Source organism: Grus americana, chromosome 9 (assembly GCF_028858705.1).
Source record: "Grus americana isolate bGruAme1 chromosome 9, bGruAme1.mat, whole genome shotgun sequence".
NCBI lineage: Eukaryota > Metazoa > Chordata > Aves > Gruiformes > Gruidae > Grus > Grus americana.
In genome coordinates, this window is record NC_072860.1 from 6,189,889 (window position 1) to 6,334,067 (window position 144,179).

General features: G+C 42.3%; 2 protein-coding genes across 7 annotated transcripts; both read right to left on the reverse strand.

Moving 5' to 3' along the window:
• Positions 1 to 5,075: 5,075 nt before the first annotated feature.
• On the reverse strand, positions 5,076 to 116,263 carry PIK3CB (phosphatidylinositol-4,5-bisphosphate 3-kinase catalytic subunit beta). 6 transcript variants are annotated; one of them, XM_054835216.1, is made up of 27 exons: positions 116,211 to 116,263; positions 113,409 to 113,569; positions 111,182 to 111,279; positions 109,747 to 109,828; positions 85,193 to 85,366; positions 48,807 to 48,992; positions 45,744 to 45,969; positions 43,937 to 44,160; positions 41,047 to 41,229; positions 40,617 to 40,787; positions 39,643 to 39,720; positions 35,178 to 35,429; positions 34,521 to 34,617; positions 33,495 to 33,625; positions 29,956 to 30,009; positions 27,756 to 27,944; positions 22,675 to 22,796; positions 20,441 to 20,584; positions 19,326 to 19,425; positions 16,724 to 16,902; positions 15,992 to 16,101; positions 15,593 to 15,671; positions 9,302 to 9,469; positions 8,696 to 8,819; positions 7,479 to 7,624; positions 5,785 to 5,917; positions 5,076 to 5,293 (listed from the first exon to the last, which is right to left on the reverse strand). In XM_054835216.1, exons 6-27 carry the CDS (start codon positions 48,957 to 48,959, stop codon positions 5,156 to 5,158), a joined length of 3,201 nt encoding a protein of 1,066 aa, XP_054691191.1. In that variant the 5' UTR covers positions 48,960 to 48,992; positions 85,193 to 85,366; positions 109,747 to 109,828; positions 111,182 to 111,279; positions 113,409 to 113,569; positions 116,211 to 116,263; the 3' UTR covers positions 5,076 to 5,155. The 6 variants fall into 6 exon arrangements, with proteins under 6 accessions (XP_054691191.1, XP_054691193.1, XP_054691190.1 ...); XM_054835218.1 differs by lacking the exons at positions 109,747 to 109,828; positions 111,182 to 111,279; positions 113,409 to 113,569; positions 116,211 to 116,263 and adding exons at positions 63,534 to 63,632; positions 106,088 to 106,176; XM_054835215.1 differs by lacking the exons at positions 85,193 to 85,366; positions 109,747 to 109,828; positions 111,182 to 111,279; positions 113,409 to 113,569; positions 116,211 to 116,263 and adding exons at positions 63,534 to 63,632; positions 83,803 to 83,929.
• Positions 116,264 to 136,670: 20,407 nt separating this feature from the next.
• Positions 136,671 to 138,859, reverse strand: FOXL2 (forkhead box L2). The gene has a single exon (XM_054835490.1). It carries the CDS (start codon positions 138,652 to 138,654, stop codon positions 137,737 to 137,739), a length of 918 nt encoding a protein of 305 aa, XP_054691465.1. The 5' UTR covers positions 138,655 to 138,859; the 3' UTR covers positions 136,671 to 137,736.
• Between the last annotated feature and the right edge of the window lie 5,320 nt (positions 138,860 to 144,179).

Below are 144,179 nucleotides of genomic sequence, written 5' to 3' on the forward strand. Positions count from 1 at the left end.
AAGCTGAAGCCAGCGCAGGAAGAAATATGTTCTTTAAGGCAGCCGCACTCTGGGAAAATGTGTCCGAAATGTGAAATCCTCGTCTGCCGAAAATGTGAGACACTGCATTCAGAAAGCAGCTTCATTGCCCACAGCCTGCTTGATCACTACGACAGAGGAGGAGACATCAGCTCTAGTATGGTGACTGCAGACAGTCAAGTACATACAGATGATTAAAGATTTGGTGTGGGTGCCTTGTTGGCACCTGACTGCATCCAAAACACTAAAGCTTGGATCCATTCAGGCTGACTGGATCTTCAGTGTGCACAATCTGTATGCAGCATCAGCAATTACAACCATACTGTAGTTAATATTTACTATATGTAGTGGAGGCACATTCACCAATTTAACTAGCATAAACTCTGCAAACAAAGATTTGTAAGTAGGAGCTAAAAGTTTCTCAGCTATTAAGAAGAGAGAATTGTTTCAGAAACATTTTCAAAGAGTTTTATTTTTCCTCTCAAGGAAACAAAATTATCCCATTGTGCTGCAAAAGAAAAGTGAATATTACCTGCAGAACCACTGGGTACGTTACAGGTATTTGTAACGCCTACATGTGTTTCAGTGTTGTTTGTGGTCTGGAATATTAAACTATTTATTTATTTTAAAATTAACTAGCATGGGTATGCAATTTGATGGGGGAAGGGAGATTCTAAAGGCTGCCCTGGCCGCAAAATTGCAGATCACATTCAAATTCCCTTCTAGAATTTCTGAACTTCGACAGAATTTCAACTCCTAACTTATGATCCAGCACCTCTCCTTAACAGGAGCAGTGACAGTTGCAACTCACAAAGTACTTAAGCCTTCTTTGGGTTTAAGATCTGTATAGTACAAATAAAACAGTATTCAAAGTTTCAGCATACCAGTGGAACCCACACCTTGAGATGTCTGTCTCAATTCCCTTCACGGTGCATGGAAGGACTTGCCCAGCAAGGCTCAGGAAGCAGCACAGTGACGAGCCAATACACAGCGGTAGGTGGCATTAAGGTCCAGACTATTTACCTTTATGGAATTCATAAATACAGGTGAAGGGTGGAAGTACCCTCTGGAGCAGATTACCCCAAGCCTAGCAGCATGCATCTTCTCCTCACATGCCCACTGGCACAACTCTATATGCAGGATGAATTCCTTGTTACTTGGTAGGGAACAGGCTAAGCAGACTTTGTCTCACATGGTCATTAAGAATTCTTTTATTTAGGCAAGCAGACAGAACACAGACTGGGAAGTCTGGATGTCTTTCATCACTCCTCTTCCTAAGTTCCCAAGCCAGTAGTCCACAGGGGAGAGGACTCTCTCTGTCCTTCCTGGTCCCTTTTTGGAGCTGTTCCATTTTTGTTTCAATGAATGCTTGCTAAGGAGACTGGAATCCAGATTTATTTTTTTTTTCTACGCCTAGTAAGTACTTTAACTGAGCTATGTCATCCATTCTTCTGTCAGTTTTCTACCCCCCACCCCCCCATGGAAAACGGTTTGAACAGGAGGAATTCAGACCCATGTATGCAACATTCCCACACTCCAGAGTATCCTGAGCAATACTGCTCAGCTCCCTTTCTGCTATGTCAAACACTCAATGCTCCTTATGCAAAGGAGTTAGAGAGACAATTTCAGAAACTAGAATGAGCTGCTTTGCCGTGTTGTACATGTGGTCAGATCACAAATACACACCCAGAGAATGCTCACAGGGCAAAGCCCATTAGGTAAGATATGCAGGAGAAAACCTTAGGCAGGATTCACAAATAGGAGTGAACCACTATCAGGTTCCTCACTTCTGCCCAGACTTCAGCAGTTCTGGGCACTCCCAGGAAGCGTCCAGACTTCCTCCCCAAACGTAGACTTCTAAAGCGAAAAATCAGATCTTACGAACAGTCTTGCACTACAAGCATTCTGAGTTCCCTCAGAAACCAGGTTTCCATGGTGCTTGATTGTCGCTTCCGCTCATTTGCTTCATAAAAGCCAAATGATGCCTGGCAAATCAGAATTAACCTTTTACATTTCTCTGACTGCTATTCTTAAACCGTGATCCTTCACAGGTTTCCCAAGAATAAGCCATGCCATTATTTGAGAAATATATATTCATGCCCATCCCTCTGCATCAAACAATCCTAGGGGAAACTTCTCCATATAATCACCTAAGGAAAAGCAAGGTGACACACTGAAAGATGGACTAGCTCATCACAGCAACATAATTTTAAATCTGACAGTCCAGTACAGTAAAACTTGTGAACTGACATGCCAAAATATGAAAGATCAGCAGTTCCAATGTCCATTTAATCACTTAAGATTGTATGATTATGATCTTACCGTGACTGATTTGCAAAGATATTCCAGTTACAGAAACGTCACTACTAACCTTGTGCCCGGACTATATCACCAACAGTCAGTGGCAGACAGAGCTCCCTCAAACAGAACAGTTGTGCACTGAAATAGCAGTCAGTGTGGTATTGTGGTCAGGCCACAAAACCACTACCTTGAGCTTAGTCTGGCTTTTATCTCATGAGCCAGGCCAGAATGAGGCACATGTGTCTATAAAAAAGCCACAGCTGTACATAACCCGTGAGGTCCAACAGCAATGCAACATTGCCATCCTGTATGGCAGCATCTACTAAAACTTGCTTTCCATCAAGACAGCTCTGCTCCCTCATCTCTCGACAGTATTATGCCAGACAAGTTGTTTTTAAAATTATTTTTAAAAAACTTGCCAAAACCTGGCATGCCTTATGTGAGCACAGGATTTCAGTTTTAGATTTTAAAGTCAGCTCAGACACATGATTATATTAATACAATATATTGTGAAAGAATAATGATTACATACTTAAAAGATTTAGGCTTGGAATCATTCCTAAAGAATAAAGCTATGATCATAGCCTGACATATTAATTATTAAGAGCCTGTACTATTTAATTATCTGATTTCAATAGCTCTAGGAAATTAAAGAGGAATATTGGACTATTATATTAAATATATGAATAGGCATTGTCAAAGGCATTCGCTAGAACATGAATGACTTAATCAACACACCACTGTCAATAAAACCAATACAAGCATAAAAGGGAAAGGAAGCAACTCCACTGGTGAGGTGCAAACCCATGGGAGCTCTTTCCTTAGAAATCAAATACAGGACAAGCAGAAGTGTCAAAGCAGCAGTTGTCACCATTTGTCACAAATCAAATGATACAAGGTAAAGAAAGCAAACTCATCAAATAATCATACAATCAGAAGAAAAACAGAACAAATTCATACAATATATACACTACACATATCCAATTGTTGCGTCTTCCCTCAACAAGACGACATACCAGACATGTTCGAGTACTCTGTCTCACAGAAAAATATAACATGTCCAGGAATGCTTACTTATGCAAATTCATATGCTGTGAATTAGCTGAGGACAAAATTACTTTTTTCAGAGTTGTCATCTGCAAAGAAGTTTCTTTTTTACTCTTCCTCCCAACGCTTTAAAAATTAAAAACAAAAAAAAATAATTTAAAGGGGGACTTGACACACTTTAAATGCTACTATATTATAAGAAAAACAAAAACCCAAAACCAGACCACAAACCTCTTGTTACTTTTACAATATTCTAGAAGAGGTCTTTTCAGACAGGTTAGCCCAAAGGGTGAAGACAAGAGAATCAAACCACTACCTAAAATGCTACCCTGGCTCCAGATAGGTTCTTGACCTTTAAAAGAAACAACAAAACCCCAAAACAACAACAGAAAATAATAAATCACTCTCAACAAAGTAAAATCACCTTTAATTAAATTCCTACATAAAACAACATTTCTATGCAAAACAACCGTTTAGTCAAAAAGTAAATATATACATTTCATTCTCTTTCAAATGTCAACAAGAATTGAGAGCTACCAGTGTTCCTTGGAGAACAAGCAGTAGTTAAAGTCTATCTTGCTGATGTTCAGAAACAGTATGTTACATCTTTTTACCAGCACTTCCCTATTGCACGTAACAAATCTGCTCTCCGTTTAAGCACCTAACAGCCTGGTACCTCACTAAATAAATTAAAACAAATCCAGTTTCTTCAGCAACCATCTTCAACATATATATCTTGGTAAAGCAACATTACTGCAAGCTTTTAATAAATACAGAAAGAAAAGATTAATGACTTCTCATTGGTGTTTTATGGAAAGATCTTTTCCCAGAAACACTTGCTTTTCCAAACATTTGGGGTTTTTGGTACGTATGCTCTAAAAATCACTACATGTAGTATATTTAATGAAAATTTTCCATACATAAGTCAGTACGTTTGCATGGCACAACTAATCTGAGATGTGAATTTCAATGTAAGGCTGTAAGGAGCTTCTTGCTGAACCTGAAATAAATGTGCCTCCATAGACGTTGGAAATAAAGCCCCAGAGGCTGAACAGGAGACCGTTACCAATGAGGGATTCTCAGATGTGTTTGGAATTGGCCTAACTTTCCTCTTACTGAAGGGCTTCTTCTGTGTGTGTTATGTCAGAGGAACAAAGTTGTGCAACACGAACATCTGGACACTGCATCATTTTCAAAGGTCTCCCCCCCACCCACCCCCCCCTTACAAACACCTACTCTTTCGCCAGCAGTATGAAACGTTAAGCAGCTCCCTGTAGCACAATGATACTGCGGTTGCTATTTACAGTAGAATTAATCCATCTGTGCCAGTAGAGCAGAGTTCATATGAAAAATATACACAATATGGTCATTTTTAGCCAGATTAGGATATTAAAAAAAAAATTACTCTTCAAGTCCCAACTTTAAACAAAGAACAGTTCTGTCAGAGGTCTTCAAACCTCCTGGGTATGTTAGAGTACATTACCCTAATGTATGAAAACAAGTATTTACACCTCCATAAAGTACCAAAGAATTTTTAAAAATGCCTAGTAGCTCTCAGCGTGCAAAGTCAGCAGGAACTGATTATCCAGGATGTTCACTATTTGTAGAGAATGTCTTGGAATCAAGCATTCAGAAGCAGAGTGCAAAAGACTCAGGAATTATTTCAGCCCATTTCTTGTTGTTTTGTTTCCTTTCTTATTTAAAATAAGTTTTGTTGGTCCATACTACAGATCACCTTTAAAAACACTTATCAAGGTAACATTCAGCTTAGTGCAAATGCAAAAATCTTCTAGGATCTGTAATCTTTTCGCACAGTGTGAGCCATCCAGTTCACTTTAGTAGTCCAACTTTCCCGGAGTGCTTCATCAAACTTTTGCTTAAATTGCTTTAGTGCTTCTTCCTCGCTCTTCCCTAAGGCGAGAGAGTCCTAAGATGACAGGGAAACAAGTACTGTTAGGAATTTTAAAACCACAGTTAGGGCCTCCTTCACCTTTCAATACAAACGACATTCTGTTTTTTTCTGTTTTGACACTTTTTTACCTATTATTCATTGAACAATATAGCAGTGGTATTTTCTGGGTTTAAAGGTAAAACTAAAGAAGAATTAAGCAAATTATTTCGCCTTTACAGGTTTATGCTTGCGCATGAGCCAAGACGTAAAACACCCCCGAATGACTACATTTAAGATGCAAGTATGCTGAACTCATTACAGAATGGTTGAGAGGAACGTATGTTCATAGTTTCCTTTGACCACTAGGACTGACTACAGATCTTGCTCTATAGAGCTGAAAAAGAAAGCTTTGAGAACTATGTGGAAATCTTGAGAAATGGAAAACAATTAAAAGCTATTCATCTTAGAATCAAAATTCACATATTAGAAAAATGCAAAGTCCTGCTGAGCTGTAAATCTTACTTTACCTTGAGATACTGGATGTCCTTGACAGAGGTTAGCTCTGGAAGCCCTGCAGTTAACATCAGTGCAAAGAGTGTAATAAATAGGTTTCCATGCTTTCGCAGAATCAAGTACGCTTCTTCACAATACTGGCGGAACCTTCACATTTAACCACAAAGCACATGCAATGAAGACAACACATGAGAACTTACACAGCTGACAAATATACGTAACGATTTCCAGAAATTGTGTTATCTGGTCTAACACATATATTGTAGGAACACGATAACAAAAAGTACAACAGAGATGTCTACAGAACCTCCAACACGTTCCCACAAATATATCCCATGCCTCTCCAACAAACCCTTAAAACATTGGCACAAAAGACCAAAAGCTTTAAAATAAAAAAACAACCCCACAACACTGTTTTTCTGAGAGAGTAAAAAATGCCAAAGGTAATGCCAGTGTCCCATCTCCCTGAGAATCTGTCAGGTGAAACACCCTGATGATCCTATATAGTGGACCTACAGTGGAAGAACAAAAGCTCTGTAGCAGTCCTTACCCATCCAGCCTGTCCCTATAAGGTAATTCCTTCCCGCAAACATGGTCAAAAATTGAACCGACTGCCAGATCTGGCGTAAAGACCCATCATGCAGGCACTTGAGAACTTGCTCAATGTCCCCAAATGTGCCACTGCTCAGTGTCTGATCTGTAAATTTCCACAGGAAATGGGAAGACCTCTTCAGACTGAGATGACAAGTTATACTTCAAAGAATAAATTATCTTCTGAGGCATTTTTCCAGTGAAAGTGGAAACTAGTGCCATTTAAAGTACTCCATATCCCACAGCTCTTGCAATAGCACAGTCACCTAACAGCCTTTACTTCATGGTGTTAAAAATGGAGCTACAGCTTGATTTCCTTACTCTCCAGGAGAGACATGGGTCCCTGGCGGTTGTTTTCCATTCTTCCTAGACACACCATTACGAATATAGGTACAGCTTCTTCTACCAGAAGTAGCCACGAGATTGATCAAGCCATACCTAAGTACATAATTTCATATCTCTGTTAATAAATTCTTCCTGTGAAAACTGATAGCAAAGCGAGAGCAAAACATTCAGAATGCCCCTCCTGTCAACTGGTGAGAATGACAGAGAAGGAAAAAAGAAAAATCCACCTCAACAGGCAGGACCACAGAAGGTAGTTCTCCCTTGTCGTCTGCTTTCATGCTCTATTGTAGCTCTCTAACCCAAAATGGGAAGGGGCATCCAAAGTGTTGGATGATGAGCACATGGCTGTATATGCCTAAGCTTCTAAGTAAGGCCAGGATTCATTAGCACACTGCATGCACATGGATGGACAGAAGGGAGCCTGTTTCTAAGTCCAGTGCTTCACCTTGCTTCAACAATAGTCTGTGGAATCCCTTCCTAGTGCCCGGCGAAGGGAACAAAAGATGAGCCCAGAAGAACCTGCCATCTCCTGCTGGAGGAGATAAAAGAAACTGTATCTCTCCACTGCAGAGCTGCAGTTTCTGATGTATGAAGTAATTTGTATATATATTCTAGCTCAGGTAGAGAAGCAGAGAGTATTGTAAATGCATGTTAGCACACTTCCACACAAGTACAAATGAGGAAACCAAACCCAGATAGGTTTCTGGTGTGCTGGAAGTTATCACCAGAGATCATCTCAGTTACAAAAGAAAGAGATCAAAATAATACTCACCGACCAAATTTTTCAGTGTTCCCTGTTTTTCCTTGTTGAATAACATGAATGAAATCATAGGTGAGTATGAAAGGTACCCGTTCCCTTTTAATTCCAAACTTGGACTTGAAGTTTCCAAGAATATGCCCAAAATCTATATGAAAGAGCTAAAAAAACAGAAGTGAAAATTAATTGCTCCAGTGAAATATTTCACTTTTCTAATATTTCTACAGGATGCTGGTATCAAGAACAGCTAACTCATAATGCTACTCTCCACAGATCGTTGTTTCAACCCTTTGGGAGTATTTAGTTTTAAAATGTTATAAGATTTGTTTAAAGTCAGTGATGTGATAACATCCACACTCTTACGTGCGACCACTGCTACAAATCAGTGTGCAAAAGATTATCTCAGGTTTAAGCTTCTGGTGTCTGCCAACAGACATCTTGTTGGTAATATCAGACAGAAAAATGAGCCCAGTGATGAGCCCATGAGGCTCAACATCACTGTATAGGGCTTCCTACATAAGTCAGGAGCAAAGCTAGTAGAACTTAGGTTAATCTCAAGGAATCTGCGACAGTTCTCCCATTTTAAAATCAAAGATAAGGGTATTTCAGCTTTCTTCTAGTACATAAAAAAAACCTTAAAAGAATACCGCATACATCTATAAAACTCACTTTTATAACCCTTGCTAGATTTATAGGCAGAATAATTTAAATCAGACAAATTACAGTAGAAAGTAACAAACAGGAAAATACATTTCTAAGAGTTTACATAGGTTCTAGGTTTTGAGACTTATAGTCACAGCATTGTGCTGGTACTGAGTTCCATACTGAAAATTTCTGCAGAGGTGGGCTGTAGAGACTAACTTCAGGAAAATTACACTGCTCAAAACTGCAATTCATGTATTTTTAAGGATGGTCTTTTGCAAGATACTCCAATACTACTTTTATTCAATGAATCTGAACTATTAACAGGCCTTTTGGACCTTCTGAAAAAGTTCTGTAGAACAGCCTCACTTGATACAGAATTGCTTACTAAACAGGCAGTGGTCGGTCCTTCCACTAGTCTTTTGTTTCCTTTCTTCAAAGCTCTCTTTAATTCTCAGTAAACAAAGACATCAGTTCTAACAACGTGTGGATTTAATTTTACTGAGACACTAAAGAAATTAAAAGTTCTCAAGATAATTCTTGCACAACAAAGATACCACAGTTATTCTGCCTACAGAAGAGATTTTTACCTGACCATTTTTTCTGACCATGATATTATCGCTGTGTCTGTCACCAATTCCCAATACGTAAGTAGCTACACAGTAGCCAGCACAAGACAGAGTAAATTCTTCAATGGCTCGGTCCAAGTCATCTCTATAGCCACAAAGACAAACAGTATTAGTGCATACTACTGGCAACTCATGTCATGCCCTAATCTCAAAAAGGATTTTTGCTTGTTTAAACCAGAAGCCCATTAGGATGCTGTAAATCTAGACTTATTTGAGAGAAAATACTGTAAAAGGTAGCTATGGAGAATAGAAGAAATGCAAATATTATGAAATGCAACAACGTCAAGACTTAGGACCCACGTATTTTTCTTGAGCTTGTTTGTTTTGCCAAATCTAGCATAATTTAATCTATAACATGCAGTCAAAATGCAGCAAATGCCAAAATTTCATCTGGATCGTTGCTTGAATTGCAAGGGCACCATAAATGAGAGTCAGAATTTGACATACTAGAAAAATAAGTAGTAACAAACCTGCCAGAAGAGCCACACATTCCTCTATATTGAAACAAAAACTTACAGGAATTTTGTAGCTTACACTATAGATGAGAAAAATAACTGTAGAAATTACCCTAAATTGTATTCCTTCAGCCAGTTTAAGAGAGCATCTTTGTTGAAGGCAGCAGCAGCAGCAACATTGCTACTATTTAACTGAATGTCAGCAATGGTTTCTGAACTAGAAACAGCCTCAATAAGACCAGAGTGATCTCCAGTTGCTAAACAGCCATATGGCAGTATCCTGAAACAAAACACAGATTGGTGTTAAAAACAAAAATAGTAAGAAAGTTTCTTTAGTCTATCAATATTCTGGATACTCATGCTAACTTCAACATTAAACTCTCAAAAGTTAACATACAGATATTGCTTGCAAAGTTAAAATACCAGCAATACATTTAAAACATTCATTTTTCCTACTACATACAGATATGTAAAAAAAGAAATTATAAGGAAGTCTATTTTTTCCCTTTTACTAGGGAACACAATTACTTGTAATTTTATAGGAGAAACCATAGAGGGAGCCCTTTATTTTCATTTGTTAATTTACTGGCTAAACAGACAGCAAGTCACACTCCTGTTCATTCTAGACTAAATTATTTGTGTAAATGGAAAAGATTGTCTTATCCTTTTCCCCCACTCTTCCTATTTCAATTTAAAATGCTAGAAATCCTTTTAAATGTAAACATAATATTTTCCAACTCATACTAATTTTAAGCACAGATACATAATGAAAAACAGGAATACATCTTTTAATCCACCTGAAAAGCAAGAATATTCCTGTGCATTCATATACTATGCCTAGTAAAAATATCTATAGCAATTATCATTGCATTAAAATAGACACAGATGAAGATATGAATCAAGGAGAGATGTGTCTAAATAGATAAGTGTATTTTTCCAAAACATTTCTTCACTCCAGATGCTTAAAATGCTAAACGGAGTAGCAACTTAGATGGGAGCTTAATGTAGGCAATGGAAACTTAAAGCAAACTCTTTGAAGGTGTTGCGTCACAAATCAAGATGTCTACTCTCGTGCTAGGCACTGTGGGTCAAGAATATTATCTCAATTCTGGTCCTGGATCCACGTATAAAAGAATGGATGCCCATGCAAATCTAACTGCAGTACACAAGCTATAGGCTAGCACTCACTAACTTACAAAGCTGTATAAAAAAAGTGCAGGACATACTAAAATTTGTGTGTGTGTGTATATATATATAGAAAGAAAAAGAACTGTTTATGGAGTTGTCATCAGTATTTTTATATAAAACAGATATTAAGTTTGATTGCTACAAAAGCAGAACCACATCTCTCAACTGACACAGCCTATTATCCCAAGCAGTAGAAGAAAAATACATAAAATTTCAGATGAAATTAATTGGAACTTTTTGGCATAACAGCTATTACATAACTGAACAGTTTCTCTACCTCAGTGATAACATATAACTGAAGCAGCGCAAGTACTAATAACTATATACTTGGGAATTCTTCTTTACTGGCAACAACTGAAAAATCAGATTCAACAGGGTATTTAGAGAACACCCAAGTTCAAATAAAAAAAAAGAAGTGCAGATTTGGAACCTTCTTCCCGTTTCTATTCTATTTCCCAATTAAAAACCCCAACTCTAGCCCAGAGGGTTCTCACAATGAACAGAAGGTATCTGTAACTAGTGAACACCAGCATTCATGATACAAGGAAGCACTGCCCATCCTTATCACGACAGGACAAATGTAAGCCAAATATTGCCAGGTTAAAGTGCACGCTGGCCTTCTTCCACGGCATTTCAACCCACCCTACTTGCAGCTTAACTGGGCACAGGTCCAACAACTTCCCCTTCAAAAGCAAGCAATGATGAAAGCCTTCAGCCCCTTGAGGACTGTGTGCTTACAACTGGAGGAAAAAACATTCTTGTCAGAGAGACAGTTTGACAGGAGTCAAGTTAGGGACAAATCCTTTGGGCCCTTTCCATCTCATCCTGGTCTTTCTGACTTCAACATCTGCCAGCAGGATATGCTCCCTGCTTTTTTAATGCCAGTAGAGACCACAGACAGATCAATACAGCAATCCCAGACAGGACAGAAAATTTTCTTCTTCAGTCCATTAATACTGTTGTTTATTGCAAGAGTTTAATTCTCCAAAGCAGTATGTTTCCAAAAATGTGCCAAGTTCTGGTCATTTATCAACATATTCTCTGTAATTTCAGGTGCAATGGTTTAAAAAATAATGACATCCTTTAGACTTGTATCAAATATATTTTTCAATGTGTTTGTGAACCCTGACTTCATTCATACACAGCCGCGTAACATCAGACTTCACACACATTAAGGGAGGTGAAAATGAAAACTCACTATAAATAGGCAGTGAAATGAAAAAGTAGTTTGGAGAACTCCCTCTATCTGTCCAAAAAGTAACTAAGTACTGAATACTTTTATGACAATTTACCACAGCAAAGGTCACTCAACATAGATCAACCTCCTCAAACTCTGGATTTTCTGTTGCTCTGTTACTTTACTAATATCTCTTTTAACACAATTTCAATGCTGTAATATAGGTAAAACAGCAGAAATGCTTTCTGATGCAAGGATTACCCTCCTAAGAGGTGCAACACTGCAAACCCCACAGTATGTTTGGGAAGACAGGTAACGCTCCTCTGCTGTGACACATATTTGTAGTATTTAAACATTCCTCATAGAAAAATATAGAAAGTTATGTCATCTACTATGAGTATGCCCATACATGACTTCAGATGTAGAATTTTTTAAAGCAAAATAACTTGTGTAGTTGTACCTTTTCAGAGGGGTTGAACCTCTGAAAGTCTCATTTTGTGACTCTGCAGATGCAATGTCAATATAAATACCATTTAGCTGAGCGTGTTCCATAATTGCCCATACTTAAAATACAAGAAACAATTAAACTACAGAAAGAACTGAGGAAGTTCAGCTGCACGCACTTTCTGATCTCTTAGGCTAACTATTTCCTGCTCATTTTTCAGGTAATAGTTTGTCTTAGAAATGACTAGGTGGGGTTTTTTTTAAGTATGGGGATTAAAGAATATGCTTTTTGGGTTTTCTAATTTCTCTCTGGGACTTGACTGACAGATGTCTAAGGTAAAATGACTCTGAGGCAGAGTTTTCTAAATGACAGAGCAGTGTCCGTCTGGGGTGATGGTCTTTGCTGTACAATGGTTGGGTCTGTACTGAGAAGCAGATGCAATTTACGTTTGAATTTCTATTCAGTTGTGCACTCCACAGTCCATCCAGGGATAGCCTAGGATGAAGGACCTACTGGAGCACACTGTTGTGTCCTCATGCATACACATACTTCCTTTTCTGACACAAACCCTGGTCTTGTTCTGGTATTTAGTCAGCATGCACACACAGGAGCCTAGACAACAGAACACACCGTGTGTTTGAGAGGCCAGTTTACCCATGAGACAATTAGTCGACAGCTACAAACAAACCAATCAACCTTTCTCCTTCTTCAACTTTGGAATTCTCAAGACCAATATATATTTGGTGTTCCTCTCCAGAGCTCAGAAATCCCACTGGGAATATTGTGCTTGCTTTAGATACAGACTGGGCTAAGATTTCATTTTAAATTACTGCTAAATAACTGACTGCAGATTGCAGTGCAATTAGAAGGAAAGTGATCTATCCGAAACTCCTCGATGGCAGCATATTGGTTGCCTTTTGATCCATGCTTCATAGAAGCTGTACAATTTGTGTGTGGCAAGATATTACTGATTGGAAGAGAGAGGCAAACAGCAAGTGCTTCTGCTCTCAGACTGGTGAAACAAGTGAGAAGCCCTGCTTTTACTTGAATGGAGCTATCAGACTTTCTGTAGTGGAAAAAAGTTGAAAAGCACAAAATCCATTATGCATCCACAAAAGGAAAAAGGGAAGCAATAGTTTCAGGGAAACTAAAGCCTCCAAAGGATGATATAGGGCAAGAAGAAAAGACTGCACTCATTGGTATGGATGTATGAAGTTGTAATTTTCAGGAAAGCAGATCTATTTGACACTACTTTTTCACTTGACACCATGCTTCTTACCCAAGCAAAAAGAAGCAAGCCAACAAGTCCTGACTCACCAACAAGGCAACAGAACTCATTACCACTGCTGTTAATTCATAGATTTTGGAGTTGCCTCTTCTTGAGAGGCATGTAGACTGCAAACATGGAGATCACAAAGTCTTACCCTCTTAGCTGCATCCTCATGCTCCAGGCATTCGGAGTGCTATTTTGTCCAATTCTGTTTTCAATTAAGGCCATTTCAGAGCCTTCCCTTGGCAACTGCCTGGTTAATCTCTCTTTGATAGACACAGAATTACAACCCTGCCTGAATCCCAGAATTTTATTTTATAATCATAACTATGAGAGGATGAATGGAAGGAAGATGCTCCCAGTTAAGTAAATAAATGGAAGAGGCCAATTATAGAACTTCAATTCTCACTAGGAACTTCCCCTTTCTACTTTTTTTTTCTTCTGAGAGTTTTAAGAAAAAATCTTGGACATCAGAGCCACTTTTTGGTTTTCCTTTGTTCAGTTAAAAAAAGTGCCTTAGTCAGGAAAAGCATTTTTGATGACTCCTAATCACTATTCCTGTTTGCTAGGCACGGTGTGTGGCCCAGGCTGGAACCACAAACTAAGCTTCTGGAAAGGCAGCAACCAAAGAATGCCTCATCTGGGATTCCACAGCTGCCAGTGGTTGTCCTTGCCCCTAAATGCTGGATCAGTCTCCCTACCGTCTATTTATAATGACATAAATTATCTATAGTTTCCTCAATCAGTGTTCAACTTAACACACACTCAGCAACCTCATTGCAAACATACACTTCCAGAAACAATTTATTATTCACATTCCTACCTTATCTCATACTTCACTCAAAGGAATCTTTCCATAAGTCGCATAAGTAACAAGTTTATAATTTTACTTATCTGCATGTGCTGATGTTATATGCCTTATGAAGATCACACTATTATGCTTGAACCACAAAAAATCTGAAATGAGCTCAGAGAATCTAAATGAAGTAGTTCAAGTAATGTTTAAATAAGTACTTCTAGCCTTATAAACAACACTTAAAAATTAAACACAAAGGATTACAGCTCTTTCACAGGCATACAAAATTGCATTTATGGCCTCCGAATGGTTTGTAACAATATGAAACCCAGTATCTTCTTTAAAACTATTTTTCTAAAAGGAAATTGGAATTTGAGAATTTTGTTAGCTAAAATTGGTGCATAGATTTGGCTGGAAAAGTTCCCCATGTACTAGAGGGTTATATGATAACATTGAACAATGCCTGATACTGTTTCTCTTTGAAATACTCTAGTATTCCTACAAAGAAGTCATGCTTACCTTAGGCAAACATATGAAGGTAAGAAAGCTACTTTGCAAGAGACATTGGAAGACACAAAGATATTTCTGGTGTGAAAAATGTTTTCTGACATCCAAATAATGTTTTATCAAGAAAAGAATGCAAAACAGGACTTCAGAATATATTTGTGCATTCCACAATTCTGGTAATTCTCAACCAGACAGTGAAATTCTATTAGAAAGAATCTCAAAGCCCTTACTCCCCTGCCCCCAAACTACCAGTACTTCAAGCTGACTAATTTCTAGAGAGTGTTTTGCCTATTAGTTCTACCCATTAGAGAATCCTGATGGTGTGTTCCAGATGCAATCCTCAGCCAGCAGATCTGTGTTGCATATTTGTACCTCACTTGCACGTGTGTATTAGAACTTAAGAGATGCAATTCCCATCATCACTAAGTCCCCATTTTTGCATATGCCTGGAAAATCTGTGACCATTACTAGATAAGTTTGTTACATGAGGAACTAACAAAACACCTCCTTTTGGAAAGGTCACAGACATAAACAAACAAACAAAAAGACACAAAACCTGCTGGACTCAAGAAATGTTTCCTCACCTCATACAATGCTTTTTATCTAGATGATTTTCAAAGGATGAAAACAGTAAACTATACAAGAGAATAGTGGAATTAATAATCAGCACCGCAACTTAGATAAATGGCAAGAGATATGGTGCACTAGGAAAAATATTCTGCTTGATAATAAACAAAAATCCCAAAGTTTCACTTCACTTCTTGCATTATTTCTTTGCACCGTTAAATTCCTTTGTAATATGGGCCATCTAGGGAATGAACTGCAAAGAGAAGCCATCTAATTAGATAAGGTAACTGCTTTGTATAGCCTGTTCACCTTGGCTATGACAATTGAACCCTTTGGGCACCAGTATAGAAGTCTGGAAAGGGGACAGTGGGGAAGGTATTTAAATAACAGGAAAGCTTTACTGCTAAAGGTGGACTCTCCATCCAAATAAACCAGCCCTGAAGAGATCCCTACCGGAGATCCAGACCAGCTTCTTTCCAAAGTATGTCCATCAAACGCAAAATCTGAAGCGTCAACATGTCCTGTCGGAGATCTGTAACGGCAGGTTGAAACTGCTATTTCAATTTCTCAGTGTGTTGTAGACAAACTTTCTAATCTTTATAAGGCCTTCAGAAAAAAGTATCTAAAAATATTCATCAAGCCTAAAGGTTAAAGTGGGATTAACCGTAACTATATCATCATGACTGATAATGGCTATACTTTGAAACCCAGTCAGAAGAAGATGCTTCATTTGTTTACCGATGTGAGAGTAAACCACGTTTACATTATGGCAATACAGAGCAACACAGCTTAAGCACAAGTGTGGGAAAGAAGAAGGAAAAGGAGAAATTGAAAAGTTTTAGCATTGCTTACCATCACCATTTTTAAAGATGATCCCTACAAGATCTCCTCCAAACATTTTATTGTTGTATACTATCCATAGAGGCTTCATTTTAGAATCCATATATCTACACTTCTCAACACTAAAAGAAAATACAACAAAAAAGTTTTAGTCAAATAAGAATAATTCAACTGACAAGGTCTAAATGTTGTTCAAAACACAACAGAACATGTAGACCTCCAGTCTGGAAGTACTTAAATGTGATCTCTGCTTCATTCTGCTACTACACCATGAGCACTTACCAAGTTATGAACATAGCTGTTGGAGATGGAATGTACTGGATACCATGACTGGCATACACATATCTGATGCTTACATTAAGCACCCATATTTTCAGAGAAAATAGTTGCCTTGATATCCTTTCCCATCAATTTTTAGACTTTGTATTTAAGTGCTGTTAAAAGTTTTAATGGCTTTTGTGCTTATTGTTACAAGCAGAATCCAGGAATGTAGTCTAATTCACTCTTAGGCTTATATATTTAGCTATGGTAATACATTGACTAAGAGAATATTAAATTTCATGGTGGATCACAAAAATCTAACTTAACCGACACCTTAACCTCAGGAAGATCCCCAACAGAAAAAGTTCCCTATGACAGCATATTGGCTGAACGATACAGCCAAAGGAAGTTAAAGCATGTGTCTGCTTTACTGTTTCCGTGCAAAAGCTACAGTGAAATTTTACTCACTAATTCTTAACTTACTGTAGTTCTGAAAGTATAACAGAAGGATTCAGAGGAGACTGGAGGTCAGAAAGTGCTTCTCTGTAAGCATTTTGTTTCAAACATGTATGCATTGCATCTTTTCCTTTTGCTTTGCTTTGCTTCATGGCATTCAGCTTAATTAGACTATTTAAAGTCTTCATTTTATTAAGGGCTTCCACCTGAAAGAGATTTTATCTTTAAAAGTTATTGCTCTGATTTTACACAAAATACAATGCAAAATCCCATTTCAAAACAAAACAGTGAACTAAAGTATTAAATAACTCTACAGCTTTTTAAATATGGAAATAATAGATGACAACTAAGGTGGCATCCCTGAAAAAATATAAGAACAGCCTTTTCTAAGTCACTCAAGTTACTTAAGAAAATGGGATTTCTGGGACAAAGAGACTGACGGGATAAAATCTCCTAAGCTCAGAGTCACTTTAAGTCATGCTTTAAAATTAAAAAAAAAAAAAAAAAAAAAAAAAAAAGAACAAGGTATTTTAATGTATGATACATTTACACAAATTCTTCAAAATACAATTTTTGTCCACAAATTCAACATAGGTGCCTCTATCCATACTGAAGTCAACAGAAATATTGAGTGCTTCATACCTCTAACAAAATCAAAACATTACTGGAGATGAGCTATGGATGTAAATACTTCACTGTACATATTCAGTTAGCTGCACACAATAGGGTATGGCCACATGACTACTTGCGGACAGTTTTCACATACATAACTACACATACTTAACTTCTACAGAGCAGAGTCTTAAAAGTTTGTCCATTAAAATCCTGCTGACGTTAGGCATAAGGTAAATGCTCCAAATCATATCATCTTATCTAAGCAGTATTGTTACCTTAGAAATGTGTCAAAAGGCAAGGCAATTATTTGCAATATTTGCATAAAACAGGTGGGTTTAACCCTTCCCCCCCCTTCTTCTGTTTTGGAAAGTTTTCTACTGGTACTTAATTCCTAAGAAAACAAGTAACCTAGTGATGTAAATGTACATAACACTAACAGAGCAAAGTCCTTCTGTAACAAACCTAGATAGCACATACAACAAATATAATTACTACATTGCATCTACATCTAAGCAACTTGTTAGCCAAATATAAAATAGCTGTTGTAACAATCAGCTGTATTTGCACTCGCCACAGTTAACAAGCTCAGTAAAACACATATTCTCTAGCAAACTGCATCAATTTAAGAATTACTAAAGTTCATTTCTATACAAGGAAGCTTCAGTCTAACTTACAAGGTGCTGAGTCAAAACTTACCACTTCTACAGAAAGACTGAACCCTCCCAGGCAGGATGCTGTGGAAACTGTATGCAGTTTGATTCTAAAACTGAGGCAATGGAGACCTGCTAGGTCAGCCATCTGTCAAAACCAAATGCGCTCTGCCTCTCCACTATTATAGGAGCTGTACAAACATCAGCAACAAGGGAACAAAATGGAACCTGCGTTGTACAAACAGGAACTTTTTGAAGTATTTCTACTTTGAATTTCTTCCGTGTTTGCACAGTTGGGAATTTTTTTGCCCCTTCTTTGATTGTACTGACATTTGTTTCCTGTGCAATGCACAAAACCTTTACTGACCTTAGCTCTATCGCTTAAAGCATTTCATCACCTAATCTTTTCATGATTTTGACAATACTAACAAGCACACATGTGTAAGAGATGGTCTCTTCAATGTCCTGTGAACTGCAGTAATAAAGAGAACAGCAGCACATTCCGGTTCCATATGCCTCTCAAAGCACAGTTTCAATGTAGACAGCATCAAAACTGTTAGTAATAACACTCAGTCAGACAAGTATCTACTGAGTTAGTTTTTGTGGCCTGATATAGCAAATACATTAATTCCAGAGAAAAATAATTTTTCAAGGATTTTTATCGTCCTTATCTAAATTAACTTGCTAAAACTGCATTAGAGCCTTCAAACATGATTTTTTGAGTGTCTCCATTAATGACCTGCTGATACACTTATTAGTTTTTTTTTTTTCTTTCCCCATCTTTTTTTGTAAATGGCACATCTATATTAACACTAAAATGAGTATTTGGTTTACTTCAACATCTTTATTTCCAGGGAGTACTGCATTATACTACAACTTTGGGGGTTTTTGCATCACCTTCTAACAAAAGCCAAAGCTGCAGGAAGTAGTCTTGGAGTCGTCTAGATAAAGTTTAGACAGAAAGGCAATAGTTCCTATTGAACAAGTTACCCTTACTGTGGAAAAAAGGTCACAAGTTTCAAGTGCACCGAAACCCTTCTTCAGTTAATAATCCAGACAGTTACTCTTCTATCCAGAACACGTGTGTACTGCTGAAAGCATCTTGCACATCTCTGAACGCTATAAAACCAGTTCCCAACCTCTGAGGCCCCACAGCTCTAGTGGCTTTGTGCCAAGAGGGCGGCTCCATCATCCATCTATTTAGTCCTTTCATTTCTCTGTCTCACCCATGCTTCCTTCTCTCCCTGCTCCCCAACAGATGGACTTTGTCAAGGTAACCAATATACCCCATCGGAGCAACAGAATCAGTATTTGCATTACAAGCTGGGATAAGTCAAGATTTAAAGGAGAAGAGAAGTCTATACCTGTTTAGCAAGCACTTTCATATGAGCAACACTTCCTCGGCAGTAAGCTTCAAGTATCAAACCAAACTGTACTGAAACAGCAGGTATGTGAACCTCTGACCTACATAAGGAAAAGTTTCTCATCAGACCATAGCTTTTGCAGATTAGCATTCTTCAAGCCATTAAAAATAATAAAAAAACCCCAACAACCACCCACCCCAACATAAAAATCCCCACCAAAAAAAAATCCCAACAACCCCCCCCCCCCAACTTTATGGTTACGTAGATAAAACAAAAAGCCAGATTTCTTAAGAAATAAGAGAACACTTATGTGCTGAACACTGTAAGGCCTGGCTGGTTTCAATGCATGCCACTTGTTTCAAGGTCTAGGACTGTTCTGGAGGCAGTAATGTTGAGCGGTAGCGATTGGATACTTGTTTTCAGGAGCCCCTTTTATTCAAGAAAATAGTTACTGGCAAGCCATAGCAGATGATATCGAGAATCAGGGCTGATGTTAAACCATGTATTCTCAAATCTTTTAAGAGAAAAGCCAAAATTTGCCTGAAGGGGAACACTTTAAAACAAACCACGGAACCTTGTACCAGAGCCAATTATTGTCCAAAACATTTTCATGTAGTACTTGCTCTTTTTATTTAGAAATACTAAAAATCAATTGTACTTTGAAGAACAGAATCAACCTATAGTCCATTCTGCAAGGTATCTGCCATTCACGGAACTGGTCATCAAAAGTGCAACGACACATAAAACTGCTTTTATTTGTTGTTAAGAGTCTCAAAAGTAACATAAATTCTTCCCAACTGTGTGGTATAAATATTGTACTTTTACTGCATGCACAGCCAAAACAAACACTAAGGTTATATACCAACCTAACTTATCAGACAGTTAGAGCCGAATGCAGTTTGGAATACTTCTGTCAAAGAGTAGATTACAAACCACTGCAATATATTTTTACTTACAGGCTTGCGCTGATCTATAAATACCAAAGGTAAAGAAACATAAAGAGGACTTGTAGGGGACTACAATAACTGCTCGTTTAGAAAAATCCTCAATAAATCATATCTGAAAGTTCAATCAGGCTCAATAGTTTCAGAAAGACGTAGGGGAAAAACTCCTACCTTAGATGCCAAAACAACATCTGCCCTATTCTCCTATTACCGAGTGCTCTCTCTAGTAGAAATCTGGAGAGCGCACAATCAAGAAAAGGTTCATATTTCAGGACTTGCACAAGTTGAAGAAGATACTGAGAGAGCTCTTCATCACTAGGATGGAGTACATAAAAGAAGTTAGTAACAGAGTAACCACATTAGTGATATTCCAGAAATTCAGATGCATATGACAAATCCAATCATGACAGATTTGTTTCAATAGCAAGAGTGTCCCCCAATTTTTCAGTCGCATGGAGAAGGACAATAATACACAACTCAGTGCAATACCAGATTGATCGTCAGTAAGTTATACCTTGAACAGAATCTTAAGGCCCTCAAACCTGTAAGTAAAAAGCTGGTATTCTGTCATGGGCTTTACAAGATCGAGATCTCAGCCTGAGCGTTAGGTTAAGTTACTGGAAAATTAATTATTTCAAATTATTTCAGACTGGCCACTGGCTCCTTTTGACCACTCAACCTCTGACTGAGGAGCTGGACCTTTGGAACCACATAAGGGACCACTGTGACCTAGCAGTTAGCTGCAGCAGGCATGGACAAGGACTGAGAATACCTGCATATACCAATCAGAGTCACTCACAGCTTACAAATAAGGGAGAGAAGAGTATTCTTTCCACTGAAAGCAATTCAATTAACCTGTCTTTAAAAAAAGTCACTACCCGTCAGTGAATAGGTGTTCATTAAGATACACCTACAAAGTGATCCATTTAGCCAAATTTTTTTGTTTGGGTTTTTAGTTTGTGTGTTGTTTTGGTTTTTTTTAAATCATACCAACAACATGAAGGTTTTTAAAGGATAAGGAAAAGTACTTCATCTTTGAGAAATCAGTGTCCAAATTATTCCTACTTCAGAAGTGCAAATTTAAGTATTTAGCCACAGTCCATAAACATGCCTTTGAAAAGCCTCTATACTAATTAACTACTTCAAGTAATATTCTCATATAATAAAAATAATTCCGATAATTTTTCTGTAAAATCCTGTATTTCCCTCCGCTCCCCAAAACCCCTCTCACACTTGGCAATTGTTTCTCTAGAACAAATGTGAATGTTCCTTGACTTTTTACTTTCGAGTATCTTTTCTCTTATAAAAGGCCTGCAGAATCCAAATTCTCTGCCTAAGATGGAAGGAAAAGAATAGAAATTCTTCTGTCTGTCACTTGAAGACTTCAGAGATGAAAATACTGGATTCTTTCATACTCTCCATCTCTACTCTGAAAAACTTCAGTAACTTGGTAAAAACTTTCAATTATGCCTTGTTATATTTATTTTCACCCTTTTTTTTTTATTTCAGCTAATAAGATCACCTTTAGGTTTTTACCAGCTGCCTTCATCAGACTTTTTAAAGCAGTTGAAAATTGGTTTCTGACACCCAACTGAACACAACTTTGCTTCAGAGCCAGAACTAAGAATTCTGGAAATAATTCCAGATGTAATAATTCAGTATTATTAGGATAGCCCAGCAGCTAAATTGCTTGTTTGCATTTGAAAGAAGTCAAAATATTTATTTTTTTTTTACCCCAAATGTCTAGCCTTGACCATTAAAAAAAATTAATCATTAAACTAGTCACCACAGAGAATTTAGAATTCAAGGACAGGAAACATGCAGTAATGTTGCAAATGATAATGTTATACAAATCTTGCCCTAGGTTACAGTCAAGAGCAAAATTATATGTGATAATGGAAGAACTGCAGATAGCAAAGGCTACTGGGAAGAACAAACAAATCGGTAATTCTCTGGGTTTTTTATTGTATGCTACAGTTTAAATTTCTATTAAATGATACAGCCAATGCCTGACACAGTGTGAGGCGGCTGGATGGCAGTTTTTCTAGTATTCAACTATTGTAATATTTTGTCCCTTTGTTACTAAAAAGTTCTCACATGATCTTGCTCTCCCTCTGTCCAAGAAAGGGGTGAACTCACAACCCTCTCTGGGACAAAGGTACACTGCTGCTCTCTTAGCAGCATGGACAATAATAATCATTGAATCCAAGATGTCAGAATAAGAAGGTTGTATTTGGCTGCCAACATGCTTATTTAAAAATCAGACTGCTCTATTTGGCCATCTATTCATAGCAGGCAGTGTGTTTAAATCCTTCCTCTTTGGGTTCTTTCTTTCCTATAGACAAACTGAATGCAGTTTTTCACCCCAGAAATCCTTGCATGCTGAAGAAATACAATATACTCACCTCATTTGCTTTAAACAACCCACTGCATATTCTCTCACGTACTGGTCCGGATAATTGAAATCCAACAATTCTAATGCATCTCTAGGCAGCAGCTTGGGCCATATCTGAAGGAGAGCCTGAAGCTGTTTTAAAAAGATGACTATTAGATTACAGGTAAATTAGCTATTTAAGAAAAGAGTTGGGTATAACTGCCCAGAAAAGCATTCATACTAACAGAAGGAGAATCTTTTTTTGCTTCAGGTCTCATTTACACAGTCTGAAAAGTCTGTTTCCTCACACATAGACAGGACACACAGTAAAGAAAAATTAGGTAAGCCCAGATGTGTATGCTTTAGAAACAGAGTTTCAATAAAATTTAGATAATGTTTTGTAAATGCTGTCATAAATATATAAATATTTTTATAACGGTAAAAGTTTTCCCTTAAAAAAGAAGTTTAAAGAAGTTTAAAGAAGGCTTTTGTTGAGAGAGCTCTCTACCAAAAATATGTATCCACCTCAACTGTTGGAGACTTTTCCCACAGGCGTTGTGAATGGTAATGAGCTTAAATTGCAGAAAGGATGATTCACGTTAGAGATTAAAAAAAAAAAAAAATCCCAACACTGAAGACAATGACATGCTAGAAAAAATTACAGAAAACACTTGAGTATTATTTTGGACTACTAAGAAGAAAAACATCTAGAGGTCTCAGAAAATGAACTGGTTTACTGCATTTTAATGAAGCTACCTGCTGAGGGTCTATTTTTAGTAACATGGATATAGTTGTATGACAAACCGTACACTATTACTCAAAATAAACAAGCTTGAATGTATGCAGTGTATCAACAGCACACAATTTTTCCTCTCTGTAGGAACAGGTCACAATTCATAATAAAAATACCCTTTCTTACAAATTAGATAATACAGATATTTCAGATAAGTCTGAATGATTAGGAAGATCTTATTTTCCTCCTGATTTAGTAATCCTTTTACGCCAACAGTGAAAAATCTCTATTTTCTACTACATGTCATGGTTGAAATAATGCTTCCAGTTCAAGTGTAACAAACATGTATAAGTTCATAGTCTCAACCTGCACTAATAGGCATGTTCATAACACTTCTTAAACTCCTGGGGCGGGTGGATTCTGAACTGGTTCATCTGTGCAGTTTTGTGACATTCAGAAGGCACGGATCAATCACAAAGCAAAGCCAGCAGCCATGCCACAATTCCAGAAGCAGAGGAAAGAATCGGTTCAACTGTTTCCATGGGCAAATACTGATCTGAACACATTAAAGATTCATAATGATATAAAGTAAAATTAAAGATATTTTTTAACATACATGTCATTCCCACAGGAACATACACACAAAACGTATGCAATCCATAGCCCAGTAAGGGTCAATGACACCACCGATACTTACATATGAATACTTGTTCTGAAATTCTGAAAGAAATACTAACACTGAGCAGATACTTAATACCATAAAACAGATGTTGAAATGCAAGCAGCAGCTATGCTTGTCAGACACGCAATAGGAAACTTCAAAACAAACTCATCAGAACTTCTAGACAACCTATGTCAAATCAGGTGCAGAACCAACAAAAATACAGAAACATTTTATTAATAATGAATGATCAAAATGACTGGAGAACTTGAAATACAGTCTGAAAAGATGAGTCAAAGTGGCATTATATGCCTCATATAGCAGGCAATGAATTTTGAAAGCCATGGTCTACAGCATGTAAATGAACTGTGAAGTTTATTTGAAGATACAGACCTCCTCCCTTTGACTGGTGAAATTATTCCAGAGATTATTACAATGAGAACATGTAAAGTGATATGAGCTTAGAGGAAGCAAGATCTAAATGATCTATGAAACAGGCTAGAAAATTCCCCAAATACCTACTGTTCTGTTTGCATTCTGCCCTGGAACTTTTATTAAGAGAGAAGTGCAGTCCAACTAGCTCCACATCCCAGGTGCATTGCACACTTCTCACAAGTGCAGATAAAAGGATATCAGAAATACTTGTTGCATTCGGACAAAAGAAACTCACACCATGAAATGACCTCATCTGCTTTGGCAACAGAGAGGCAACTCTGAAGAACTTCCAAATACACCTCATTTGTAAAGAAATTTTACATTTCAAAATATGTGTTTCAAGTTCTTAAAATTTCTCTGCAATATCAAAAGTGTTAAAATGCTGCAGACATGAAACACTGCATACTTCTCCTCTCCCACAGTTTGCAACTCCTGACAAGCTGTGAGAAAATAAGGATCTTCAATTCTCAGCAACAACCTCAAGGTTTGGAGAAAGCTCAAGTCCGATTGGCCTTGGAATATCTTTTTTTTTTTTCTCTCTCTAAAGAAATAACCATGATTTCTTCCCTAACAAGACAAGTTTACTCTAAGAGACAATACAATTAAGCACGGGTCAGTATTTTTATTCCAGTTTTTTCAAAATTTCAAAAATTAACTCTCTAATCAGCTGTCCTTTCTCTAGTTCTCATTAATGATGGTGTCACTTCACTGAAAGTGGGCAGATTTAAAAAAAAATAAAATTACTAAGTTCTGTTTTGAGAATAAATACTGCCTGTGACTTCTGCTAACACGTTCTGCCACCCTGCTACACTGCTGAGTGAGGAGGTTACGGCAACAGTGAGGGCATACACCTTCAGAATTCCTTCAGTGCAACTATTCAACTAAATTATTGCAATGTAATGAGAGCTTGGATAAAATCTATATTGTAAATAATACAAGAAAGCTGCTTTAATCCATTGCACATAACTTTAATCTATTAGTTCAGTGGTCCATAAAGATGATCTACAATCAAACATAATACTCCATTTCTTAAAAGACCTTACTACCTTTGATCTGCATTAATAGATGCAGGAATATAGTTATGTAGTTAATTATTCTTATAAACAGCTAGTGTTTGGTTGGTTTTTTGGAGGTTGTAGTTTGGGTTTTTCTTCTTTGTGTTTGGTTGGTTTTGGATTCTTTTAAGAACTTTTTGCCTCAAGTGTCAGGCTTTCACTGAAATACAGCTAACAATAGGCATTAAAAAATCCCCTTTAGTACCACAGCATGCATGTTATTGTAGTAGCACAAATCTTGCAACATACAGCTAGTACTCTATATATTTAATTTTAATGAGAGGTAAATTATGAGGCTTGCTAATGCTGGAATGCATCTGTTTAAATAAAATGCTTTATAGATATTTTTTAACATTCCCAAATTTAAAGGACTTTGAGCTGTCAGCTGATATCCATATTCCAAATAACTTTTCCAAACTCTGCTACCAAAGATTATATTCCAAACCCTCGAGCAAGCAATCAGAATGCCTTTTCCTTCACATATTTTAATGTGTAAACAAATACCTACCTATATTTCTACAATTTGTATTTCCAGATAACTTTTAATAATGAACAATACATTCAGAAGCACATAGTGGAATTACTAAGGAGCAAAGGATTCTTGCATGTGAAAGAACACAAATGTGCAAGGAATGTGTGGGTGCTACATTTTGTTAGTGTTCATGGCACAGACAATGACCTAGGATGAAATTCCATTTATTTTTATAAGTTCACAGCACATATACATCTAGCTGGTAGGAAGGATGTAACAGAAAATAAACTCTATGCTGGAGGCAAACTAAGACTCTAAGTGACTGGATAATCACAAGAATTGCACAATGAATAGATGGAAGTTAAGGTTTCATGGAGTGGTCTCCTTTTCTTCCAAGAACACCTAGCTTGTAACAGGCAAAGGTCAGAATACTAAATTAGAATAGAAATTTATACTATCAATCATAATCCTTCACAGTAAATGCTTTTTAGCTCAAAAGTTTAAAAAAAATAGTTTAAAATTTAAAAAAATGAGACTTGTGGAAAGACATTATCTCAGAGTAATAGTCTGCAAGAAGTTGAGTGTCATTTAAATGTGCAATTCCACCACGATAAGCAGATGAACAAAAGAGCGTCTGGGTTGACCCCTTCGAACAAGTACTGCGCTTGTTAACGCTGGCCAGACTGTTGTGGTTTTGCCCAACCTGCTCTGTACATAATCAGACTAGAAAGTTTCAATACAAATCCAGGGATCTTTTTAGTTTATTACTTTTAAGTCAGTCTATCAAGCAGGAATGGTCTCACTATAAACTCATATAATTTTTCCTATATCAAGGTTCCACCTATTCCCAAAAAGCATCACAACAGTTGGATTCTATTTGGGTAAACAGAGAAAAAGGCAGCTACACCAACTTCTTCACAGTATAGTGAAATAACCTTGCACATCTATACAGCAAACAAGCGATACAATTTTACTGAAAATGTAATCTTGTATCACAGCACCAGTCTTCAAGTCCCTAATTACTTTAATTACTTTAAAGAGACCCTATTGGGTCAGTCAACACGATGAGAATGAAGTATTTTGTACCACTAGTGGGTATCATATCTCTTTGAAAAATCATCTGTCTGCCTCAATGAGGTTTAATTACCCAGTTCAAGATGTGGATTTTTATAGGCTTTGAGCAGTTTAACTATTTTAATAAGAAGCTTTATTTCAGATCTTGATTAACAAACTTAAAACTTTTTTTGTTTTTTTTTTTAATTAACCTTATAAAAGAAGTTCTTACTGTGAGGGGAGTCAAACGCTGGAACAGGTTGCCCAGATTGTGGAGTCTCCATTGGTGGAGATACTCAAAACTCAGCTGGACAGTCCTGCACTAGCTGACCATGCTTGAGCACAGAGGTTGGACTAGATGATGTCAAGAGACCCCTTCCAGCCTAAATAAGCCTGTGATTCTGTGAAATTCCTTGCATTTAAGATCAAAGTTGAATGTAAGATTTTAAAATTAGCCTGTATAAATAATTATTGTGCTTTTGTCATCATTCAGATGACCTCTGAAATCCATTTTCGGTTCTGGTTGGATTTTTTTTTTTTAGATAATAAGGTCTTGCTTACATGTTCAGGCCACGTAGGGTATTACAATGAACTTTGGTTTACACTATAGTACCATTTCAAAATGTCTACGCTTGGGAAAGAAACCCTATTTACTCATGATTTAAGTCCCGCATTTTCCCCACATCATTGTCTGTTCCCTTACCTGAGCAACATCTTCAAGTTTGTTCCATTTTAAAGAGAGCAGCAGTTTTGGCAATGATTGTGGAAAATTTTCACGACAGTCATATCGCAAAGTCCAAATAAGATCCATTTCATTTTCACAGAGTTGAGATAAAGGATCTCTTTCCATTATTTCTTTTAGCACAACATAAAACTTCTTACCACCTCGACCCTAGAAAACAAGAAACATAATGTTTTGATATATTAAGATTTTTATATTTTAGCTCAAATACTAGAAATCTTACATCAGAAAGAACATCAGATAAAACTCATGAAACTCAGGGGAATGACTACTATGCCTTTCCTTCAGCTTTCTTAAGCTATAAGAACTGTAACTAATAGACTCAAAATTGAGTATACAGAAGTTTCTGAAAAAGTAACTAAACTTTAGAGTTAATGACACTAGATGGCAATATTTCTATTCTCCAACTCTAACATGGAGAACTTTCTTTTAGGATGCATATGCTTTCTCCTTTTGTTTTTCAAGTGAGCAAATTTAATTATATATAATTTTTTTTTTTAATTTAAAGTCAAAGAATATTTTCCAACAATAACCAAAGGGAAATACATTTGCTAAGTATACAAAACAGACTTTTTGTGTGTCTTCTAATCCAGACTTGTCTTTTCCAGACATTTTGCTCCATTTTATATCTCTAAAACGTTAACACTAGTTCTGATTCTGTAAATCAGTTTGTATAAATGAGTCTTCACACTGGCTCAGTTAATACCTTCTGTCCCCGGCCATGCCCTTATGCAAACTGCAAGGGCAGAAATTAAAGCAGTAATATCAGCAACAACAGCACTCCATAAATTAATGGAAGGCAAAAGCAACTGCTGCTTCTGGGTAAGGAGGTAGTAGTTGAAGGGAATAAATTAGTTTCAATATATACTTTGAAAAACAATATGGCAAGCTTTAAATACCAAAGTCAACTTTATCCTGACGAAGCTGAAGAAGTTTCTACATAATTAAGAGGTACCTCAAAGGTCTTTAAATTAATGGGAAAACCACCCCCAAAACCAAAAACAACAAAGGAAAGTTCAGAAGAAATGGTAGGCAAAATCAATTAGGATTCATAGCAGAAACAAACAGCTCTCACCAAATAACACTGTGTGCAGGTTTCCCATCTTACAAAAAAATACATCTGCTGCACACAGAACTTAAGTTTAGCTCCTTCTAGAAATGATAAGTGCCTGAGCCTTGTATTGTCCTGAAATGTTTTAAGTAAATATTTTTATGTAAAAATACCACCTAAGTATAAATACTTTAGGAGTGCATAGACTTTAAAAAGCTACTTGAATTGCATGCTTGTTTAGTAAAACTAAGTACATACTCCATTTCTCTATCGCAATAAGGAAACAATCTTGGCAGTAAGGTGACTCTTGTATATAAAAAAGTTAATCTTTCAAATTAAAAGTCACAATCTTGTCAAGTTGGCATGCTGCTATTCAAGATTGCCAATTATTTGTACACTAAGTTGTTTGCACCCAAAGTAGCAGTGAGTTTTCACTTTTCCTGAGCACTTTAGACACTTGGTATTGTAACTGACACATTTTTCATCTAACTGCTTTATTCTTATATAAAATGCAGTTGTTATTACTGTCGATCCAACCATGCTTTCACCATCTTAAATTGTATTATATACAAAAAATACAGAAGATTGCAAAGAAAATGTCTTCAGATTTTGGTTATCTTTTCAAAAATTTGTCCTCAAGTTGGAACTATCCAATTCCTCCAAGAAGAGCATATAGTCATCATATTTAAGAAATATCTTCTTATAGATCGATGATAATTTTTGAGAGCTTATCTGGAAACATCTGACAATCAGGTAAATCATCATACTTAATAAAACTGAGCAATTTTCCAGCAGTATTTTATGCAGCCTAAGAATGTTTTCCACATCTAGATCTAATGTAAATCTTAGCTGTGTTCCAAATCCATACAGCATGTGAAACAATTGTTGCTTTTTGACAAAAAAAAGCCAAGAAGTCAAAAAAATATGGGAAAAAGTGGATACACACCTGAATTTTAAGGCAGTTCATTAAAGTGTATTACATAAGAAAAACAGTCAGTACAACTGTTGTTTGAGTAGTTGACTTATTTATTTCTAGATTGATGTAAAGATAAAAACTAAAAAAAACCCCGAAAATTATTTTTAAAATAACAGTGTTTAGCAGATGCTTACCGCCATTGCAGCATTGTCACTGCTTCTTGCAATCTCAGCTGCCTTTTCAAGTATCTGCAAAAAGATGTTTTTAAATACATTAGATTTAAACCCACATCTGACTGCATTGAAAGAATAAATATTGTAGAAATGAAGCAGATAAGGAAATTTTGCTATCTTTCAGATAATTACAACACTATTATTTTGTATATACAGCGGTATAACATGGACTTCCATGCTATGTCCCTTTTCTAATGGGCAGAACTATGGAGATCAGGAATAGGAGTGCTCACAAGTACCTCCATTTTCTTCTTCACCACTTCGGGGCTAAAGTCTGCCCTATACCATCCTGTTTTCTCTTTCTTTTTGCACTTGCTCCTTATTTTTCAGTAGAGGAAACCAATTCTTCAACTCCTTTGCCTTCTCATCTCTACTTCTGCTGTTTTTGAGGGCACTGCTTCCGTGTTACCTGTTAGCCATGGATCCACATTTCTAGCCCTCTACTTCAGTATCAATCCACATACTTAGTCCTTTCACCTTTCACCATCCTCTCAGATCACCCATATGATCTCAATTAGTGTTTTCAGTTACTCTCTAAATCCGGGATCTCCCCTTGTGTAACATTATGAACAACCAGCTTCCAACAAGAACTCGTTTAATGATGAAGTGAATATTCCACCAACAAAGTCTCAGCACCAGTTGATACACAGCAACCTTTGTTAACAGTAAAGCAACATTTTCCCAGCAGCTCAGATGTGAGTTACTCTTGGTTGGGTTTTTTTTTTCTCCTTTTGAACAGTCTACTTAGTTTTTGAAGTTCATGCAATAAATCATGATGGGTAGTTAAGTACAGATGTAAATACAGTTCTTCAAACTATATTCTGCACACTACTACAACCAACAGAGGTGTGTTAGAATGGTGACTGCCTAAGCTAATGAGACCAGCTGAACTAGTCAGGTAGGTACATCTACAGTTGTCAGACACTGCTGCTTTGAGGAACAATTCATAAAATGAAATATCAATTAAGAAAGAAGTCTAAGGAACTATACCATCTCCTTTCCCTCAGAGGTCTGCCTCTTCCATCACCCAGGAATATAACACCAGCCCCAGACACAGATTCAGCAAGACTTGTATTGTCTTTACTTAGGCAATGTGAGAAACAGCAAAAGACTACAATAATTGGAGCATAAATGGCCAGCAGCTAAAATCCTTAAAAAGGTATACTAACTTGTTTCATTTCATTCTCTGTACAAAATGCTTATTAATATGATGTATTACATCTGCTGCTTGGCTGCAAAGCTTGTTTACATACTGTGCATGAAAACATGCATAAACAAACCCCCAATGTCCTAATTCTATGTTTGATCTTGCCTCTTTGTGCTTTTTAGAGTTACTCTGTTTGCAAATAAGCTTTGAAAGTTTCTGCAAGCCCAGCTTTGTTCAACTGATCATTAACCAGCCCAACACATGGCTCCCGCATAAGACAACAGTTTTCTTATCAATTGTCAAGGCACTTTTGCTCACTCAGCTCCAAACAGCTGTTCACAAATGGATTGATGCTATGATCAAAAAGATTCATCTATTTTTGCACATTAGGTTTCTTAAAGTAAAGATCTGGCATCCAATTCTCCATTTTCTTGGCAGAAACAAGCAACAACACTGGGAAAATTAGAAGCAGCCACGCGCCAAGCAAGTCTCATCTAGACAATTTTGAAAAACAGATTCTCAGCTGACAGAATTCAAGCAGCCACAATGTTACTCCTGATTCAACAGGACCTTCACCAAGAGAATCTTTCAGAGATTGGGTATCTTACTCTGTTTTCTGAGGAAGAAATTTCAGTATACCCACAAACATGGAATGAATTATCAAAAAGTTTAGATCTCCGATTTTCCCAGTGATACTGCAAAACAGTTTCTTAACTCTACAGAATTGCAAATAGCAAAAGTTACTGGAAAAAATAAGACCAGCTTAAAAAAAAAAAAAAAAGAGAGAGAAAAAAGAAAAAAAGAGAAAAAAAGCAAGCACATTTTATAGCATTTCCTCAAAGTTGAATGCTTTCAATGAATGTTTCATTACCAGCACTTTATAAAGATGCTCTGGGATTTTCCTCTCTCTCATATGCAGTATTTCTCAGGCACAGTTCAAGAACAGGACAAAGCCACAAAATAAAAAAAAAGCCAGCAGGCAAACAAAAGTTACAAGGGATGATGAAGACCATCAGACACTACCTTAATGTCAATACATCAGGTAACCTAGTAAAACCTTTTGTCTGCATTCATCCCAGCATTTTAACATACTGAAAACTTGGTACTGCAGGTACAAATAAGGAAGAATAGAGCTAGAACAAATATGTGATTCCTTAAGAAACATACTTTTACATAACATGTCTATAGTACACACATACAAGCAGCTTTTTTTTCTTTAGAAATTAATTATGTATACTGTTATGAGCAAAAAACTTAAAAGCATTACAAATAAACCAATAAGAAAACTGACTAAAATATGTCCAGTATGCAGAGTAAACTGGTCAACCATAATTAAGAAGGCAATTAATCAGTACTGGTTTAGCTCTTAAGGCATTTCCAATGCTGTTTTAATATAAGAACGAGTACTGCACCAGCAAGGAGGGGGAAAAAAACCCCACCCAAAATCAAAATAAAACACCTCTACCTTGTTATGTGATTTAATTTTAATGAACCTTAAACCCAAACCCCCTCTTTGATCAAGCCGATAAAGCTAGGTGGTTTGTCTTTTTGTTCATGCCCCCAAGGGTGCAAAACCACTTTAAAAATTAAAAAAAGGACAATTTTCTCTAAGTGGTTATTAACTTTCCCAAAACCAAAATGGAGACCAATGTATGTATGAGTTAAAACCTTTTTGTTTTTTCAATGTCTCATTAGCTGTCTGTTTTAACACTTATTGCATGTTTCCTGGTCTTAACTTTATTTGCTGGTTTGTGAACAACTTGCTCTCTAGCACTCACACTACAGACATTACCACCTGTATTCCAAATATACACTGCCTTTCTAGACAGACATTCTAATCTTTATCTGTAGGAAACTGCAGGGCAGCTTAAGTGGGTTTAATTCAAGTGCAGACCTTGAGAAATCCCTTTTCGTACAATATGAAGAGCCTACTTATCCTTAAAAGGATTTTAGCTCATAGAGGAAAGAAGCGTCCCAAAGAGTGGGTACCATGTATTTGTACAAAGAAATAACAGATCTTTATAGATCACAGGCAAGCACAGTTTGAAAGTTTCCAGAATGGCAGATAAGTTTAGCTTTTCATAAGATCATTGATATTGGAAACTGATGATGCTTCTGACCCTCAAGAGACTATGTACAGAGTATTTTTAAAAGTATATGTCTTCAAAATACTATCTGAAGACCCTGAAGTCACAGCACTGGAACTCTCAGGCAGCGCAAGCGTAAAAATCTGCATCATGTTAACTAAGAGGCAGGAAGTGGGGAATTGAGTGGAAAAAGCAGTGTTGAAGGGAAAGAAGAAATAGCTATTTACACATAAGCATTCATGACTGCTCTTTATGTCATACCTTACCTTATCAAAGGGAGGGTAATTAATAGGCTGTTTTGAGTATTCTTGAAATCTAATGTGCAAAGCTGTTGCATTTTCAGTGTAAGGGTTAGTCTGGACAGTTCCCATCGGATTCAACATTTCTTCAAGTTCATCTGAAACATTAGACAGAACAATTAATACTGTAGGCCAGGCATGCATTGAAATTAAAAAATCTGAAAGGCAAAGATGAAATTGCTTACTGTCTACAATGGACAGAAGCGTGTTTTGCAGCATATTACTTTTACTACAATGCACTGCATTTCCAGTTTAACTACCCATACCTCCTACATTCACAAATGTTGGATTAACACCCAACGATAAACTGATTTTCTCTTTCCAAAATAAATGTAACAGACAAGGGAAGCTGAGATATCCCTACACTGAACCAAATCCCAGTAAGATCTGCAGCCTCTGTAAACCAGTATACACACTGCCTCTATATCAAACAGTACGAAAAAAGAAGAGAGTTTTAAGCCAGGTTTCTTCCAGCACTACAGCCAAGCTGATACAGGGGTTCTCAGGATGGAACGAAGAGTGACATGGAGATTTCAGACACGCTTACTAATCAATCTGAATGTCAGGGAAGGAAGACTTAAAAAAACATTTTAATTCACGTTTTTTGAGGACACAATTACCATCACATACAATATAGCTTATCTATTTAGTTTAGGACAGGGAACCAAATGAAACCTAAACTGCATCTTAAACCCAAGTAACACTAGACATAAGCATGCATCTATTTTTATGTGATGTTCCTTCCATAACAGATAAAACTTTTGAATACTGTTTCCAAGCAGACTCTTGCCCTTCCTCCTTCCTGATACACACCACTTTCAGGAAAGAGATTAAGACATTATATATTTATCCATGTAAAAAATACAAGTAGTAAAGAGATTCTGACAGGAGAACTGGACATGTATACAGTAAATATTCTACTATTTGATACTACTACTCTTTAGTCTTTTAAGTATTTAAAGTCCAAATCTTAAAAGTTAAGTTAAGCTTTACCAGGAAATGATGACCAGCTGTGCAGTACCAGTTCTCCATTCTTCAACTGTCCTTTATAATCAAATACCATGGTATTTACCCAGGCTACAGGATAATGCTGTTAAAGGAAAGAATTTGTACATGGAAACTAAGATGCCAGTGAACATGACTATGCAGCGAGCACTACAACAGAAGTAAAATTGAGAGGTTTTTAAATGGAGGTATCTTTCAGAAAAGCAGTTAAGCGCATAGTTTTCAGAACGTACTCCAGTACCACTGAGGACAATAAGACTTCATTTTAAGGGTGTCACTCTGCCAGTGTAAAAATACACATTTCCCTGAAGGTAAGCCTAGATGCTAATGTTTTCATCTTTTCCGAATCAAAATTCATCTAGAATTCAGAACAAAACCGACCTTTTAAAATACAATTCATTAAACAGCCATTTGCAAACTGGCTTACAACTGAAATTTTCATGCCTTTTTCAGTGTCTGAGAAGTATGAAAAGTTTTTTTGTACCAAAATGTATAATTCTTAATACCTATGCTTTTTTTTAATTTTTATTTTTTCCATTTTGCATTCTTGAACACTAAACTGAGGAAAGTGAGGACCACGAAAGATTTCTGAATATCCATTTCAATATAATTCAGAGATGCACTCAAGAAAAACAAATTAATTACCACTTTTCCTGCTTTCCTAATGGTTTGGTATTTGGAAGGATTCATTGCCTTGGTTGACTTTTTAGTTTTCATCTTATCCATCACAGCATAAACTGCAAAGCAAAGCCTCGCCATTCTTGGTAGATCACAGACATTTATTTCAAACTCTAGGACTTCATTCCAAACGTGGTCACTTCTCCCAGATATTTCTGTGCTTACGATAGTTTTACAAAGGAGCTCTGTACCATGGAAAAGACCAGCCCTAACATGAACCTGCAATAAAGAAATGAGAAATTTTATGCTTGCCACAGAACCTACAGAATTCTGCATAGAATATTATACAGAACATAAATATAGGCATTTCATCAATATTTCTATCTTAAAAGAAATACCAATTTTGAGGTTTTAAAATGAACCAAGCCATTCTTGAGAACAAATTATTTTTACTTTGCTATTCAAGTTCCTGTTTAAATCAAAATATATTGGTTTAAATAATGTTCGCTACCAATTTTTTCAGTACTGAATTACTTCTATTACCACATATGACAAATAATAACTCATTTGTAGTAACAAATACAATATATGAATATACGAATACTTCTAACTTAACATACCTAACACGGAAGGAAATTGTAGGAAAAACAACTAAGCAGAATGAAAAAGCTAAGACTAATTTCCTGAACACAAATTCAAATCTCCAGGTAGAACCAATTCGTGCTTCTAATTGAGAAAAATTTGGGGTTTTTTCAGTCTAAGAAAAAAATTATTTTTTACCTGAATTTTTATAAAAATGTACAGAGGGAACACTGCTGACCCTGGCATCAGAAATCACCTGCAATAATAACAATGTCCGTAATTCCCAGGAATTCTGTTTTGTCTTTAGCACCCAGAAAACAACAAAACCAGCTAGCTTGAATGATAAAAATAAGAGGAAAGGAGAAGGGCAAGATGAGAAAGAAGCTGGAATCACTGATACTGAAATCAAACACATCACAGGTCAATACTAAGATGTGGCTCATTTCTGCATTTCTGTTTAATAAAATATGTACGTGGAAAACTACATGTTTCCAAGTATCCATACTCTTGTACAGTTTCAACAAGAATGACAAGGAGGTCTTTATGTTTGTTGCCTAAAACAACAACTAAGAGAAATATATCAACTTCTTTCAGTGTTTAAACAAAATATCAGCGTTTAAACAAAAACAAAAACCAAAACAAACAGAGTAAAAAAGCCACACGTGTAACCTTTTGGTCAGCACCAAAAAGAAGTTCTTAATGTTATGGTTAAATCAGTAAAACGTGAACTGATGTTTCAGGTTCCCTATGCTCCTCAAACAACCCTCCCATCATTCCCTTTAAGCTATCGAAGTATTTCTGAGCACCATAAGGGAAAGGCAGAGATGTTTAAAAGTTGGTACAGATTTTGGGTAAAAAAATTAATTCACCTTTGAATTCCCAACTGACACAGACAAGATCTGTTCTGGGAGAGAGCCTGTCTTTCCCTCCTTCGAAGAAACAACAGTGCGATCAACATCGAAGCAGTCCATGTATCTTTTTGGGCTACACCAACTACTGCTCAGTACAAAGTTTTCCATTCGTAAACTAGCTCAAATAGTCATTGGCAAACTGTAATACACTTTAAATGAAGTCACGCTAGAGAGCAAATCTGTCTTCAGCCCAGAATAATCCCCGGAGAAGGCATTAGCAGCAGCAAGTTAACACCCATTCTGACCATTCTGGACTTCTCTGAAACAACTGCTACCACTGATCAAGAGACTGCTGTCACAGCACTGGTGTTGGCAGAGGAATGAGGTCTTGGAGAACGCACTGTTACGGGTCACTCTCCTCTTTGATACAGGTGCCACAGGAACATCCCTTATTAAACTGACCCCTTGACTTACATATCTACAATCTCAATTTCATTTCCAAGCTTAAAATCAATTACTGAAAGAAAAAGTTCCATTTAGAAAACACTCACTTGAGTCCCAGCAATATTCCTAAACCCCACTACTACCTATTTTTGGCATGCGCAGCTACAACACTGTGAACCACAGTGAGTTAAGAACAGCAACATGAACATCCATGAAACAGATCACATGAAAGTAATGTTACTTCAGGAAATCTAAAGGTATACAGACCACACATGTGTGTGTGTACATTCCTACATGTAACAATATATGTATACACACACGTATACAATGAAAATTCTCATTGATTACACTTACAAGGTTGTTTCTATTTCTCTGTAATTAAAGATTGCAGCCTTATATTCTTCAAAAAGAAAATACTGCAGCTGACGCCAGAGAACTAAATAAAACCAGTTGGTTCATAACCTTCTTGAAACAATTCCCCAGAAGGTCCGTTATTAATTCATTTGGAGATTCGTTGTATGTTCAACTGAATTTTTAATCAAGTTCTTTTGCTGATTTAAAGGTATCTTATGGAAATATGATTACATCTAGTGTATTATCTGTTTGTGCTTTAACACCATCAACAGTAAATATTCTAAAATCTGCCTTTTTTTGTTCGTTTGTTGTGGGTTTTTTTAAGCCAGAGGTTTTAATTCAAATTTGCACAATTTCATATATTATTCTTTGACTTGCTATTATGTGATATTATAATTTAATAAGCCACCACACTTCCCTGACTTTTCTTTTACTTTATTAATATAAAAAGCATAAGTGATCAAGTAAAATTTGATAGTAACAAAGCACTGCATTGTTGGAACACATTGCTATTTTGCTTGCCTTTTGGCTAGTACTAATTCTATGATTTCCAATCCTGTTAATGTAAGCGATTGGATCCTAATCTTATTCTTTTCATTCTGATACTACCCTTTTACTAACGAAACTGTATGTATCGACGGTGCAGCCAAAGAGCAAGGTGAAAAGAAAAGCAATTTCAAATGTCATATATTTGGAAAATTGGGTGTTAGGCACCTGAATGAAGTCACTTGTGCTCTAGGTGAAAATACTCAATCCAGCTCACATTAGCAGAGTGCTATCCATCTGACACGTTTTGTTCCCACTACAAACACTGCATTTATGAACCCTGTTGGTGGTTTCAGCAGAAATGGATGAATATTGGCTTGAGCCAAAGCACAATGAAATGAAAAGAACAATGGCAGTGAATTAAACAGCCTCAGAATCAGGACTAGGAAACAACTATGTTCTCAATAGTGACAATTCCGTAACAGTGTAGACAGACAATGCAGAGAAACATGCACAAGCTTGCAAGGTTACTGCATGTGTCCTTGTTCTTGGGTAACTACAGGACTTCAAAAGTTTTTGAGACTAAAAAGCATTCAAAATACTAAATAATATTTAGATAGCGTCCACAGGCACCAATATCAAAGAACTGTCAATTCTTCCTGTTTCTCCTCAAGCTTACAATCAATGTATTTTCTTTTTCCTCTAAAAGCATGCTAAAATTAAACAAAACTCACTTTTTGTGAGTACCAAAAAAACCCGCCACCCAAACTTGATAGCTATGTTGTTTCTGGAATCCACTTTCTCTTTTCCCCTGCCCTTTTCTTTTCAAAACTTTAAGAGTCTACAGAATGTAGAATCAAGAAGGTATTACAACAAGCTAAATAATGGTTTAGACAAAGAAAAGGGAACCATCAATTTTTGCAGACATCCATTTCCACAGTCACAGTAGTAAAATCGTAACTATGGCTCATTTAGCTGTGTAGTAAAATGTAGTATTGCCAATATACAAGGAAGTTGTAACAACAGTTTTGAAAGAAAAAAATGCACTGAGTATCCTGAATAAAGCATCAGAACAGCAAACTTCAATGGCTAATTAAATTTCTTCCTAATCTACATGACTGTCTATGCAATTTATTGATTGCTAAACAAAATAAAGGAAAGTAATGTTGTTCTACCTCACAGGCAGGTGTCTTGTTAGGTCTTAAAGTAGCTGTGCAATAAATTCCCATGTGTTAACAACCTGTGGTCTGTACAACAGTCAGTAGCACAGTCGTGTACATTTTTACAGGAAGTGATACTACAGCTTTTTTTTTCTGTTCAGCATGTTTAGAAAATAAAAGACAGATTGTATAGAAGCATGCAGTTCATGCTTAGACACACATAGAATATATTCTGGACTACAAAAATACCTTATGTTCTGTTGAAAAACGTTTAATATTTGATCTACTTCTGTTTGTCAGATGTTTATGACGGATGAGTTTGAATAAGCTTATTTCAGACCAGTATCAGTACTTTACAGATACCATCTTAAAAAAATCAAGTACCATGTGAACATTAGTGTCATACTGTCCACAATTATTGGTAATGCTCTAATCTACATATCCAACTTCAGACAATAAAGCAATACTTCAGCAATAAAGCAAGATTTTAACCAATATTAATAAAAATGCTTACACTTTTGCTGAATTGAAATCTGTATGATTGAGTTCACTGAACATTAAAAATCATTGAAATGATGAACAGAACGTCTTCTGATACTAGGTATAGTTACTTACTTTGGCATTTTCTTCTGTATTTAGTTTATTACCCTTTAACAGAATAATCTTGAAAGGGTTGGAAATATCCCATACACTCTGAGAAGAGAAACAAAGATACAAGTTCATTCTTAATCAATGGAACATATTGAGACCTATTTTATAAGCTAAGTATTTTTAGCAAAAATCATAAATACAAACTAAAAAAAGATGCATTTTTAAAAATATTAATTTGAAATCTTACAAAATAAATCGGTTATCTTAACCACAAGAGCATACAAGATACCCTAAAGAGGGCAAAAAAGTTAGAAAAAACACTTAGCTGAAACAGGGGGGTGGGGGTGAGAAAATACATTGAGTACTACTTGTTGACAACTCAGAATAACCCTTCAAATTTATTCCTCGTTCTGAATATACACAGAGTGTAATAGAGTAAAGTCTGTCCACATTTCTTAGAATGACAGTACACAAATTCTAACTGTGCTCTACGGCCGTAAGTTTAGCAATGAAGGAAGCACCATATTAAAAGAAAAGTTAGCTGTACATTATGGCAGAAGTTGCCATCATTTGAAGTGGCAACACCATGCAAGATATCTGGGCTAATACAAGAGAACACAGACCACTACTACCCAAGCTAGTGGAGCCTACACATTGTGTTGAAGCTGCAGGTTCTCTGCAATGCCTTCTACCAGTTGCTGGCAACAGATTATTACCTGCTCTTCTGAGTTGTGATTAAAAGTACAATCAACAGCAATGGAAAGGAGACAGTGGGGGGAGAAGGAGGATGGATGAGGCGAGGGAAAGTAAGAAGTTTCCAAAAAGCCTCAAGCTCTGCTATTGCTGATGTAAACCTTGTAAGCACCAGGAGGCTCCAAGTAGACCCAGGTGACCTCCACTGGAAAACAGCAGTAGTAGCAAAATCCCAAGCATTGTGACTTATATTCCACAAGTCACTGTTCCTTTTAGGTATTAAGATATTCTCCATATCAACTTACAGTTGTTGTTCTTGTTTTTTTTGGCGGCAGAGGAAGAGGAAGGTTGGATGATTTTCGGTTTATGGCAGCTTCTATGGCAATCATCTCCTGCTCACACATTTTCTTTATGGTGCAACACTCAACTAAAGTCAGCTGAGGAAGAGTCCTGTTCATCACACAGTTGCGTATGTACTAAAAGCCCATGGAAAACAGTTGTTATCAGCTAACAGACTATTCTACAGCAACTTTCAAAACAAAGAAATGAGTAATACATTACAGAGATACAAAGGAAATGGTGCAAGCGTATTTTACAATTTGAGGGCTGCAGACATGAGGAGGAAGTGTATTACTGTTCAGCATAGCTGACCATCCAATGGCACAAGAAGCAAGGTCAAATTTTGGCCAAGGCACCAGAGAACTGTTATGGTAAGTTCCAAAGAACTTTATGTACCTGAAACTGAATTAATGGGTGATCACCAAAAACATATTCTAGCCTTCCGCTAACTTGCAGCACATAGTCAGCAGGATCAACTTCCTCGTCTTCTCTTCCATGGATAGTCAAACGTTTTCGGATTGCCAGCTCATTCAGCTTGATGGGATTCATGTTAGGCGACACTTGAAAACTAAAAACATCCTAACAAAACACAAACAGGAATACTGAACGTCAAACTAGTCACAGTCAGATGTAGAAGGCTTAAATGGCAGCATACACAATATAATCAGTAGAAATACTTAACTGACAGAAACAGTCTATTTTAAGACAGTTAACGTCTACATCTTCAGGGCAATCAGAGCAATAGTCACCCTAGAAGCTGCAAAATGATGAATTCCCAAAGAAGTACTTTTAACAACACAGAACTTTATCTAATTGATTCGGCAGTGATTTAAAGACTTCTAGATCAGAATATCGATCTGGAAGCTTGTATTTTAGAATGTGAATGAGGGAGACAACAGACCATGAATACATTTCAAGGTATTTAACAGTACTAGATACGTTAATTTTTCTTCTTTCTGGCTATTAGTAAGTTATACTCTTTCTAGATATCACTGTACTCAGAAGAAAAAGAAAGCTTCAAGTATAACAGTTTCTGCTGCTTTATGTACAAAAACACCACCTTATTTGGAAGAGTGCAGAAAAGAGGGATAGCAGCCAATAACTGTAGCATTATGAATACAACATGAAAGACTCTGCATTCAAAGAAATTTTTAAATCAAACCTTTAGAGGCTATCTACGTATTTCCAAAGTATCTCTAATTTTGATGTGTTTTAAAAAGGTAAAAGAAGTTACTTTCTTTTTTAAATTTAAAAAAAAAAAGGTTTAAATTAAAGTTCCTAATGTAAAAGGTCTTCTGTGAAATCTTTCATCTCCCTTAATAGACCACATTATGCTCCGCACATGTTTATTTGCAAAGGTTGATTCAGCAAGTTCTGGGTTTTTTTATTTTTATTTACAGACACACACACTCCTGAAGATGTAAGCATTCTAAAAGGAGATATGTACAAATGTGAAGTGCTGTCTGGCTTACCTTCTATATATAAAAAAAAAAAAAAGCACAAGTCAAAAGAAGTTTACTGGTAAGAAACAAAGCTGCCCTAGTTGAAAAATCTAACTCTAAAGTCAGGCAAAATTAATTCTCTATTTTCTCAGTTTCTGCATGGTTCCCAACAGCTTCCCCCTTTCAGAAAGCTGCCAAACTGTGAAGGCTTTCTTCTCCTAACATAACTGGTAGTGGGTAGACAGGGAATGACACTTTTTTTCCCCAGGAAGCTGGTGCTCTATGACAGCTGCCTTACTTCCAAATTGTAGGTCTTCACATGTATGACACAGAAATGGGGATCGGTTTCTTCCTTCTACTCCAGAGACAGTTAGGTAGCTTTTACAGCTCGCCCACGCATTCTAGACAAAAAGTAATTCAATATTCCTTTCTCTCAATCTTGCGGTGTTCCTACTGAAAGAACACAACAGTCCCCATATCTTCCTATTTACTTCTCCTGAAATGATTCCGGTACTCAGTGCAAGGAGTAAAGGCTGAAACAGAGTTTACCGCTCTAAAAAGCGGCTCGGATTGGAGCTGTTAATCGCTTTGAAGGTCAGAACTGGCAGCAGAAACATTCAAAACATTTGAAATGTCAGCAGCCTAAGCTATTACAGTGGCAGGCAAATACATTCTGCAGCAACGTGAACTTTTGCACTGCTTTTGTACTGTTATCATATGCATATACATACAATATCTTAATTAAAAGCTGACAAACACACAGATATTCTCACTCCTGGAAATCTACAAGTCTTCCACTAAGCCAAAGAGGACTGGAAAAAGGTTTTGTCATAAAAACACCTATGCATCCAACATCAACTAGTGTTACCGGTGACACAACTTAGTATTCATCTCTGCATTTAATGTTTCCAGAGCCAGGTATGATTTTACCTGCTTGGATTTTTTATTTTTTAAGTTAAAAAAGATAGTATCAGAAATAATATAGTTTTGTAAATAAAATAACCTGAGTCATTAGAAAATCAGTATGTAGCACCTGAGTCATTACAAAATCAGTATGTAGCACCTGAGTCAAGATGGACACCAAATATAGCCTGATATATTTACAAACCTGTGAGATTTTAAGGTTTCCAACACTGATCCCTCACTGTTATCCAAAAGAACATAGTGCAAAAATGAATACTGGGAATTCTGGACTTAAGTAGAATCATAGCAACTTCAACATTAAAAAAATGAAGCTAAATCATTTAAGTGGAAACTAAAGAGGGTTTTAAGTATGCTATGGATTTGTTGGCTGAAACAAAAAGGTAACTCTAAGTCTCAGTGTTTTATTTGCCTATATGCATGTCTAGCATAGGGAATGCTACTTCCTCTTTTTTAAATACGTATTGCTCAACCTTATTAGCAGATCAACCCCACAGATGTTCAACAATGAATTACACACAAAGAGAAGTGTGTTGAATATGGTGCCTCCCAATTCACCAGCATCCCCTGAGCCTAAAATTGAACGCTAGTGAAGCAACACAGTAACAGTTGGCCAAAAAAGTCCTGACAACTTTGAATTATGTTTTATATTTAAACGAACAAGAAATAATATAGAATATACAAGTTGTACATTTTTACTTTAGAAGTAGAACTCTAATTTGACTTTAGAAGCTCAGTTCACAACTGTAGGTTCGCATTCTCACTTTCGTTCAAGAATCAAGGACCCTGGTGAAAAAATTTATATTTTAAAACTAACACCAGAATGTTATTATTCTATTTCATTTACATCCTTGATCAATCACATGCTAATTCAGATCAGGATCAAGAACAGTACATGAAATGTGATGAACAACCATTCCTACCTGGCAGTTATCAAAATGAACAGCCACTACAAGATTTCCACTGTAGAGCTTATCTTGGAAGCTCTCTGGGATAACGGCTTCCTGTTCTGGTGGGTAAGTGTGCTTTAACCATTCCATCCAGGAGAGTCCCACAAGTGACTGAATCTTTTCCTCGCTGATTCTCCGCATTTTAGCTCGGAAGTCATTCACTTCAGGATCTTGTAAGGCGTCGAACTCATGGAGACCTGAAAGAATTCAAGCAAGCAAAAGGATACATACCTGTACAAATACTGCCCATCTATTTACCATCCCACTCAAACCTTTACTATCTTTAAGTTAAGGTTACATAAGTGGTTTTCTTCAAACATCCCATAAAAAAAATGGGTGCTCAAAAGTGAGTTGGGTTCTACTGCCCTGTTCATCAGTGGACTTCCAAACTTACTTGCACAATTCCCACGCAATCTGGCATGAGAGTTTAGTTTAAACAGCAAGAATCAAGGCCTCTCTTGCGCACTATTAAATGGAAAAGCCAACCTCACCCCAAATTAAAGATAGTTTGGCAGGCTTTAAGTCTCTCCTCACAAGAGCAAAAGCAAAGAAAGCAGTGTTTGCAAATTGTTTGTTTTTAATCCCACAGAAAGATGGCATAATCTTTTTTATTTTCTTTAAAAGTCAAAAAAGAAAGATAGTAGGACCATAGATACATTTATTCTTGAATTTTCCTTGTGATTAAAATTGTCTCCTCAAGTGAAAATGACAGGACTGAAATTTCAACCAATCCAAGACCAGTGAAGTTCCTTTTACAAAATATGTAAAGAAAGAACACACAGTGGAGAGTCCACACAGCTGTGATTCTTCGGTACTTCAGGAAGTATAGGGCCTGCAAGTGTTTCTTTCTTTTCTCCTGAACTTTGAATGACAATGTCCAAATTTCACGAAGCACTGAACACCTTTTGAGAACAAAACACTAAGTTTAGAAGCTTAGACAGGAATACATTTTTTGCACTGCTGAGGTACAGAATGGGGGCTGTGTAAGGAAGGCTCTTGCACAGCTATAATAAGCAAAAAACTCAATCAAAGAATGTGAATCTCCCAGAATATGTCAGAATATGTCTGAATGGTTAAACTGGCTAACTGTTTCCATTGTCAGTTTTAACAAATAGGCAGACAGTGTACTGCTGAAATCTAAACAAAACCTGCACTCTTTATAAAAGAGCTAACAATGGTTCATTGTTTTAAAACAAGAGGTATGACCTCACACAACCCTGTCAATCTTGATTATATAACCAAGCAGAGTAGATTTAATAGCTGAAAATTCTGAAATAACATCAAGAACAAGTTACTGTGAAACCTTTAAAAATAGCTGTTCATTGTTTGCTGAAAATCAGTGCCACAATTGAGAGCAAAAACAAGAATCATATTGTTAACCAACTCAGAAACCACGTATAACAAAACCATCATCATTTCTAGTTCCTTCTGTGTATCCAGTTTGCTGTTAGGCTATTTAGAACAACACTTCTAAGGGATTATGCTTTCCTCCAGCAAGAAAAATATTATAGATTTTTCCCTCATCCAGCAAGATAAAATTTGCTCTTGACTGATGTTGTAATACAATACAGAAAGTAGCTTTCAACAACTTTCAAATGTTTCATCTTGAGTATATAAATTCTTTTAAACTACATCAGTATTAGTTTGAGAAAGGGAAATTCCATCAGGGAAATACTTTTTAATATTTTTGTTTAAATTTTTCCACTGTTACCTGCCCAGTTGAGATCCTCATACAAAACAAAGTTTACCCTCATTTTTCAAAAAAACTAAATGTAATTACCTTTGCCTATAAGGACACCTATTTTGGAATCCAACTTTTCTCCTGGATCACAATTCCTTGTCACTAGTTTAAGGACAGGAAGAAAGGGTCTAACATCACAAAGTCTCCGTGTTTCATCCTCTAATTCTTCATGTACGGCAGTCTGATTCACGCATGAGAACATGTAAGAGTCAATCTCCATGAGGAGATGAAAGAGTGGATAAGCATGTGCCTGCTTCCATAACAGCTGCAAAGAAACAAATAAATAGATGAAGCAAAACAAGAAAGCAGGGACATATCTCATGGCACTGAAGGTAACATTAATTTCCATTTATGTTCCCAAAAGAACGTAAGAGTAACATGTTTGCTAACTTGGTTCATTTTTTTCCCTATTTATCATACATTTACTTTGTCATCTTTGTAGTCTCTATTTTGAGGTTATTTTTAAGAAGCAACTTGTGTGCATAAATATCCCAGGGGTAAAAAACACATAGGGACAAGTACTATGAGGAGATGAGAGAAGAGCAGCGCTAACCCTCATCCTGATGCTTATCCTGGGATTGACCCACTATGGTCCTATTTGCAGTAAAGCTGCAGGGCCACGGCTGTCACTACAGTAACAAAGCACTTGATGATTTTGGAGGCAGATGTTCTTGGCACCGACCAGCAAACTGTCACTCTCCATCCATTCCTATAGCTTCCTACCAAAATCCTTCTCCCTCAAGACACATCTATACTTTCTTTTTCCAGTAATTATTGAAATACGTAGGCAACAAGTCCCCACTATGGAACAATTCCTGAGTAACAATAAAAAATCCCTGTAGTCTGGAGAACCTTAAAGTAAATTTATTTGAAAATTACTGGCAGGTCTCTAAGACATGTAAGTCACCCACAGAACACTAAATAATGCTTTACTGAGCTGAATACTTAAGTAACGGATTACACCTTAACTAACACCAATGTATCAAATACATAAAATATATCAAATCCTTAGCAGAAATCAAAATTGGAAGTAAAAAGATCTCTCCTGACCTAAATAGTATTCAAATCTTTATTTGTGAGATTATTTTTGTCCTAATTTTTAAAGTTTACATTTTATGGATTTGTTTCTGAAACTTACTTTGAAACAGGAACTGCAGGATCAATAATGCAATGGCAAAAACCTCTTCTCAAACAACTGAAGCTGAACTGAACTCCTTTTTGCTGAACTGAACATACCTGCATGTATTTCATAGATTTGTACAAGGAATTCTGTCTTCCAGAAACGTATTTCAGTACATTTTGCCTAGCTGAGTGAAAGCTGAATCCAGCAACTACCTTTGGTGTAGCGCAAAAATTCCAACTTCAAGGGTATCAAAAGACTAATCTATTATTGCCTCTGTGTTATTATCCAACAGCTACTATATTGATTAAAAAGCTGTACCTTTTTATATTTTTTTCCCCCCTTCTGAGTTATCTAACTTCAATTTGCAGCTACTGGTACTTACTATATCCTTTAATGACTGTAACATTTAAAAAGCCACGAAGTCTCTGAAACTGACTTCCACTGAAAACATCCAAAGTACTGGCCTGCTAGAACTAGAAAGCCTACAGAAATGAAAAATTCTTCAGCCCTCAAATTACTGGCTATTTTTCTTCTTTTCTCTTATTTTAATCTTAACAGTTTCACGTACAAGATAAACTTGTCGTATTTGCTCTCAAGTCCTCTATTTATACATCCAAGGGTCCACAAATCAGGCCTTGTCACAGCAATGTGGGGGGAGCAAAGCTACTAACCCAGTATGTCAGTCGTCATTATTGTTTTGTTTACAAATACAGTGATTTCCACGAAAGACCTCTGCAGTTATCATCAACATTCCTTCTCTTTGAAAAACAGCTAAGATGCTACAAACAGGTACTGTTGATATTTAAGTTTCAATGCGTCACAACCATCAAGAAAACCAGACGATTTAGTTCAAGACCCATATTGTTGTCACCTACACTTGACTTTTTAAAATTCCTTATCAGTTGAAATCACTATCAGCTATTCCATTATCTTACCCACCAAGCAACCTGTAGTTGCCCAGTTTACCCTTTTACTGAAACAACAATTATATTTTTCCAGTCAGAACTACTTCAAGTATTTGAGTGTAGCCCAAAACTTCACTTCAATTTATAGAGGCACTCTCATTTCTTCTGAAATACTAAGTGGTCCACTCCATAAAAAAAATGCTTCAGTGCCTAGAAGGTTTCATATTAAGAGTACAATAAATAATATGAAGCTACTACTGATGCAAAGAAAATAATTTCTCTAAACAAGTGAATACTGTCAGACCTAATAGGAATGAAAAACAGTGTACTTATTTACTAGGCAATGCAATAGAATGAGAAATCACACTTCTTTATTCTCTTTTAGAACTTTATTATGCTTAAGGAGCAGATTACTTCGTGTTGCAATTCATCCACTATCTAATTCCACAGTAACTTGACTACATGCCCTCACATGGCCAATATCTGATGAAAGGTTAGTAGACTGTTCTTTAATATCTGCGGTTATTTCCTTACATACTCCCTTTCCTTTGAGTATTCCCTCACTTTTTAAGTGACGCCCTAACGAAGCCCCTGTACACAACCTTTAAGTGACATACATAGTTTTTAAAGCATCTATCTTTGCTGTCAATCAAAAGAAGCAGGAACACAATGTGTGACTTCTATATTAAAAATCAAATTAGACACAGCATCTCCTGTTCACACACTAATCAGAGAAATGTTAAATCAATGTACAATGTATTACCATTGTGTTAAAAAAGGTTCAGATGTAGCAACACAGTACTAATATAGACCTACTAGAATAATCTCTGCTGAAGTGTAACCATCAGCAAGAAATAATTTCTCCAAACCTTGCCCTCTGTCCAAAAACATTCCAAACCCTCACACACATATACATCTTTATTAATCAATCTGCTATGTATGCGCCTTCAATACATTGTTTTTTATGCCTACTCAAATTCATTATTTGATTTGCCAAAAGGCATATAAAAATTAGAAACAGCACTCATTCCAAATACAAGCTAACTTTTAAGTTAATTGACCATTTGCTATTACCTGTTTAATATGAGATATGGTGGCATCTCGAGGGACATCCAGGTTGATGTAGATTCCAGTGGGCAACAGGAAGTCCACAGATATTGAGCCATCAGCACCAATCTGTGAATCCACTGCCCAGATGTCAAGGCTGTCTGTCACGGCAGGAGGCATTATGGAATCTCAATAATATCATAACCACATGGCCTTAGGGGGAAAAAAAAATTATTAAGATTCAGTATACTTAACCTTCTATAATTAGACACACATTTTAAAGCCTTTGGAAAGTTTACATAAGCCTGCTTGTACAGCTCGGTTTCCAAGTCTGGGATCTCAAATGCCAGTATTGCAAACACATAAGCATAGTTTTATACTCATTAATTCTATTTAGTATAATAAAAGCACTTGCCTGGTAAAGCATTATTGTTGAGATGTTTATATCATAAAGTAATAAGAGAAAAAACCTAACTAATTAGAGGTTAGAAATCCATTTTAGATTCTCTCTAAAACATAAAATACAATCAAAGCAAACTTCTTGGATGAAGCATGGCAATATTTAATATGAAAACACATGATCGATTTCATAATTTTGTTTTTGGAAATTTCCTGTTAGCTGTCCACAAATGCAGCCAGAGTGACACACTCAACTTGACAGTCCATATTAATAGCAGGAAAATCATCTTCAATGCTATTAGAAAGTGACATTTTCCTCTAAAGACATTTATCTCAACTTACTCTCACCCTTAAAGATCATCTCCTATGAATTCAACCCACTGTCTAAACTACATCCCTCTGTGTAATCTACAAGACATTTTATTTACTCTTAATGCTACCACTAGCTTTTCTGACCTTCCAATTCTTATCTTTTGATTACCACTCACTAAAGAGGTGTTTTCCTTTCAATCGCTATTCACTGAAATATTTACCTTCCTCTTCATCCAGACAATGCTCTTCAACAGACAAAGGGATGGGAAGTGTTGTAAAACACTATTGTAAAGCACTTTTATAATAAAGACAAGTTACCCCTACACCTTTCTAATTCTTGCTGGACATCACGAGATGTGGAACATCACCATTTGTAAAAAATAAGCCAGAATGTGCAACTCTACTACTATTACAGCTTTCCACTACTTTTATCACTCCTTCCCTTCTCTTCCAGATCCTTTCCCTGCTCTGAAACCAGGCCTATTCTGCTTAACTGAAGCAGCACCAGCTGCTACAGCACCAGCAGAAAAAGCAGGATGTAACCAATACACTGGGTTGCTGTTCTTTATACATCACAGAGCAAATTCAAACAAGATCATTGGCAAAGGAAAAGGAAAAAAAAAAAAAAGCACAACAGCCTTCTGAAATCCAATCACTACTGCTGACCACATTGCTAAAAAGTCTATTTGACACAGAATATTCTCCCCTTTGGTAAGACACTAGGCAACATCCATTATCAAAAAATCCTTTCTACAGGTGCTAAACCTACAAAGATATACCTAGATACAGGACAAGATTGCTTACATTGGTCATGCCACAGAATTACAGATAATTATCATGCTGTGCAAACTTCCCAAATGTATATGCATTTATGAATACAGCTTTTCAATCCCAAAGCACTTTATTACTATTCACCCCCCCCCCAAAACAAGCAACTAGGAAATCTTTTTATAATGCACTATAGTTGAACCCACCACAAAACTCCAGGAGACCAACTACATCATAACAAAGGTGTTTTGTTCCCTTCCCTCTCTAGCTTATATCTTTTCTTCATAAAACAACATAGTTTGAGAAAAATCACACCACCAGCTACTAAATCCAAACTTTATGATATGCAGGAGTTAACACTTGATTTACAGCAAGTTAAATTTGACATTCTTATTTCAGAAATTTAACGCTTAAAATTGGTAGGCTTTTAAACCAAACAATTCATTGTCATACGCATCATCGTCCTTAACTGACAATAGAAATACAAAAGTGGTACTTCAGAAAGTCTCTTTGTAATCCCTTGCTTTATACAAACAGCTTGAAATAAAATAAATACATAAGCGAACAAGCATAGGGGAAAGCTGAATGTGCCTACAACAGATAATAGAATATGCCAACAGCACAAAAATCAACTACTACAGAAGTGTAACTCTGTATTGACAAGCAAGGTATTAATATTCTGTACATATTACAAAGGGCTGTTCAGTCCTAACTTTTACTGATCATCACTGTTAAACAAATAATACCATTTAAATCATCACTTTAAAATATTCACAGTCCATCTCTGCCTCATTCCTTAGTATTAGTTTCTATCCCTCCAGCTACCATAAATATATAAAATTGCTCATCTAACATTTGGAAAAATTCAGGAGATGAAAATCTCCAGTAGGGAAAGGGCTAGAAAGAACTGAAATCTCCTGAGGCTTACCAGTCACCAGTGGAATAGCAAGTCGAAAACCTGCCCAGCTAAGTACTCGAAGCAAACCAGCTATTTGGTACCACAGCTGAGCTACTATCAGCTTGCCAGCTCAAAGCTGCCTTAGATACGAGGCCACACTTAGGTCTCACCTCTAACTGCTATGTAAATACATTAAGTAATGAGACCCAAATAATTTCAAAACCTTTCCATTCAGCCTTAGCAAAGTTGTGAGCTCCCACACAAGCATGGCTGCTGCCAACACATCTTATTACCACACTAAGTATGCCGATCACTTAATATTTTGCTTGTACTAGATAAAAACATAGTAGAATTTTCATTAACAGCAAACAAAAAACCCTCTGCCTTTCAGAAAATACATAAGGAAAAAATATTTTTCCTTATTGGAAGCAACAGTTAGGGAGCTCTTATCACCATTATCGAATAATAGTTTATCATCATAAGGTCCTCATTCCCCAAATAAATCTACACTGCATCAGACTGAATCAAAACCAAAAAAAAATGGGGGATGGGGATGTAGTCCTGGTGACAATAAACAAATCAGATATGAAAATATTTTATCTTAACTACCAGATCTTTACAAATCCATCCTTCCATTCATCAAGGGTGTGGAAAGTTTGACATGGTGCATTATCTCTTAAAGTGTCTAAAGGAAAGAAGTAAAATTTAACCCCATCATGCAACACAGACTACACTATTAGAATAACACAGCACCTACCCAAAAAAATCTTGAGAAAACACGTAGTTCCTCACTACCAATCAGTATGGCTTTAACAAGATACTACTTAAATGGGATATTACTTCTTTCCTCCTATCCAGCTACTTTTACCCAGAAAATCTGGGCTGCAACTTTGTTGTAACTGAAATAGCAGACACAGAAAAATCATTTGAATTATGTAAAAATAAAGACTTTGCATACTTGGATGCATACACAGTCCATTTCTTCTTCTTCAGAAGGTAACTTCTGTGGTTATCACGGTAAAATTAAGTGGTATCGCCATTATAAAGCATCACTGTAACAAGTACAGCAGCAAGGAAAACATTAATCTTTGTAGTTATTTCATTCATAATTTCTATTTTAATTCAGCATAAGATCTTTTCTATTTTCACCCTCTTTTGGATGTTTTTTCCACAACATTTGCAATTGTTGAAACCACTTTAGTGCACCAATAATAGTATAAAATGTTCAAAGAAGCAAGACATAAAAATACTGCTACATACCCTATAACTTAGACACCACATAGAGTTACAAAGTTCTTCTAAATTACTTGTTTATAATTACGGACTTCCAACACAACCATCAGAATCTTTTGATATTCCATTTAAATTTTCCATTAAAAAGAGCGATCATCACACCAATCTGAGCATGCTATGAAGCTATTCTTGCTTTCAGGCACTTACTTAATTTCCTTCCTCAAGGAAACAGGTTAGTGTCTTTTACAGTTAGCACCCAGTTGCTACCAGTAGCTGACATCAGAGTGGTCAAAAAAGAACAAGTATTTATACTGAGAATAACACTGATTGCCAACGTAAGACGGCTGTGAGAATGAGTCATGGGCCAAACTGTAAAATGTGTGGTGGCAGTAGTGACTAACTAACAATATCACATCTAGTAACTGAAACAAAGGCAGAAAGCCATCTGGATTGGAGCAATAACACAAGAGACATTTTAAACAACTTCCAGCTAAAGGGAAAAATGAACAATCAAAATAATAATAAAAAGCTATTTCAGGCTGTTAACCTCATAGCTATTCTTGCCTACCGTCATGGTAAAAACAATTTCTCATACAAAAGAAGGAAGTAATTAAAACAGTACTTAATCTTGGCTACTCGAGTATGCAATCAATGATTATTTGAATTTAATAGTAGCAAAGCCCAATATGAAATGGTTTTTTAAGTCACAGGCATGTAGTATTGATAGACAGCAAACAAATCTTCCCATGTGAAGTATACATTTGCTCTAAACTTTGACTTGCACGTTGCAGACTCATGTATGTGTGTGCATATACACACACACACATACTCTCTCTCTCTTAATCTCAAACCCACTCAATTTGTATTTTAACAGACCAGCAGTTCTGAAAGAGCTGCTTAGAGTAATGGAAGGAAATGGAACACAGATTAGTAGAACATCTGCAAAATGAGAAGAGAAAGAAAATTTAACACTCATCTCTGTATTTATTTCACGTATAGAAACAAGAAGCCCTAAAACAACATTTCTCAAAGCCAGACAACTGCCTCCAATTCTCCTATCTATAAATCTGTGCATCTGGTACGTGCACCAAGCATTAAGGCTGAAGTAGAACTATCACTACAAGCCATCAACATCTACCTTGTAAGCCTCCACACTGTGCCATAATATGGTTTTCATCATACACTCCAAGTGAAGCTGAGCAATAAAATGCCATGCTCACTGACAGCTGGAGAGGAAAGCCTACAGCTTCCCTTCTGCTGCCCCTACCCTGGGCTGCCCAGTCCTACTCCCCTGCCTTGCACCCACTTCAGCACATGTGAAGTCTCCTCATGAATTTTTTAGCTTACCATCTAGGTGGAATCAATGAGTAATTTTCTTTCACATTATCTAGTTGAATACAGTCATAGGAAGGATCTAAGGACTGCCAGAGCCTCTAAAAAGGGAGGAATGGACACAGGATCTTCTCTTTTCATCAGCAGCAACCCTCCAGATTGTGTCATACTGCTTCAGGTAACTACAGCCTCAAGATGCAGTTTTACAACTGGCTAAAACTGATAGATCATACTGCCCTTCCTGTCAGCAAGATCAGAGCACTGATCCAACTGAGATTTTATGTATTTCTCTTCTTTAAAGTGAGTTTTCACCCAAAACAGCTTTCTAAGCAGACGTGCTGCATGCACACAGAAAGAAGGTGGTGGTAACACTTAGCTGGGAACAGGGCAAGACCAGCAGCCCAGATTTTGAGCAACTTACACAACACATGAAATAACACTTTCATTTACTTTCAACAGGGAGAAAGAATTTCCAAATAAAAGACAATTAAAATTCTAAATGGCTAAAGCAAAATGAATAGTGCACACTAACATAGTTCCAGCTAGGTACAAGGGGAGGTAGGAATCTAGCAAATGTCACGTAGTATGTTATGCAGTAAGTTACATAGATTTTCATCACTGATGTCTTCCATAAACACTCACTTGTCTTGACATTGCTTCACCAACAGACCAGACTGTCTGTTGATGACTGTCTGTTTCACCATAGAAGCATTGTAAGCTATTTTTTTCTTCATTATGGATTCCTGCAGAGGCTGAGAATTTCCTCTGTGAAATCAATGTGAAAGTTATTTTAATTTTCTGTCTTTCCTCTGTATTGTGACCTTGATCACAACATAATCAGTCACCAGCAGAACCACTGGAACATTACACAGTATCAATTAACAAAACCCAGGCATTCAGAACATCCCCAAGAGTTACAAGACTTATCTCTTGGACTAAAGGACCAGTAGGGTTTCAGAAGCTGTGGTTACAAGTTGGGGTTGTGTTCCCTTACTAAGCCACGCACTCAGAAGCTATTCACATTTTGCTGAGAAGGCAGGCAAGACTAGTTTGTGGCAAACTCAATTCCACCATGACAACTTCAGGACAAGAGAGCACTAGGACCACCCAGCTGCAAAGGCTCTGCGCCACTGCTGTAAGAGTTGGTGAACTCACTTTTACCTGCACTGAGTAGCTAACTTGCTCATGTAAAGGAATGCAAATATCTGACATAAAACAGTGCTGACTAAGAAGATATGAAGGACAAAGCAAAGTGTGGGAGAGATTTCATAAGGTTATCCTGAAATTAAGAGCTGAATAAGAGCATGGTCAGAGAGCACGAGACTGTCTGGAGGCACTGCAAAAAATTAGACACAGAATTACAATGCAATAAACTTTCCTTTGAAAAATATTTATCATATAAGCAAAAGACCTAGCCTTTAAAAAGTATTCACAAATCCACATAGATTCTTATCAACACCCAATATTAATCTGTGTCAAGTAGGTTCTTCCAAAATAATTGTTGCATTCTTCAAAACGTTGAAGTTTCACACTATGTCATTGTTAGAAATTCTCCTTTACTTGTGAACTCACCACAAATCCCCTAACACTAATCCTTTGAGGTGTATTTTTTTATTAAAAGAACACCAATGTAAAATTCAATGCAATATTCAATCTATTATCCTGAAGCATAATCAAAAAGAATACTAATAAAAGACAAGTAAAAGAAGCTGCACGGAAGGTGGTAAATATAAACACCCACATAACACTGTGTTAGAGGAAAACTCTGATGCCCTGTTATCTCTCTCAGCATTTATTTTCCTGGGCTGCCTCATAGCACCACGAATATCAAGTCTTCGGACAATTCTTTAGAAGAGATATTGTACATCTGAAATGATGTCATCTATCCTTGAAATGTGGTTACAGTTCTGTCAGGACAAAATATGCATGCTGTCTCCCTAACAGAGTGCAAAACATTTTTTGGGGGGAGGGGGAGAAATCACTTGTGTATGTGAAGGTCAGTTTTCTTAAGAAATAAGTTTCTTTTACACCACCTCTTTCAAACGAGAGTGCATTTTAAGGACACATAAGTATCTACAGCTCTTAAGGTTAAATATAAACCTGGACTTATTTTTCTTTTCACTAAAAACATGAATATTTACATAAGGAACAAATATCAGAAACTAGCTTGTTATGATTATGGAAAACCTAAGAGCACTCTGCTTATCCAGATTTTTGCTTTATATAATAAGTTATTACAACTGTTAAACACCACATTCAAGATGACCACCACTGTGATCAATACAGCTTTTTATCTCCTGCTTGCTCTGTCATGTGGCAGTCAAGGGGCAAAAAAAAAAAAAAGTCTTGCAGCAGTGAAAGCAGTTGAAAAGGGCCACCCTATCCAGACACACAAGAACAGTGTTTAAACAATATCTTACTGTCCAGAACAGACTAGATGACAATCTGACCACAGTAATTTTCTAAGAAACAGCAGCAGAATATCACGTAGTTTAAGTAGGAGAAACACTAAGCACTTACACAATATAATCATTGTAATCGTTTTTCTAACTACGTAAACATCTAGTACTATAAAAAGATGAGCAAGCTATAAAGGAAATATTTGAGAACAAATAAGGGGAAAAAATCTAGCAGCAAAGATGGAAAACAAGTCAGAATATGCAGGAAGGTCTATGTCCTATGAAAATTAGCATTAAAAAAAAAATCAAAAGAAAAATTCCTCCTCCTCTATACTTGAAATATTTCTGATTTCTTCTGAAGACTCTGAAGTCAAATATGTACATTAGATCAGCGTACCAGTTCACGGCTCTGTAGAACTACATCCTCTTCTTTCTTTGTAACAAATTCACAGCTGCTGCCACAGCCTACGAGCCTACAGGTGCAGAACGACTGTTCTGCAGCCAACGCACTGGCAGCAGTTCCAGAGCATTGCATGGGACTCCCATCTTGCTGAGTTGCTCTGTGTTTATACTGACTATAACAGTATCTCTTCAGACACTAGCCTGACGCTCATTAAGTCACACTGTTTCCCACACGCAGCATCACCTTACCTTTAGCTCACTTTGAGGGCAGCCTACAGTCAGAAGCAGTGCTGTTATGCTTTTCCCCTTTCTTGGCTGCCCACCTCCCTAGCCACACAATGGAAAAACAATACGAACAAACATTACTAGTTTTCCATCGACTCAAGGAACAACCTGCCTCACCCTATGACAAGCAGGCACCATATCTGAAGCAAGGGTGGGGTGAGAACACTGTCATTACCCTCCAGCAGTAGTCACAGGGATGAAATTAGGTGTAACGTGGAATTGCAACCTAGGTTTTGTTTAAAGCCTTAATGCCACAGGAGAAAGCACCTATGCTAAGCAATGCATGTACTACTGAGAACTGTATCTTCTGTTCACTCGACCTCACAGTTCACATCGGATCAACAGTGACCCTCTTTTAAAGATGGGATCTAATGCACTGACAATTAAAGTTTATTCTGTATGTTATTTCATACTAGGCCACTGAAATTAATATTTCCCTAAAGAGAACCCACTCAGGGTTCTGGCCTTCTACAACTGCACAGGTGAATTTCAGTCTACACTGCTTAAAAATTTAAAAAGTAAATACAAACAACTTGATTATAAACAGAATGCCTAGATCGGAAAAGCTAAGATTTTTCCATTCCAGGAATGCAATGGTTATCTATCTACAATAGCAAAGATTTTAAGAATTCAAGACATCTACAGTGTAGTCTGGGAAGTTATTTTTAAAGATCATGTGATACTATAAACATTTCCCAGCAGTTTAGTTCAACTGCCACATGAGCTGGCCCTATGGAATGGAAAATTAAGTGTCCATTTAGTCAAGATTCCTCCAGAAATCAGAATAAAAATATCATCATTTAGCTTTCTAAAAATATCTATGTATAGAAAGCATGAAAGGCCTTATTTAAATGTCATTCCCTCACAGTGCTCAGACTGGTACCAAGAGTGGTGTCTCAGCTATTCAAGTCCAGATTCTCTCATTTTCCTCATGAAATATAGCTAAATTTTCACAAAGAGAATTTAATTAGGTTTTTTCCATGGTCCTTGATTATTTTGCCTGTTCATCTTCTGTAGCTTTATTCCTCTGCTGTACCCATAGCATTACGTGTTAGGTTTTAAAAACTGAAGCCAGGATGTTAAAACCACAATGAATGGAGTTTCTACTTTGATATTAATGCCTCTACATAAAAGTGGCCCAGATTTCAAGAAATGCTGAGTACCTGAATTTGCAATTGACTTCAACAGGAATTAGAGATAATAAATACAAACATGTTAACTGGTTTCAAATTAAAATTTAATTTAATTTTAAGCAACTTGATTTGAACAGATGGTTAGGTTAGATTAGATTACCTCTGGTCATCCCATCCTATGGAAATTATTCTATAATTCAATGAAAATGTAATTTTAAAACTAGCTGTAAATGAGATTATTGTCTTCAGAAAATTTTTCCTGCAAAATAAGTCTACAGGTAGAGAACAACACTATTAAAATGGTATTCCAGCCTTCGAAGACTTATCAGAACTGGTTTGAACAATGAGGATAAAAGGAAATTCTTACTCCTCATTACACTGTACTCAGGCAAGTAAACACAGTTCCCGCTCCCTCCAAAGATTATTCATTATGAATCAAACAAATGAATAAAACTTAAGTCCCAGGCTTCTGATAGACTTCGGACAATTCACAGGCAGCACATCATTCATAATGAATACAAAATACATAAGCAGCATACCACCTTCTCACAGCTAATTCATGACTATCCTTTGCTGTACCTTGAAATCACTATATAGATACATTAATATATATATATATAAATAAGGACTTTCAGGCCATCTTTTGTACAGTTAAAGTGAGTTGCAGGGAGAAGAAAAACTTTCACATTTAAATGCAACTGTCTGAAACTGTCTTTAGAAGCATTTGATCACAGATCACACTGAAGGTGGGGCCACTATACCAGAACATCCCCTTTCAGCTCACTGGAATCCAGTTCTGCATGGTCAAGAAAGGGGGGCAATATAAAGAAATGGAAGAAAACAGCAGATTAGATAAGTACTGTCATATAAGTAACCGTTAATTTGACACCTTGACCAACAGAGTCAGGGTGACAAGAAGGAGAAAAGCTCAAATGAAGTAAAAAGCCCAGACAAATAAGTCAGTATTCTGCGTCAGTTGGGCTGTGAGAACATACCTGGTACACACACCGTTAGGAAAATTTGTGAATAGCTCTCTTAGAGATTTTAGTAAGTTTTAAATAGCAGCAGGCAGAGTGGGACCTGACATGAAGCCCAACGCATTCTGTACAGCGTGCTCCAGGATAGTAAGATGAGACTGAAGAGTTGGGAGATTAGACCTGGTTAGTTCACAACCTATGTAATTCACTTTTGATAATCCAGCTCACTGTAGATATTTTACATACTAGGGGAAGGTTAGCATGAAACATTAGTATACGTTGAGTTGTAATATTAAAAAAAGACTCTACTGAACATTTAAATGATGGGATGCTCACATGGATATTTTAAACAAAACGACCAAAAAAAGCTTAACAAAAAAGGTGAATGGAACTGGCACAAGGGAAAAAAGAAGACAGGACAGTCAGATTGAAGGGGAAAGGAGGAGAAAGAGCTGCACCCTAACCCAGAATAAAGATGTCTTTTTAACACAGGTGAGTCAGTTTCCTACAAAGCTGCGTAACTGCTTGTGCCAGCAAAGTGCAGATGTAAACAGAAGCAAGATGAGTGGTGGAAGAAGAATGACAGTTTCTTCCAGCCCCAGGGCTAGCTTGCCATCTTACACGTTCTTAAGCTCATTCTAAAAAATGTACATAATACTACAGCCTAAAGGTCTGGCTTTATAACAGCCCAAGCTATTATTCAAAAGACTACATAATGTGTCTGTCACAAATCTGAAAAGATGCATTAATAATCTGGAGTTGTGCTGTTACTGATTTATTGTACTGAGTAATCTGTAGGGTCCCCATCTCCCCATTGCTATACAAGAATTTACAAGAATTCTTAATAGTCTAACAAAAAACCCCTATGAAATATTAAAGCAGTACGAGTTCTGCTCTCCAGTATTTTCTTGCCTGTTCTACCACTCAGAGTAGTTATTTGTTCCACTGTGAACAGGGAGGAAAGGAGAAGTAAACATGCCACTTACAAGACATTTAAGTATATAAATTGTTAGTATTTCCTCTCCTTTTGAATTGTACAAATGGACAAATTGTACAAATGGACTTAGACCATCAAATTTCACCAGCAGTTTCCTTCACCTATTAAAACATTACGTCTCTCAATTATGAGCCAGATGACTTTCTACTATAAAAAAAGTTAAGACCAGCAACTGAAGTTTTCCTATATATAGATACCTCTTCACACAGGGACTAAAAGATTCACTTTTCAATTATTTCTGATATTTCAATCAAAACCTCTAGGAAAGAGGGTTATTCTCCAGCAGACATCTAGAAAGAGACGTAAAAAAGTGAAATAATTAAAAACAGTGGAAAATTAATTAGGAGTGAAATTTTCTCCTAAAAGGAGGGCACACAGACCAAAACACAGAGCTATCACATAAGGAGACTGTGCTTAATTCTCCATATACAGAGATGACGTGGGTACTAAAAGTTAGAAAGATGCCCTTTAAGGAAAAAAAAAAAAAATTTACATGCTTCATCAGACTAGACATACTTCCTGATTGGGTCAGTTTCTTAGAGAGCAATCTGGTCTGGATTTCTGCAGTTAGTTTTCTTCCAACACCAGCTTCGATGTCACCCACTACACAGATTCAGAGGTGGTTGTCCACTGCCGTTTGTTAGAGGCCTGCTCAACGCCGAACAAGCATTGAAAGAAATCCCACAATTCAAGTCTAATGCAAATATTTAGATGTATTTTATGCATCTTTTCCATGACATTTATAAAGACAACTTGAAATATAATGCCATTTGGTAGAAAAGAATAATGATAAAAATTGCATACAATCAATACTTTTGTCATGAAGTTAATGGTAATAAAAATCAAAAGCAGTCCTGGCCATTCATCATAAGGACCAAAAATTATTAAGATTATCTAGGAATCGCAGACTAATTTAGGTTGGAAGGGACCTCTGGGAGTCAGCTGGTCCCAAGATTAGTTTCAACACTGAAGTTAAAGCACGTAGCTTAGGAGTTTGCACAGTTAATTTTGAAAATCTCCATGGATGGAGGCTCCGCAGTGCCCATGAGCAACCCACTCCAGTGCTTAACCACCCTCACAGTGAAATTTTTTCCTTATGTTCAACTGGAATTGCTTTTGTTGCAACATGTGCATTCTGCCACTTGCATTCTGTCTCTCCCTCCACCTCCAAGACATCTAGCCACATCTCTATAATCCTCCTTCAGGCAATGGAAAACTCTAGTAAAGATCTTTCTCTCGTTGTCTTCTCCAAACAAAGGTCCCACCTTGAATGTCACATGCTGCAGCCTCCTAATTGCCTCCAGCAGCAGCATTCCGCTGATCTCTCTCCAGTTTGTGAGCATCTCTCTTGTTCTAGAGGGCCCAGAACTGGAGATGATGTTCTGGAGGCAGCTTCAGAGGTGCTGAGCAGAGGGGAATAATCGTTCCCCTGACTGGCTGGCCACACGCTGCTGAGGCAGCCCAGTGCATGGTTAATCTCCATCGCCGCAAGGGCGCATTGCTGACTCACACTCAACCTACGGACTCCCAGAAAAGCTCCTACCTTCAGAGCCTTAATAGCTGCCGTTAGCAGCCTGACCTGTGCATGGAGCTACTTTTCCAGAGTGAGATTCGGCATCTGTTTCTAAGACTTGATGAGAGCTTCACCTGGCCTTTTATCTGTGAATACGGACACTACTCAGACTTTCTTTTAATGTTTTTAGTACTTTAATGAAGGATTGCAATTGCAAAATACTTTGTGATGACTGAAATCTGTACAAGCATACACAAATGTCCAAATCAAAACAAACTAAAAAAAGTTCAAAAATATTTCCCCAAAAAGGACAAACTGGAATTCATTTTAGGTTATAACATCTGAATTCTCGAAGTTCCTTTAAAAAAAAAAGGGGGGGTGGGGGGAGAAACACAAGTTTTTTGGCTACTAAACACATGAGCGAGTTTTGTGCCTGGCATAAGACTGTATACAATGATTTAAAATGACTAAAGCTGTCTCTCCAGTGGACGTTTTTCATTTCATTTGTTTGGAGAGCTCAGTTTCAATTTTATTGCACATCTGTTTCAGTAAATTGATTACCAGAGTCCAGAATTAACTTGTCCAAATAAGCGTGTAAGCAGCAAATAGGTATTATTTTAATTGGACATTGTGACAGGTGCCTATATTTCTACTGTGTTGTCTAGTAAGTCAGTAAAAGACAAATAACTTCATACAACAGAGTTTCTGAAAACTTCAGAGGTCAGAATTCAAGTATCAGGTGCTACAAGAATCTTTCACAAATATGTTTACTGGCCACTTGACATATGGCCTCCATCAGGAACTGATACAAATTTACATGTGCTGACTTAAAACTGTAGTATTGGCTTCAAGTACTCACAGAAAGGGAACTAACCTGCATATCAACCTCTTTAAATCCATGTTTAATTGAAATTTTATAGTAATTAATTTCTTCCCCTTAAAAAACGTTATCAATCTAAATGTGTTATTCTGCCAGTTAAAACACACTAGAAAAAGTCCCAAGTAGGACATGTTTAGCTTGTCTGACTAGGTTTCACAGACATTTTTCAACCCAAATTATGACACCGTGTACACATCCCTTTTTAAAGAAGAAGCTAAGAGTCATTTCCTCTCAGCAATAAAGCAATATGCCAAAATATACTTGTTGTAAACTAAAACCATTTTCCACCCTCTTTCAGTCCTAATGGCCAGATATTTTTCATTCCTAACTATCCTTTCCAGCGTATTTTCAATGACTCCTGCAGAATTACATTCACATATCACTCAGCATGAGTAAAATCTGCATCGGACAGAAAATTATGCAGATTTTTCCCAGTCTCTAACTTCTGCAAGAAATGTTTAAATATCTTACTATCTGATGCAAACAAGGTGACAGAAAAATGATTTTATTTCCCACCTCAATCAAGTGAAGCACACAGAAATTTAGAATTATACTGTATCAGCATATAAATGTTTAGGTATCTGGTACCAAAAGGTGCAATCCACAGTCCCTGAGGCAGGTAGCACAGATGCTTCTATCATGAGACACACGTCTCAGCCTAGAATTCACAAAAGCTAGAAATTAACTAGAAACAGTAAAGAAAAGACATATCTGAGATCCATAAATTGAAGACATGCATGATGGACGATGGAACTGCAATACAAGACAAATATTAAAATAATGACAACAAAAATATTAAAGTCACACAGACTGCAAGGAGTGGAAGGTTACAGCCAAACAATTGTATTTTCAAAGTCCCTGAAAGATACAGGCAGGGCTTTAACTTTTGCCAGCAAATCAGGGGTTATATGAATTATATGTATACTAGGCCACTTCCTGCTCAAAACCATACACATGATACACAGGAGTCAAGAGAAAAATCTGAAGCCCATCTAAATTTCCTAAGATACAATTGCTTCCAAGACGGGAGATCCTCCAATAAAGTCCAAAGAGTGTCCATTACCAGCTGATGAACTGAGTATGGAGTCACTGATTTTTTTTTTTTAATGTAACTGTAACAAAATTAAATATAATAGCAGCCTAATAATCATGTTACTGACTTTACGAGCGGGGGGGGTCAGGGTGGGGGGGAGTGGTGTGTGCAGGGAAGCAACTGTAATACTTACTCCAGAGGATCTGTTCCTGTTTCAGTCAGTCTGTGTAGTGAAGTTACTTTTATTAAACATTGTTTTCTTACTATTACACTTGTTTTCTCGGAAGATGACCTAAATGTGATGTAAAAAAGCAAAACATAACATAATGTAATTTAGCAAATGAGTAAATCAACAATCTATAGTTGGTTTAATAGCTCCATAAACTTTTTGTGCAGAAATATCTCATTAACCACGTATTTTCATTCTCTTTGAATACTACAATGCCATATTCACATTATACAATCTAACAATTAAATGAATGTCAAATCCTCAAATGCTCAGTTACCAGAAAGAAGAGGAAAGGAAAAAATATGTAGAAATAGGTATCATAATCATGAATTACATAGTCAAAACATTTTTAGCTGCTACAAATATTTTTAAATTTTTGTACACTCAATTTGGATCAGATCAACAGATGTCCATTGCAATTAAAGACAAAAGAAATGGAATAGAGTTGCCTTCACTCTCCTAACCACATCTTCTCTTTTACACTTTGCTGTAAGCTAGTTTTGGTTTTTGTTTGTTTGTTTTGGACTTTTTGGGGCGTTTTGTTTGTTTTCTGGGTTTTTGTTGGTTTTTTTTTAAATGTAATGTCACCTGTAGTTCTATTGTGGAGAATTTGAGTTGATGACACAAGTGATCCCAACTTCCTATTTATATTTCAACTTGTGAAACAGCAGAGGAAAGGTTCAATAGGTCTCTTACCAACATCCTGCAGATGTACAGGAGAAAGTATCTCCATAGAGCCAAGACATGATCTCCATTTAGCTCTACCTTGCAAACTAGGCTCTCAGCAAAGTGAAATAAACAAAAAATATTTAAAACTCCCTTGAGAAAAAAGCAGTGCTATCAGTTTGACACTATTATCTACAAGTTTGTAGGTCAAACCACAAAACACAAGGCATGTACCTACGTTCCTCCTCCCATAAACAATTTTTTTCTAAACCACGCTAAGTAGTCCACGCTGTGCTTGTAGAAACGCAACACAGTACAGTGATCAGGAACAAGGGCTGCATTTCCTCTGTCTCACGCAGGGCAGAACCCCTCTAGGGATCAGCATGTAGAGTACCGTGAAGCGACATAGATTTCTTCAGTGCCTTTGAGGGAAAAATAATTGCTACCCCATCTGCTTAAGTCTGAAAAAATTAAGGTACTGCTCCATGCACAACCTTTTGAAAATAATCTTGTGGTGCATAAAGGTATGAATTAGTCCAAAAACTTCTCATGATTAAAGACTAAGAGCCTACAGCAGGCAACAGCCAAAAAGGAAGACTAGAGAAATGCACAATAGTAGTTTTTGAATATCAGCACTGATACACTGGAAAAAAATGTGACCTTATTCCTTCCATATATCATACTACCTACCTGTCCTGGTTTTCAGCTGGAATATAGTTAATTTTTGTAAGTAGCTGGGAGCGGACACAGCCAGGACAGCTGACCCAAATTAGCCAAAGGGATATTCCATACCATATGATGTCATGCTCAGTATATATGGGGGGGAGCTGGCCAGTGCTGGGCATTGTGTATCACCCACTTTGTATATTCTTTTATAAGTACTGTTGTTGTTATTTTCCTCTTCCTTTGCTGTCCTAGTAAACTGACCTTATCTCAACCCACGAGTTTTACCTCTTTCTTCCGCCGATTCTCCTCCCCATCCCACCAGGGGGGTAGCAGTGAGCAAGCGGCCGCATGGTGCTTAGCTGCCGGCTGAGGCTAAACCACAACACTACCGATTTTATTAAGTTCATAAATGGGAAAAATGTGTAACACAGATGTGTTGTCAGATTTCTTGACTAAGTGCATTTGGAAGAAAAAAATAAAGATGAAAATCAAATAAGGCTGGCACTAAAAAAACCAACAAAAACCCCACTTTGTGAAATAACTCAAGTACCAGAAGAGAAAACAGGCAGTCGTTATCAGTGCTGCAATTTCTGCTCCAAGCAGAAATTGTCTCATTCTTTCCTTTCTCTTCACACCACACAGTGCAAACTGTGACCTGGAACTGGAGACTGGAGTCAATGCACTGGCATTGACTGAGGGGTTAAGCACATGCATAAAGCCCAGAAAATACCTAGGGTCCCTAAATTGTACATATTTAACAAGCCAGTACATTGTCAACAGCTCCTGTCACAGTTGATTAATTCCTGTGTTCTCCAGTCTCTTGCTTGCTATATTTCTGCTCGCTTCCCTACATCTCTCTGTCCTTCCTCCCCTCTGTTCTCACAGTAGTTTGTATCTCCACTGCAATTCAGACATGACATTGACAATAGGCCTCCTGCTGGTCCTCTGCAACCAACCGTACGCTGCAGATAGCTGGGGGAATGGCTAGCCCTCCAGATCTTAAAACATTTCTGACGCATACAGACCAACTACCCATTACTATGTTTAAGCATCAGAAACAAATCCTTCATTAGAGGATGAAGCGTGCAGCTTTATTTTTCTAGCTAACCAACTTTGCTCATTTTTTAGACCAGCAGAACAGAGGTTACAAGAGATGGTTATCAGCGTAACTGCAGATCACATCATGGTCAACCTTTCGTATGCCAGGACACTTTCTACCTTCAAAGCACGAGTGGAAAATTTTTCAAAGGCTGGTGACTATATTACCTAACGGACCAAGGTACAAACTCTGCTGGCCTTTTAATTACCATAAACAGTTAGCGAGAACTCCAACTACATAAGAAATACTCAAGCATAATCTCTGGGAACAGAGTAAAGATCAGAAAGACGAAGGAACTGCCTCAGGTAGTGAACACAAACTGGACACTCTGATGAGCACACACCTCTTCCCTACTACATCTCTCTGAGGAATGTGGGAAAAATAGAACTGTCACTTGGACGTTACCAGCGAGGTCTCCTTTACGGGTCTCTGCTGACTGTGAGCTCAGCCAGAACCACAACACAAAACCACCTTGGGCACTTGCCCTTTGGTCCACACCGATACCACCTTCCACACAAAGTACCACCAGGGAGCTAACAGAAATCCTACTCCGTTTCAGCCTACAACTTCTGCATGAGAAGTTGTATTTTGAAAAAGAAACACTTTTTGAATCCTTTCATTACACCTTTACTACATACTGTTTTTATGCAAATCATAACTGTTTTAGAAAAAGCATTAACAATCTTACAAAATAATTCAGAAATCATAAAATTGTGTGGTGGCAATCAAAAATGCCTGTGACAATACAATAAAACTTTCTACAGTTCTATAGCTACCCTCTACACTTCTTTATGTCCACAGAAACACTTATGAACATATGACCAAAAAATTGTACCACAAGGGAAGAGAGAGGAAAAATGTACAAGAAATTTTTGCCTGAAACTTCTGTGAGGCATCTAATGTAAAACAATCATAAGTCAGGGAAGTAGGCCACACACAAAGTAGCGTGGAGGGGGGAAGAAAAAAAAAGAAGAAAAATTAATTCATAAGCAATATAAGATGTCACATAGAAATTACTGGGCTAATTGTGGCCCTGTGGTCTCCTACTCTATAACAATTTCTAGACCCACCAGACAGGCTCCTCTGTGATTTCTGCCAGGGCACACAAGGAAACCATTTGTTAGAGAGGATATTCTGGGTTTGCTTTAGGATAAGGAACTCTGAGTGGATCAAATGACACGATATAGCAGTTTCTTGAGTATCTCTTACTCTGGAAGAACGCATGGAGGAAGGCATCAGGACCAGCGCTGACAGCACTAGCAGGTGTTTTGGACAACGATACATAGAGAAACGTACAGCTAGGGTATTTTAGAGCTTTTGGTTCATATCTTCAGCTACCTCAAAGCTGTCTCGTGCATTTCATGCTCTCAACAGCACTGAAGATTGGACAAGTGAACATCAAGCTGAATTAGCTGCTGTAGCATCCATTCAGCATTGAAGAAACTCACCATTTCTCTGAGTCTGAGACAAGAAGGGGATTAACCATCAGCAATACACCACGTATCAAATGAAAAAAATACTGAGAAATATAAAGCAACATTCTTTTCCCTCCTTCCTCAGTCCTAAGTTTCAACAATAATATGCACAAAATTCTTCAAGAACTTCCAGTATCAGTAATTAAGCCATTACAATCCAAGTTCAGGAATTAAAACAGTGAGAAAAAACTTGCAGCAGTGCACATTTGGCTAAATCACAGCAACTTCCCATTCCCACATACTGCACATCTCAGTGCAAATGTCAAAAATGCAAGCTAAAGCCTGAATCTGAAAAAAGTATTTCCTATATACTGCATGGTGTTGTGTGTAGACTGATCCAAATGGTAGAACTGTACATAAGCATCAACCTAATTATGCAGTGCCATAGTCTCTTCAACGACAGAGATCAGTTTTGAACTTTTAAAGGTGGCGCTTCTTTCTCCACTAATATCTAGAGACCAACTATTTTATTGATAACGGACAGCGTACTGTTATACACACAGCAGTGTTCTTCCTTGTGTTCTACTTTCACAGATGATGGTGGCTGGTAAATAACAATAATATCCTTCAGTCACATGTCTTCATTAAGAAGAACTTGATATCATTATTACATTTATCCAGCAAGTGATTCAGAGCAGGAGTTCTGTACTCACCTGCTATGAATCACCCTCTAACGAAGCCAAGTTCGCTCTACCCAGAGAGCCAGCCTCACTAAGCTATGGCTCACCTCTGTGAAATCCCCTTCGGCATCCAACGGGCTTTTTCAAAAGAAATTTATACTCACACAAGCACGTACTAATATGCTTTACAATAAATCAGATTTTTTTTTCCACTTGTTTACACACGCTGCTGAATTCCTTTCAGTTTAGAACTGCAAGACAATACTAAAAAGATCTCGAAAGTCTTCATCAACTCTATTTTGAAAATACTGATTTCTAGCAGGGTGCCACTTACTGACATTTGAACTTAATTTCACAGAGGCAGGGGGGAGGTGGAGGAGGAAGGGGTAATTCCTCTTTCACAGTGATATATCCTGATGGTGCTCAGGGTTAAGTAACCCAGTAATCCTCCTACTCACTGTAGTTTACAAGTCAATGTGATTGAAGTAGTGAGGCAAATGACCATCCTTTGTCCTTACAACAAAGTCAACAAAAGAGCAAAAGACTTAGGGCTCTTACTGGCACTGGAAAATGAAGGACCTTCGACTAAAGGAGCAAAGAACATACTTCCAGATGGCAAGGCATCTCCTGCACTATTTAGGATCAACAAACAAAAACCTAAACAAAAATAATTTATTTTCCCAGAATGATTCAACCGTTTTTCTTCTGCTCTGCCACATTCAAAAGAAATGCCTCTGGGCAAAGCAGAAGGGCAACACATCACTGTTGATGAAGCTTACCAAAAAAGACTCCAGTAGATGGCAAATTTTTCCCCTCTCATACTGTTAGGCAACCAATCATTCTCTGATTTGAGAGCAGTGTGCTGAAATCAAGATTAGCAAAGTCTCTGTAGGTGGGAGACCCTGCAAATGTGCTCAGCATTAGAGAGGGCTGGCTGCCAGTGCTGATAACTTATAATGACAACTCTAGAATACCAAAACATCCTAGGAGAGATTCTGGGCTGGAGAACGTACTAGAGAGTATAGTTCAAGAAACACAAAGTTCTAGGCTGCACATGACCATTTCATGAAAACAGCAGTGTTTTTATGATTTCAGATGACTCACAAGTGCTTAGATTTACTTTATATCGATTCATAAACATGGAGTCAAATGAGTAACACTTCCCAGTTCATTTCCAGCTCCAATCCAGTTTAGGGCACAAGTGATTACCCAACTGGTTCAGTAGCTCCAAAGCTGGTGACAAAGAAATTAATAGTTTAGACTCATCTGTGCGAAGATATAAGTTCCCTCATTTCCTCCCAGAGCCCACAGACCACTTATACTTCCAGGCCAGCGATGAGGCTTTTCTAAGTCTGGGTCACCAAATCTGGCTTACAGAAGTGAAGAATTAGAAGCCATGATCACAGAGCAGTGCTCTTCTTCCAAGAATTCCATACTTATATGTGCATGCACACATACACAGTGTGAAGCTCAAAGGCTTGAGGCTGAGCTAACTTAACCACTGAGCAGCAGTTTTGTCAGGTGCAAACAAATCTACCACCCCGCACAAACCCTTGTGACATCTACAGAGATGTCTGCAAGCATTAATGAACTGCCAATCAACTGGTCTGCCATCACTGCGCATCATCAGCAGTCATACTACTAAAATTCATCTTTCTGAATACTAAAATACATTGCAAGCAATAATAAAAAAATTAATTCTGCATGGATTTTCATTACATCTAAAGCAGTATTTGAAAACAGAAGTCTCAGGGAGGAGGGTATTAATTGCCAGTAGCATAGCAATTCCTATGTGAGATGTCAGCGAAGCACTGGTTCTTTTGGTCGTGTATCACACCACAATTATGCCCCATACTTCTGTTTTAAAACCTACTTTTGAAGCTAAGTTGATTATTGGGCATAACACAGAACACAAGGACTTGTTAAGGAACAAAATTACCCCCACACCATCATTTTTTGATAAAGAAATATTCATTTAATGAGCTCAAGGCCATTTTCAGTCATTCTAAAGTCTATGAAGTCCTTCTCCATGATTTCCCTCTGATCAGCTGAAGCTCTGAAAGATTTAAGGTGCATAGCTCTCACTGACTAGGCATTTCCTCAGAATTCAGGATACCTGAATATGGCCCTTATTGTTGATGCATCTTCTACTCACTAGCGTGTCATAGATGTCAAAAACACTGCAAACCCCCCTGCTGTTCAACCCAAAAGTTACTAAATGAATAAATACTTACTTGCGTTTTTAACAGAGAAAACAGTCAGTCTTCATCTGGGATCTGCAAAGATCTTATTACAATTTAGGTACTTGAAACATTATTAGTAGGACTACTTGTGATTTCTGTTTCCTTGTGATGTCTTCTGTGTACTCTATTTTCTTTACTACTTTCACATGCTGATGTTTTACTTCCCAGTTACATTCTGTTAAATGCCTAATGTGGTGAAACTATGCAAATTTTCTGTTTAGTTCCCAAATTCTGCTTTTTGTCATGTGCATGTTTAATTTTATATAAATGAGAACACATTAGAGGAGTTAAATAGCAAGACTAAATAATTAATTTTTCTGTAATTAATTGTTATGAGCGATTTTGTGAAGCTCCTTCCCACTCTTCTCCAGATACCAGTTTAAAGGCTTTGTTCTTTAAGATCAAAACAAACTCCAAAACGTGGATTGCAAGAGATTATGAACAAACACAGTAGCATCTAGCTAAGTGTACTTCAAAGACATGCTTCTGCGGTCCAACTTGCTGTTTGATTCCAAATATTACCACATGATAAATAACAACAGTATTTCATCACTAACATCATATATATAGTATCTGAAACTAAAGGTAATCACTAAGAATATTTCTGGTGATGAAGAAGGACAAATGCAGTTTACTTTCAGCTATATCCAACACTCAAAAGCAAATCTATTAAGCTCTTTTAGGTAATGAAACACTGTGCATTTTAATTTGCCTTTACTCCCCACTCCCCCTTTCTTTCAGGTAGTGAGACTTCTATTGCCTCATGCTCTGGTGCTGAAAACTCAGTATGTTATCAAAGGACTTGCATGTTACATGCCAGAATGTACAAATTCAGGTTCTCAGTGTGCGTATGGAAACCCTCCAAGAACCTCAACTGTGTTGCAAAACAGAAAGGGACAGTATCACTAGGGGAACATGGAAGCAAGATGAGCAGAGTTTGAAGAAAGCAGGGGCAGCCACCCTCCTGCTCATATTAGCTGCTTGACAGCAAACCTGATATGCATTTAAAGGGGTGGGGAAAAACAGGCAAAACTGAACAGAAAACTAACAGCAAGCCTGAATAGCAAGTTTGAGCTTTTGCTTTAATTTTTACACTTCCTCTGAAACACTGAAATGACAGAAGCTTTACAATATACCTATGTCTTCTAGCCCCTAAGTATGAACCTAAGATTGGCAGCACAATGGCAATCAGTGCACAGATTACAATACAGTATGTATGTAGGAGTGATTTTGAGACCAAATTTTCTAATATAAAATTAAACAATCACTTTCCCAGGTTCTAATATAATCCTTTGCATTAATATCTGTATTTATAACAAGATTATTACACTGAAGAAAAAATAGTTAATGAAAGAGATAAAATAAAAGCTGCACTGCAATATATGTTGGTAGACTGTCTCCCTTAATGCCTCATTACTTAAAAGTTCTTGATCGTCTGGTACATCCATTATTTAAAAGTATGTGGCCATCAAAGATTGTCTCTACTTAGAGCTGATAAATAATTCCTAGCATCACCAACAATTTGTTTTAAGAAACAAAATCCCCCTCCATATTAATAAAATTAATTGAGTGTCTTTATGAAAGTTACTATCGATCAAAACCAGGAAGAATAATTCAACAAGTATGCAGCTACCAGGCTCTGCTCATGGATGTTTGGTTGGGTATTTTGAGGTTTGGGGGTTTTTTTTCAGAAAAAAAAAAAAAGTAAAAATAGCAAGTGTAATTTCAGCATGACAACTCATACTCTTACATAACTTAAGAAACCTAAATTTGCACTACTCCCAGGCTAGAAGCAGGGGAGTGCTTGGCTTATTTCTGACAGAAGTAAAAGCTTTTTGTGGCATCAGGGTACACTGCAGTGAGAAATTTACTTCTATATTCTGAAAAGGAACAGACCAATAGTAGTACTAGAGCTGTAACTTGCTCCAAGTACTCCTTTCAGTGCGTTGCCATGTGTATTTCCCTCAGCGAATTTCACACAAGGAGTAGCAACAGCTATGACGCCGTGTGATAGCAGCACTGGCAGAACACAGAAACACTGGAGGAATAAGCTTCCTCCATAAAGAGAGCAATCTACTTGACAGATCTCGAACACAGGTGAATGACTCCTTACCCTTAGTATTGTAGATGCTAATGGTGAATAGAACTGCTCTAATCAGATTAAGAATAATTCTATTCAAATATAATTATATTCTGTATTCATTCTGTATTTCTATGATCAAATTGCAAAGCAATTCCTGACACTGAGATGAACTGTGAACAGCAAGATGGAAAGAATAAAATACAACCCTCTCAGCTTTCTGTGCAACATCTCTAAGACCACAAGACCAAAGATGAACCTGACAGAGGCTGGACTGAAAATGATGCATTCTCTGACATTTTCACAGGCAAGGTGTGGAAGGACTGAGGAGGCAGCAGATGCATTCTGGATACATCAGTTTCTGGCAATAGGCACCTAAAAGCTCTCTCTGCCTCTGATAAATGAGAATGATCTGCTCCTTCTTCCAGAGCAAACCACTAGAGAGACTATCTTTTGACAACCACTTCACTACATTAGAACAACTGTTCCAGAGCACGTTGCTTCACCTCCAAACAACAGTAGTAGTAAACAAGGTATATAAATCTGTGCACATAGAAGAGCACTGGAGCAGCAGCATTTGTAGTTAAGAAAGCAATTGTTAAAATATGCCATAAAATCAGAAATCAAAAAAGCAACTCTTACGAATGAAAGCAAGGGCTTTTCGGTTTTCACACAAACAGTAATGGTTTGAGCATGATAAAAATTTCTCACCACCACACTTAACAGCAAAAAAGTAATTTAACAAGGGGTGCAAGTCTTCAGGAAAGACTCAAAAAATATTCGCCTTAACTTCTTTCAAATTCTCTCCCATGATAAGTTGGAAAGAAAACAAAGCCCCTCTATAATCCTATTTTACTTCTCACAAGGAAATCACAGGAAGAAAAGTACATCGCAGAAAAAAAGAAAATTAAACAACACTTAGGCCATTTTACTTGCACCCCAAGAAATTTTTTGTCCAGTTAACTGGGTGTCTTCATCACCAAATTGTAGACATATGAGCTGAAAGTTTCAGGAATGCTGCTGTTTTTGAAGATTCCTTCTTACATAGGAGGTCTAACCCACCACACTGCCTGTTTTTCAAGAAAACTGCCATTACATAGGTGGAAACCCTTTATTACTCCACAGAGTTAAAGAGTAAAAGCAGCATGCTACTTTCCTGGCCAACAAGTCTCAATTAAACTAACAACGAAGCAGCAACTTTTGGCATCAAGAGGGTGGAAAATTTTCATAATAATTGGTATATATTAGGTCTGGTTCTTTTGAGCTTTATCAGTATAGCACACACAGCCTGTGCGCCTCATTCTCATGAGCCAATAACCCCAGAAGATTAGCCTTAAGCAGTGATATACCAGTATTTTAAAAATCAGCAAGTAGTGATGGGAAGACAAAAGGAGCCACCAAATGCTGAAGGCCTCTCTAAATCCTGTAGTTGCATGCCATAAAAGTTGACAAGTTATCAAAGTACAAATGAATCTGAAAACAGAGCAACATGATTTGTGAAATTCACGTTAAAAAGAAAGTAACTTGAGGACACTAAAATGATTAGCTGCAGTGATAGACTAAGGCAAGAATTGCTCTGCCTTCTCATAAAATTTACCTAGAAGTTAACTGGAACAGGAATATTAACTCAAGAGAAAACAGCTATAAATAGAAGGGGGTTAATCTTTCAAATTTTTATTCCCATGATAACAATACACTAAAGATTCTAACTTTTTAATCCTTTAATATGACGCTTTAAAAATATTTTAGCTCCTGTACTATGGTCTGCTGCTACCTACTTTTTATGAATAATTTCTCCTTTTTTTTTTTTAAAGTACAATAAAGGAGATTTTCTTTCAACAAAAACATTTTCACAGATACTAGGCAAAGCTGTGTATTAGCCGGGATGACTATATGTAGCCACTTAAATGGATTTTTTTAAATGAGGCCACTTAACAATATATTTACCTTTTCCTTGTGGTAATATAAAGCACATAAAACCGATTTGCTATTCATTTCAGCTACCATAGTTGCTACAAAGTATTTTTCAATTAAGCATTTGCATTAATCCTAAAGTAGCATCTCACATACTTTAAGGCCCATGACAGTTGACATTGTGTACGTTCAAGGACATGAACACAAGAAAATTTTACCCAGCAAAGACACTGACAAAAGAAAAAGTAACTGTCTCATCCTTAACACACAGATGAAAACCAAACTTCTCTAACCCCAAACAGCAGTTGCATGACACACTTGGAAACAGAACCTAATTATTACAAATCCCTAGCCAGTGCTTTACTCCCAGTATTTCTTACCCAAGTAAACTGATGTTGAAGCTTTGGAGTAAAGGAAAAAATACAGAGAGAGAAATTCTTTATTTAAAAAGTAGAAATAGATAAGGACTTTTGTAATTTTGAATATAAAGTAAGTTGTAATCCAGCGTATTTGCCATGACAGAAATTATGAAAACACCCAATATATGTATTCAATTTCAAAAGATATAGAGCTGCTGCAAATCTTGATGAAACTACTTCAAATTCAGATGAGAAATGATGAGGAAGAGACTTGACTGTGGTCTTAACCACAAAATTACTTGAATTTTTTAAGTTATGTCTTCACATTCTTACAACTCTTGTTTTTACTGAAGAATTCAATTCCTACTAAATAACCTTTCCTTTTTATGCAGTACTTTTCTGCTATTCTTAATCACTGTAGCTCTTCATACATCAGATTTATTTACAGCACCCAAAAGAAGTAGAAATTACTGTAGTTATCAAAACAGACCGCCATATAAAAATAAACAATTTTTATGTATTTGTGTTAGTTGAACTCTAAGAACTTAGGTAGAATCACATCAAGTATTAAAAAATGATACCCTAACACTTAAAGCAAAAGTTCAGTAAAGAAAAATGCTTTTATTATTACTCAGGTAAAAAATAAAATCATTATGTTGAGCTTACTAACATTTTCAACATAGCTCAACAGAGATCACCTAATCCAAGTGTAAAAAAGCATTTCTTATTAAAAAAACATTACTTTCTTATATTGTTACCAGTAGTAGGAGACATAAAACAGTAATTCCAAAGTGCTGGGGAAGTAAAACCGGCCTAGGATGAAGACTCACCATGTTCCATACAGTTTAATACACATCTTAATCACAGTATCTCTTTAGCATTTGAAATTTTGCAATAGTTTATTATGATTACAAACTATGTATAAAGTTATTCTTTAAAGAAAAGTTAGTTATGTAGATGGATGCAGATTATCAGTATATTAGAAAGTAATTTTTTATTGTTAATAAAATATAAAAGGACTTTTGTCAAAACCATTGTGTCTGTCTTACATGGATATTAAAAAGCTGAACAATATCAGCCTGCTGAGAGCAGATAGTCAGTCCCTCCTCATTTTTACTATTAACAACAGAAAGTAAAGTCTCTTTTTTTGCTAGCAAGAGGTTTGTGCCAAAAATTAATGTACTGTTTGCTGCTGACAATCTGCCAGACTAATGATGCTTTTCTTCACTCGAGAGGGTTCAGAAACTACTACTCACTTTCCACTCAGCATTTATCACAGACTCCCAAATACAGTTCTCCCATTAAAAGAAAAACAAGACAGCTCTTCTCCACACACATACACACATCTCTTCACACTTAAATTATTACTAGGAGTAAATAATTTAAAATACTTCAGCAGATGCAGACAAGCGATCTTCACCTCCTGATATTACCCTAATCCTAATGTCATGGTGCACGTAAGACTCCCATGAAACTTCCATTCAAACCTGGCATAAGAAAACGGAAAGAATCATAGAATCATTTAGGTTGGAAAAGACCCTTAACATGAGTCCAACTGTAAACCTAACACAGCCAAGTCCACCACTAAACCATGTCCCTAACTGCCACATCTACACATCTTTTAAATACCTCCAGGAATGGCAACTCAACCACTTCCCTGGGCAGCCTGTCCAGTGCTTGACAACCCTTTTGGTGAAGAAATTTTTCCCAATATCCAATATAAACCTCCCCTGGCACAACTTGAGGCCATTTCCTCTCATCCTATCACTTGTTACCTGGGAAAACAGACTGACACCCACCTCGCTAGAACCTCCTTTCAGGTAGTCGTAAAGCTACATTTCAAATCTTATTTCGTACTAGGTTTGGGCTCATTATTGGGTTTTTTGTTCTTGTAGATTTCTATAAATTAGTAACAGGACTTACATTCTACTGTGTCTTACTGACATTTGACCATTTCATATGCCTATATGGACTGCATACACAGGTATGCACTCTGTTTTACTGCTGTCTGTATGCTAAGTACTAACTCTTCTTTGCCTAGAGGATCCCTGGTTATGACTTGGACAATCCTTAAATATCTTCACTGATGTCTTTAATTGCACCCTTAGTAGGGCATATAGATAACTAGATAGTAAATTCAGAGATCCTCCTCTGTATCAGCTGAAACAAAAGGAAGACACTCAGCACTAAAGGCTAGAAATACAAATACTCCAAGCCCACATGATTTTCAGAACACCGCACACTTGGAGAGTCCCAAAGGCCTTGCCTGCCTTAGCAACACCTGTTCAAGTCCAAAAGGGATCCGGAGGAAAAGCAGGCCTCCCAATATCATGATTTCTACCACATCAACCCCCACATCTCCCTGATGTACCTCTAGTCCCAGACTGCTGAGCCCCTACCACAGCAGTCCACTCTTTTCCTAGTCTGGACCTCATCTGTGGTTTCCGTCCCTCCCACAGCTGTCACCAAAGAGTCCTTTTTTCTGCAGTTTCCATTTTACAGAACGTTATACTGTGTAAAGGAGAAATTATTTCTAATACACATCCTCAGGACAGGACCCCACAGGGCACTATAAAGAACACTAGCCTATGCCTCCAAGAACCAGCAGTCTAAAAAGACAAGACAGAGTGAAGACTTACACGTGATTAACACACAGGTCCTTAATTTCTTTGGGGGCTGGGAGGGAAATAATGGGGGATCTAGGGAAAAGGAATAAGCCAAGAGTAGTAAGTTTAATGATGGACTACAAGAAGGAAATAAAAAAAAGTTAAAAACCAGGAATACTGAAAGGTGGATGAAATGGAAAAAAGTACAAGCGTAAGGACCAAAGTGCTTTTCAAAAACAGAGGAAGGAATTTGAGGTGTGAAGCCGATCAGGAAGGGTATACAGTGCCCAATATAATTTTTAATAAACATTTTATGTGCTTCTTTCCACCACATCAACTTTGTACTTAGCTTTGAGTTTCTACTGACAACATTTACCTTTGTTTACCGTGTTCTCCTCTGTGTGTAAGTGTGTCTGTACCCTTGCGTGTATACACAAACCACAAGCTAACTTACGGCCTTCTCGAGGACACAATACTAAATAGCACTACTCACATCACTGGCAGAAAACCATCCCCCTGCAGTACTTGAAAGCAGCCTTTTTGAGGGTTATGTGTAGTGACACAAATGTAATTAGTTTTTAAAATCAGGTATGCTTTATATTATTCTGTTATTAACATTCTACTCTCATGAACATCAACTTGTTAACTGAAAAAAACAGCACATTTCGAAATATCACCTTTCATTCTTAGAAAATAAAATGATGCAACGACATCAAAATCCATCTCTCAAGCACCTTATTTACAAAAGATAAAAAAGGCATTGCTCAAGAGATACCAGGAGAACCTCAAGCACTACAAACGTAACAGATTATTCTATTTTCTCGAAGTTGTTCGGTTTTGGGGGTTTTTTTTTTAATATTCTCCAAACCATCTATCTACTCTGATTTTTAAACTGCTTCTAGTACTATGTAGCTGCATACAAACAACAACTTTTCCACATTAAATCTGTCACAAAACCACTCGACAGCAGGACTGTGAGCCTCTTACGACGTCAGGTCAATCCTACAGAAAGCCAGCTATTGCACATTCCACACAAAAGCCTTCATAAACAACTGACTATTCTCACACTTATTTTTTAAATATTTCATTGCTTTGTTAAAGATACTTTCTGTGCACAGACAACAAAGGACTTTGGGAAACACTGAAAATTAGCAAATGCTTCATAGCAACACTGTATCATAAAACCAGAGACACACTCATGTTTTTATTAACTGACAACACAAACCACAAATGCTCCCATTACTTCCACAAAACTATTTATCTACCTCTACTACCCAAACAAGCTATTGCGCACATGCTGCCAGTTGATGCAAACTCAAAACTTACATCATCTAACTCATCTTTGAGCCCACTCACAGGTTTTCGGTTTTTAATCCGGCATATACATGGTGCCTGGGGGCAAGGGGAGGACAGGAACGACCCAAAGCAAGAGCAAACACTGCAAGCTCCTAATGGACTCCACATCACTTCAAAACGTTCATCAGTTCCAAATTAATGCATAAACAAAAGCCTCTGCTTTCTGCTCTGGATACAAGAAATCTGGGAACAAAAGCCTCAGAGGAACATTGTGAAAGGAAGTTTAGACTCTTCAGTCTAAACCTTCGGTAGTCCCCAGAAGTGAGCTTCAAAAGATAGTCATGAGAACACACTGATTACTTGGGTCTCATAAAAAGAAAATAGAAATCACAGGGTTGTCACCTCCTCCCCTCTTACACGTAAACTCATGCAAAGAGGAAAGATACCATAACATACAGACACAAAAATTAAACCCACAGATTCTTTTCCATTACAGGGCATATCTTTCCCATTCGATCATCATAGTTCCTGGGGGGATTAAAAAAAGTGTATTTATACAGCTATTTTATGTGCAATATTCACAATTCTTCATGATCTCTTAGAAGTGCTTTATTTTTAGAGGCAGATCTATCCCATCAGGTCAACTCACTCCACCCCTACCCCAAGGAACTATACCTCATTTGTTCAAATTTGCTGTTAAAAAAAAAAAAGTAAAGTAGTAAAAAATCTGGGGATCATTTATCAACCTAACATGGGATGTAAAACTGTTCAGCATTACAGCATCACACACACTTAAGTTACACAAGGATAAAACTAGACATTATCTCTGATGGAGTTCCTTTAAGATATTTTGATGCAGAATTCACAAAGCTATTCTAAAAATCAGAATAACTATTGCAAATAATAGCAAGATATTCTGGAAACAGAAGAGCACCCTTTACAATTCAGTTTCATAGTGAAAATTTAATGCAACACTATTTATCAAAAATATGCCAGTTTGACAATTTTGTAAGAAACAAAAGTAAGCTATGAGTAGCAAATTTATATTAAGTATATTTTGCATCAAAAGAAAAATTATAGTACTCATAATTCTTACGCTCTTTTTAAAGTAAATACAAAAAATATTTCTATATATGTAAATTTAGCTCCAAAGACACAAAATTACTCCTGAGTTCAATTAATTTACAATTTTAAGTCAAGAGTATCCAAGGTAAGAAACTAAATAAAGTTCTCACAGCTGTCCCCCCTCCTTTTTTTCTTTTTTTTTTTCCTCCTCCTTTTAAGGCAACTGAAAAAGATGTGGGGCATTCTTCCCCCCATGGCCAACAGCCATGAAGTGAAAGTAGCAAAGATGGTACCTGACAACAGTCTGGGCCCTCTCTTTGCATACCACCAAATTTACGAAAGGCCATACTCTGTAGCATGCTAGCAATTAAACTTTGCCTACCTAAGACTGCCAAAACCACAACAAAAAAACAATGTGCACACCCTCCTCCCCCCCAAATTATCAGTGGGAGACAGTACAATTGCTCCAATTTTACTTCTCAAAGGAAGCTTTTTGGACACATCAGTGTCGCTATTTGTTTCTTTAATCTTCTGAAGCCAGTGTGTAAATTCAATTATTTTGGTAGCTACTATCCACAACCATTTGCACATGAGGGCCTCACTCTGCAACTCTAACATATGTAAATGAAACCACATTCCTGAATTTATTTCCACCAAAGGTTGAGATATGAAGATTTACACATGTAAATTAGGCAGATTGTAAAATAGATTGGTCAATGTTGCACATTAACTAACTGGTACTTCAGGCATTATACAAACACATGTAACCTTAACCTTGCAGAATCTCTGATTTGTGATTTTTGACAGAACCACCACTTTCTTACCTGCTGTTACTTCTGGACCGTAAGTATATAGCTTACCAACCCAAAGCAAAACCACCTGATTACAAGTTACTACTGTGATTCCTAAAAATTAATTTTAAAAATCTGTTAAACTTCTAATGTGAGATGATTTTTGCCACCAGATCTGATTTGGTTCAAAACAAAACACACTGAAACGTTCACATGGTGAGTGATTGTGAGGACTAATAGCACTGCCACAAAACAAATTGTTAATGCACTCAGGCAGTAACACTGAAATTTTTTAGCTCTCTGTGACTCAAGTCCTCATATTCTGAGGCAAATGAATTGAGATGTAGAACGTAACACCAGGTGTGTCGATGCTCCATGGGTATCAGTTTGAGTTCAAACACACGTTTACTAAAAAGACCCAAACAAGTAAGCTTTTCTATATAACTGTGTAAATTATGCTTATTTCAGATTTTTCTCTCCTCGACTGCCCGTTGTGGACAAGGGTTAACTTCATAACTTAACGGTCTGCTGCTAGCAAGTGTGGCAAGTCAGAAAGTCCACCTGAAACCAAAGCAGCACCATGGACTTTTCATAAAATACAATGCCACATTCCACAGCCCAACAACCCATGTATTTATTTTCAGATAAGTTAACTGGTGGCAACTTTTAGAGAACCAAGGGCAAAGCTTCCATGTGTATCTCTAGATCTATGAAAAAGCACTTAAGCTACTTGAACTCCGTGCCTCTGGTCACTGAAACACAATACCAGCTTTCTAGCTAAACAGCCAAAACACAGGAATGCATTTCCACCCAACTTCTAAATAATAACAGTTAGTATTTTTCCTGCACTCTCCTTGTATATATAGCATTCGGACAGCTTGTATTTTTACTGGATTTTGTTTTTAAGTTTCACGTTTGCGAAACAGAGCATATTGCAGACATATGCAAACTTCAAAAAAAGTGTGCAACGTTTCACAAGCCTATTGATTCTACGTTTAACTTCCAAGAAAGGGAAAGGAGTAGTGAAATCATTGAGAAAAGGCAGGATACATTCTCTCTTTACTGTATCACGAGAATCAAAGAAAGATTTATATATTTTTTAAGAAGGCTTTCCTACACTAGAATTTGGATTTCTGCCAAATGTCTATAGACAATTGGAGAACTAGTGAATTTATAACATCAGGAAGTGAAACCTGACTTAACGGAAGTGATTTTTATTCAAGAAAAACAGATATTTAAATAGACATCAACGAAAATCTTTTAAGACCATGTACGGAGGAAGTTCCTTTTTAAAAAGAAATTTAAAAAACATTTAAGTAGGCTGAAATCCCACCCAAACATGTTTCCAAGTCAATCCACAACAAAACATTCTTGATATTACCAATATCCCTGATATTCTTTTAAAAAAGGCCCAAAAAACCAAAGAAATTTTTTTCAGTAATCCTTTTCTTTCTCTCACTTGTTCTGAAAAGCACTGCTTCCTGGCATGAAACTTCCAAAGCCTGGAAAACCATCATCAGTCTCAAATGAAGTTTCCAAGTGACCTGGTGACTGATTCCCCAGCCATCTTACTGCACTCCGCTAGACTTTGCAACCTTTTGACAAATGTGTGGATATTCAATATTTCTTTAAATGCAATTTTCCTAAAAGCATGTGTATTATAAATTTTTATTTCACCTTTTAATTAATCTTTGAAGACCTGCAGTTGTGGGAGTCTCTAGCTAATACTGCAAACCACAGGCCGATCAAATTTCTATGACATCCGTCATGTATTTACATAACTTCGAACGCTAAACTACAGTCCTGAAAACATAAAGAATGTGTTACTGGGGTTTCTAGTAATGCCCAGCTTCAAGAACTTCCTAAGCCTGAATAAAGTTCAACATCAACAGCATAACAGCAGCGTTGACTTAGAAAGTACATAACATTTACTTTGGCTACAGTTGTCAATTCCAAATGAACAAAACTCATCAATGTATCTGGTGACAAGAAAAGTCTGTAAATGCAGAAAAGTTCTGGCAAAAAACCCCCGAAGCTTTCTTGATTTTGGAAGGTATCCAGCATTAGTCTGTAAGAGCACATGCGTTGGAACTAGACAAACCAGCAGTTCTGGCATGAAAAGTTTCCGTTTCTCTTTCAGGAACTCTTTGGGACGAATGAAGATTTATTCCCCTTATGCAGATACAGGTCCTCAACTGTAGGAGAGTTTAGCTGTCTGTTGAGAAAGTACATGATGACAGCACACTGCCAAAGGGATCATTTGTGCACTACCCACTCCGGGCTGCAGAGAATGAGCATCTAACTGAAGCATCTGACTAGAAGTATACTTCATAAACACTGCTTTTCCATACAAATTCCTGTGGTTCAGAAGGAAAACAGTGCTCAGAAACTTAACTGAAAACAGCCAGGAACATCGAATAATCTAAACATCACCTAAAAATCACAGAGGAATAACTAGAAGTTCTCAGCTGGGAAAAAAAATACTTTAAAAATTCACCCGGCATGAAGCAAGGACCAAGCTTGTCCGGCGACACCTCACAGAGGAGAAGGCGCTGACCACCTCGGGACCGCCAAGCCTCTTCCGAGCGCCGCTCTGAGCCCCGCGGCTGCGGAAGGGCCGCGCCGGCTCCGCCGCCCGCTGCCCGGCGGCCCGAGGGGGCCCGCCCCGGAGGTGTAACGAGGGGACGCCGCCCGCGCCCGACAACGCGGGAGCCAGGAGGCCGCGCCAGACCCCGAGCAAGTGCGGCGGCGGCGCAGCGAGTCCCGGGCCGGCTGCACACGGACCCACCGACCCGAGGACGCGGGATGCGCGCGAGCCACTTGTTGCAGCGGCCGTTACCGCCGCGCGCTCTTGCGCAACGCCGGCTCGCGGCACGGCAGGGCACAAAAGGCTCCCGCCCGCTCCGCCCAGGCGGCCAGTGACCGGCGCGAGGCCGCCGCCGCCCGCCCCGGGCCCCCTCACGTCAGGCCCGCGCCCTCCCCACTGACAAACGGCCGCAGCCTGCCGAAACCTTCCCCCGCGCCGAGAGCAGGGCAGAGCCTCCCGCTCGGTTGAGCAACTACCGTGTCGCAACCAGCGGCAGCCGACAAGTGCCTTCTTCCTGCGGAGCTCGGCGCCGCGGGGCGGGGAGGGACCGAAACGAGCCGGCGGTGGCGGCCGAGGGGAAGCCCCGCCGCACACACACACACACACACACACACCCCCGCCACCGCCACGCAGACCTGGCCGACCGCGGGTGCCCCGCCGGTCCGTCCCGTCCTGTCCCGTCCCCACTCAGAGCGCGGCGCGCACCCCGCGGCACAGCCGGCTCGGGCCGCCCGAGACTCCCCCCCGCCCGTCGGCGCACACCCACCTGCCCGGGCAGCGGCTGCCGCCGTCTCCTGCGCCGCCCCCCCAGCCAGCGCGGCGGCGCTGGCGCTAGCGGGGAGCCTGCTCCCTCACGCCGCCACCGGCAACAGCCGCGCTGCCGCCTCCTCCGCTGGCAGGGAGGAGGTGCCGGGCGTTACCTAGGCGATAGCTTCGCCCTCGGGCCCGGCCCCGCCCCGGGCCGCCAACCGGGGCGCAGCTTTCAGTATCAAACCGCAGGCGGCGGCCAATCGCGCAGCGCGTCCCGCCCGCCTGGGCGCTCCCGGGTCCATTTTCCCCTGAGGGCCGGAGTTGGCCGAGGAGGCCCCCGGGCCTGCACCAGGGACCGGCCGCGCCGACCGGCGGGAGCCGCCTGCCCGCGCGTCCCGGGGTGCGCCAGGCGGGAGTCCCGCCGCGGGCCGGGCCGCGGTGCCCCTGGCGAAAACCCCATTTGCGAGGCACGGCTGGGCTCGCCGGGTACCATTTAGGAACAGTTGCACCTCCCCCCGCTTGTTTGGCGCTTCTCATTGCGTAGTCGCGAGCATCGCAGGCGTACGCACCCGGACACCTCTTCCTACGGCCGGGCTTAATAATTACAGCCGTGGTTCAGAAGAGTGAGAGCGGCAGGCGGCTGTGGCCGCACTGAAAAGGGCTCATCAACGAGCAGCCTTCCCGAAGTGGCTTTTGGCAATCAGCAGGGAAGACCTCAGTACAGCAGCTTCTTGCGTCGCCACTGATTTCCGTGATGCATCCTCATTTTAAGAGGCGCGGTGCTAGGCTGTTAGGAATAATTGCATTGAAACTTGTACGTATAAAAAATAGTTGCTTTTCTAAGGCTTAAAAGAAGCAATCAAAGAAAAGCAAGGTAGAATGTAACCAGTAATGAAACCACTTAGTTTTGCGTGCAGCCAGCCCTGTCCCCACCCACTGAAAGCAGCAGTAACATTCCTACTGCCTTTAATGAAAATGGGGCGAGGCATGGCATATCCTTGTCCACAGTCAAAAAGAGTATGATCATATTATGCATATTTTAACATCCCTATGCTAATATTCATGCTGTATTATTAGTCTTCACTATTTTTCTCTGTTCATTTTTCCAGTCATTCCAGTTTTGACAATGGATGGATAGATTTATTTCCTCATCAACTTCACTTACCAATTCTCAAGGCACTAAAAATTCATTAAATTAGGATTAGAAAACATCTAGGGGACGTTTAGTTGTTTGTTACAAACAAACCAACCAATCACAACACAGATTGACTGGAAATTTATGGGAAGAACAATGATCTCCCCACCTATTTCAGCAAATGGGATTTTTGCATGAATGGTGAACATGCAATGCCACATCTAGGCAAATCTCAGTGGAAGGGCAGAAGTTAATGAGAAAACTTGCCTACCGCGTGTCAGTTGCCTTCGCAGCCCGTCTGTTGTTGTGTATCAATGAGTAGTTCCCCCTCCTGCTTTTAACCAGTTCTTTTACGGCCACTCAGTACTACAGGCATTGTTTTTGAACATCATGCTGCTTCTTCATACCACAGGAGTGTGGTAACTTCACTTGACTTCTCTTCTTCCTGGAAAAAAAAAAAAAAAGCCAGTAGATTTCAAATGAAAGCAACTGGTTTATCAGGCAAGCATACAGATCATACAAAGACAGTATCATCTCTGTGGATCGTGTCCTGTATACTGAATTTTAACTCAGCACATTGAGCCACTTGTCTCTTTTGTTTAAAGTTTACATTGCTACTGAAATATATTTCTGAAAAATAAGGTATTAATGAAATCCAGTAGTGCAAAAAGTCCCAGCTATGTAACTTTTCAAACCATTCTAATACTTGTGGTTTTGACATTAAATATTCCAGATAGTCTTGGCCTAGATATTCAAACCTTGGCTCACTAGTTGGCCTCACTGATGACAAATGGTTTTGTGCCTGGAAAGGCTAGATAATGTTTTTTAGAAAAGAGCTATTTACTCTGGATCTTGCAACATTAGGTTGTTGTTCTACAGGATCCAGTGCAGTCTTTGTAAAGTGTAAGTCAACTATGATGTGAATGATTTACTAGACTGAGCAGAGGGCTACAATCCAGAAACTTCAAAATCTGTTTACTGCACTGCCATCTTCTCAATTGAATAATGATGCGTTGAAGTGTCTGTTATGCATAAAGCCCCAAGCACTTAAAAAATGTCTTGTATAGACAATTTCTGCTCTATCTAGGAATAGACTTCAATGAAATCTGCTCACAGAGTTTTTCTGTAGGGTTGAACCCCTGACTTCAAATTTCCTTTCTGTTTTGTGATTTAATGCCTCCAAATACAACATCAGTACTTAGCACTGATCAGTACTGGGAGTGAAGAGATCTCAATCAGTAATTATCAACATATTTCAGATTATAGTTGATCAACTTGCATGATATTCATGTCCTTGTCACACATGGAGTTATGTACAGTGTGTGCAATATGGATAAGGAAATTGTCTCGAAACATCTTAAAGAAATGTTTTTATACCCTACGTGGCAGTGAAAAACCCCAGACTTTAAATATCATTTTAATTTTCAATTTCCTTATCTTTACATTCTCTTCCCACCCCCCTTCACAAAACAACAAATGTTTTATTATTCTCTCCCCCAGGCTATTGTTACATGTGTTCTCAGTGTAACAAAAGCGTTTTGTCTAAAAAGGCTGTATCTGAGTCATGTCTTTGCATGTGAAACAGCTGTACACCTAGGGCACATTCTTGGTCACTTGAAAATGTGTCATTTTCAGCATTCTGGGTTTACATTATTTTAGCCTTGTGTCACTGCAGTGGTCAGAAGAAAGGAACTAACACATAAATTGTCTGCATATCTGCAGACATGACAGAACTGTGGGAGCAGACCTTGACAGAGGGAGAAAGAAAATGCAAGTGGAAATGCCACGTGAAGGATGTTTGGCCTAAAGTAGAAAAAGCTGGTCTGAAAAAAATTCAATTTAGTAAATCTAAAGGACAGTGATCCAGAACACAGCTAAATACTGGGCAGGAGATGCTTAGAAATCATCTATTACAAAACTTAAATGTTCATAGCAACTTGCTAGTGTCTGATACTGTGATACAATGGCAACATCTACAAACCAAATCAGCTTTGGGTTGTTAACGCACAGGGATGTTTTGTGGTGAATACAGAATAACATGAGAATCTCTCATGAGTATTTCATTTCTTAAGAGGAAGGAAAAAAAAAAGCAGCTATATTCCAAACTGTGTGAGCAATGGTAGAGAGAATAATGGTCACTCTACACCACAGGGTCATTCCTTTGTCAGCGTGCTGCCTACTGTCATCCAAATAAAAGACTTTAGAACATCTTGTGTATGAAAAATAGCGTGACAGTCTCCTAAGTAGTCACTAAAGGAAAGCTAGTTTGGATTATAACATTCAAAAAATAGCTTATCTGGAATTAACAAGACTTTCATCTCCCATTTTAAGTCCCTCCATCTATACTAGAAAGAAAAAAGTCCCCTGTTGCCTAAGGCAGTAGGTTGTTACCATTTGGGGGACAGAATATCTCATTAGTCACTTAAGTGTAAGGTGTTAATAAGCAAGTGAATAATTTTGGCATGACTATTTCAAGCCATGTGCTTAGAAAAAATAAATCACAAGAATCAGGTTTAACAGTCAAAGTCAAATCTCCTAAAAAGGAAATGCTAAGAGATTCCCAAGGAATTTTGTATGTTAAAAGTAAGTTTACTAAGTCTATACATGATTTCATGCACTAGGTTAAAGTACTACCACACACACAAATGATATGATAGAGAAGATAGGGTATGCGGAGAGCATGATCCTGTAACAGTCTCAGCTGACAAATAAAAGCTGGCCTGCTGGACTGGACCTTGCCCATCTCTGCAGATGTTAGACCAATCTGTGAAATCAAAGCTGGCCATTGCCATTAGGGCTTCTCAGGTGAAAAACTCAGCGTAACAGACTAGCTCAATTGTGTAAGCATACCGTTCCCTCAAAGGTGTTCTGTACAGTACGTTGGTCTCTTTTCCTGTGCTTGCACCAGCGCGTGTGTCTATAGTAAGCTTCTCTTTGTTTCTCACACTGACGCCGGTGAAGGGGGAGGCAGCAGCAAATAATGGACTGAGTGACATTCGGTACCAGACTGCAAATGCAGATGTCAGACAAAACGGATGCTGAATTTGGCTAATGAAGCTACAGCCTGCAGCAAGAACAAGCAACTTTTAACAGTGCTTTGCTAAACCAAGTTATTTAATATGTGTAAAATTCAGTGGAAAAGTTCTCTGAGAACTTATAGCACGTGTACGGGAGTCAGGGAGGCAAACCAGTCTGTTATCTACAGCAGCACCTCAAATAGCCAGCAGCACTGATACCCAAATACTCAGCATCCTGGCACTTTGCTATTCTGTTCCCCCTACTGAATTCGGTGTCTGAGGCCTCTCGTTTTAAAATTTTAAGCCTAACTTAAATGACGTAAAGCCATTTGAAATAGAGGGCCTCTTCCTCCACCTCCCTGACCTCCCCTGACCACTGTAACACACCAGAAGTACCAGCAAGTCAGCTGATTCACCCGTCAGGGCAGACGGCCCTGCTGCGAGTGAGTGGGCTCAGCTCCTTCCTCTTTTCCCCGCTCAGGCAAGCTGCATGAGCTGGCGTGCAGCAGCAGGTCCAAGCTGGAGAAAGGCCTTAACCCACCGAAGCTCTCCCTCTGTAGCACCAGCTTTGCTTGTGATCCCACAGAGCACGACTGCTTCTCTCGGGCTCCCTAAATCTGGGGAATTGGAAAGGAGAGTCCCTCCGTACTGAGGCTGCAGGCGTGCCACTAAGATCTGGGAGCTGAACCCCCCTACCCTGTAAATCCACACCCAGAAGGCACATTGATCGTCATATTGCTTCCAAATCACAGAAACTTGTGGCATTCTTGACCAATTTATGCCAATTCTATTGTAACAAAGCAGCAATCTTTATATCAATTATCTGTAGAGAAACTAGTTCAAAGTACTTAGTTGTCACTAATTTGATGCTATAGCTAATGTAGAGGTAGTTGCATATTTTCTGCATCTGCTTATGGCAAACAGATGTTTCTGGCTATGGCCGCACTTTACAAGACAGCTTGTTCATGAGAGATGTGGGCATTCATCTTCTATCAACCAGTAAAGATCAACAAAATTGCTCAGAATGAGGAAGAGTACGGTCTTCACAAAGATCAACAGCATCCTGAAGTGGCCATCTGACTTTCCTGCTTATGTTCTCTCTGTATACATAAATACAGAACCATAGAACGGTTTGGGCTGGAAGGCACCTTAAAGCCCATCTAGCTCCAAGCCCCCTGCCATGGGCAGGGACACCCTCCACTAGCCCAGGTTGCCCAAAGCCCCATCCAGCCTGGCCTTGAACACTTCCAGGGATGGGGCAATCTCTACATAGTTTTTCATTTTTCCAGTTTCCTAACACAGGTTCTGCAAGAGCAGTTCCATTCATCAATACAAAATAACTTCTTTAATCAACAGCATCTTGCATAGCTAGTGCCTAACAGAACCAGGAATTCTGTCCACATGTGTAACCTCACACACCACACAGGCAAGTCTCCCACCAGCTATTATCTTCTCTGCCCGCTTTATGGGTCTGACCTCATACCCAATATTAACATATTTTTTTGTAATAAAAAGCAGCACTGGATTGTTAGAATTGCCAGGTTTTAGATGAGGCACTGAGTTCCCTTGTGTTATTTCTGCTGACTTTTCTAATCAAATATAAAGATCCCATGACACATTTTGACAAAAAGTAGGGCACAGCCAGCTTGCTTATTTTTTTAACTAAAAATAGGCTTCAATGTCCAGCAGGTTGTAATGTGTTAGATAGCACTTCAAGTGTACTAGCTGCTGTACTTGCCTCGATACAGCTATATTACCAGTTCATCTTTGCAATATCCTAATTATGAAAATCAAACATCAGGCTTCACAATTACGTTAGTAGTTCCATTTTGCTAAAATGCTTACTAGGATTAGACTATCCAACAATTGAAAAAGCAGTAAAATACCTTCTCATCCTTACAAGAGGAGTTTCTGAAACCCTTCCAAGCACAGCACAGCATGTCTTACATCTCTTGGGTTAATGGGATATTACTATTCTCAGCCAGAGGCAAAGACTAGGAAGAGATTCATTACAGGAACTGGAACACGAATGGTTCAAAGAAACCCATATCTCTCCCACCTTCTTTACATATTTATTTTCTAGCTGGCCTTTTTGTTAAGGCTATTCTGATAACAGAATGGATGTAACAACTGTGAAAATTATTAATAATCACAAATACTATTGAGTCTATCACACTTTTTAATGACTATGGATATCAAATACGCTATATTATTTCTGAATATGGCCTTGCAGAAGACTTTCACCTGATGTTTTGTTAAGTTTGGTCAGAGAAGCTCATTGTCCAGTCACAATGGTGTAATTCAGGGCTAGCAAGACTTCATTTTGTGTAGAATTGCGGTAAGAGAGAAAACTCAGAGTCTTTAGCCCCTAAATTTTATCGATGTAGTTACACTTTGAGGCAAACACATTTACTGACCTGCAGTACACAGTGAACATCACTTCTGAGTTTGGGCATATGCCATTTTTGAACTTGCTCAAAACCAAATCTTTCTTTATCTTGCACAAGTTATGTCACGCGCAAACCAAAGAAAGAGATACAAGCAAATGCGATGTATTACTGCTACCATAAAACACAGGCACGGCATTACCATTTCACTAGTCCGTGGAAAAACATGATCACTTTGACCTCATTGATTATTACAGACCACCAGAAAGCTAGTACATCTGTATCTATCTATATCAGGGCAAACTGAAAAAAAAAAAGTTCATGTGAAATTTTAAACATCAGTAAGCAGAAGAAAAATAACAAATACTACATGCAACATCATTCCTCTAAAAATATCAATTCTTAGCTACAAATGGACTATTATTTTGAATCCCTATTTAAAATCTCAGATTTGAACTTCTTCCCTCTGGTGGATGTGTTACAATTTTAATACTACTTACGAGTTTCTATTTTTAAAAGGAGTATCAAAAAACCATGTAGCTAGCAGACAGGCATTCAAAAGGCATTTATAGATTTCTTATTAAGGATGTTTTGAGTGTCTAGGAACCTCTCTACTACTAATTCATGAACATCTAATCATAACGGGTTTTTTTGCTATAGAACTGTTCTTCTACACTAAGATCAATGCAGAGTCACTAAGACACACTGAAATCAGTGAGAACCCAGAACATTCAGTGCTCTGCTGGAACAAACAGAAATATTTTCATCTCACCGTTCTATTAATTTAACTTACCATGCTCAGGAGCCACGAGCTGTTGGAACTAGATGATCTTGAAGGTCCCTTCCAACCCAAACCATTCTATGAGTCCCACCCTCAGCAAAACCAGCGCTCTGACACATTCCAGAGCAGCGCCCACGAAGTGTTATTGATGGGCACTGCGCAACCAATGCAGGGGAGGTTCTGGGAATACTCCTAAAATGCCAGTACATCTTTTGAAGCAATAATCTGCCCAACCTTTTGTTGCTAGACAATCCAGTCATCCTGAATCTGGAAGACTCATGTTATTTCTAGGAATTACATTTTAGACAGTTTATTCGAGCTATGTATGCATCATCTTCATTTTTAGCCCTCAATAGCTAACATTACTAAATCTGGCTAGATGCCATTAAAAAAAAATTTTTTTAAAAGAAGTTGTAGCATCAGAGGAAAAGTGTATTATTATGACTTTTAAAACTAACCAATGCCTTACTGCTTTGGAAACTCCAGGCTTTGTACTGAATGGCTCTTTACAACATTTCCAGGTATTGATTAACCAAATCAAAACATGTGTGTGTTTCACCCACTCTGTCTGGCAATCTATCACAACAAGCCCGAAAGCTTCATTTATGACTCATACGCCTTTAGAGTAAAAAACTCGGCAAATGATGCCAAGTCTCTATTTATCACAGCTTTGTCAGCAAAACAAATCATTCAGCAGGTGAATCATGAAATTACTGTCTGTGCGGATGCTAAGTAAACACAGAGGGAAGCAGAGAGATGCCAGCTTAACTTCACGCTTCCCAATCTGTTTCTCCCTCCCATCTCCTTCTCTGTATCACGGTGACATTGCTAATAGGAGCAGACGAACTCTTCCTGCCTTTTTCTCAACACCCAGCCCATTTGGCCGCAGTTCAGAAAGTGCTTTAGGCGCATGAGGAAAACTGCAGCACACGCTTAAGTGGTTTGTTTGGTCAGGAGAGAGCACTTGCTGCGTAAGGCTCTGAGAGGGAAAGTGGAGTTTCATTTCCAATATGAGAAGTGCATCCATTTAAACGGCTCCACCATTTAGTGTGCAGCTCTCCTGCTTGGACAGGGCTCACAGGGGGCTTGTGTTGCAGTTCTGCTCTACCACGAAGAAAGACTGACAGGATATCGCTGCTTAGAGAAGGGCTAGCCATCTGGACAAGGTTAGGGCACCTTTGCAAGCGAACACATTCCAGAAGTTCATAAAAATGTGGCTGAAGAGCATTTTTTTTATTCCTGGAATGTACCTCATTGCAAAAGAAGGTAGCTATGCTCAGGAGAATATTCCACAGGGAGCAAACAAATTCTTCTGCAAAGCCATTCCTCCCTGCTCCACCTCAGTTGACATTACACAAGTTGAATAATGCATGTCAAGGTATTAAGTAACACGTAAACATTTCCAGTAAATGTTTCTGCTGCAGGCCTTGGCTTAACTGGTATTGCTTCCCTCTGTGATAATGGAAAAACAACTTCCTCAGTTCTTCTGCACCTAAAGCTTAATATTAATGCAGCATGTCCTACCAATCACTGACTGGAATCTTCCTCCTCCCCTATCTCTCAATATAGATTTTAAAACCCTTGAAAATTTACCTAATGAAGCCTTACTCAGAGATGTCCTTCTCTGACAGTCTCCAATTTGCCTTATAGCCTATGCAATGGGCTAACTCAATGTCCCAAAAATGTAACGGTTCTGGTAAGACCTTGAAGGACAAATGACAAATTCCAATCAGAAACAAGTTGGGTTCTTCTCATATCATCAAGGATGTTTTATATGAACTCCTGGCTTCCCGTCTTGAATTCTCCAGCAATATTCCCCCCCCCAATTTTGAGATTATGTATTTTCACATCTTTTTCCCCAGGGTGTGAGAGCACAGTGTTGGGAAGCCACAGTCCTTTTCAATCTGGTAGAGGAAATCCCCTGGAATTTAGTATTGCTTTAGGCATGCACATTGCACAGCGTATGCCAGTAATTCCTTTTCCTTTACTGTCTGTGACACTCCACAACAGGGGCAAATGCAGTTCTGAGCCAACTAACCAAAAGGGGACATGCTTAAAAGGTAAAACTGCACTGGGAGGAAGATGGGCTCTCGAATCACCTCCATGAGACTGAGGACCATTAGTCCCAAAGGAGAACTGCCCAAGGAAATTTCTGGGATTTTCCACTGGAATTTGTACTTTCCCAAAGGGTTTTCTGTAGGAGAGACTGACCTAGGGTCAAGTATCTGAGGAACTCCCAGGAAACACCACCAAATTCCACTCTGAAAAGTGCTTGGGCAAAAAAAGAATGAACAGAGCTGTTAAGTAGGAAGGTAAAGTCATGCATTTTCTATAACTTTGTCCAGGTATAAATTATTTCTTTTAATGTCTGTTAGCTGCACAGGGCTGAGAGTTGTGGGGCGAGTTGGATTGTTCTCCTTTGCGTAAATAAATCATTTTCCTGGCAAACTTGCAGCCCAGCTGAGGACATGCCACTGGCAGTGCTAAACATTACTTCGAACCAAGGGTCTCACTGATCCTGAAAAATCTTTCTCAGCACACAAAGATGCTTGAAAAGGAAAAAGTTCAGTTGATCTTCCAAGCTGAAAGTATGGCAACTAATGCTGCGTTTTAATGTGGTTTTGGTCAGAGTTCATAAGCGATGGTGCACACGGAGTCTTCTGGCATAGCAAGACATAAGAACATCCAAAGAACAGGAGATTAATAACCACTTCTGATCTTTACTGATCATTTGGCTCCAATACAACTTTTTGGAAGACTGTCTTAAAGTGAAATTAGTTTCCCTGGGCTTCATTATTGAGTTGTAACAAGACTGCTCCCAGAGACAAACTGCAACTCATAAGAAATGTGCCCCTGTTTGGGCAACGTATGGAAAGCAGAAATACCAGAGAACAACCTCCTCCAAGCCCTCTCTTTCCCCCTGCTTACAGCAGCAGCCTTTTTTGCCTGATCTCCCACATCTGGATGAGAAGTAATGGGTTAGCAGTACTGAATATCACAGCTTCCAACCCCAAGGCCACCAGCTCTTCGTAGGCTTCCCACCTCTGCGTGATAACTGCTGCACCGGTATCAGTGACTGTTCAAAGAAAATAAAGCATAGAGAAACAGAAATTATGGCCACCATGGCAAAATCAGATCACAATAACACGAAAACTATTGTGCACACCTCAGTAACTGATCTGGGCCTATTTTTATGTCTGGGCTGATCAGGACAGGCACAAAGCAAAAACCATGCCAAAACGAGCCTGTCCTGTTCAGAAAATTGTTTCCAGCAACGCAGCAATGAGTTAACGATTGCATTACAGCTATCACAGGAATGCCAGGGCTCAGTAAGGAGTGTTTTGAAAAAAGGTTTTTGAATGCTACTTCCCTGCTGCTTTTAGTTCCCCACAGAAGAGGAACTATTGGAAAGACCAAACCATCCGCAAATACCTTTGGAGAAAGCTTTGGCTAGCCACTGCTGCTTTCCTAAGAAAGAGTAACTTACTGCATTCTTAGTTCTTCTTTATACTATGAAATAACCTTCTTTGGTGACAGACTAATAACACTACTGATTTCCAGACTTCTAAGAATGTTACTGCCAGGGCTAAGCGGATTCTCAGAAAGACCAGTGGCGCCTAGACTTTTCAAGAAATTGTATTCACCTGAAAAGCTGTTTATTTTTCAGTCAGGGCACTGAGGGCACCGAAGCTCTGGTATAAACTCCCTATGCAGGGAGGAATGTGGTGACAGTAAAAGCAACGCATTTGCACTGTCCTTTTTCCTTCCACCCACCCGCAAACAAGCAGCCTGTCCCCAGCTCTTGCCCCAAGACATCTCTGCGGGGCGCCGGGGAAGAGGCAGGTGTCTGCCACAGCCACCGCACCAGCAGCACGTGGGATAAAGCGGGACGCTGCACTGCAGACAGAGAGAAGAGGGACTTTTCTGAGGGGCCTTATTGGTGTGCACATTGCACACACGTATAGATGTATATAATCTACACTTCCCTGCAACTTCACAGCCATTTGGCCTTCAATCTTTTAACACATGCAAGAAGTGACAGACCTCAGCCTGACACCCACCATAACCTTTGCTATAACGCAGTGTCTGGCAGGACTACAGCAGCCCCTGCGCAGCGGCGCAGCCTCCTAGCCCTCTTTGCACGAGTCCTGCATACCACATCCTGCCAGCGAGCTGGGAACAGACTCATGCGGATAACGATGACTATGGAAGGCCAAGACTGGATGGTAATGAGAGTCCGTATACGCTTGGCATATGCAAATGCTTCCATACCTGTCTACCCATAGATCTGTATCCTTACTACTGTAGGCTAACTCCCAGAGCTTCGAGCAGAGGACTTTGGCAAGCCCATTTCAGCTGCAGTGATCCATATCTTACTACAGTGAGCTGCTAAAGCAAAACAGTGATGTAATGCCATTAAACTAGAGCACGCTGCCTTCAACTATCCCATGCAAATCCAACAGCATTTCTAATGCCACCATACGACTGGTACAAACACAGAATCATTTAAACTGAAACATCAAACACATCCTTACCTTGTCATTAAACTATATTTAAAATTTCTTTTGCCAAGTACAACTTCCAGTTAGGGTCAATCAATTATACTGTGGACTAGAGGGGTGTTTCGCAATAGCAAAAAGTATCAAGTATCAGCTCTCGTGCACCTTAAAAATGCCACCTCTGTTCTTGAGCACCATTAACAACAAGTGGATCCAATACCGAAAACACCCACAATACAGAAAAAGAAATCCTCTCCACGCTGTAGGGGGAAAAAAAAAAAAATCTCTATTTGCGAAATACCTCCTGTAAACCGAAACCCACCCTGTGCCAATTTCTTCATATAACCTATGCAAAATAACCTCTTAAAACACTATCATTTACCATCAGTGCTTTCCTTTAATAATTTAACTTAAAAAGTACACTTAATCTTTCAATCTTGACCTAATGCTAAATATTCCTTTGAGAAAAAGTCTTGAGTAAAGTATTAGAGATGCGTCCCTCATCTCTTCTAATTAGTCACACCTCAAACTACCATTTTTCACAGATATATGTTAAAAAGAAATACACACAGATATGGACAATGAGGTCCTGTTACAGGCTGTCAGGCTTTCTGTCAGAGAATATGCCATTACACTTTGTGGTTTAATCATTTTCACAAACCTAAAAATTGATGATGCTCAGCTAAATTATCATTTACTATAAGCATACCTTGAAAAACTGAGTGGGATTTTCTTTTGTTGTTTTCTCTCCTTCCTCACAACGACAGCTGAGGGAACAGACACGCGGTTCTACAGTGGCTTGGCCATATGAACTCTATTAAAAACCCGATTATTTCAAGTTGTTAAAGATCAGGTGATAACCTCCCTCAAAAGATGAAAAAATATGAACAGACCCTAATTACTATCTGATAAAGAAGTGGGGCTGTTGCACTGTGTAAACCCTAAATTAGAATAATAATGTGGGGAGACTCAACAAAAGATGCTTTGTATTTCTCATTACAGCCTGTAACAACTCCTCCGGGGGCCTGCCCCTTCCAGCACTGTCAGCGTACTTAATGCTGTAACAGCGTAATACTGGTTTTCCATGCCCTGCTACGATATACCTGAAAGGTACTTTGTAGTGTAGTTGAAAAGGACAAACCAGTGTCCCATGCTACACATCTTACCTGAAAGAAAACATTTAGAAATAAATCCTTCTGGGCAAACTCTGAATAAACCACACCCCCGGTAAGATAACTCTTAATGTAAGATTCAAGCACAAATATTCAGAGAGCACATGCAAGTTTTACCGCACGCTGGGTGCACCTGTGGCATCGCCTGCAGACTGTCAGAAACCTCAACTATCAGAGCAGCGCTCCTCCCAGCCTGTACACTAAAAATGCCTTTTCTCTTCTACCTGCCTTTCGTACCGATGGGAATATCCTGTTGCAGCTGATACAATTGACTCAGCAGCAAACAACTAATCTGCATATTTGCAAAGTGCTTTGTGCTTAGCAAATGGTGGCACACAAATGCATCAGGATTAGATGTAAGGCTACTAAAGTCAGAAGACCTCAAATGAATGCCTGCATAGGAAGCATGTTGCCAGTTCTGCATTACTGCGGTTGTTTCATTCAAGTTCTTTGCCAGATACCGAGATCCTGAGTATCATAATTAGCAATCTGCCTTTTTAATGCACAGAAAAAAATCACAATTTGTTTCGCACTCTGGGTCTGTAGTGATGGATTCCACGTACCCACACATGTAACCTTACACACGCAAGCAATCCTGCCGAGTTCAACTGTCTTTCCAAACCAGTCAGTGCTCAGCGCGTGTCAGGTTCTGTGCATCTTGCCCTTTTCCAATTCATCTCATCTGTTTATAGCCTTTCCATCTAGTTGACTGTGATTTTCCAAGGTTTCAAATTCACCTTTTTCCTTTCAGTTTTTCCTATCTGATGTACACTGTAATAATATTAAGGGGAAATTTATTAAAGAACTAGATTAACTCAATTTCTTTCCACAGTGTTTCTCCAAACTGGCTGGCTGAGCATGACCTTTTCAAAGGTATTTGGCAGAGGCCTGTCATCTGTCTAGTTATTTTTCCAATTTTTCTCAGTGTGAGTTTTAAAATCGGTATCAAATGATTTTTGTTACATCAGATCAAAAAAATGCTCTCTAGCTGAGCTGACATCTTTTAGTCTAACTCCTTAAAACTGCATGAGACAAATGAAGTATGAGGTGGAAAAAACACACAAAAGTCTGGTTTGTGGCAACAATTCCACCTAGACACAGAGCAGGAGGGGAAGAAAATCTAAATCTCTTGAGCAGTATTTCCCAAGTGTTTGTTAAGAATTATTTTCATTCTTAATCTCAAATCAACAGTTGTCTCAAATCAGCAATGCTAGATCTGGTCTTGATGATATCTGTTGAAAATATAATGGGGCAACATCTCATTCTGCTGCCCTGCCATCTCCAATCAGTTATGTGTCCCTGGCACACGCTGACCAAGTTGCTTGTTTCTTACAGCTTTTATTAATCACTGATTGGTGTGTTGGTTCCGGATGCTAGGGTGGAATCAGGAGTCCAGTTCAAATATCATCTTACGGTTGCTGCTAAATTGTAACTATTTTAAAAGATTGAGTATGACAGGTCAGAGAGGGGAACAAAGAGTTTTATTCATGGAAAATCTGACTAGCCTTCAAAGCAAGTCATATGAAAGATATATGAATACATACATTTTTACAGCTTGTGCCTAAATTAGAAACAAGATTAAAAATCTCATTGTCCCTCACAAACTCCTTCCCTTCTCTCCACATTCTCCTATTCATTTTGGATGATACGCTGTCCCCTTTACTTTTTTTCCCTCCTCTTATCCCTTCTTGTCCCTTGCTTCTCCAGTCTTCCCATCCTGCTGCATCTTGACTTCACGTTCACTTGTAACCAAATGTTGGATTCCGAGATGCGACGCACCAAGTTCCAGCATTTTGGAAATCTGGCAGTTCCTAGCTATGAAAAGACCTTCCCATCTTGCCTCCCCCAAACAAGCCATTAATAAAAAGCACAGGAGGAAAAAACAAAACCAAACAGCATAACATATGACTGCTTAAGATTATGGCGTTACCTGTCCTGAGCGTTCCCAGTTTAAAGCAAAGTGATAAAACTATGCTGGCAGAAGCCAGTAAAAGATGCAGCTTAAACTGTCTAGGATTATTTTTAATATCTTAGTTCCAGGAAGTATGCAGAAACCATAACTACACAACTGTGTCAGAAATCCCAAGGGATGGGGCTGCCTTCCAAGGGCGCATCTGAACTCATCAGCCTTGCTGCAGGTTCTACCTCAGTTATTTTACCTTAATCAACCAGCCCATGCCTCCCCATAACTGCCTCAAAATAACTGTAGTAACAGAATATTCAATAATGAGACTTATACTTGCTTGTGTTTTAGACGCGAGGAAAATAAGAACATCTCACGTGCGCCATGTGCCTCTGTTACCACAGCGTGGTTTCACAAACCTGTAGAGCTCTGGAGAGAGAAAGCACTTTTGCTCTGCAGCCCGAGCGCTGGCTGCCCGCAGCACCCTGCCACGGCATGAGAAGCCGAGTGCCTGTATGAAGCTCAGGCTAGCGAAGGCAGACAACTGAGCTTTGGGCAGAACCACGTGGAAAGAGTCTTCTTTCTAGTTCGCTTATCACCATGACACGTTTCAGAAAACAAGCCCAGCCTATGTCCCCGCTGCTTCACTTTGCAGGTGTCTCATCTGTCTGCTGGGTCCTGTCTTGGATCATAAGGCTTTGGCGCTGCCTTCTTTGTACATTATGTCCTCACCTGGCTACGAAAGACGGACACCGTCACTACCAGCTCCTTCAGCTTCCTCAGCCATTGGTAGAGCAAGGCTAACTGCAGTGCGGTTCTCACAGTGAATCTCTAGGGGACGAGGACAAGTGGTGCGTGTGTACCCAAACGTCAATATTCAAACCAAATGATACCACACATCCAGTGACACCCCAACAACATGAGTACAAAGCCAGAATCTAGCTCTCCTAAGTTCCTATGTTCAAATATACTTCGTAACAAGGGAAGCAATATGCCAATTTAATGCAGTAGACATGAATGAGACAAATTGTCAGAGGCAAAATTCACTAGGAAAAAGGCCATTTCCTCACTCTCTGACTTTTGGAACTTGACCAGGACAAGCTAACTGGGTGAGGCAGAAGTGCTAGCCATTCAACCAGCTGAACGGGGAGGAGGGAAGAAAAAAAAAAAAAAGAAGAAAGAAAACAAGTGAAAACTGTTTCCACGTGAATACTTAGGGCCATCCACGCGGGGCAGCTATGTTAGAAACCACATTTGCGCACTTGTGGAAGTTTTTAAGTCAACCAGGGCAGTCGTTTTCTGAGCTGTAGCAAAATACAGATAGTGACTTTTGACTTGGAAAGAAGAGATAACGAGAGCAAGAGGCAAACTTCTAGCTGGATGAAAAACTCTGCCTACGAGGACCTCTAAAAGAGGTAAAAGAAGCCACAGCATCTACTCAGATTTACATCCATGTCACAGAACAGAATTGAACCCAGACAGTTAGGTACCTCCAAATGGTACCAACTTCTTTATTGGTAGGTATGAACAAGTTTACAGCCTCAGAAGATTGCAATCTCCCTTGCTATACAGGAAAGAAAAATCGTTTCTTTTAGAGGAACTCAAGAGTTACTCAACTGTAATTAATCTTCTAAAACAGGAAATCCCTGCCAACACAGGTGGAACTATAATACACTGGCTGTGCAGCTGCAGAACATGAAAAATGGGATTTCCGTGTTCCCATCTCGCTCATCAAAAACAGAGCGCAAATACTGTAAGTAAAACATGCAGCTGAAAAATCTGAAAAAAAGCAAGCAAGCAACAAAATTGAACAGAGGACTATAAAAGTCACTTGGGTCATTCATAAGAAAGTTCCCCACAGTATTAACTAAGGGTTGAGTCCTCCTGAGGCAGCTACCATCACTTTGAGAGCTTAGTTAGAGGGCAAAGGAAATTAATTTGAATCTGTATTTTAGGAAACAAAGTTGAAAGGACGCTTTGCTGACTTCTGACATCACCTGTACTCCTGAAGGAACCCTGTAATGTGTACTGACAATACCAGCTTCCCTCAGCCATCTCTTTGTTCTCTATAATTGGTATTTTTAAATACAGTTTACACTGTTACTCGCCAGGCCACATCACAACGGATGAATGGCAGGATAGAAATTTCTTTGCCATTGAAATGTTACTTGAGTTAAAAGTCAAGACAAGAAACAGACATTCCTTTTTAGTATTTACTTGTCTGCAGCATTTTAATTGTGGACGCACGTAGAAAAGAAGGATATAAGCAATTATTTACATTGCTGCACATTTCTGTATATCTACTTGGAAGCAAAAAGACTTAGGGACACGTGGAGTTGACACATCATCACTGCTTGCAGGGTATGCCCTGCACTCTATGCTCTGAGCACTAAGGCTGTGCTAAAGTTCAGCTTAGGATAAACAATATTTTTCATGACAGCTTATTTCAAGCTCCACAAAGCCATCTGTATCAAAAGAACAAGGCAGGGCAGATTTCAGTGGAACCGAAAAAAAATAAATGTGTCTACAATGAAAACAACTAACACATAGCAGCACCAAAGCTTTGTTTAGACTAGGGAAAGTTCAGTAAGTCACTGACAAAAGAGGTGTAAGGGTGGGATAGTGAAAGGCATGCTTTTCATCACAACAGTAGTGCTCTCGTTACAAACCAACCTGAGTACTCCTAACCGTATGAAGTGACCCTCAGTCACGTGATGCCCCAAAACAAGCAAGTAACTAAACCAAGAACAGATAAAGATTAATTTCCTGTCACTACAGATATACCATCACCACACCTGCTCACTGAGGGACAAGATAAAAATATTTACCACTAAAAAAATAATGCTGGGGGGGGGGGGGCATGACTTTTTTTTTCCCCTCTCCTCCAGATACACACAAGTAGCTCTCTATTTAGACTAGTAGAAGGCTAACTTTTCTCACACTTGCATTCCAGTCAATACAAGGGATGGGTATTCCCATTATTATGTTACTTCCTCATGAATTTAAGTTTTATTGCTCCATTTTCAAAAGCCATTGAACCCATGGGACACTTCAGTAGTCAATATAGTATGGTACCACACAGCAAACGGATGTTTGGTAACTACCTGAATACACGCAACGGAGGCAGTAAAATGAGTAAGATTACATAGCTGGTCTTTCATTTCAACCTGGATACTAGTTCCAGCAAGAAACTAATATGTATTCACCAAAACAAATGTCCATCAAAGCCACAAAAGCAATTTCATACTTACACATATGCTGACAATACTATGTCAGAGCTGTGACTAACCTGACAAAGGAGGCTGTAGGTATATCAGAAGTACGAGCTGGTCCACAACGTACATATTGTCTTCACCAACATTAAGTCCGTTCTCACTCTGGCCTCTGATTCAGGCTGCTACACTCAATATTGAAAGTAAATATATAGGAACAATTGAAAACAATTTTCCTTCTGGCCATATTGGTGAGGGAAGGTGTTTAATTGAAGGAGAAGACAAAAATTATCCTGTGATTTAACAGACATATTGTTCCTCTTACGATGGATTGGTAAGACCCATAATTTAATGTAAGGTAGCTTTACAATGTTGAGATAATGTCATGATGTTTTGGTTTCTACAAGACGAAATGAAAGCCCTGGGTTTGGTCACTATGTTAAGTAAGGGGGTAAACTGTATTTTAAATAAAAAGCTATCCTAAATTCCTGGCAAATTATAAGGTTTAAGTGAGCTCTAAAAGGAATTTGCATCAGCTGGAAGAGGGCATCTATGTGAAAGGTTAATAATAATGAAAACCAACCACTTTAAATAGTAGAAGTAATGCTTCTTGAATTTATCATCACCTGCAAGACTGGTTATGTTAATAATCATTCACATTATGCCAAGTAGACTGAAAATAATTAATAGTTCACAAACAACATTCGCACAGAAGCTTCAGTGGCAATGTTGTTTTGACCGATTACAATTAATAAAAAAAAATAATCCCAAATATTCAGGCCTTGAACACCAATTCCTTATATCTGAGAAACTTCCATGAAAAATAATAATAAACCTATCTTTCACAGCATTACCCTGTCAAGGGTAACTGAGTTCCTAAATTGCAGCGTCACTGGGGAATTCTGGTCTCACTGTTCACAACTCTTTATTAAAGTCCATTCTGTTCATGAAATGGAGAAGCTGATTCAATGTACCCATGCAGGGGTTCCACCACTGAGCTCTGCTGAGCCACCACAAATGTTCAGGAGTCAGAGTGAGAGAACCAGGGTACTATGATGCCCTCAAAAAAAAATCAGAGCTTAGCTGATTGTGATATTTAGGGGGTGCTCATTAATCCTGAAGGTTATCTGTCTAACTGCACAAGCTCTTTCCTCCTCTTGTCTGAAGTAGCTGTGAAACAATGCTCAATCGGTTACACATCTCAAGCCAGCAATAAGGAATGTCTGCAAGGACACAGGACTGTGAGAGAGGATGAAGAGGAAGAGAAGGAAATGGAGAATAAAGCAAAAGATGGAAGTGAGGAAGGTCAGAAGGTTGTTTATACATTTACAATATCTCTAAAATAAAGTCACACCCCAGAGAGATGCAGGTGGCAAACTGATCTCATTAGAAAAACCACAATGGTGCAGAGACAAGGCTCATTTTTGCCAAGGATCCTGTTTCCAGCACTGCTCATACACAGATGTTGCAGAGGAAGGTTCCCAGCCACGCTGTTTGACAGACTTAAATGCAATTCCTGAAGGACAGGCCAGAAAAGTTTTGCTAAAATTCACCACCAAGTTAGAGAAATACTATGCAAGGCAGAAGGTAAGATCCACTATTCGGAACATGGCATCCACAATCAGAAAGTTTAGAACCTGCTCATGATGTTTTTCCCTGAAAACAGCACTTGGTACAGCACACAGCATCCCAGCAGAACTCCCAGGTCCTAAAAACTTTCATATATGCCTCAAAAGCATGGAAAATAAACCTGACTACTCACTGCTCTGTTAGCCTAGGAACTAGGCAACTAGTGTACAAACAGTACATAACCCACCGAGGCATGAAAGGGACTAGTATTACCACATACACCACACAGGCTTTTGGAGTGAAGCATAAAGATTTATACAGGCCACCTACTCTTAGGGAAGAAAGTGCCACACCAGGATGACGTGGCAGTCAGCGCTTCACTCATGGACGCTGTCAAGGCGAGAAACGGACAAGATCGACTGCATTCATTTCTCATTGCTCTCTTAATAACTGCTGCCTAGGGCTGCTCAAAAAAAATCCCTTCATGATGCTTTTTTACTGAAAATTGTGGATTTCTCGGGGGGGGGGGGCAGGAGGGAAGGTTTCCACTAAAAGCACCCACTCTGGCTAGTATTTTATTTCTAAAACCACAAGATCTACTATCTTTTGTTTTTCAACAAAAACTTGGTTTTGAAGCGGTGCCTCTCTGGAGCTGTGATTCAGTCGCCCTGGACGCACCCGCCAGAGTACACCTCCCATGAGGCAGCATGAGATCACCCAAAGGGGAGATGATGACACAACTGGGGAGATACAGCCCAGCCAGGGAAGCCAGTCTGTAGTTGAGACAAAGCTGTCAATCAAAAGTATTCAAAACTGAAAAAAAATATATTGCAAGTGTTGGCAAAAGTACTATGCTTTGCTTTATAGTTTTCTGCAAAATAATGTCTTTGGTGATCAGGTTTGTTCCTCATCATTTCTGGGGACCCTTGAAGCTGCCACTGCTAAAGATGGAGCCAGTTACACCAGGACACAGGAGGCCCCCACAACAGGAGCCATAGCCCCGCACTGCCAGACTCTTCCCATTCTTGGGAATTTCAAGTAGTTAGCTGTTGCTTCTCCATTTCTTCCCCTCCTCAAGCACCTCAGCTCCAGTACCTGTCCACTCTGATTGGCAAAAGGGTCTAAGCTCACCAGGGAATGCTGTGCATCACCCCGACAATGTCAAAGATTAACTCACCTTTGTGTTTAATGTACAAAACCAATTACTGGAACATCGCATTCAAATACTTAACACAGATTCTGATCCAAGGGCAACGGACAGCCCAGTGTGCCTCAGTAGTTGTCTGAGCTCTCTTACAGGGTGCAACGTCTGCCAGAAGTAAACCCAAGTGCACATATGCATATGCAATCAAGGCTCACTCTTATCAGACCCCTCCCAGTCTGCTTCATGCTTTAACAGGTCACTGACTCAAGTAACCTCCCCCATGTTACAATTGCCAGTAAAATACAATAGCCTGAAACTGAAAATACCTCCGGTCTACCAAGAGTCCAATCTGAGGGACAAACTTGCTGATAATTCTGAGACCAGCTCATATGATAAGACACTGATTGTCTCAAAGCTCCAAGTGAGCAGCTTAATTGGAATAGAAAAACAGGGTGATTAATCACAGCTAAAGAAAACACCTTGCTACAGAAGAGAGGCAACATTAATGCTTTACATCATTAAAAAAATTTGAGGTTACCATTCAGGACAGCACACGTGGAAAACATTTAAGGAAAAAAAGATGAGATGCTGTTTAATTGGTGAATTCTTCCCATTAACATCCTAAACGGTTTGACACATGCTGGCTGGCAGGCAGGAGGTGTTAGCCTCAGACATGCTGCCAGCCACACTTCCCCACTCCCGGCAGCTGCCAGACCTTCCTGGGGTTTGAAAGTTTCCCTACTGGAGGCCCTGCTCCCATCGTTTTCTGGTAAATTAGCCTCTGTAGTCACATTTCCTTGGCAGTTTTGATTCTTTTTTTCTCTTGTTCTTTTTTCCTGGTTTCTTTCTGATGTAGCAGCATCTGATCTTTTTCAATCTCAACCCCTCTTCTCATCTCCTCCCCTGACAATAGGAAGAGACCCCAGAAGCACCTCCAGGGAGGGGGGATTCACCTCCTGGGGATGCACCGCCGAGAAGGGCTGGGCAGCCGCTCAACCAGCATCCACTAAAGCGGGACTGAGGAGCTTCTCACAAAATGAAAAGGCCCCAGGCGCCAGCGAAAGGGAGGGGACTGCACCAGAGTCCACACAGCCAGGAAGGAGCCGGCTGTTAGGAACTGTTAGAGCAGGAAGGAGCTCGGCTCTCCCGCCGCAGAAGCCGGTGCCCGGCCGGACGCTGCCACGGCAGAGGACCAGGCTGTCCTGCTCCCTCAGTCCGGGCTCTTCCTCAGCGTCCCAGCGCAGAGCAGCGCCGTCCCAGCGAGCCTCTGCCGAGGAGCGCTCAGCAGCAAAGCTCAACCCCTCTGCCCCGCTGCCAGCGGACGGAACCCAGCCGGGAAGGCAAGCCGCCCGCCGCGCCCTGGCACCCGCAGCCCGGCTGGCTCCGGAATGGGCGAGCCCGCCCCGGAGCTCTCAGTCCTGGGAAGGGGTTGGGGGGAAGATTAAAAATGGAATAAAGAAGAAACGAGACCCGCTGTCCTACCCGGCTGTGCTGGCGGGGACCCCGTCTCCCGCAGGCTCGCACCGACAGGGCGTCCCCGGCACCGGCTGCCCGGCAGCCCGCCCCACCCCGCGGCAGCCGCCGCCGCCGCCGCCGCCTCCTCCTCCTCCTCTTCCTCCTCCTCCTCCTCGGCTCGGCCCCGGAGCAAAGGCACGTTTGGACCTAAAGGTCTAACACTGGTTATCCCGGGCTGCAGCGGGGCTCCCGGCACCCCGCTCTCCTCAAGGGCTTCGGCCCAGTCCCGGTTTTTTTTCCCCAGGCATTAGCACTTCTCTGAAGCAAGGCTGCCTGCCCACAGCATCCCAGGCCAAAAGGGAGCCCAGCAGAGGCTTGCCAGCACACCACTGCCCTACAGATGCCCCAGGAGGGCAAGTTACCTTCACCCTGGGCAGGAGAGCAGGCCAGCCCCCAAAGTTTACAAGCATGTTTTTTTCAGCTATGACTTTGCGCTTGGTAGTGAAATACTGAGCCATGCTACACACTACCTGGCTATTCCTCGCTCTCTCCCCTTGATCTCCTTCCCTCAGGCCAGGTGATTATTGCAATAAAATCTGCTGGTTCATTGCACGCCAGTCTCCAAAGCTCTGCTGCTGCAGGTTGTGTTTGGTGGGAATGCTAGGAAACAGGAGGCATCTGGTAAAGCTAAAAGGAAGACAGTATGCAGCCTCCCAGAAGGGGTGGCCTCAATCACTGGGACCAAAGGCAAAAGTGGCCTCTAAGAAAAGGCTAAATCCAAAAAAATGCCCTAGCAGGAGGCCTGAAACATCCCACTGGGCAAGTTGAACCTCATATTCCTGTTTTATTGGCTGTCATAAGCAGCAAGAATAGTGTTCATCAGCAGAGGAACTTGAGTTAATAGTCTCTTGTAAATTTTAGTACTTGTAGAAAGGTTTAATGAGAATTTTCAAACCTATAAAGTTGGAATATACACTAAAAATGCAGCAACATTATATTTTTGAAGCCTGACAGTCTTTTAATGCTTGGTATGGGCAATAGGTTGCAATGAACAATAGCCACTCCAAACCGTCTCCTACAGCTGTGCTGGTCACAAATAGGGGTCCGAGCAGGGCAGGAAAGCCAATGTCACAGAACAAAGGAACCCAAAGCAGCCTCCACCCGGAGGTTCCTTTCCGGGCTCTTCTGGAGCCCATGCTCATGGGTTTGCTTTGTGGACCCTCAGCACCAGAGCTCTTCCCTCCCCCCATCCCTCCTCAGACCCAAATAAGGGCAAATAACAGCACACACGATGAAAACCCTATAGGTAGCTGAGAAGGAACAACTAGGAGAAACAATTTTGGTCAGGACCTTATGAAGGGTTTTCCACCAGTTAGTCTCAGAGACTGCTGGTGCTTTTGAGTTTTTATCTGCATCAGAATCGACAGATTCTGAAGGAGGTATAGCTTTCTATGACTGATGTTTGACAGCACTTTACCAGCAGCTTTTATGCCATCTGCAGGATAAACCATGCTTTGAAAGGACTTTACTTCTTTTCGACACCCCAGTATGACCACCTATGCCAAGGGAGCTAATGTATCAACTCAAAAAGCCCAGAGAATAATCCACAGCAAAGGCCCTGCTGGATCTAATTCTCCACGGAGTGTCCCTACGACAGCTCCATAATCCAAACTTCCAATTTCCTCCAAAAGAGCATGGATAATACTTCACTTCCTCCACACTCCATCAGCTGTGCCTGCGCAGATGATGCTCTCCAAGTAAGGTGGTTCCCCGTGCACTGAACATAGCTGCGGCACCTAAGCATCACCTGAAAGGGTAAAAATAAGTACTAAGGGACTGCAGAGACAAGTCTGACTTGCTCAGTTTCTTGCCCTTGCTGTGAAGAAATCTTATTTTGAATGTCCACTAGCATAGTTGGATTTTTCAGCCTGCAGACAGCTTGTCTGCCCAGCCTAACTTGCGTACTCCTGACCACAGTTTCGTCTCACCTAGTTGTCACTTATCAGCATTCTTCAGATCCTGACAATCCACGCCCCTCCCTCCCCGCTTCCCAGGATCTTTGTTTTCTTGTCATTATCTAGTGTAGCCTTTTATTCTTCTTGCTTTTTCCTTTTACTGTCATCTCTCATTACACACCTTGAGGAGGGTGAGTTTCCTGGAAGAAGGCTTACGGGGGCGGGGGGGGGGAAGATCTTGCCTCACTATCTGGGCAAGTAAGGGAGCCAGGAGCTATTTACACGTTTTCTGATAAGCAGTGAGAATGTCCTGATGGTCCTGTAAAGTCCGCAAGGAATTGGCTTTGTGTCGTTCCATATTTCTTGCTTGTCTATGCTTGCCCAATTCTAATCAACTAACAGTATTAAACATACTTTCACATAACATTATTTGGAGGACAAATCAGTATCATACTGAAAAATCAGTATCGTAATGCAAATGACTTTTAAAGTATAGCTTTTTCATATTTATTATCGGTTAATTTCTGCCTGAACTATTAGGTTTCAGCTGCATCTCATTTCTAAGTTTTTTCATGCAATCATTAGGACAAAAATTATATTTTGTAATGTACTATTAAATTCTTTACTTTTTTATAACGACTACAATTGGGGTTTTGGTGGGGGTTTTTGTTTGTTTGGGTTTTTTGTTGTGGGTTTTTTAGGGTTGACATTTTCTTTTATTAATATAACTTTAAAGATCTGAAATCTTACAAGAAAACCCAAAACCAGAAATCACCTCCCCACATACACACAGAGCAGAAGATGTGCTAAGAGCAGTGTCTGGCAATACCACCGAGAGCTCTTACTGCCCTGGCACGGGGGAACTGTGTGACTGGGGAATGGGGGTGCTCAGGATTTTGCTTTCACTGTGGGAAGAGGAGAAGGCAGCCAAAACCGACCGTTCACATAAAGCAGCAGCACAGCCGCGATCCCCAGGCAGCAAGCAGCCCTGTAGGAAGCGTTAAGAGTAAACCAGGAGCTGATCTAGGCAGAGCGGAGGGAAGGAGGCAGCAGGCTAAGAGGCAGAGCTGCCCGCTGCTCCCCAGGGCCCGCTCGGTTTGCAGTCCCTTCTGGTAGTCGCAAGTCCTGGCTAGGGAAATGCACGGGAAAACTGGCACGTCATTCCCAAACATTTCCCTTTCAGTAAGTGATCTTGCCATATTATGAACACAGCAGAGTTCTGAGTGTCTCTTGCTCTATAACTAAGAAGTCTGAAAGTAAGACTACGCTATGAGATGACTGACTACTAGTGGAGAACCATTTGCTGTGAGCAATGTGCGTGACCACTTCTGAAAACACAGCTGAAACTCTCTCAGACACAGATCCCGAGATTTTCACTGTTTTTACTGAGACCATATTCAAATCAGCCAGTGCTGACAACAAACAAAATGAAAACTAAGCCAAGCCACAATCTCAGAAGATACAAGCAGCTGTGAGAAAGGAGCACGCTAACTGCCTCTGCGGAGGCAGCCAGCTGCTTTCAGGGACCGGGTTATTGCTCTGGTGGGAACTCTCTTGTTCCCACTAATTTCACTCTTTAATTTTTCATTAGATACTTGACCTGTTATGACTTTCAAAGCACATAATTTAAAGTTTCATCTTACTAACAGCACTTATTGAGCCTTAGCACTTAGTAAATACCTCTAACACACCTGCTTTAAACTTTGGTTTAGATTACAACATAAAAACTACCAATTTGGTCAAGTTGGTTGGTCACCTGTCAGTCCTTGACAGTCCCACTCATCCTGTCTCTGACATTCACCTGATGCAGTGCCTGTTGCAAGAAGATTAAAGGAATATCTATTAATTTTTAGTTCTTTTAATCATTAAAATCAAACCCTGCTATGGACACATTTCCTGAATTTTGAAAAGATTTTCTAGGTGCAGTTTGGACACAACACAGACCTTGAACCACTATGATACACCATTTGCACAAAAAACATCCACACAGGGAGCAATCAGATGTCAAGCTTCCTGCTAAGGAGAAAATGTCCACCATCTCGACCCAGATGAGCCTGACATTAATACAATACCTTGAAGACGGTAAAGTAGAGGCCTGAAACACACAACTCCACACGTCCATCTGCTGCCATACCAAATCTCAGTTCAAATGCTTACCTGTGAAAATCCTTCTTAACTTGGTTTGTGAGCAATTGTACTCACTCACATTCTGGTAGGCTGCTGATGGAAACGGTGCGAATTCTGTGCAGTTCTGTATGTGATACTTTATTCGGCTACACATTACTGAGCTGTTGCTTCATCTTGCTGCGCCTGGCTCAAGTAATGCTAGAAAGGGAATACCGAACTCCACAGAACAGGGCAAGGGGGGGCTGAGGAAGTGCTGAGGCATCTTCTGCTATAGGGGCAGGAGATGAAGGAATAAACAAGGGAGAAAGGGGTGCTAACAGACAGACCTTGGGGATGGGTAAGGTTGCCAAAAGTGTTTCTGGGAGCCAGCACTGCTGGAAGGTGGGTGCTCGCTTGCTGCCTATGTGAAAGGGGAGGGCTGGCTGAAGGAAGCCCCAGAAGCTGGCCTTAATGCCCAGCATCAATCACTCCAGCTGCTCCCTGTGAACAGTATCTGGGGTGGGAGCCCCAAGGCTAGGGCAGCCCAGCTGCCCACTCAGGGACCCAGGGGGACAGGCAGCAGGGCTGACAGATGCACGGAAGGCAGACGAACTATGTAGCTCCTGGGCAGGTTGCAAGTGCTGAGGAAAATAACATTTCAGTGCACTAGGTACTGCACAAGTGTATCGTAAATAATCACCCCTGTACTGCAGACCTTGCGGTCTGAGAAGAGGCATTGCACTCACAGCCCCGTTAGCAGCCTTGACCTTGAAATGGTCCTGAAAGCAAGGCTGCAGAGGAACGAAGCAGCAGAACATTTGCAAGTAGCTGCATTCAAGCGGAAACACAACCCTCCGGCACGTCTGACACAGGATCGCCTACCACTGCACAATTCTGCTGCGCCACGCAGCCAAGCACGGTACCTCTGGGAGGGCGGCTCACACAGGGCTGTCTAGCACAGCAGTTCACCTCTCCACGACCTGAGGCTCAGCCAAGCATCACCGTGAATTTGAAAACACACTACACTTGCACTGCCGAAAGAGCCAGCCGGCTTACTCACCTGTGAGCTTTCTGCGTGCAGCACCCAGTCTGTTCCATGATCAGTGTTTCTTGATGCAAAATGGCATTCCTACTGACGGATGCTAACAAGATATTTCCCTGTGAAAAAGCAAGGATGCTTGTGGGGTTTACTTTAAGACAGTCACTGTCTGCAAACTTGCTGTAATGCTTGCTGGAGTCCCTGGGATATTTTTATAGGTGTTCATTATAAGGTCTACCAACTGCTACAAAATAGCAAGGGCTGTAATAACAGCATTACACATTAAGGATGGCTTTAATTACGTATACAATATCTATGCAAATGCCAGATAGCATCTTCTGCGTGAAAGGCAGGGTTGGTTTGTTTGCTTCTTATCCTCACAGTATGGAATCTTATTGCTTCTTATGATGCAATATTCATTTGGTTAGACTTAATTACTTTGGTTGGTAATTAAATTAACCCTGCTTAAATTAAAAAAACCCCAGTATTATCACAAAGTATTTCTATCATAGTGCCTCCTAAAATACCTCCATCAGGACTAGATCACTACTGTTAAAAAGTACACAAGAAAAACAGGGCCAGAGAAGCCCATCTGCCTTATAATGTGAGGAAGCCACTGATGAATGGCAGGTGCCTGGCATCTCTGGAAATGAAGTACAGGTGCCTGTTTGGCACCAAAATGAATTTTTTTCTTAATCAGATATTCGTTTGAAAACCTTGGCCTGAGTGTCATGCCCAACATTACACTACACCTCACTAAAGCAGCTTTCGTTTCACAGCTTTGGAGGGTAAGTTCATAGCGATAGTCCCATGTAACCCAAGGTAAAGTAGCTTGACCAAGGTAGTGGCTAACTTAGTGGTTTACCCTTAACCATAGTGCTGTCATTACTGTGCTAAGCAGTTGGGCTTCTGTTTGAGTAGCAGTAAACAGATCAGGCCCTGGCTGAGTCACTGGCACAGTCAGAAAAACTCCAACATCCTGCCACTGACAGTGATGCTAAAGGCACAATACACAAGGGAATGGGGGTCTTCGACTTTTCTACAGGAGCAGTTGCCCCTAATGTGGTCTGGCCAACCAGGCTTGACTGTAGTTTGAGGTTAAAAGCAAGCATTAACTCCAGATTAGCACAGCAGTCATGGAATAAAACTGTTTGCTTGACCGTGACTATTCCAGAATATCATGCGTAAGGTACAATGTTACGTGCACGCTGAAGAAACGGAGCCAACCCCACGTATTGCCAGGACACAGGTTACCAACACAAATTCAGCTTAGTTCTCTACTCTACATGCTGTGTGACACAGTCTTGATTCCTTATTTCTCCTGCATGAATTTATCAGTGAAGCTCAACCCCAGACTCTCCCTTGCAGCTCTCAGGAAGAGAATGCTCCCAGACTCTCTCTTCCAGCTGAACGACAAGGGAAACATTCAGTGTGGGCCAGGAGGACACATACCCGGCAGCAAGTTACACAAGCGTTTGTGAGACAGCACTGGAATGTCAGCAAACAGGATCTTTGGGTCTAGACCCAGCTCTGGAGGCAGAGAGCAGGCTAAGTCATCGTAAACAAGAGGCTCAGTCTCACCAGCAGGTAGATTTGTTTTGAAAGGTGATACAGCAAAGCAGATGAACCTCACTGCTTTGTAAGTCACTGCTGTATTCCCAGCTCTGTACACAGCCGCTTGCTCGCAGTTTATCTGCAAAAAAGGTGAATGACCATTGCCTCCCTACAGGAAGGATAACTGGCTTTTAGGAGTGTACATGCTAACAGCTGCAGGGGAGCACGTGGGATTAGACATCATGGACTTCTGGGCAGCAGTAAATAGCATTATGAGTGTATCTTACTTCTCCTCCTACACTCGCTCTTCCTTTGTCATTCTGTGGGCTGGCAGGAAACCTGCCAAATGTGTCAGAGCCACATGAAATGCATGACAGTTGTAAGCCCTGACCTTGGTGCCCCTAGGCTGACGGTCAAGTAAGTCTAAGACACGGACCAACCCAAAAGGAAACGATGAAGGTCCTACCCAGACCATAAAGGACTGCAGGACTGGTCCCAGTGTGTTTGTTTATTCTGTGATTTTTAAGTTGGAAAAAAAACTTGTAATAACAACAAAGCTTTTGAATTCTCTGTTATGTATAGCAATTCTCTTATATCTGTGCGCTGCATGTGCCTGTTGATGTCAACGCCCTGTAACTGAGAGCCACTGCCGTCTATCACACACAAGTCCTCATTATGTTGCATAACAAATTACCTTTGTTGCCTAACAGAATGGCACAGTAGATTTTGTTGTTGCCTCGTGTAAACTTTAGTCTTGCGAATTCCATTTTGCGCTGACGCATTGCTTCTGCCTGACAAGTGCTTTATTTCTGTTGTTAAGCAGCGAGCTTCATGATACGCAGGCAGCCACAGATCCTGAAAAACAAGTTTAGAGATACATAAATACACCACCATTCTGTCTGCAAAACAATCGGCCACGTGGATCCCAATTGCTGCGGTAACACTGGGCTTAGAGGCTGCAGCTACACATCCTGGGAGGCAGCATCACTGCATATTCATTGCTAGTGGTCATCTGATGTTTTCAGTTACAAGAAAAAACAGTAGCATAAAGAAACAAAGAAAGTGGCAGAACAGCAAAGGAATTTTAAACCAACAAAGAATTCATGGTGTTGGCATTTTAATGTTATACTATTGCCTTTTTAATGGATTTCTCCAACTGCATTACATGATCTCTTGTTTTCAGTGTTTAATTACTGTTTTTAAGTTACAATGCTCATCTATTAAAGAAAAAAGTGTGGAAAATGTTAACAAATCCATCCATATGATTACAAAATGTTAAACCTCACTAGACACTTCTTCTGAGTCTTCTTTATATGTGTTCAGCACAAGTTTCAGTGGAAGGAAAACATTTATTGCCAGGCTTCAAACAGCGTTTCCTTTCTTAAAAGGTTTCAGTTGGCAGCTTTTTCTATTGGCCTATGACCAATATTCTGTATAAGTGGAAAAATAGTGGTGATATCTACAGGCCAGATTTTGCCACTTCTTATACTGAGTAACACTATCTTATTTTCATACGTGCTGGCCATACCCTCTACTCAGAGCACTACTGGAAGCTCACTGATAGCTGCTCCCTACTTTCCCTGGACAAAATCCAAAGAGGAAGAAAACCCAGTCATTACATAAGCAAACTTCAGTAAAGTCTGAGAGTTGGCCTGTTGGGATAACCTTAAATAAGGGTAACAAAATCTGGATGCCAGCTTATTTAAAGATACACATATTTTGACGCTCCCTCCTGCTCCTTCAAGAAACATACATTTCAATCTCCAATATACAGGCATCTCCGATGCACTCTCCAAATCGTTCAGCAATAGCTGAAACTGCTTTTTCATCAGTGCTCCTATCTGTTCTAATGAGTATCATTTCCACTGCTCACCCCATCTCATATGTGGCCAAGCAACAGTCATCAAATAAATCATTGGAGACATTGTTGGACAATGGGTGAATGAGTTATTGCTGAGGAATTGGGGTTTGTCTCTATTTACTGGCTGTAATTAGGAACACTTCAAGCCAAATTTCAATTACAGGGGATAAAATAAAGGCTATCCCAGCCTAGGCATTTTAAGAGATAATTGTACTTCGGTAAAGTAATAAGGCCTGGTTGTTTTCAGACATTGCTGCTCACAGTTAATAGTGTTAATACAAAATCTACCTGGGTATGACTGCAAACAGCTTTAGAAAGCCTTCATGGAAACGCATAGCTATGGTGAAAGAAGGCAACAAGTCGTCTGGATGCTAGGGGTACGGGACAGTGAAAAAATAAAATATCTTTGTAGGAACCTGAGATATGTGAACACCATACATCTGTAATTATGTGAAATAGTACAGCTATTCTTTCAGCTTATGGAAAAAAATCATGAGCAGTGCTAAGTGGTACTAGGAGGGAAGGGAGATTACAGCCCTGCTGGCTTCAGGGTAAACCACCAGCCCTCAAGCTGTTGGCTACTTCATCTTCACAAAGATGCTGACAATACAGGGCCTGGGAAAATTCAAACGAAGATTGAAAGACCAGGACTTTTCAGGACAGAGAAGAAGTGAGTAAGAGAAGACTTTATACAAGCACACCCGGGAATGAGTAGGATCAATACAGGAGATAGGAGCTGGGCTCCTTCCTGTCTTGACGTTTGAGCACAGGGATATACAAGGAAATGAAGGGGTGGAAACCTCAAATCTGAGGAACGGAAACACTTTTTCATACAGAAATTTAAGGTGAGTCTAGAGAGAGTCTGGACATTAACGGGAGTGGATAATAACCCACAAGTCCTGTTTATGCTTAACGTGTTTTGACACTAACACATATTGTTTAAGTCCCTGTTGTCAGCTCTGGGCTGACTGGTTACCCCCTTTATAATCATACAAGAACAAGATGACTTCAATACAATTTGAAAGGCAACATTTTAAATTATAAAATCCTTTTCCATACAGCACATAATTAACCTATGGAACTCATTCCCACAAGATTTAAATTGAGCTGAGACTCCTCTGTATCCAAAAAGGATTGGACGTGTATTTATAAACTGGCCTGATTCCACCCGGAGCAAGGGTAGTAAATATTCAATTAGGTATTTGTAAATGATCCTTTTAAATCCCCTCGGAGAGCATGCCAGAAGGCTTAAGGACCTCAGCAATGGGCAAATGCAGCGTGACATACCCAAGAGGCAGTAATTCACAAGTGCTGTTCTTAACACTTGATTTCTCTTCAACAAAAGATGTAGCTGAAATTTCAGCTCCATTGAAGGCAGCAGCAACGCCCTCGGGACTCCACCTGCCGCTCTGACCAGCGTGCATGCCCAAACTGCGATACAGTAGCGCACAGTAACTCAATACTTGCCTGTTACTGAGATTTTCTTACACCTGCCAACCTCATGAAACGTTAAGATTCAGAGTATTTTTATTGTTCAGCAGCTCCAAGTAGAGTCAGGGCGCTTCTATACCAGACACTACAAATGCACATTAAGTGTAAAATCCCGAATATATATATTTTTAATTATTTTTTTACCGGGGATATCAGCAAAGCTGCCGTCTCACCTGGCTTCCGCAGCTGGAGCAGGCGGGGGAGGGACGGGTGCGGGACACGGACGCCCCAGCCGGTGCGGACAGACCGCGCCCCTCCGGCCTCCTGCCCCGCCCGGTGCCGGCGGCGGGGCGGGGGCGGGGGGCGGGGGCCGGCAGACGTGGCGGCCCGGCCCCGCCCGCGGGGAGGCCCCGCCGCGCCCTATGGCGCCACCTGGCGGACGGGAGCGACACCTTGCCGTGGTGTCTCGCGTGGGTGCGCTGGGCAGCAGGAGGACATCTCGGAGAAGCTCGTCCTGTGCCGCGAACGCTGCCAGCACCGCGTCCAGTTACACGGGGCTGATAGTTGCTGGTTTCAGGGGAAATCTCTTCAGAGACTCACCATTCCATAAGCAGAACAGAGAAAAGTTTGGATAACTGAGGATATGGAGCTTTTTATTCCTGCTCAGCGCACACACAGAAGTCTTAACACGGAGTCATTTAGATTGTGAAATAAAATACTCCAAACCAGCCTAAATGGCAAAACAACAGTGGGGCATCATGGAAAGCATGCTCAGCCCAAGACCGCTACTCAATCTGGCAGCGGAATGATTTTTCAGAGGAGCCTTAGGCAAACATTAAGTAGCACAGAGAAGATGACCATGGAAACATGAACACAGTAAAGTACTGCCTGAGAGGGTCAAGGTGTTGCGCTGTGTCCAACAGCTCAACACCCTGGGATGAAGGCTCCCCCGCAGCTGGCTACAGCAGAAGTAAAGACAAGCAGTTTTGTTCTTTCACTGGTCCCATTGTCACAGACCCCTGCCTATGTGCCTTCACGTGAACACCTGTAATGCCCAAGTGGCCCCAACGCAGAGGCCTTGCAGGATGCAGCAGCTGGGCAACCACTCTGGTGGGCAGTCGCTAACAGCCCAAGGCTCTGCTCTGTGGCTAGCTGGCCCTTTTCTTAACATTCAAGCTGCAAAGCGGTGCTCAGTGCTAGATCTCCAGGTCTACTGAGAAAGGAATTCCTCATGTCTGGGGTAAAACAACAGGTTTCTGTTGCCATAAAACACAGTATATCTACCCATCTGCTCCTTAAAGAAAAAAAGAGATGTATTAAATGTTCTTACAATACCCAGGTTCCAGCAACATCCAAAGGCTTTCCCTCTGTGTCTGTTTGCACCTAGATGTGCAATCTCCTTTCAATTGCCTTTAAGCTAACACTCCAGGTGAGGAAACTGGTGCAGTGCTGCAGAGGGACTGCAGCCAGCCCAGCCTCCCCTCTGTGGGAGCGGAGGGCGATGGGATGGGGCCAGACCTCAGGAGGGAAGTGCCTCCTGCAGCTTGGCCAAGGGGCAGGGTAGCCTGGGAAGTGGCTGAATTGCAATGGAAAGCCCCTGGGAGCTGTGGGATTGCCTGAAACGCTCAGTTCAGCTTCTCCCATCAAAGCAAACAGTCTAAGGGCCTTCTGGAAGGAGAGAAAGCGGTACGCCCTTGCACCTCCCTGGAAGGCTGTTAGCTGTAAAGGCAGCCTTAGCAGCCTCTGCTGCAAACAAACATTACCAGCAGAGCACAGGTGACTGAAAAAGAAGGAAAAGAGGCCTGAAAGCTGATGTTGCTCTTAAAGACAAAGCAGAGTCCAGGCAGGAGCAGAGAAGGGAGTCTAGAAGGGAGAGGCAACATTCAAACAAGCTAATTGAGAAGTACTGGAAAACAGAGGAAGACAGACAGGAATTTTACCATCTTTGCCTCTGCCATTCATCTCCACATTCTAGGATACACTGACCCTCCCCACACAAATCTACCAGGAAGGAGTTTCTGCACCTTGTGCAGAAAGGTTCCTTCACCTCTGGACATAACTCACTTTCTCCTCACAAGGATGGAGGAGTTAAACATTAGGCCCTTCTCCCAAGGTCTGTCTTCTGTGTCAAAATGCAGCCAAGGCTCCTCACCACTCTATCAACATACCTGTCCCCTTCAGGTCTCCAAGGCAGGTCTGAGGCCAGGCTGCAACATCACTCTGTGGGTTGGGGCCCACATCAGCAGGGTTCATGGCCAGACACAGATGCGGCTCTGGCCGAGCTGGAGACCAGCGCTCCTCTCACATAGCTTGGATCAGGACTGAAGGCTGGGCTGAAAGAGGCTCCTGGGCCATGGGCAGGGGTGTGGGTGGAGGCCCCAGGTTCAGGCTAATTAGGGCTTATTAGTGGCCTCAGGGCCCTGACACAACAAGAGAGTAGCTTTGCTGACTACAGGCTTCTGGTGACTCCAGAGACCTCACTAACAGGCAAGAAGGGATATAACAGAAAAGAGTTGATAGAAGCATGGGGTGAGATTGGGCTGATGCACAGTACCGCAGCTGCAGTGAGACCAGGTCTCACCAGTAAAAGCCTGGCTTCCCTAAAAATAGCTCTTGTGATGACAATGGCTCGCTTTTGAAGTGACTAGACAGAGGGCCAGCACCAATATCCGAGGAGACAAGGCAAAGGAACAACATGTTTTGAGAGTAACTGCAAAAATCAAAAACATTATTTCAGTGTTTTACAATAGTATCTGTGATCCCACAATTAAGCAGGGTTTGAAGAAGCAGCTCCAAATTGCAAGAGTTTTCAGTTCCATTTCAAAACCAATACATGCTCTGTCTCCCTGCATTTTCAACCAGAAGTTTCAAGGCAGCTTAAGCTTCACTGTGCTGGATTTCCTCAGCCTGAGTCCCTCTGGAAAACATTCCATGTGCACATTGCATCTCTCCAGATTTTATGCTCATTCCAAATCTGCATGTACAAATATAGCAACATTCCAGTCTCCTAATGCATACTCACAAGATGTGCTGAAATGTCAGATGCTAAATGGTACAAAAAAGCACTTTACCACGTTCCTGTTGATGTGCAGTGTAACAGAGAAGGCAGAAACTGCTTTAACGTCTGTTGATTTATTAGACCAGAATACTCTCCTCCTTTCATCTGGCAGCAGTAGAGCTATTAACGCTGCAACAGCCTCGTCAGAGCTTGCAAGAGTGCACTGGTGAATACATCCGTCGAGAACGATCTCATTTCTGCAGGATTTTGAATGTGACTCCCTCTATCCAAACCAGAGCTGCCAGAGCAGGGGGATTATAGGAAGGTGAACTCAGCAGAGGAGCGGACAAGCAGGTAATACCCCCGCCGCCGGGAGGAAGCAGGGGTGAGGCTAGAAAGCTTCCTACCGCTGTAGCTATTGTCTCACTGCTTCCTCTGCCTCACAGCTAGGGAAACCATCAGTGACGCAGCCGGTGGGATTGAACTAACTCAGCAGCAGTGGCAAGGCTCTGCCAACCTGATCGGAATCGGTTCTTGACAATTAGTATTGCTGAGTCATTCGAATGAACGCGAGGCAGGGTCATTCCCCATGGTTGGTATTGTTTCTCATGTTGCTAAAAACAGACAGTTGGCAATATTCCTTCTGCACATTTGTATTACCCAGATGACCCAATTCAGCCAAAAAATTTGAGATAACAACATTCCCTCCTTCTGGATGGGAAACAGAATATTTTGACATATTAAGAATCTTCAAAATTAAAAAAAATCAAGATTTTGTTCTGATAAATTTGCTTTTTCTCAGGGAGCAGAGGGCCAGGGAATCACTTTGTTAAAATTCCCCAGTTGGCTTGAATAATAAGGATATGACCTCGAAGAAGTCAACTGTGACACGGACGTTTTCTCATAACAGAAGATACAATCACTACCTGTGGGTTTTAAGCAATGTGACTGCTATGTTGAACACTGTCCAAAGAAGAAAATGTGTGTTCAAATGGCAACATCTTCTCCAAAACCCAAACTGAATGTAAGGCAGCTCGGGTGGCAGCTCCTGTGTCCTTGTACCCCCTCTGGTCCTGCCCTGATGCAAGGTATCTAAGAAGATGGAGCTTTCTGCCAATTAGGAACACAGCCTACCTCCTCTTAGAGGAGATTTAAGAAGGGGAATAGCTGTCACGGGCTGTTGTGCTGCTAGCATGGGTTGCTAGCGGCTTTTGTAAGGGTGTCTGTAACATCATCCAAATTGCCCCATTGCTCCCTTCCCTTCCAAGGGCATGGGCACAAATCATCTCTGACCATTGATCGGTCAGCCACAGCAGCTGTCAAAACCCTTAGACTGAAAAAACTGTGAGGACAAATTTGTTTGGAATCAAATTAGAACTTCACCATGGGGTAAGCACCAGGTTAAGCTGAACCACCTCAGAAGCATCCTTTAAACAAGCAGTCCTCAGTTCTTCTTCTCTGCTGGCAGGAAGCCTCTTGACTTCAGCATATCACTTTACTCAAATAGTCTCACATTTTCCTAATGTTGAAATTATAAACTGCCAGAGCAGCTAAATATGGGAACAAAATAAACTAACTGTATGAGAAAGAAAAGCTTATTTTGTGTCTCTTCTGATTTTATTAGTAATATTTCTTTCCTTTTTCTAGAGTTTCTCACTGAGCTGGAAACAATTTCCTTGTTGCCAAATCTGTACTTAATCTGATGGTTTTTTCTATGTATTTGTTACATATTCTTTCCTTTTTTCTAGTCAAGGTTCCTCTGTAAATGCAAGTTCTCCACTCTGTCCTAGCCAAAATATATGCTGTGTTAGTGGGAACTAACCTCTTTGATACTCAAGGAGTGAGTCTCAAGGTATTTTACTTTAGCAGAAGGTCTGCAATACTATGAGCACTAACAAATACTGCAATTCATGTCTCTCATATTTTGTGTACAAAATTTAAACTTCTCACACCTGCATTTCTGGCTGTGATCTCCGTGGAGATGGCACTGACAATTTCCCTCCTGACAAAAGGAAATGTGCGTCCTAAGCTGGGACTTGCGTGGCTCCTAGCGCACGTTCATGCTGCGGCCAAGCAGCCCCTTCTGCTGCCTGGAGTGCGGCACCTCACCCGGCACGCTGCAGTGCTGCCAAGCTGGAGGTGTGGTGGCTGATTGCTCCAAACCACCGCTTATCTCAGGGGGTTTGGGAACAACCCTTCCATCTGGAGCATTAAACAAGCGGTGACCTGAAACTGGAGTATAGCACAAACAGTTCTGAAACATTTTTCTCCATCTATGTGTGTTAAGTCCAGCTAACTTTTGCCATCTTCTGGAGGAAGGGAATAAAATTAGGACGCTCAAAAATATTTGTGCTTTATCGAACTCGAGGCATTAAATAATCTATTACAACCCCTGTCTGTAGTCATACTGAGACAGATATCGCAGGTATCCCCAAGAAAGCTCATGCTGCGATGATGTTACACCCACTTCTGTTGCTCTCTTGAGGCTCTAAACTGAGGATATGATGCATTTTCTGCGTTATGCAGTAATGACCATAATGCTGTACTTCATTTAGCTGTTTGCTGTTTATTTGCTATTCTCACAAAGATCACTAAGTTTGTAGACTTTGGGGTGGGGGGCTTTTTAACCATTTCATCCCCAATTCTCCAATGATGTTTTGGTTCTACCTCAGACTCTAGAAGCAGCTTTTATCTGGTTGGTTTGTTTCATTCTGTGTCCTTTTTTCTCTTATTTTATTAAAACTTAGGGAATTTTTTTTACACCATCCATCCCTTTAACCACCTCAGAATTTCTAACTTCTGCTTTTTTACTATATTTAGTGATGAAACCCCTGATCTCCAGTGGCTGGAGGATGCCTAGCCCTTGACCCAGCTGGGTTTCTAGGTCATTATAATGCCCAGAGGCAGGTCAGGGATGAGCACAAGGTAAAGGAATACCCAAGACATAGACAAGGTGGGGGACTCTGAAAAGGCCAAGAGTTGGAAAGCAACGATTGGGCAGGTACTATAGACTGAAGCGGACACCAAAAATTACACCTCTAGAAAAGGCAGGATACGGTATTTCTTTCTCCTGAGCAAGCCCAAGTGTGCAACACTGAACTCAATATAAATTTGCCATTGACTTCACACTGGTAGACTATGAGCCATTTTCATCACAATCTTCATCAGCAATGCTCCCAAGGTGCACAGGGCACATTTGGGGTTCCCTGACAAGTTTTTCAGCATTGCAGCCTGCTGAAAAGAACTGCTCAGTACCAGAGCAGTGGTGCATTTCCCCTCAACTGAAATAAAAATCTCCTTCACAGGAGAGCTGTGCTTTCCCGTGGATAGTGAACTCACTTCCTTCTCTTTTGTTTATAGCCATATGGGAGGTTTTTCCTCTTCCATTCCCTTTTCCAAAAGCAATGAGACAATAAGATATTGTTAAGTGTTAAAAATCCATGTTTCTGTTTCTTGTCTTCATAACAGGACTATTAGAATGATAAGAAATGAAACAGGGAAATGATGAGGGAGAATGGCACAATTTCACTCAGATTTTTATCCGAAACAGCAGAAAAGACATTCAGAAATGGTCCAGCAAGGGCTGGAAGCCGCTTTTTCAGAAAAAAAAACCCAAAACCAAACAAACAAACAAAAAACAACAAAAAACCCAACAAATTAACCATGTAATGTTTAATGAACCTGTGAATCATGCTTAAACTAGAAAACTTTGTACCCTGGAAAAGGCGATTTGAGCAATGCCAACTGTAACACGGCATAGGAACAAAGCATACAGGTCACTAACAAAATGCAGAGATGCTGTTTTTAACAGCACCAGGAAATAAAGTATCTGTCACTGAACTACAAACGTACTGATCCCTTGGACTCCTCAAAAAGGTGCCTTCCCTGGAGACACAAGGGTCCAGTACAATCGTGGGAGGACCTGAGGATACCTTTGGAGAAGAAGCTGCTCCTCACAGTGTATGGAAAAAAACTGAAGGAGCCTGACCCTCCTCACACCCTGGGGAGAACCACTAAGGCAAGACAAAATGGAGCTGGAATGGCTCACACAAAACTGGGAATCGGTGTGAGCCTAGGAGCCAGCTGTATGTCACCCATGTAGACATCTAGCAACAAATCAACTGCTGTGCAAGATGAGGAAATTTTCCACTATCCTCAACATCCTGGGTGTGGTGGGTGTAACAGTTTGACCTCAAGCAAGAGAAGAACACATACAAGGACCATGGGCAGCTTTGAAATGAATCTTGTGATTAGCTAAGAAGATCCAGAAAACGTGCATTTGGTTTAATGAGAAGAGTCAGCCCAGCGCATGGACAGGGAGGTTTGCCAGCACACCTGCTCCAGCGGGCACCAAAAACTCCTTGGTGTGCTCAGCGGTCTAGAGAAATGTATGTCACACCAATGTGCCCAAGCCAGAAACTTCATCTATTTTTCCCATCTCCCTGAGACAGCCTTCCTAGAGCCAGATGGATGATCACGTCCAATCCATTTTTGCTCGCCAGGTGTTATTTCTCATATAATAACAGAGCACAGTTTATTGGGCATGAGTATGAATATCAGTATAAATATATGAGTATAAATAGTGTTTAGTCAAAGATGTGTAACTGATGGTCCCAGTAGACCCCAAGCCAAAGGTGGAAGATGATGTTAAAATAAGAAAGGAGGCAGATAGATTCTGATCAATATTTAGCATTGTTAAACTATCAAGCAGCATTGCCTTAGATTAAAATATCACTCAATGACTTTTTAGTCAAAAAAGTGTGAAAAATTATGCTGTTTTACTAGTAGCTGGCACATAGAGGGACATACAAGGGAAAACCAATAAAAAACCACGAACTAATTCAACAATAAAACATTTGACGTGATTGGGATCAGCCAGTGCGAAATGAAAATGTTGCCATGAATATCAACATAAGGATACAGCGACTGCAAACAACAGTGATATCTCAGTGAGCAGCCCCGAGGTCATATCAGGCTATCGTCTCACCGGGGGCCACAGAACAGGGGAGCCAGAAACACCATTTCCAGCTCCGAGAAGGCAGGACAGAAACAAACAGCAAACTGAAACAGAAAGCCCTGGCTCACAGCGCGGCACGTAGGAAGGGCATTACTGCAGCATGGGGAAAACTGTCATTCCAGGGAACAGTGCCAGATCCCCAGCAAGACTGCAATTTCTAAGTAATTGTATTTATATAATTATATGTGTATATGTGTGTGTATATATATATATAACACACCATCAAAGAAAGACCCTCCCACATATTTTCAATATGTAAGTAGTAGCCTTTAGGTCTGCTCCAGGCTTTGTTCTCCTAAAAGTGAAAGCTGCCAGATTACACAATAAAATGTCAATATTTTTCTTGCTGCTCTCTTTCTCCTTCCCCTCTCATATCCTTCCTTCATTTTTTCTTTCTCCTTTTTGTCACGCCTTTCTTTCCCCCTCTTCTATTCCAGGCTCTCCCTACCCCCCTTTATTAGCATTTCATCTCTCTTCTCAATCTTGCTCCTTTCCTGCTGCTTCTGCTCTTGTCTCTCATTCCCAGTCACTCATTTCTTTCATACTGAATTAACTCTACCCCTGCTCTATACATCCTGACAATCTATCTGGTTTTAATTGTTGCACTAAACTTAGCTGGACATTTCAGAGAGCCATGTACATTTAAACGGAGGACCTTTTCAAAATCTTCATAATTCAACTTGATTCCATGTATTTGATACAAGAGCCATATGTTTTTGTGGATCACGTATTGTTTCGCACATGTGAATGCTTACAGAACAGACGTGTATTCGAGTATCAGTTGGTTTTGCTTTCTGAGAAGTCAATTAACTTTGTGCTATGTAATAGCACTGATATTCTGAAACACCCAGAGATTCTTCTCCACATTTATAAAAATACTCTGTAAAAGTAACGAATGAGGGCTCACAGTGCTGAGTGGGCTCTGCTTGGTGTCCTTTTGCAGGTGAAAAAGAAGCTCTCACAGGCAGCTCCCCGCCAGGGCTAACAGGGTGGTAGCGTTTGAGCGGCATTGAGACCGCATTCATTCTCCATCACCATCAGCCCTGCTAACGGCTCTTCACAGACACCGCCAGTATTTCTAAGGTTTATTAATTCATTCCAAACAAATTTACCAGAAATGATCAATTAATCTATTGTCTTCTCAGTGCCGATCTAATAGTCTTTACTCAGACAAAACTTTCCTGCATCACACCCTGGTGCTAAGTCTATAAAGAAGGGGAGAGGAGAGGGAGAAAATCATGATGGATTCTGGCAAAGGCATGTAAGAATTGACATTTCCTTTTCAGCAGTTAAAGGATGAAACGGAATGTTAAAATCCTAGCCTAGGTGTGGGTGTCCTCGGCACATCTTTGTATCAAAAGTGTGCATCTCCAGGGAAAAGTGGACAGAGACTAGCACTGATCTAAATGGAGGGGAAAAGTTCTCACACTGATTCAATTAGAGTAGTATATGTTGTAATATAGCTTCAAGGGATAACCGAAACTTTTGGAGAGTGCTGCTTTTTTTTTTTCTTTCCCTTTTTCTTTCCTTTGGCTGCTGCCACATGGAGCTCATTTCACATTTCAACTATAATGTAAGTGATACAGAAAAACAGTTCTCACATTGTGTCAGATCCACTGGTGCCGAATTCACAGGCAATCTCCTCCAAGTAGTCTGAGAATACAGCCGTGCTTAGAGCTTTATCTTTTCTACCCTACTCCTGCCCCACCTGGGTTTCAAGTGGACAAGTTTTTTTCTGATTGCTAGCAAGAAAATAGTAACTAACTACCAGAAAATTATCCATCTCACTCAACTCTCTGGGAAAAAAATCCAAAAGTTAAATCATGCCAGTTGTTCTGTACTACAGTGGTGTGAAGAACAGGATAAAGAAAAGAGAAGTGCTATTAACCGAATATGTCAACAGAAGTAGAAATCCACACCTAATACAATGAGGCTGCACTGGGTTTATTACTACTGTGCTGATTTGCACTAGCGAAGCGTCCTGGCAAAGTCTCTGTGAGCAGGGCACCCTTCCATCTGAGGTAGCCAATAGGCTGAAAATACCACAGAAATACTTTGACTGGGGGCTCTCAGGAGCTGGGGCTGCTTCGTATACCGTAGTATTGCAGCAACGCCCCAATCTTGCTTGAACAGTAAACAAATATAACAATAGCTATAAAAATAAACCGCAAAAGAAAAAAATTCCCACTCCTGGAATTCCTGATGCGAGGTGAACACCTTCCTTTCAGAAATAGCCAGCACCCCGTCTTCCCACTGCACTGGCTCAAGCTGTGGGTGCTCAAGGAGTCTACAGTTCAGCTCTGCTCTACTCTTTATTTGTCACTCAAAAGATGAAAAATCTAAAAAAACCCCAATCCTGGAAAATTAGGCAGATGTGTTTGTTCACTGTGGAGAGCTCCCCTAGCTCAATCCTTCCCATTGCAAAATGACATCCCACCACCAGAGCTGTGATGTTGACATTGCAATGCTGAAAGGGAAGGTGACTTCACCTGCATCCCATCTGGGCAGACAAAGATTCGTGGGATTCAGTCGCAGTCTACGTTTCTGTGTTGGCGACGGAGGCAATAATCCCAGAGCTCACCCTCCAGCTGGGATGACTGCTGAGGCACAAGGATCAGAGTCATCTTTGTGGTCTTCCTCAGCTAGTTCAGGCAAGGGGAACGTGGGGAATCCCTGGTAGTCACGCTCCAGCGCACAAATCCCCCTGCCCAGCCCCAGCGCAGAACTGAAACAGGGAAGGTCCACTCCCAGGCCTCAGCGAGGGAACTCATGTCAGTGCAGATAAAACCAGGACTTCCTTCTTGCTTCAGTATAAATTATTTCACTGCGCCTTGTGTTTCTCTAGAATCCACTGCACTTGATTCTCTCTAGCAAACTCTGTTTCTCTTAATACTTTATAAATATTAGGTTCTTTTTCAAAGGCAATAGCTGATCATATAAAAATACTAGAATTCATGTAGGATCTAATAAACTGTGGGCACCTTAAACTCTGCCACACTAGGAACTACAGCACTTGGTGATTTTGTTGCATAAATTACAAACTGCTGCTATGAGCTAGCAGCTATCCTGTGTCTGTGCATGAACAAATACGAGGAATGTACAGAAAGGGATATTTCCTTAACCTACATCCTTTTTTTTCTTTCTCATTTCATGTTTTCCAGTCACTAATGTTCTCATTTGCTCGAGATCAATGGACCACACTGTGATTTTTTGGTTCTAAGGAATATAAAATGAAGACATCACCAAAAATTTCAGCACATGTATACAAAACCATTTTCTATAGTTATAAGGTCTCAGTCGCCAAATCAGGATTTTTTCTAAACATGTATTGTATCCTGCACGTATTTACAGAAAATTTGGCTATGAAGATTACTTGACACCTTCTAACTCTCACACTAAGCACTGCTCTCTGCACGCTTTACTAGGATTTGTGCAGGGCTACACTCCAAAACACAAGGACTCAGAATGACTTGTTACATAAAGGGGATTTTCCTTAAAGGAGAGATTAATGGTTAAAATTATGGAACAACAGAGATATGGCAAAAGCCTGCTGTTGAGATGGAATGCTACAGCTCCTGTATATCATATATGTAGAAAGAGAGAGCAGCAATGGTAGTAAGAGCAGCAGCAAAAACAGTCAGTGAGGGAAATGGAGAAAGCAAAACGAGAAACGTGCAACTGTGTATTTATATCCCAGGAATTCCCCACATTTCAAGACCGAATGAAGAACGTCCTGCAGGCTGGGAAATACCTCCTGCCCACCAGGACTTTCGTGGGTATTTTCTGGCAATCGGATGATGCGGAGAGCATCTGGGCCGTGGCCGGCGGCAGGCAGCAAACTCATCTTCTGCGGTGGGAAGCCTGGAGCCCCCTCCGCCCTGGCAGGGCCCTCCGCAGCACGGGGCGTCAGCGGTCTCTCCCCCGGGCCGGGGCTGAGGGCAGCGATGCGGTGCGGGGAGGGGCGGTGCGGAGCGGTGAGGGGAGGTGCGGGGCGGAGCGGGGCGGGGCGGTGCGGAGTGGTGCGGGGCGGTGCGGAGCGGTGAGGGGCGGTGCGGGGCGGTGCGGAGCGATGAGGGGAGGTGCGGGGCGGTGCGGAGTGGTGCGGGGCGGAGCAGTGAGGGGAGGTGCGGGGCGGTGCGGGGCGGTGCGGGTCCGGCAGGGGGCAGCGGTGGGCCGGGCCGCCGGAGTCGCTGTGCGAGGTCGGGGAGGGAGATAAAGACATCAGGGCTTCCCGCGTCGGGCCAACTGTAACTACTTAGGATGTATTCCTGCTTTACACAACGTGTAATGTGGAACATCAGAAAGGCACATTGGTGAACTCTCCGCCTCTAATAGGAAACAGTTGAGAGTTCTACCAAATCTGTCACTTTTTAAATGAAAACATGAAAAAGGGCTAAGATAAAACAAAACAACAAAAAAAAAAAGTTGGAATAATGCACTTTGATTCAGATACTGAAAAATTTTCCTCAAGGAATGGAAAAACTGATGGGGGAAAAAAAAAAAAAGCAAACCGAAATCTTATGGTGCTTGTAGCAGCCTGGGCAGACATTCCTCCCTATAATCCCCTTGCTCCCTTCCCGCTCCGAGAAAAAAAACCCCAACAAAAAAAAAAAAAACCCTTCTGTGATGGCTCGTAGAGATTTTGGGACCTTAGGATGTTTAAACAAGTGGTTCCCATTTCTATTCCAGGGCAACTGGTGACTGTCCCAGACAACACTTGGCTGCTCTTGACTGAACCGAACGGTAGTTTATCAAAAAAGGCAAACCAAGAGGCTTCCAAACCAAGCTCACTTGGGGAAAAAGTAAAAAAGAGAAGGGCTGTTCCGTGGGACTGCAACCACAGCAACCAGAGCTGGAGACTGCTCTACGGCAGACGTGATCAATGATGTGTATTTTAAAAGACCTTACAAATTCTTCTGCCAATTGTAAAAATCTGCTGTTTCTTTTTTGAAAATGTCCCCGTATCTCGGAGGCATCATAGGAACCAAAGAGACAACCTGTAAAGCCAGGGGACAGAGAAGGCGCCCCTGCCCCTACCCCTGCCCACGCCGCCTCCCCCCCGCCAGCCCGCCCGGGCGGCCGCTGCCCCCGCGCCCCTCCTGCCGCACACTGAGGACATTAGATCGTTGCCATGGCAATCCGTGCCTCGGGGATCTATCTCCCACTGGTGTTAGTGGGGATCCCACTCGGTGTGTATCCCTCCTGCCTCGTTTGCGGGTGGTTTCTAAGGCAGAAGGGGCTGGCAGCACGCTCCGCGGCAGCGCATCCGCCTCGCAGCGGGTACGGCCTGAAAACCTTGTTGAAAATCAATCAAGGGAGAACTCTGGCTGCCAAACCCTCAGCCTCCTGAAACCTGCCTCTCCCCGAAACCCTTCCCAGCCTCACCCCACCCCCGGGGGGGGTGTCTTTCATTAGCCAGGCAGCCAGCGGCGGTGAACATTTGCCGGGGCGCTGCTGCTTCACAAGCGCTTGGTTGCGGGGCTGTGCGAGCCGTTATCGGCGCCGCTTCTTGTTCTCTGCTGGGGCTGCCAGCCCTCCCCGGCGAAGGGCTCGGCGGGCTGCAGCCAGGGCTGGCTGCCGGGCAGGCTTTGCACTGCAAGAATGATTGGTACCTGAGCGCGGGGAGCGTTTAGGAGTCACGTACCAGATGCCATAGACGTAGTCGCTGATAAGCACCAAGCGATATCGCCTCCTAAAGCAAGGAGCAGAGGAAACTCAGCACATCGTCAACAACATGTGCCTGATATTTTTTTCTGAACATCTTGTTAAAAGCAAGAACTGAAAAAAGATGAGTAGCGAGCGACTCCTTTTTGTTTCTTCCCCCTTTGGATAACCTAGGACATTGCGCCTTGTGTTGTGCTGAACTTCGCTCTGTCCTTTATTGATTGTTTGGGTTTTCACGGAACAGCAGGACAGGAATAAAAGAATCACAGTTATCGTTGGGAAAAACCGGGGAAACAGGTCGCTAACTCTTCTTTGCGACGGAGCCAGCAGCGTGCCTCTAAAGCCCGGATCTTTGCACGCACCGCTTGCCCGAAGACGTGGAAGCTGCCCCGCCAGCCTAAAAATCACGAACCCTTTCCTCATCTTCGTCCCGAGCCCATTTTACCGAAGCCTCACGCTGTTTCCAGACACCGCCGCCCCAGCCAAGTGCCCGAGTTCTCCCCAGTTGTCAGTGAAAAGCCCGCCCAAGGGCCAGACCGCGGGTTGGTGCGGTTTGCGCCGCGCCGCTCCCGTGCCGGTATCGCACCGTGCTGCCTAATTTGATCGAAAATAGTCAGTGTAAACGAGAAATGTGATATTCCGTGGTATTACTTCGTAATCGCTCCGAATTAGCTATTCATGTGATGCGGGGGGAAAAATCCCGTTGGAGAAAGAGACAGTGAGAGAGTAAACGAAAGTAGGTGACCAATTCATCTGTCAGCAAAACTGTAGCTTTTACAGGGACCTGCTGGGATGTCGGGAGCCTCCGCCGATGTCAGGAGGAGGCTCCTCTCTCGGGCAGACCGCGGAGCCAGCTGGGTGCCCGCGCCTGCCTGCGTCCTCCAGGGAAACCGAGCTCGGGACCCCCGGGACTTCGGGGCAGGGTGTACTCCCTCCCAAAGGCAGAGCAGGGAGAGCCAGTGCTTCACTTTAAGATACCACCTGATAAGATTTCTCACAGTATTTGCTCGCTGTGCAACTTGAGGGAGAGCAAGGCTCCCTTCCCCTGCGCCAGTGCGTTCGTGCTCTGTGTTCCTCGACTCCCTCTCGCCGTGAGACCGGGCAGGTCCCGCAGCGGGAAGCGGGCGGGTTCCCGCGGGGCGCAGCCCAGCCTCGGAGCCCGCTGCCCGGGTCCGTGTGCTGGGGCGGGAACAAACACGAGGTTTTGTTGAAAGCCGAATTCTGCTTTAGGCAACAGGCAGCTGATTTTGAACGAATTCCCACCAGCCCACCAAATCCTGCAGCTGCTTGTTTGCTTAATAAAACCCCATGTGGTTTCTAAACTTATAGAAAGAAAAAGGAAAAAGATGTCCATCCGAGTAAACTATAAGTGAAAACTCATTGATTACCTCCGCCTTCCTGTCTCTGATTTGATTAATCATTTGCCATCACGCTTTCCGAGTCACTTCTGTGTTGGTTTCCCTCTGCCTGAATCCTGTAAGACTCTTCCAGAAGGGCGGCTGTGATGTTGAGACCAACATACTGTAAACAACCACAAGAAGCAGAGCTGATGTTTTCAATATAGCTCAAGCACTAAAATAAACTCATTGGATTAGGGCAGCCTGAGCGATTGTTTTGGTGAGCGCTTCCCAGGCCCGCTGCTGAGCACATCCCCGAGGGCTACCTGGGGCGGGCGGCGGTGCCGCGGCGGCCCCGGGCAGCGGAGCGGGCAGGCGCCAAGCCCCGCCGGGAGTATCCCCCACCCGCCGCCGCCGCCTGCCCTGCGCGGGGGCGCATCCCTGCTGCGGGGCAGATGTTACACCGCCGCAGAGCAGAGCCCTGCCAAGCCGCGGAGATGCCCCGCAGACCCAGGGATGGGCTTCTGGGGGGAGAAGGCGCAGGGGAACCGCAGACCCAGGAGCCCCGCCTGAGGCCCGGCTTCATCCCCAGCCCCCGGCGGCCGGGGTGTGCCCAGGGCTGCAGGCAGTGCTCGGTGCTGCGCCCGGGGCTCTGCAGCGCGTCTCGGGGCTCTCCAGTCTGGTTACCCCGGCCCTGTCCGTCGCCCGCTACAGCATCGGGCTTTTTAGTCCTCGCAGTATTTTTTTTTTCTATTGCCTAAAGCACCACGCCGGCTGCCCGTGCCCGCCTGCACGGAGCTGGCTCCATCCGTTTGAGGCCGGACGGCCTCTCCTGCGAGCGGGCAGGACCAGACCCCGCAGGGCGGGCCGAGCCCCATCGCGGGGGAGGGGAGGAGGGGTCCCTGATCCCTGCCCGCCGCCCGCCCCGTCGAGCCGCCCTCCGGCAGCGTCGGCCCGGGACGCGGCGGGCGGGCTGGGATGGGCCTCGAGGCGCGGGGCAGGCGGGGAGCCGGGGTCACCGGAGCTCGCATCGCTCCCGACCGCCGGGGCACGGCGGCCGGGCAGCCGGGGAGAGCGGCCGGGAGCCGCGTCCGTCACACAGGCAGAGCGGAGATTTTTTAAGTAACAAATGTACTTTTTTATTTTTGAAACAAAAATATCGTTTTCGGCTTAACAATAGCCGGATCTCGCTGAATGAAGCCTTTGCATATTTTCCTGTTTTAATTGGTTGTATAATAAACAGTCCTGACCCCGCACTCTCTTTTCAATGAGTTCAGGGTGAAACGCGGACCATGGGACTGGAAATGACTTGTTCACCACTTAAAACATGGACAAGAATACCAGGAATCAGGCGGTATTAAACAGCCGCACCGGCCGGGGCGGGAGGGGGGCGCAAGGTGAGAGCTGTGTGTGTGTCTCCTCCCGGATCACGGCTCTGCCCTGCCCGCAGCCACCGGCACCGTCACCCACCCGTCCCGGGCACGACGAGAGGAGCCGGGGCGCCCTGGGGCGCGACTGCTCCCTTGGGGTCCCTCAGCGGCCAGCTATCGGGCGGCTGCCCCCGCGCTCCCGCCGGCCCGCAGACAGAGGGCAGCCGTGCCGTGCCGTGCCGTGCTGGCGGGGAGCGCTCCCGATGCCGAGGGCTGTGCCACTCTCCGAGCGCGGCCAGGGCTCGAGGGCTGCGCAAAGGACCGGAGAGGAAGAAACCCTGCGGCCGCAAACAGCCCTCCGGGCCTGGCACCGTCCCGGGGGCTGGAGCAGCCAGGGGGGCGGTGGGACCAAACCCTTCCCTTCCCCCGAGGGGCACGGGCAGCTCCGGCAGTGGCTAAGGCAGATTGCTTCCACGCCCGCTCCGTGCAGGGAGAAAACAGCCCTCACTCTTCTGCTTTCATCTCTCGCCAGCGTTGCATAAACCTGGAGCCGCTCCGGCAGGGCAGCGGCGACAACTCAGCCGAGCCAGCAGCTCTGAGCCCCCCTGAGCCCCCCTGACCCGGCTCTGGCCCCCGGAACAGACCCGCGGGGTGCCGCAGCCGCGAGGCCGGAGGAGGCTCCGCGCCGCGGTGCTGGCCCGGGGAGCGCGTCCCGCTCCGCAAAACGTTCCTCCTGCCGTCATTTATATAACGGGGAAAGGCCTTACACAACGCACAAACCCAGCTCTTGCCAAGAGTCCGGAGCTCGGCCGCTTGCTTTCGTAAGGGGCGGACGGGGCTGGGTGGCGGCGTGGCCCGGGGGCAGGTGGGAGCCGCCGACGGAGGTAGCGTAGCGGCCCAGGGCGAGGGAATGCTGAGCCGCTGCGGGCACGTCGTGGCCCGCGCCGTTCGTGCTCAGGAGGCTGCTTGCACGGGGGCTCAGTACAGACCCGTTCTCCCGCCCAGCCGCTGCCGTCCCAAGTGGCACTGTCCCGAGATGCGGGCCCAATCCTGCACAGCCGCAAGGCTGCCCAGCGGCCTGGGCTTGGGGACGCGGGGAGGCAAGTCTCTTACGGCAGGCTCAGTCCCTGCGTGCCAATGCCTGGGTGTTTGTTAGCCACCAGCGAGCAGGGACGTGATGGCCGCCCCCCTCCCCAGGCCGCCGGGACCTGAACGGGAGGCCCGGTAGCGGGGCCGGCCGGGGACGCCGGCCGAGCTCTCGCTCTGACTTCCCGTCCCGTCTGCGGAGGGCCGAGGGCAGAGCGAGGAGGCGCTGCCGGGGGCATGGCCGGGCTGGAGGCAGTCCGGGGCCCTGCCAGCCCCGTCCCGCCGGGCCCGGGCGGAGGAGCGGTCCGCACCGGGGCTGCCCGAGCGATCCTGAGGGCAGGGTGGAGGGAGGGGGTTGCAGCCGTGCCCAGGACACGGTGGCTGTTTAACAAACCACGCGAGTTTACATTCAGTGCAGCCTCTGTTTATAAAATACAGAAAACGATCGTGAAAACATCCTACAGGCGCGACGGCGGCACCGGCTGGCTTGGGGACGCGCTGCTGCCGGGGCGCTGCGCGGGGGGCTCGGGGCGAAGGCGAGCAGAGCCCCGGGCGGGCACAGGGAGACCGGCAGACGGACAGGCCCCCGGTTTGGCAGGAGAAGCAGCCTCTCCCGGCCCTGCCCGCCCACATCTCTCCCCTGGCGGGCCCAGGCCCCAGGGAGAGGCAGCGAAGAACCCCCGGTGGGTGAAGGCTGAGGGCACCTTTGCCTGCCCCCCAACTGCCCCACAGTCCCGCACCGCGCCCTCATGGCAGCGACTGCCCGTGACCGAACGGCAGTCAAACGCGCTGCCTCTCCGTATTGACACAGCCGGGTGCTGGTCACGCACGGCGGGCCCCGTCTCTCTCCCGGCGGCGCCACTGCCTGCAGACACCGCGGGATTCGGAGCAGCCCCGGGGCCGCACGGCCCTGCCCGGTCCCGGGCTGCCGCCGCCTCCCCCTGTACCTAGGCACCGCCAGGTATCCTTCGCCCAAAGCCAGCGAGGCCCCAGCCGGCCCCGAGCGCTTATCAAGGGCGTTGCAGCCCGGCCGAGCGATGGCACAGCCCGGGAAGAGGCCCGACGGCATGGCGGCTGGGCTGTGCAGGGCCCGGGGTGGTGCTCCCGCCCTCCGCTCCGTGCCCACCGTCGGCGGCGGGGGGGGGGGCGGGTAGGGGGCCCCTTGTGAGCTTGCCATGGCCCCGACGTACCACGGAGGCAACAAGCAGGACGAGCGGTATATATCGAAGCAACAAGCAGGCAAGGCCCTGAGCCCTCCGATGCAAGGCTGCAACCCACGGGCAGACGCCGGACTGTCAGGGCCGGTTGCCGCGCTTCGCCCCGCGCTCCTCGGGGCATGCGAGCGGTGCCGCCTCTCCCCTCCGCCACCAGCTCCCACCCGAGGGCCCCGAGCAGGTCAGAGACCCCCGGCGAGCGCCCCGCGCCAGGCAGCGGCCGGCAGGGCCACGGGTCCCAAAGGCGTGAGTCGGGTTGTGTCCCATGTGCGCTGGCAGCCTCGGGGCTGTCCGCCGCCCCGCTCCGGCCTGTCGCCTCCCGTTACATCGATGTTCGTGTAGGGGCTGGGCTCGCTCCTTCTCTCCCGGTCCCCGGGGCAGCATCTCGGCCCCGCAGCCCCGTGCACGCAGCGCGGAGCGGCCGCGGAACCGGCGCCGCACAGCGACCCCCTTTGCCGCGGCCCCGTGTCTCTGCCCGCCCGGGAGAGGAGCCTCTCGGCCGCACCACCGCTGTCAGCGCCCTCCCGCTCGGGCCAGGGCCTGGGGACCGGGTGCAGCGGGCACAGCAAGGGCCTCCAGCAGCGAGGCCGGGCTGGCCCGGCGGGTGGCCTCGCAGCCCTTCTCCCCTGGCCGAACCAGCCGAGCTGCGCCGCGGCAGAGAGGCGACCGGTCCCCACGTCCCCTCACTGATTTCTGCGACCAAACTGGAGGCTACCGCTTCCTTCCGTGCAGAGAGCCTGCAGAAAGCCCTGCCGGAGAGGGACACCGTCAGGCAGCCGGGCAAGGGCCTGTCTGCACCCAGCGCCCGCGGGTCACGTTTCCCGTGGGCCCTGCCGCAGGCCCCCGGTAGCAGGAGGGGAGTGCTCACCCCCGGTACCGGGTTTCGCCCCTGGCACCCCCTCTGTGGGAGAGCGAGCTGCCCGCTCAACCCGGAACAAGCGCAACACTCGCATCTCCGCTCTCGCCCGCGGGACAGCAGGCCTGGCCCAGGCTGGCGTCCAATGGGACCCGCTGCGCCCCGGGCCGGCACCGGGCGGGGGCCACCCCGCTTGCCCCACCGTCCCGTCCCCTCCTGAGCCCCCAGGCGCCCGTGCAGAGGCCGCTGTCTGCGAGCGCAGGCAGGCTTTGAAGCGAGGCCCAGGCCTCGGGAGCGCCACTCCGGGAGCCATCGGCCTGGCGAGGAAAGCGAGACCGACCAGCGGCTCCCAGCACCGGCACCGGCCGGGGCCCACATGGGGCGCAGGCCCCACCGCATCGCGGCCGAGCCCGGGCCGAAACAGGTCTGCCGCGGCCCCGAGCGTGCGGGGCAGAAACGAAAGTGGAGCCGGGGTCTGCGGCGGGCACAGCCTGCAGCACTGCACACAGGGCTCTGCTTCCCGGCGCCCCGGGAGGGCCGGGCACTCGGGAGAGGTGCTGGAGGCTGCCCGCGCCCCGGAGCGGAGGCGCTCCCACTCCCCCCCCACCCCCCCCCCCCCCCCACCCCGCGCCCGCGCCGCACGCCCCCGGTGCCAACGAAACCGTCCCCGCACCTTCTCGGCGGCTGCCAAGACAGCACCGGGCCGCCGGTCGGCGCGGCCCCGCCGGACCTCTCCCGCCGGTGCGCAGCCCGCCGCGGCGTTTAACGGAGCCGATACAGCGCCCAAGCACACCCCGCGTATTTCCCGCAGCGGAGCGGGCGTGCGCGGCAGCGGAGAGCGCTGCAAGGTCGCTACTGGGGCACGGAGTCGGGAACGGTGCCCGCCGCCGGGAGCTGGCCGGGGAGCGCGGAGCGACCCCGGCACCCGTCGCCCGCCCTGTTCTCCGCTGCCGCTTCTCGATCCCGAGCACGGAAGAGCGGAGTGAAATAAAACCATGTGAAAAGAAGGAAAGGCGTTTTATTGGAGACTTTACAACGCTAGAAAGTACAATAAAAGTGCTAGTTCACTCTAGAAAAGTTGGTCCCAAAACGGTACTATGCCACAGCATCTATTAGCTTACATAAACATTTATAAAATCGCTATGAACTGGCCCCTGTATTACAAACGCTTTTTTTTCCCCCTCCGCATTAATCTATGTAAAATGGAAGGATCAAAACTTTTTAAGAAAAAGGGCAAGCATTCAAAAGCAGAACCTACCGGAAAATCCATTTTGGGCCAGATTTGGGATGAAAAAACCGAAGGTAGTTTAAACTTACATTATTATAATATGCACACGGAAAATTATTCCAATTTATAGGAAACCGTCTTTTTTTTTTTCTATAACATCAAAATATTTTTTTAGACCTATATAAAATTACTTTTAAGACCTCAGAGGACATTGTCTCCTTTAAAAAATATATTTATCACTGCCAAAACGTTTCACGAATGACCCTGGTGGGTTTTGTTCGTTGGTTTCTAATAACCAGCAATATCACACATCTGCTGTTACAGCAGTCCCCACATAAGTACTATTTTGACGAAAAGCCACAGCTCAGAAGAAGCGCAGTGCTTTGCAGACCGAGGAAGAAAAAAGAGAAGATGAAGAGGAGGAGGACGAGCACCGCGGGCACACGGCAGTGTCTAGGCCCCGCCAGCCCCGCACCGCCACGCGTGGAAATACCTCCGCTATTTACAAGCTTCGCTTTACTCTCCCCAAGGCTGAGCCCGAAAGGATTACGGCCGAATTATAAAGGAACAGAATTTTGAGGGCTAAACAGCCTATTTTTAATTACATGCTCCCTCCTCCCCCGCCAAAACCCCTCACAAACAGACAAGCAGAGAAACGAACGGTAAATCCGAGCTCGCCTAGAAACGAGCCGGCCCGGCCACCGCTGCGCTCGGCGCAGCCCCGCTGGGGAAGCTCCCACACTTACACTGCCTTCTCCTCACCGTAGGACGGCTCCTACACTACACGCGGAGAAGGGCTGCTATTTTCCCACCGCAACAGTTTGGGCACAGAAAGAGGAAAGTCCGCAGCTAGAGAGGAGGAGTAGAGACACGAGAGCCCAGGAGAACGCGGCGGGATCGGAGAGGGGCAGCGGGGCCGGGGCAAGGGCATTTCTGTGGCGGCGGCCGGCCGGAGCCTCCCTAGATGTCTATGCGGGAGTGCAGGGCGCTGTGTTTGCTGTCGTGCTCCCAGTAGGAACAGTGCATCATGGACAGCTCGGCGGGCTGACGGGCGCAGGCGAACTGGAGGCCGGCTCCGTTCGCGGCCGGGGCCGCGGGCGGCGCGGGGCTGGCCGGGCTGAGCTGCTGGGGGTGGTGGGCGTGCGGGTGGTGGTGGTGACCCATGCCGTTGTAGGAGTTCACCATGCTGGGCAGCGCCATGCTCTGCACCCGCGAGTAAGGGTTGTAGGACGCCGGGCCCGAGAGTCCTTTCACATTGACGGGGCTGACGTTCCCGCCAGACATCTGGCAGGAGGTGTAGGGCATGGGCGCGGGGGGCTGCGCCAGGGGCCACGAGTTGTTCATGAAGGTGGACTGCAAGTACTTGGGCGGGGAGAGGTAGCCGTAGCTGTCGGGGCTGAAGAGGGTCTTGCCGGGCTGGAAGTGGGTCGGGGGCGGCCGGAAGGGCCGCTTCATCCTTCGTCTCCTGCGGTAGTTGCCCTTCTCGAACATGTCCTCGCAGGCGGGGTCCAGGGTCCAGTAGTTGCCCTTGCGCTCGCCGCCACCCTCCCGGGGCACCTTGATGAAGCACTCGTTGAGGCTGAGGTTGTGGCGGATGCTGTTCTGCCAGCCCTTCTTGTTCTTCTCGTAGAAAGGGAACTTGCTGATGATGTACTGGTAGATCCCGGACAGCGTGAGCCTCTTCTCCGCGCTCTCCCGGATGGCCATGGCGATGAGGGCCACGTAGGAGTAGGGGGGCTTCTGCGAGGGGTCCGGCTTCTCGGGGCCCTTGTCGGCGCTCAGCTCTTCCTTGCCCCGCTCCGGCTCCTTGCTGCCGCTGGTGTCATGAGCCAGCAGCGCCACCGTGTCCTCCTCGCCGTCCGGGTAGCTGCTCATCATGGTGCCCCGCGTCCGCCGCCCGGGACGCGCAGCGCAGAGCCGCGCGGTGCGGTGCGGAGCGCTGCCCGGTGCGCGAAGCCCGGTGCTGGCGGCCGTTCCGCCCCGCACTCGCCGGGACCGGGGCCGAAGCCGCGACGGAGATCGGGAGGCGCCTCTCGCGGCGCCGCTGGTCCGTGCAGCGCGGCGGCGGCGGCGTCCCTGCCCCCGCGGGCTCCGCTCCCCTCTGCCGCCGCGGCCGGGCTCTTTTCTGATTTGTATGGGCCCGGCCGAGTTCCGCTTTCGTCAGGAGCCCGCTCCCCTATCGCCGCCGAGCCGCTGGGCACGGCCGAGTTCACCCCGCAGTCACGGCGCCGCGCTCAGCCCCGAGCACACGCGGCCCGACGTGGCCCCGCGGAGCGGCGCGGAACCGCCCCGGCTCGGCCGCGCCGCTGGGGGCGGGGGACGTCCGGGGGGGCGCGGAGCAAGCCTCCGCCGCAGCCGCCCGCCCGGGGAGCCCGCTGGGGCCCGCGGCGCGGCGCTCCCCTCCCGCCCGGCGAGGGGCCGCGCTGGAGGCGGTGGGTGCGAGGGGGTGTGCCCGCAGCCGCGGCTCTCGCCCCTGTCCCGGCGGCTGTCACACGTCCAGCCGTACACGCGGTCGCGTTTATATGTCTTGGCCCCAGGCCCCGCCAACCGATCGCGCCCGGGGAGCACAAGGAGGCTGTTGCTGCTCCCTGCAACTCCGTTCTTGCAGCCCTTATTTGCAGGAGGCAGAGAGCAAGAGATGTCGTGTCGTTCCTTCTCCCTCCCCGCAAAGTACGCGCAGGCACTCAGCGCTGCAGGGCTGAAAGACGCCCCGAGGGCCGGCGCAGGGTGGCGAGGCGGGGGATGGCACACCGGGCAGCTTTCCTGCTCGTTCCCCTGCAGGGCTCCGGCTTATTTCACACGGTTCCTGGAGCAGCTTATGTGGCACCGGCATTCCCCATCTCCTTCCCCTTTTCTGTCTTTAGGTAAAGCCTCCTCTAGCAGCAGAAAGGCAGTCTCAGCTGGCCCGAGCACAAGAGGTGTCGTGTAATAATAAATCACAAGCACGGGGCTGCTCCGGCCGCAGTTACAGAAGCGGGTAGGCGGACAGAGGATGCTTTGCACTGATTTCTAACGGAGCCTTCAGCCCGATCCTCGGGAGCGAAGCGGACTGTCCCCCCGAGCTCCCCCAATAGACAACGCGGCCGCCGGCAGCCGCAGGAGCCGTGCCGAGCTCCGCGGGGCCGGGGCTACCTGCGCTCCCCAACTGGGGCCCCCACTCGGCCCTCGGGGCCCGGCGCTGCAGTGAGCCTGCTGCTGCTGGTATACGGCTCCGCTCCGGGGATTTGCCCGCACGGACCTGCCCTGCCATACTAAAGCACAACTCGACGTTTCCCCTCTCGGGCTGCCCAGAAGGGACCCTCGGAGGAGCTACACGTACACCTCAGCGCCCACAGATCCGCGGGCCGGCAGGTCACGGCCCTCAGACTCGCTTCTGCCTTTCTCGAACGTGAACCGTTGCACAGCGCTATTCCCCGCCCCGCGGATTTTACGTGCTATATCAGTTTTCGTAACCAAACGCAAGCCCAGAGGGCTGGCAGCTCTCGAACAGCACGCCCGGTGCAGCCGGCCTCTCCCGTTGGGGTGCCCGGGGGCTTCGGCATCCCATGCACGGATCTCTAGTTCCCCTGCCCGGCCGAGGGCACACGGGTTCCTGCTCCCCTCCCCGGGAGAGGTTATTTGTGAGTGAAGGCAGTCGAAGATGTAGAAACGTATTTTAACTGAGAAATAAAATAGCCCTTCGGGGAGCTATTTTATTTTTATATATATATCAGTATATTTCTCGGTTCAAATATGTTTCTGCATCTTCGCCTATAGCCATAAAACGAATCCCTTTCTCTCCCACCAGCGAAGAAACGCATACCCTAAAACCTGAACCGCATACATTTGGTCACAGAACCGAGGCCCCTATATTTCCGCACACAGCCGCGGAACAGCGCACGCCGCCCCCTAAGCACTCTCCTAACGCACACGAACGAAACTGCGAAGGGATGGGGCCCGCAGGAGAGACGCTCTCCAGGGTGTTCCTCCCCGGCCGGGCCCCGGCGGCTCGCTCCGCGCAGAGCGGCGGGACAGCCGGAGCCAGCTGTGCCCCGCCGCCGCCCGCCGGAGCGGCGCGCCCGGGACCGGCACTGCCGGGCTCCCCAGGGCCGGGGCTAGCTTGTTTCTGTCGGCCACCCATGCTGCACTCGCCGCTCCCCCTCACCGGCATTTCCGCGGCAAGGGCTGGTGCAGGTGTAACAGCACTGCTGCGTGTGTCATCACCTCCGCCAAATGGCAGATTCCTCCCTTTTCACTCCTAAGCCGGGCGTGCAGGTCCTCACCAGGGCTCGCTCGCTCGCAGAGGAAATTTGACATCTGAGGGGCTTGTTTGGGGTTTTTTGACAGCCCCACCGAGGGGGGATTTCGGATGAACACCAGGGCAGAAGCTCAGCCCAGCGCTGGGAGCGGCGATCGGGCCGAGCAGCGGCAAAGGTGAGCGCGCAGCCCCGTGTGCGGCTACTCGAAGGTTTGACACAAGGGCAGGCAGGCACCGTCGGGCTCTCTCCTCTCCCCGCCGCTATTTCGGCCCTTCTTAGAACATTAACTAATCACCCGAAAACGTAGGAGCACGCCACTACAGCTGAGCCTGGACGCTGTAGCTGCAGTTAAGCGGAGAGCTGAGGTCTTATAGCACTCAGAAATACCGCAGCGAGGGGAATGCAAGTAACAGGGACGGGCAGCGAGCAGAGGGGGGCGCGGGGAGCTCTTCCCCGGTGAAGGAGCGGGGGATCCCGCCACAACCCCGGGGGAGCGGCCCGACCGCACGGTGGCTGCCCGCCGGTGCGCCCGAGCGATCCCGCGCCCCGCCGGCCGCCGCTCCTGGGGCCCGGCACGAGTTTAACAAACTCGGACAAAGCGAATGCAGAAGGAGGCAGAGGAACTGCTCCCGGACCGGGCCTGCAGCCGCCCTCTGGGGTAGGGGAAGCAGAAGGGGAGCTAGCAGCGGAGGGGGGCTCACGGCGCCGGTATGCGGACCCCAGCTCGCTGCGGCGAGGGGCAGATCCCACCGCGGGACGCTGAGGGGCGGCGGGGAAAGGGCTCTCGCTTTTTTTCACACGAGAACAGAAGAACCCTGGCCCCAGCCCGTTCCCGGTGCAGGGAAGCCGGGAAGGAGGCAGGCAGAGCGCGGCTCAGCCCCGGCCGCACAACCCCACTAAGAAGCGCCCCGAGAAGGGCTGCAAATTGGGGCTTTGCCTTGCTTCTCCGGTACCGAGCCGGGCCGGATCCCCCCCCCTTCCCAAACACAGCGCAGGACCCTCCAACTGCGGCTCCATGTCCGGTATTCCGGCTGAGCCCGTACCGGCGGATGGAACTGCCGTGCGGAGCGGGGCACAGCAAGCGACGGGGGTCTCAGCCGAGGGCACCGAGGAGCGCCGCGGGGGACATGGGGCAGGGCGCCGCCCCCACGCCGTGCACCGGCAGCCTGGACACGGCTTCCCACGAAAGCCGTTCTTTCAGCTGCAGCACTAGTAAGACTCGAGTAGCCTGAGTGCTTTTTTTTCCTACTCACCCCCGTGCAGGCAGCAGAGCCGATTTCTACCTGGAAGGTTTGGGGTTGATTTGTTTGAAAACGTGTCAAGCTTCCTCTCCCAAACTTTTTTTTTTCCCTCTCTCTTGGAAAGAAAACGTGTCTCTGGCGGGGAGCGACGGGACGCCCCTGGCTCGGAGCGCCCCGCTCCCGTTCGGCCAGCGCAGCCAAGCCGCCGCCTGCAGGCACCGGAGCAGGGCTCCCTCCTCCCGCACCGAGACCCGGACGGGGACAGGGGATACAGCCCCTTTGTCTGTGCTCTGGCTTCTACTCCGCTCCCGGGGACGTACACACGGCTAGCGCTGCGGTGCAGCCGTAAGTAACCGCCTTTCGGGACCGCTCTAGCCCGCAGCACACAGCGATGGTGACTACATCAACTCGTATAAATTTGGCTCACGTAGGAAGCACGAACATGGATCTAGAAGCGGTCCCAGGCGCACCTTGCTCCGCGCTCCGTTTCCGCGACAAGCGGGACCCGCCGCGCCGGCGGAGCGGGACTCCGGGAGGCGGGCAGGGCCGGGGCGCGCTCGGTCCCCGCGGCGCCCGCAGCGCCTTTCCCTTCCTCGGCACAGCTACCAAAGCAGCCGGGACAGGGCAGTCACCGCGCTACCGGTTCAAGTATTTCTAGTTTCTTCCCCTTTTTTCTCTTCTTTTCACATATAGTACTGCTCTTTAAGATGGTGGAGTATTTATTCCCATAACAAACAGAGGAGAATAAGGTTACGTGTAAACCCGGCGTGCCGAGGCTCTATCCTGCACCCCGGCGCTCATAAGAATTAACAAAATGTACCGCGGGAAATAAAATATTTTGGCCTCAATGAAAATTCATCAGATTGAATCTATTAAAAGGCCGGAAGATGGAGGCGTTTTCCTGAGCTACCTACGCGCGGGAGCTCCGTGTGCCTGTGGGCAGAGGAGCGCGGAGCTGCCGCGGGAACCGGCGCCTCCAGCCCCGCAGCCCGCGGGCAGCCCGGGCCGGTCCGGCCGCCGCACGCCGCTGCCCCGCTTCCTCTCCAGTGCCCGTTTCGCTCCCTTTCTAAACGACATCTGAAGGCAGGGCTCGATCCTGGAGGTGCTTATTAGCGGCACAGCACTGGCTACCAGAAATAATAATCTTTGCAACCTCAACGCATCCATTCTGTGAGACAGAATTGCACGCGTGTCACCAGTCCTTTTAGACCCTAAGCTTTCGTTTTCAGAACCTCACCTCTCACTTGGCCTGCAGATCACTTCGCTCATCTAGGGACACCACAAACACACATAGACAATCCTACTCTCCCGTCTATTCAGGATTCCCAGCAGCACAGTCCCGAACGTTTCACAAATGCTCTTTAATTACATTACTTGGCGTGTGACGCCAGAACAAAGAAATATTCACCTGGAAAGTGTCGTCTTCTGCATGAATGAGTATCATTGTCAAAACCTTGAGCATATATAGGTGCGTATATGTTTTGCAGTGGAGAATTTAGTTTCTCGTTTATACTGTAAAGCTAAAAATTCTGGTAGCTTCAGGCTTGTTTTTACAAGCTCCCAGCCGTACAAGGATTTCTGTTTTTACAGGAAAAACTAAGCAGTCCATAGACCATGATGGCTGTACATCCATAATGTGAGCTTCATGAGGAACAGAGCAACTTTATTATGATCTGGACTGAAATCACATTGAATAAAAGCCCATCTAACAGGGCCTGAGGGAAAAGTCACAAATGGGCTCAATTCTATACCCGCTCCAATGGGAATTTTAGAGGGAAAGGGTTTAGGATCAGGAGAGTAGATTTCCCCCTTCAGCTGACACTATGAAGATAGTTTTCACTGTTCCATTTCATTTGGAGCCTATTCCTACTACCTCTATATCATAGAAATCTATTTCATGAGAAAAGGCAGCCCCAACCTTTTC

What these genes read in the sequence shown, in the direction of transcription:
- PIK3CB (XM_054835216.1), bottom strand. Translation starts at nt 48,959, where the DNA reads ATGCCTCCTGCCGTGACAGACAGCCTTGACATCTGGGCAGTGGATTCA. An exon ending in ACCCATTAATTCAGTTTCAG is followed by an intron (nt 40,788 to 41,046) that starts GTACATAAAGTT and finishes ATGGGCTTTTAG; the next exon opens with TACATACGCAACTGTGTGAT. An exon ending in ATGTTGTTTTGGCATCTAAG is followed by an intron (nt 19,426 to 20,440) that starts GTAGGAGTTTTT and finishes TTCCTTATGTAG; the next exon opens with GTCAGAGGTTCACATACCTG.
- FOXL2 (XM_054835490.1), bottom strand. Translation starts at nt 138,654, where the DNA reads ATGATGAGCAGCTACCCGGACGGCGAGGAGGACACGGTGGCGCTGCTG.